The 144,179-nt window shown below is 44.0% G+C and overlaps 1 protein-coding gene across 2 annotated transcripts; it reads right to left on the reverse strand.

Annotated features, from left to right (window-relative positions):
- Positions 1-8,489: 8,489 nt before the first annotated feature.
- Positions 8,490-81,749, reverse strand: LOC138259630 (protein FAM98A-like). 2 transcript variants are annotated; one of them, XM_069207479.1, is made up of 9 exons: positions 81,656-81,749; positions 71,348-71,496; positions 55,271-55,405; positions 44,718-44,902; positions 33,174-33,254; positions 13,836-13,952; positions 12,557-12,727; positions 12,196-12,325; positions 8,490-8,931 (listed from the first exon to the last, which is right to left on the reverse strand). In XM_069207479.1, the coding sequence occupies exons 1-9, from the start codon at positions 81,718-81,720 to the stop codon at positions 8,717-8,719; spliced, it is 1,248 nt and encodes a 415-aa protein (XP_069063580.1). In that variant the 5' UTR covers positions 81,721-81,749; the 3' UTR covers positions 8,490-8,716. The 2 variants fall into 2 exon arrangements, with proteins under 2 accessions (XP_069063580.1, XP_069063581.1); XM_069207480.1 differs by lacking the exon at positions 33,174-33,254.
- Positions 81,750-144,179: the final 62,430 nt, after the last annotated feature.

The raw sequence follows: 144,179 nt of genomic DNA on the forward strand, positions 1-144,179 counted from the left end.
GTATACTATTATTATGCAATGTCACAACCTCCTGCCTTCTTAAATGTCCAGGATGAGTCGTTGATTTCCTGGAAGAGATGGATTAAATTATTTGACTCTTCCCTTATTGCCATTGGAGGAGAAAGGTTCTCCTCAGTGCATAAACAGCATACACTTTTACATAACTTAGGAATGCACGCTAGAGAGATTTCTGATGATTAGCCTGAATTAAACCCGGATGGCCAAAAGGGTGAATGAGATGCACACGGAGAAGAACAGTTAGACGCTTAACAAAACACCCTCAAGTAATTGGCAGAACAGTTTGGGGAAAAGATTAATGTTGTATTAGATAGTCATAAATATTTTTCTAGATGACAAGGAAAGAATGAAAAAGTGGTTAATTACATTGCAACCCTGACATGGTTATCAGCTACCAGTGATTTCTAGTCACTTACAGATTTTTTATTATAAGAGATAAACTAGTAAGTAGCACAAGAGATATAAATTCCAAGTAAAATTGTTAGCAGAAACCCCAGATTTAAATCAGGCTACATTCATAGCTAAAAGCATAGAACATACGGCATTCTGTATGAAAGAAATGAAGGAATCTGTTGATACTAATGTAGTAACTGATAACAATCTACACAAAATTTCTAAAAAAGTTGACAAAGGTAAGATGAATGGTATGGATGTATATAAACAAAAGTCTGAAAATGATAGTTTGAAATTTTACAGATGTGGGAATACTAGCCACTTAGCAAATAACCCTAAAGGTCTTGCATGAGAAATGGCATGCAGGAAGTGCAAAAAAAGTACATTTTGCAAAGGTATGCAAGGTTATGGGAAATAGAATTACCCACATGATCAATGATGAAGATCTGCAGAAGAAAGCCAGTGAGTTGGGAAATTCTGAAATGAAATCCTACATGTAAAATATCTCTGGATGGAGTTAAATCCACTGTTTTCACGGATTCCGCTCTCATTATATGTTGATAAATGAAACTACCTTTACAGAACATTTTCAAGGTAAGGATTATACTATGTTACCTCCTGATATGAACCCAGCTGGCTACAATTAGGACAGTATTCCCCTAGCAGGAATGCTGGTCATGCACATAACCTTCAAGGATAGGACTACTTTGGAAAAGATATACATCTCTAAACAAGGAACCAACCTTTTAGGGCGGAAACGCCTAAGGGAATTAGGGACCAAATTGGATCATAATACAGTTCAGCAAATGTACTTAGTTGATAGATCTGTCATAGGCATAGAGGTATGCAAGAAATTCCCTTTGGTTCTCATGGAGAAATTAGGTTTGCTCAAAGGTTTCCTCTACAAAATCAAAGACAATGCTAAGCCAGCAATATACAAGCACGTTCCATACCATTACTCATGAGAGAGCCACTTAAGCCAGAACTAGACAAGCTAGAAGACACAGGGGTCATTGAGAAGATCGAAAGTGCAGAATGGCTTTCCCCATTGTTATAGCATCTAAAGAAGGAGGGAAGAGTATCCATTTATGCATTGATCTCAATGCCAATATATGGATCAACAGGCACCCTCTCCCGAACATCAACAAAATGTTAAGTGTAATTTAAGGTGCAAAGTATTTCAATGTAAGAGACCTCTCAACAGAGTACTACCAGGTTGCTCTTCATCCAGACTCTAATGCCTTTACCTCCTTCATAACTCCTTTGGAGCATACCAATTCAGTAGGATGACAATTGGTCTAGCCTCCGCAGCAGTGGTTTTCCAAAAAGGTATGCAGCACATTATGCAGAGAACCAACAAGGTCTTCTGTTTTCAAGATGACATCATGATTTACAGAAACTTTGAAGAGGAACATAATAATGTATTAGAAGAAGTTTTGAGTAAATTAAGCAGGGCAGGATTTACCACGCAAAAGGGAAAGTGTAAGATAGGGGTCAAGTCAGTGGAATATCTTAGGCACACCATTTCCAAAAAAAAGTAATTAAACCCAAAGACAGTTTAGTGGATGCTGTCAAGCTAGTATCAATGCCTACCAGCAATGGCTGCCTAAAATTAATCTTGGGATTAGTGAAGTATATGTCCAAATATATGCAAACATTTGCTGAACAAGTACACTCCATTAGAGTCTTACTTAAAAAAGGAGTTCTGTTTGATTGGAGTGTTCAGTGTCAATTCGACTTCATTCAAGTCAAGGAGGCCATTTCTAATGCCCCCCCCCCCACTTAGGCATCTTTGATGCAGGATCTAAAACCATATTTACAACTGATGCTGGTATGAAAGGTCTTAGGTGCATCTCTTTACCAAGTAATTGACGGGAAGGAAAAAGTAATAGCTTTTGCATCCAGAACCTTAAAGGATGCTGAACTACTCCACAATAGAAAAGGAATATTATGGCCCATAACTAATTTTAAATTTATTTGTGGGACATACCATTCATCTTGAGAAGAGACCACAAACCTCTCATTCCCATTTTTTTTTCTAAGTGTATTGAAAAAGCCACACCCACTAAACCCTGGGATTAACAAGGTCTAGATAGGTCTAGATATGATAGGACCTATGAATATGTGCAATTATCACAATAAACTAATTGACTGAATTCTTATCAGATACATTCTCCAAGGATGGAATTCCCAGTACTAGAGTAACAGACAACGGCGTGCAATTTACTTCTGAAGAAATACCACACAATTTTTGATCAACTTATCCATTAGTCATGTAAGAATATCCCTGTATTGTCATAAAGCCAATGGTCTGGTGGAAAGGGCAAATAGGATAATCAAAGAAACAATAAGATTAGCCCTAACGTCAGTGGAACAAGTTGAGAGAGCCATAAGGAAAATGTTGTGGTCATATTGTACCATTCATAATGTTGGGTCAGGTGTATCACCTTTTGTTTCCCTCAAAGGTAGAAATCCTGGATCGAAACTTACACTCAATTGACTTAATAGTGAAAGTCCTGCCTAGATGGATAGGGACTGAGTCATAGAAAAGATAAAAAGACACCAAACCAATTACAAGACTAGGTATGACACCAAATTGGGGGCTATGAAACGTGAATGGTGCACAAAGGGCAATGGGTTATTATTAAAAGACTTTACACACCTCACTCCAAACTATCATCCTGCTCCAAACCAGAAAGGATGAAATGTGTTAAACTAATTCTGTGGTGATAAAGGATGGTCATACATGGAGTATGGTCTATGTAGCCCGGTGCCCTGAGGCACTCATTCCCATATCTGAGGACGACGGGTGAGGAGGGAAAGCTTCCACATAAAATACTAGACCCAAGGAAGCCAGGAACCGTCGCCCTCCTTGATGGCAGTCAAATTACAAAATGGGTTAACTTCTCTCCTATGGATGATGTATTTTCAGAACTGGACTTTTCATGGATTAGTTTTTCCTCTTACATCATGAGTTACCCTCTATCCAATTCAATATGTATGGTATTTGTCTTAATTGTACTTTGTTTGTAAATGTTTTTTTCTGATATAGGGAGATGTGTTGTAATCTACATGGTACTTTCCTCTTTTTTTCTGTCCTCCCAACTGTTTATTACCCTTGCAATGTTCTGTGCTCCAATTTAGAATGGGACTTTGGCAGGGTAGCCACCCCCAGGGAGGTCTTCCCGCCCCCCGAATTATTGGGGAATTGGAGCAGTACAGGACTGCTTGGGATATTTTGGGCTCCCTGGGCTATTTGTTTGGGCTACCTCACATATAAGCAGACATTTTGTGCCGCCAGCCACCATTTTATTGAGGCTACTCAGTGGCTGGTCAGCAGGCAGGGAAGCAATAGTTTGTTTGTCATGTTTATTGGCCTGTTTAAGTGCAGTTTACAGGTTTATCAACGTTTATGTAGGCATTCAAGCATACTGGTCTTACCAATGGCTGCTGAGGACAAGGTGCAGCAGGCCATGGGGTTGCTGGAGGAGGTGGGCAGGATGGATCTCATCATGGCGGGAGCGCTATGTGAGGCGCAGCCCTCAAGGCGTGCTACAGCTGGGGTCGCGGCAGCAGTGTTCACCGCCTGCACTCTAATGGAAGGCAGGTGAGTTGCGATACCGCTCCTTCATTCGGAGTGACCTCAATTTCCGAGGGGCAGTCCATAGGGCACTCACGCTGCATTACCAAGACACAGCAAGACACTCAGCCCTCAAAAACATCACTGCACAGTTGGGGACTCAGGCCTAGGCCATCAGCATGTGCAGCCAATAGGGGGTTTGAGAATCAGGGAGGGAGATGGGCGGGGCCTCGCACAGCATGCGGCTGCTGCCACGAGAGGAGGGAAAGGCGGGAGAGGGTGGGCCTGGGAACTGTCAGACGGAGGGCGGGAGAGGTGGATATGAAGCAGGAAAGCTCTCGTCTGACCAAATGTCAGCAATTTTTGAACTCACGAATAATAAAAGGATGAAGGAACAATATCTGGATATAAAAATGAGTGAAGAGGGCGATGATAAAACTGATACAGGTGCTGAGCAGGCATTCAGGCTTTCAATGTCAGGCACACGTATTAAAAAGGACACAGCACTTATGTCATCAGGCCAGGACCAAGTGTTCTTAAGCGTTCTGATTCCACAGGAACAGAGGGACAGTGTGGTGGGAGGGAAGATGGGCCCACCGCTTCCTTAGTTGTTGCAATGCTAGAGTGGAGCAATGAGGAGGACTATTGGGCCCCAGTGGTTGAGGTGGGGGTCTTTCTGAGCGAGAAATTGGAGGACCCTATCAAGAGTATATGGCAGGCAGTGATGCATGGGTCAGGGGTAGGGGTGGTTCCTTGGGTAGGGCAGAGGATTGGAAGTGGCAGTCGACTTGGGGACATTTTGCAGGTGGCAGGAGAATCGGGACAAGCAGGGTGGGTGTTGCTGTACAGGACGAGAGGACAAGTCACGATAGGGAGAGTAGGGAACAGGTGAGTAGGGCCTTGACGAGCAAGCTGGGCCTCTGGTCTGTTTTATAGGTACCAAAAATAGCAGCAAGAAGGATGCACGGGAGCTCAGTGCAGCTAGCTACCCCCAAGATGAAGGGAAGGCAGGGCCCCGGGTCGTCTGGTAGAACACAGCGGCAGACGTATGTTCTGCGGTGGCACAGTGCAGCAACAGCTCGGATTCGCAGAGGAAAGGAAGGTTTCGGACAACCTCCAGCATCCTAGGTCATAAGCAGGATGGGAGAGGGGGCATTTACGGCCCCTCAGCTCACACCAACAGCCACTGGACAGCAACACACAGAACTACACGGGTATACTGAAGAACAAGCAGGGCCGTCATGGGCAGCGGGTTACAAAATGAATGGTCACACAGTGCTGGATTATGATGAGAGCCGGGGCGGGGAAAGAAACGTGATGCTGTTCCTCATGTTTTGCATTGAGTATTGAGTGCTGCAGTGAGGTCTGGTAGTCACCACGGCACACCCAAGAAAGCACAACTGGCGAGGCAGCAGAGTCAGGAGTGGCCATCGTCCTTGACGTCAGGTAAGCTCCTACAAGGGAGCCACAAAGATATGGTATGGGTGGAGGCCATGGAGCCTTGTGGTAGGGAGTGGAGACTGAGGAAGTGAGTCAGCAAGGGTCAGTCAAGGTGATGGTAAAGGTAGACAGTGCTCATCAGACAGATGACAAAACAGCAACTGGGTCGGAGGCTGATGGGGTACTGGTGATCAATGACAAGTCAGACAAACAAGGGGTTTAGAGAGTAAGGACGTTAAAATAAAAAAGCTCCCCTACATGGGGACCGCTAAACCTCTCAGGGCTCACCTTATGTTGACAACAAAACAAAAAAATATGGAAAGGGGAGTACGTCAAAATGTTGACGCTTCTTCGCAGAGAGCTTTGGGCAAAGGAGGGTTCCAAAGAAGAAGAGGTTGGGCTGTCAAAACGACCTCGGGTTGCAGACCACGATCACAAATTGGATGGCAGCATTTCTGATATTTGCCAGCGTATATTGTGAAAAATATCCAGAGAGGTTGGTGGCCCTCTTAAAATACATTGACGTGATAAGGAAGGCCCAGCTAAATTACAGGGGGGTATGCCTGGGTTCAGTACGAGGAGTTTTGGGCCTGTATGGCCGTAGATCTAGAGGTTCAGTGGGGTGAAACTGATGCAGATTTATGGCAGCATAATATGGGACCAGCGACGTTTGGTAAGATGGTCTTTAAGGCGAGTAGCCTCCCCATAGTTTACAACCCCTTTTGGGAACATCCCACCGGGAGGGGTGGGGGCCACAAAAAAAGAGCAGAGTAGCAGACAAAGTAGTGGGGGTGGACAGGTGGGAGGCTGATGGGATTTCAACAGGGGCCAAAGCACAAGAGAATATTGGTGTTTCCGGTACAAATGTCCTCAATATTCAGGCCAAAATGCACTTATCAAATGCTAAGGAGAGGGAAAATACCTTTGGGGTATAGGGGGGGCAGTGGCCATCACAACAAAGCAGTGAAGGGGCCCATCAGTTCAACACTTCCAATACAACGCGGGCTGGAGGGGATTCCAGGGTACTGGGGTTAGTCCAGCTAATCTGGAACAGTTGCACTTTTGGTTGACACAATATGACAAACCAGGCAATGTGGTTCTTCTACGGGATGCCTTTACTTCGAGGTTCCAACTGGGGTACACAAGGCGTAGGGTGCGTAGCTGGCCGGACACCCTGAAATCGGTGGGGTCTCACAGACTAGTCGCATGGGACAAGCTACAGAAAAAGATTAAAGAAGGTCACATGGCAGGCCCTTTTTCAGATTGGCCAATGCAAAATCTGATCGTATCTCCTATTGCCATGGTGCCAAAGAAGGAGCAAGGACAGTTGCACTTGATTCAGCATTTTTCGTGGCTGGAAGGAAATTCAGTGAATGATTTTATTCCTGATGAACAGGTATCGGTCTCGTACACATCTGTGGATGAGGCATGCTCCTTGGTGGAGCAGGTCGGACAGGGGGCCCTTATGACAAAGGGCGACATGAAGTCTGATTTTTTTTTTGTTGCTGACTACTTTGAACTTCTAGGTATCCAGTTTGAAGGCTGCTGGTACATAGTTAAGGAGCTACCGGTGGGCTGCTCCATCTCATGCACGCTTTTTTAATGTTTCACTACGTTCTTGCAATGGGTGTTTTCAAAACTGATAGGACACACACTATTCACAGACTAGCTGGATGACTTCTTTGTGGTAGGCGAGCCTGATTCACCACATTGTTTAAGGTTGTTGGAGGCCTTTCAGAACATAATGGGTGAGTTAGGTGTTCACCTGGCAGCTAAAAAGACAGTGGGCTCTAATACTTATCTGTTGTTTTGGGGTATTGAAATCAATACAGTGGCAATGGAAGCCTGCTTGACAGCAGAGAAAAAAACAACCATGTTGGACGACATGCTGGGAAGAGAGAAGGTGAAAGTGGGAGACATTCAGGTGTTAGTAGGCCATTTGAATTTTGAATGCAGGGTCGTGTGGGCAGGGAGGACTTTTTGCCGGCTGCTAGGGTTATTCTTGGCGGATAGACAGTTACCTCACCACCATGTGCGTTTGACGGCAGGTGTAAAGGACTTAATGGATGTGGCGCCTCTTCTTGGAGGCCTTTAATGGGGTGCCCTTGATGACATGGCAAGAGATGGAATGGGATGCACAGATCTTTTCTGACGCAGCCTGGGGTGGGAGAGGAGGGGTGCAGGCTTTGGCATATACTGGCGGGGCAGGTGGTGTGCAGAGGAGAGGCCATGGCAGTGGTAATGCGGTGGGCGAGCACTGTCTTCCTTGACCTCAAGTTGTTTCCCTTGGTTGTAGCGTTGCCCCTCTGGGGGAGGAACAGACTTATAAGAAGGTACCTTTTAGGAGTAACAAGATGGCAGTTGTACATATGGTCAACTAGCAAGCCGCCAATGATGTGCAGATGGCCAAGCTTTTGCAAGAAGGGGTACAGGGGTAGGGTAGGATAGGGGTGGGGAGGTGTTACAGGTAAATCATATGTAACGTGAGGTTGTTAGTTTTGTGAGGCAAAGGCCTTGATTTTCATATTATTAGAAACACCTGTTTTCAATAAAGTGGTCTTGGTTATGCTCCCCTTTTCCTCAATCCTCATGTAGAGTTGACTATAGAATATTGGTGAGGAGAAGGCAAAAGGAGCAAGCAGGTGTTAGAGGACTCCTGTCAAGTAATAAAGGTTTAACTTACTTCATTCAGGGTGAATCTTTTCTAACATTGGGCAAACAATCAAGTGAAGGTAAAAACGAGTAACATGGTTGCTTTATTCAATGGCTCGTCGTCAGACACATATGTCTCAGACAGCTCTGTTTTTTCTGATTGTTCCCCAATGTTTGACTGTTATAAATAACTTAGAAATTTATTATACACAAATCTGTATGTGGCAACATGGCGTTTCAGGTCACCCCAACAAATGAAACCCATAGCTAGAATCACACGCTTTTCATGCGTGCACAGAACATGAAAAGAAAGTCGACATCAATCGTACAGACGTATGATTATTCTTTACAGTATTTTAATGCAATTTTCCTCTTCAGAGGCTTAATTAAAGACGCCGTTCATCGCTCCGCAATAATGAGAACATTTATTTTAGCGAATAAAGTGTACAAATGAACACTGCTGCATTTTTTCAAATTATGGTCAAAGAAAAGAATGCAAAAATTACAAGTTCCCCACTTTGTCCCCGCTCTCCTCATTATGTTTCATACTATTGCATGCATAGTAAGCAGATATTACATTACAGTCATTGGCCAAAATTTTGAAAAATAAATTAACAGAATCTTTTTTTTTTTTTAATATACAAAAAAGGTAAACAATAGCGCCACCTCCTGGTGGAAGGCAGTAAGTGCATTATTCACGTAAACTATCGATGTACCATTGTTAAGGTGGAAACTCGGAGATGGTGCGGTAAAAGGTGCTTCAAGAATGACATTTTTTTCTATACTTAATGAAAAAACGCCTGCTGCCACTCCTGTGAATGGATGACGACACACAGCACTTGCTCGTTCTGGGGAAACAAAAACACAGGGGCTGGCTCAAAGCTGTTCTTAAGGGCAAAGTACGAGAAAAAAGGGATTCTTCTTGTTTTACTGAACCTCAGAATTCGTTGATTGCACAAAGTCCCGTTCCATTTAATCTTTAAATCTAATCCACGGCGGTTTAAGGTGCAGACTTGTTAGATATAACAGCAAAATTTAACAGCTAACTAAACATCTTTGTCTCTGGACAGCACTACCATTCTTGTCCAGAAGATGTCAGTGTTGTTCATCTACACCATATCAGTGTCATTTTCATTGAAGATTTTAAAACATTTGTACCTTGTTAGAGGAGTTAAACTGTGGCGAGAATGTCAAAACAGGCTGCTAATTCTTTCAAACATTTGGGCTAATTTTCAAATACTATATTGGCAAGTGCGTTGCACTGGAAAGCAGGTTCACTAGGTGTTGTGGTTTCAAAGTAAAAAAAAGGCACGAGGACAAATTTCAAGTTCTTGATAGGGCCCTCAAGTATTTTCCATCCTCTGGCGTTCAAAACCGAAATGTCAGTCTATGATGCTCTCCTGCCTCTCATGTTCAAAGAGAGACCTCAGAACGTACAATAGCTTCACTATATAATACCAAGCTGTTGTAAATTGGATGTGGCCAGGTCTACACTCTTAAAAAGGTACTCACCATAAAAATATACCACAGCTAATGCACCAGTTAGGCAGTCACAGCGAACAGCAGCACTCTACTGCTGTCAGACATGCAAAGTAGCAAAGAAGATCTCCCTGTTACTAATTGGGGACTTGGTTAATCAAAGTTCAGCACCTTTAATGCCCAGTAGTATGCACATGAAATATTAGGTGGAATATTTAGGGCCTGAATTTCAAATCAGTGAATGGGTTACTCCGTCACAACGGTGACAGATATCCCGTCCGCTGAAATCTAAATCCCAAAGGGATTTAGATTTCGGCAGACAGGATATCAGTCACCAATGTGACGTAGTAACCCGTCTGCCGAGTTCTAAATCAGACTCTGAGGGCGTCATTACGAGTGTGGCAGTCCGAAGACCGCCACACTTGCACTGACGGTCAGACCGCAGCACTCCAGGCAATCCGATCCCCCACTTACCACTTTGGTGGGCGGACCGGCCTAAAGACCGCCGTACCCGTCAGGATCATAGATCCAGAGGGGGTGACGGCGGTCATTCAAGTAACCAGCCATTACGGAGCTGAACTCAGCGCCACCTGACTGATTATAACCACATTTTCCGCCAGTGTTTTCATGGCAAGGACCCCGCCATGAAACGGCTGGTGGAATGCCAGAGCACGGGGCTACAGCAGGAGCCTCTGACCTGCCCATGGCATGGGCAGTGCAGGGGCCCTCCCTGTCCAGCACTGTCGGAATGGGCATTGTCTGCAGTGCACAGTGCGCCTTCCAAGGGCGCTGGAGTGCTAGGATATTGGCCTGGGCTCCCTTAAAGGAGCCCAGGTCAATTTCCTAGCACTGTTCCCGCCGGTCACCCCGGCAGGAATGCATATTGCAATGTTCCTGTGGGACAGCCCGGCGGGAACATTGCAATACGCCCTGGTGGGGAAGGGGGGCTCGGCGTTGGTGTTATCACTGTGAGTTTGGCAGTCTTGTGGTGGGACCACCAAATTAATAATGAGCTCCTGAGTCTTTTGATTGACATAGTACTAACATACAAGATCACACGAATAGCTGCTTGCCCATGTGTGATGTGCCGCTCCAGTCCAGGTTGTTTCTATAAATTCTGGGACTTGTTTTCTTATTTATTCCTTTATAAAACAAGACTACAAGTCCCATAATTGAAAGGCAAAATCTGGACTGAAGCAGCAGATCATGCATGGACCTGGGAAACGTGGCAGCTATGACTTTACTATGTTGAAGGGGACCCAAGGATGTGAAATGAGGCAAAAAACCTTTTAACAACCATTTTCGTTCTGAACGCCCGCTGGAATGAGAAAATTATCTACATTAAATACTGTATGGAGTAGGATTTTATGGGCTTTAATGGGTGTTATAATTGTTGTGTAGTGTGTGAAAACATAAAAGTTCTTACATTTGTTGTGCTAAACAACTTAATATTAATTTGTAAAGGCAGAAGCCATACATTATACTGTAAACTCGCTGGAATGAGAAAATTATCTACATTAAATACTGTATAGAGTAAGATTTTATGTGCTTTAATTGGTGTTATAATTGTTGTGTAGTGTGTGAAAACATAGCAGTTCTTACGTTTGTTGTGCTAAACAACTTTATATTAATTTGTAAAGGCAGAAGCCATACATTATACTGTAAACTTCTGGTGTTTTTGATGATAAGTGACCAGGCTCTGATAATCTTGCAAGAGTTTTTCACAATGAAGTTTATCTTAAGGTTGTTTTTCCTTCTACGCTAGAGCTTTCTTAGCGTAAGTGAAGACCATGTAAAAAAGCTCGGAAATTAAGGTACAAAAAGTGATTACATTTTAACTGAATTCAGAAAGAGGCGAGTGGAACTATAGTCTGAAATGGGTGGACAGCCATAATGGTTGTGGCGTGCCACTGTCTACACTGTGCTGCGATTTCATAAGTTGTGCTGAGTAAAGTTATTTGTCTCACACTTATGATTAATTCAACACTGATTAATCTCCAGATGTGCCCCATCTCTATAAATTACATCATTCTAATGTGAGACCTAAACAAAACAAAGACATATTAACCTCTGGAAATCACATAGTTGGAAAATCGTTTAGGATGAAAAAAAAATCTAAACACATTACACCTCAGAAGCAAAACTTGATTTGAAGGGGGATATAAACAGGAAACCAATCAAAGGCGATATTAAGGATGAATGCAGCTTATAAAACTGCATTTTCGTGTTTTCAGCACTGAGACAAGAGTGTCTCCACTTTATTTTAAGGATGCTTAGTCGCACTGTGTTGGGGGGGTCATTTAAACAGACATGCACATTTATAGGAGCTGTAGACCCGACGCATTTGTGCACTGAAATCCATAGATTTTTCAACTGATGCTGTATGATCATAAATTCCATGTATCCAACACAACACCCAGTGAAATCTGTTACTGACTGAATCCAGATTTCAATGGATGAGCATGACAAAATAGCACTGTGCTAACAAAACCGTCACCAATCCTTTACTTCACACCGCAGAAAGTCTAACCAGCTGCACACCACCCCATTACAAAAGGTTTTCAGTTATTGGCGTGTGGAGCCAACATGAAAAAAGTTCTCTCCAGCCATCAGGCATTAGTGCTTCTTCTTACTGTGCTTGCCCCAGTGCTTCTGGCGGCCTCCACCATGGCCTCCACCTTCTCGCCTTTTCTCCCACAATGGCATTGGGGGTTCGATTTCACCAGGCCTGCCCCCTCGGTCGGGCACACCACCCATAATCACCTACCAAGCGAATGCAGATGGAGAAAATATTATGGTAATTCACATCATTTTCAGAACAGTGCCTAGTTATATGGACTATAGCAATCATTTACACTTGGAGTCTCGATGGGAAGCTCGCGAGCTACCAGTCTCTCGTGTCTACCAACTATAGTTTCCCCCAAGTACCTTAAATCAGTGTATTTCCATGTAGTGATTTGTTGTAGCATTGACTTGCCTTACCCAGATACTCACCTTGTTGACAGAGCTGCTGGTGTTAACACGAGATGAGCCGCTGCTGGTTTTGACAATACGTGACATATCCTCGCGGGCAGCTAGTAGGTGGGACAGACTGACTTGTGACTTGGTGTGCATCAGTTGTCGGAAGGGACTGAACAGCTTCTCCATGGTTGCTTCCTTTCCTTGCTGGGCTTCCAAAAGAAAGAATTAACCTATACAGTGTGCTACCTTGACATGCTCTGTGATCATCAGGTTGCTTTGCTTCTAGTGTGATGAAACCAAATATTGGTGGCAACACTGAGCAATGCCATGTAGAAAATCAGCATTTAAGGTTCCTATCCCGTGAGGATGACTGACTTAAAATATAATGCAGTTGATCTCACAAGATTTTAGCAGTGAATTGTGCCTCAAGTTTTGAGTCCTACAGTCACTGAGTGATGCAGATTGGTATACCCAATCGAAGAGGAGCCAGACACTTTAAAGCAATTATACAGGACTACATAGTTACATGAGGAGACAACTACATTAGCAATCAGCCACAAAGTGACCCCAATCCCATTTTTTCCTTACGAAGGACCCCACATCGTCTGAAAATACAAAATGACAGACCTTGGCTACATATAAGCTCTGCAATGCCTATATAAAACAGCCACTCATTTTGTAGCCTAAATTAAGACATCCAAACTGCTGAGACCTAACCACGCTTAACCTGGCAGAAAGAAGTCAAGTAATTTACCTGGATGAATTCGGTTTCTATTTTAATTCTCTATAGGATGCAGCCACATCAACTGGTGTATTACAAATGTACACTGTCGAGCGAGCACCATTACAGACTTTAACAGCAGGACTTGCATCTCAGAGCTACAGGTGCCCATGGTCCGTCTACCATAGGTCATTTATGACCGGTGGAGAACGTGCAATTAAAAAATGAACAGTGAGAAAAGAAGAGCATCACTAACGTACCGAATATTCACACAAATCATAACCAATAATGATTGCTAAACATTATGCAATAGAAAGATCGAAAGGTTTGCAATACCCATGATGGAATATATAAGGGCAACTAAAAACCTCATAGAGGTGACCTAATTATGGGTTTTGGCACAATAAAAGACGAAGCAGCTGGACAATAGGAGCTATGGGACAATACGCTCGTATTCCTCAAGACAGATTAATACACATTTTCAATAAGAAACAGGGGGTTTCTTCTTACTAGAAATGTCATCAAAACAATTCCAATGACTGTCAAACTCTGGCTCCAAACACAAAATGCATCTCTTTGTTGATCACTCACCTTGGCCCTTTCTGACCAATGGAAGGACGTCACAGTGACATCTATGCGTGTGACCAGCATCCGCATTCGGCATTCATATTCATTTCGCAGGGTCCAACTGATCCGCTCAAGCTCCTCCTGCACATGACAGAGCAAAGAAGAGAAACTGGGAAGGGATACTAAAGTCTAGAGCGGCACAAGAACCGTAACAGATGGAGCTACAATGAAGACAGCTTCCCCTTTGAGACTTTTTTTTTTTACCACCTCCTTTGAGAAGTCAATAACCTTTCCATGGTTTGGGACCGAAAGGGTGGTTGCAAACCATTGAAACATACCATTCCAAATCGCAATAAAGATGGAATCTCCCTTTCATGCATCTTAACTGTGTTTCACAAGAGGTTTGTAAACCCATTTTGTCAGTCGGAAAACTTTACCAATTGATGGGTTCCTATAATTTAAAATGTTGTGCTCCTCATTGCTGCAGTTTGATTGATCATGGGAATCTAGTCAGAATGATCATTTGGCGTCCAGCCAGTGTGGTCAAGTATAAGAAACAAATAGAGCATGTCCTTACATTTTGCCCTGTACTGCTAACAGAACAGAAAGTGTTCTTAAAACCAATGTTCAAAGAGGCAGGATGACGTACGATAGAACGGGTAGTAAAACTATGTAGGCAAAATCCCACAGATAGAGACATCTGCGGACTGGTTAAATTCATGTCTGTTGTGAAAAAGAAAAAAATGGGCCATTCTGTAAATTCAACTAAACCATTTTATAGGCTAGTTCCTTGGGATGCTTTTAAGCGCATTCTGGAAGCATACTGGATCGTGACAAATCAAATTTTAGTTTTGTATTAAAGCCCCAATCCCGAACCCCAATTTTGGTTATTCAGTAATACTATTGTAACACACTGAGTGATAAAACTTATCAATAAATGTGCTGCATACATTTTCATCTAAACAATTTTAACTTATTTTATTTACTTACACATTTGCATATAATTAGTATCTTGAGTTTACAGCATAAATGAAGTATTACATATGCTTTAACCAATATTGACAAAAGTTGGGATCTTGGAGGTACCTGAATTTAGATAAGAATGAACTAGGTACCCTTAGTTGAACTGTTGTTCAGTGCTTAGTTATGAAAGACTGGCAAAATGCAGACCTGGTCATTATTCCTCTGTCATTGTGAAAGTCAGTAGGGCCACATACTTGAACACTTCATCAAACAACAATGGTATGGCCCCTTTGCTAGAGTTCCCTAATATGTCATCACAAATGACAGAAAAGTGCCTCTTACATTCTGTCATTTTCTAGAAACAGACGGAAGTATTCTAATAATATTCATGGATCATGCAGCTCTGCAGCAGAGAAACTACCACCTTCACCAAGCCTTTGGAAGAATTGAGTAAACCAATAGAGGTCTGCAAGTGGTAGAATCAAGAGGAGAGCAAGGATTACTCCTAAACCAGGCAAACTAATGTAATTGAGAGTGCCAATAGAATGTGTCCTGGTGATCACAGTGACCATCAGAGAGAATATCATATCTCAGGACAGTGCTTAAATAGTCAGAGAGTAGCTTAGCTCTGGGATCTTCTTCAATTTGTATTAGTTTCTAATTAACAGAGCAGATTCCATGGAAATTATAGTATGACTGGAGAGCAGTATAGTGGTAAGCAGAATCCTCAGTTTTCTCCTCTAAGTAGTAATTTTTACAGTCCCATATGTCTGTGCTTTATTCTCAGTGCTAATTTGCATTCGTTACTTGTGATCTATATTCTAAATCTGGTGTTTCTTTCTTTCAGGCTTATGCGTTTAGGTTTTCAACTCTAATGTGAAGCATGGAACGTTGTGCATTAGTATTTTGTATGTTATTGGGGATACTATAGAATCTAAGATCTCCAACAATTCTCTAGCAATTCTGTTCTATTTATCGATGCATGCAGTGCGAAAGAATGCCAACTACATGTTCTGTGACCAAGGGCCATTTCTAGTACAATGCCCATTATAAATTAGTTAATTTTTATGATCTTGTTAAATACAGATGTTTGATCTGGAGTCTAGACTTTTATCTGGGTATTTTTGAAAGCACAGATCTGCGAAAATATTGTTCTGATGCGAGATGAATAGTTTGTAGCTTAACAAGTCCACAGAGGACAATAACCGGAGGACATAGAGGGACTGCTCATGATTCTTTTCCTTCTTTATGTAAAATAAAATTGCTGTCTAATCGTAATTAGGTATCATTTGCCAAGCATTTGCCAGAGTCTAGAAATAAAGCCTAGATTGTGGTAGAAATGTTTTAATAAACTGCACGTTCGGTTAATTTTAGTTTGCATTTAATAAAGCAATAGACTTGTACACCCATCTCTGGTAATCTCCATTGTTCATTCCTTCTATGACCTTTGGGCCATCTCATGCCGGTATATTATCAAGTCAAGTTAGCTTCCCTATTCTGTCAACCCAACTTCTGAGGAGATCTTGATTCCCAGGGACAGAGAGAAGCATCCTCCAAAGTCTTTTCCTACTTTTTCCTTTCCTTATTATCTTATTTTGTGCCTCACTGTTTGACCACATCTTTTTTTCCGCTTTTCCTGACCTTGGCAACTCATTTTTTCTGCTAGACAGTTCATTCAATTCTTGCATCTCATGTTCTGAGGTAGATGTCCTCAAGATGCAGGTTTTATCCACTATTCACTGCTTTCAGCCCATCCATGTTTAATAGCGTTTACTTCTGTTTTTTAATTTCCATACTTCCTCAGAAATACTATGGACTCCGCTGATGCATCTGGGGCTTATTTAGACTACACAAAGAAGAGTTTGTCAGAACAGGTGTCACATTCGCAAGAATCATCTTTTTGCTCTCCTGTAGTTCCTTAATTTCCGTCACTGGAAAACTATCTGTTGCCCTTGTACATTTTAATCTTTCACAACATCATTGTTTATAGCTATCTGGACCAAAAATGCCCATCTACATAATTAAACCAACTGCTTCATGCTGAAATGTTTTTTTTTTCATACAGTGTTTATTATCCTTTCATTTTGGCCCATTGTCACTTCGTGTTTTCTCTTACTTACAACAAATCTTAATGATCCATTTACACTGCTTTTTTTCGGGAAGGCCATATTTGTGAGAAGAGCTGTAACTCATCACAAAATCCACCTCAGCACTGACATAATAGATTATCCCCTTTGCTCTTGAATAGCTACAAAGCATAAACCGTCAGGGCCATCATCACACATTTATCTATTTGCAGATACTCCAATCTTAAGATGGACAAAGGACCAGCAGCAGGAAATTTCAGAAAAAGAACACAGATGTTCAGTCCCAAACCTCGAGTCAATTTTGAGATTCAGAGGATTTGTCTCTTTAATCGAACCAGACCAAAGAGCCACAAAGTCATTCTTAGATTAGGAAATAAAGACTTTTTCAAAAAGGACGAGTGATAACTTGCTCAAGCCGTTCTATATCATCCTAAAGTGAGGCTCACTGAATCATGCATTCATTGCTAACAGCTGCTGTGAACTGATGGTCGTGAGTTTGAATTCCGGCAAGCCCGTGACATTATTTCATACTTCCGAGGTTGAGAAACCGAGTACAATTAAATTAATTAAAAGTAACACCTGTTACCTGACGCACTTAGAAACAGCTAAAACAGTGGTATTAAGAACAATAAAAAACGAATTATAATTTCACAAACACAAGACATATACAAGGCAATGTTGCTTGTGTTCTGCTTAGATTATTTTGAGTATTGTATTCCCTTTGCCTTTTCACTGCATAATACTTTCCTCTCTGAGTCACTCATCAAAAAATCTGTATTGCTTTTCATGTAGTTATTAATCCTATTATTATAAATATAATTAATAGTGGGCCTTGTTAAAGTTCACCTCTCATGCCACCCCCCTCCTTGCACACCTTTTGTCTCAGTGCTAATACATCACCACTGGCTCTGTATGTCATATAAAATAAGAACCTGCAAGCTCTTCTGCACACATTACGTTTTCCCAATTAATTAATACATTTGCACCTTTAAAATTAAAATGGTCAACTGCCCACGTATAAGGCGCTCAGTCACCCTAAGGGTCTTGTCCACACTATGTAAAATGCTAATAATTTAAATGGATATATATTTATTTTGTACCACAGATCAATGGTAGTCAACTAAATCTAAAACTGTGCTCTGATACAGATGCAATCAAAACTCTCTGGTAAAAAACCCTAACGATGATCATGGGATTCTGGAAGATCTACAAAAAAGGTAGTTTTGTGAGCCAAAAATATTGCTTTTCTAACCAGATTGGCACATCATTTAATGCAATCAAGTTTTTTTTCAACCCCTAACACTAATATTTATTTGTAAATCATAAATTACAAATCCAGTGCTGTGTGTTATTTGATTTATGACGTATTAAGCTTGCCTTCGGAGGGGTAAAGTGCATGTTTAATTGACAAATGCAAACTGGTTCAGGTGCTTGATCAATGAATATGTATCATAAATAAATTCAAAATTTGTACCCGTGTTTTGTTTAACACACTGTTGAGTGTAATTGTTATTGCCCTTGGTCACCTGGATGGATGGTTATGTATATGTAAATTACATCATGGTGAATTAAAATGGCCTTTCTGTGGGCTCATCTCATGAGGAGACGTAATAGCAGCATTGTTGGAGTTCTACAGGAGCAACATACATCTAATTTTAGTTGCTCAGTGAGGACCTTTGGATACTCACAGAAAAATGAGTCAGCCTGTTGCGCACCCAGTACTTGGACTATGGGCAATGATTTGCCTGAAGGTACACTGCCTGAACTAAAGCAGAGGTGCGTACAAGGCTGATGAATATGTTTAAATAATTTAAAAACAGCATAAGATGTAGGTTTATGGTAAAAAATATTTGTAGTATTATTTGTATTCATATTACTAAATACTGCCTGTTCTAACGTTTGGTTGGGATTCACTATAATTATACTTTGTGTGAGCAGATTCGTTTTAAATAAAACATTTAAAAGATAACAATTATGACTGTGCTTTCTCCGAACAAGATGGAGTTCTTAATGAATACAATTTACCCTGCAGGAAGTCTCTGGTAGGATCTGATGTTATGTCTATACCGATGTGTGAAGTAAGTCCGTAAGGTGGTTAGCAAGCATCTGCCGGATTTCTCCATGCTGTAGACTAAGCTAGATGCACATGTCTGAGGACACAGAGAAATCTACTCAGGGGAATGAAGTCGGCTTTACACCAGCTCGCTTCAACAGACCCCACACATTCAACTGATGCTACACCGTTCAGGAATAGTTTTGGGCCTAAAGAGAAGAAATCAGAGTTGTACTTGCCCCTGATGTTGACCAGGGTGTATGTGTAAACACATCTTTCACCAAGCAGCGTTATACCATTTTCTCTTTTTTGAGAGATTGCCCTTGACAATGGCTTTGCTTTTATGAAATCGTCAAACCCTAATGTTTGTAAACGAGATACAATCTAAGAACATTGATCAAAGAAGTTTATCGAGAGTTAGCTCCATGCATTAAGAAATTGTCAATAGTTCTTTAAGGGTCGTGAGTTAATTCACATAACTTGACAGAATCCTTCTTGCAAAAAAATGTCCCTCAGCGCTAAAGACTTTAAAAGATATTGCTCAATTTCAAATGCCCCATGGTTAGCAAACATATTGGAGAAGGGAGCTACATGATTGTGTGGAACTTAAACCTGTCCTTGGTGACCAACAGTCAGGCTTCCATCCCATCAGGTGAACAGAGACAACTTTGTCTGATATTGTTCATTATCCTGAAGCATGTGAGTTCAGGGAACTCAGTTCTTTTTATGCTGCTGGCCTTTGCAAAAGACTTTCTTGCGCAAACAAATCTGTTGGACAGGCTAGCAAAGGTGGCAAGGTTAGCTTGGCTGTTTCACGTCAGACCAAAAAGCCAGATTAAAAGTTGGTCATTAAGACAGATATCACCATTATCTCTCCTCTCTCTTTTAACCCCTTCACTGCTAGGCCTTTCCCACCCATGTGCTAAGCCTTTTTTGTCTATTTGGGTAGTTTGCTCTTAAGACCCCATTACTTTTTGTCCATATAAGCTATCCATGCCAAATTAGCGCCCTTTTTTCCAACATCCTGGGGATTCTGAAGGTTTGTGGACTTTTCTGGAGAGGACTGAGAAATTAGCCAAAATACACCAATGTTTTGTTTTTTGGGTAAAAATGGGAAATAAGTTCTGCAGAAGAAAGCGTCTGTTTTTTCACTGCAAACTGCATCGACGAAGGGTTTGTGTGCTAAAATCATCGCTTTCCCATCTTTCAGAAACAGGCAGACTTGAATCGGAAAACCAAAATTTTCAACACAGTTATGGCATTTGACTAGGGCATACCCCATTTTTCCCATTGTTTGTGTTTTCACCCTCCTTCCAGTTAGTGTTATAAATGGGTGCAAAATCAATGGTGAATGCCGAACAACTACACATTTCTAAAAAGTAGACAACATTCTGAATTCAGCAAGGGGTCATTTTTGTAGATTCTTCAAGGTTTTCCTATAGAAAGTACCAGTTGAAATTACAAAACACACTGAAACTGAGTTGAAAAAAAACAGCCATTTGCATCTATGTTTTCATCTGTAACTTTTTCTAACTATGGCAGATTTTTGAAAGCAATATACTTTTATGTCCACTGGACCCTTCTGGTTGCAAATTTATATAGGGCTTGCAGGTTCACCAAGAACATGAGGTACCCAGAGCCAATAACGGAGCTGCACCTCGTAATGGTTTTTCATTGCGTACAGGGTACACAACAATACATTAAGTAAAATATAACAAGTGAAAAACAGGTATGAAGGAAACCTATGTATTTCTGGAACTGCACACAGGATATGGAGTGTAGAAGCAGTGGTTATTTGTACATCTCTGAATTTGTGGGTATCCATACTGCATGTGAATCAAAGGGCATTTCTCAAAATTACTTCTCTCTTACACACTGTCTTACATTTAGAAGGCGCAAATGCAGAGAGAAACAATTGTTTATAACACTTGTTCTGCTATCCTGGGCTCCCCCAAGTCTCCTGATAAAAATGATACTTCTTTGTTTGTGTGGTTACACCTAATGCCCATGACTGGAAAAGGTCCAAAATTCAACATGGATACATCAAATCTTTTTAGGCAAAACTGACCCGCTTTTTGCAAAGCGGTTAGCTGTAGTTTTTGTGCCCTTCCTCAGCCGGCACCTAGGGAAACCTAGCAAACCTGTACATTTTTTAAAACTAGACACCTAGGGAAATCCAAGATGGGTTGATTTGTGTGGCTCTCACCAAGTAGTTTTACCCAGATTCCCCTGCATACCTCAAAATTGATGGAAAGTTCTGGAACTTCCACCCAGCAATACCCCAAGTCTCCCAATTAAAATGGTACCTCACTTGTTTGGGTGGGCCTACTACCCGCAACAGGAAACAGCCTATTACGCAACATGGAATACATCAAATTTTTCCAAGAAAAACGGACTCGTTTTTTGCAAAGTGGGTAGCTGTAGTTTTTGGGCCCTTCCTCAGCCGGCACCTAGGGAAACCTAGCAAACCTGTACATCTTTTAAAACTAGACACCTAGGGAAATCCAAGATGGGTTGATTTGTGTGGCTCTCACCAAGTAGTTTTACCCAGATTCCCCTGCATACCTCAAAATTGATGGAAAGTTCTGGAACTTCCACCCAGCAATACCCCAAGTCTCCCAATTAAAATGGTACCTCACTTGTTTGGGTGGGCCTACTACCCGCAACAGGAAACAGCCTATTACGCAACATGGAATACATCAAATTTTTCCAAGAAAAACGGACTCGTTTTTTGCAAAGTGGGTAGCTGTGGTTTTTGGGCCCTACCTCAGCAGGCACCTAGGGAAACCTAGCAAACCTGTATATTTTTGAAAAATAGACACCTACCAGAATCCACGATGGAGTGACTTGCATGGCTCTCACCACGTTGTTTTATCCACAATCCTATGCAAACCTCAAACTCTGAGTGAAAAAAACACATTTACCTCACATTTCTGTAATGGAAAGTTCTGGAATCTGCACAGAGGTACACACTTCCTTCCACCCAGCATTCTCCTATGTCTCCTGATGAAAATGGGATCTCACTTGTGTGGGCAGGCCTACTGCCCACAACAGGAAATGGCCCAAAATGCAATATTGGCATTTCAAATTTTTCTAAGGAATACTGACCCTTTTATTTTGCAAAGTGGGTGGCTGGAGCCTATGGAATGCTAGCAAAACTGTACACATGGAAAACTGTACACATGGATCTCATCAGAATTTTTTACCTACAATGCCCTGCAAACCTTGCCTGAAATCCCACATTTTTCCTTACATTTCTGTGATGGAAACATCTGGAATCTGCGAGAATCCACAAAATTCCTACCACCCAGCATTGCTCCACTTGTGGCAATAAAAATGCTGTGTCTATTGTGTGACTGGGTCTACTGCCAGTGCCAGAAACTTTTCAAACCAAGGACAATGGGAGCCCTTGAATGGGGCTCCTATTCACATTGGTTGGATCCATTCCTGTAGTTGGCACTAGGCCCAACCACACAAGTGGCACAGTATTTTGATTGTCAGAAGTGGGGCAATGCTGGGTGGTAGGAATTTTGTGAATTCCAAAGTTTTCATCGCAGAAACGTGAGAAAAAATGTGTTTTATGTCAACATTTGAGGTTTGCAGGGCAATGTGGTGTGGGATGGATGTGACACACACTACCCTGGACTTCCCCAGATATCTAGTTTTCAGAACTGTCTGGGTCTGGTAGGTTTTTCCAGGTGGCAGCCTACCCAACCCCAAAACATACAGCTGTTCACAATTTCAAGTGGGATGATATTTGGGATTTAGCAAACTCTCCCGGCCTAATTTGTAAAAACACAAAAACTTAAATATCCTCTTGCTTGCCATGGGGATGAAATGCTTTAGTCCGCAGGGAACAGAAAGACTGTTCCCCTTTTTTAGGAGGGTGGTGGGCGCACAGCCATGCCCATGCTGTGGATCCTCCACTGATACAAATTAAATAGAAAGAAGTGTTTTTCTGCCCCCCTCGTCACCACCCTCCAACCCCGAGTGCAGATTGACCTAAAAATAAGGCCAATCTACCCCCCCCAGGGCTCATCTTAAAAGGAGCAGCCACTGTGAAAGGGACTGGTCCCTTGCAGAAAAATAAATCCCTGGTGATCTAGTGGAGTGGATCCCAGCTTGGGAATCGCCCTCCTTGGACGATCCCCAAACAGGGATCCACTTGAGAAAGATAGCATTGGAAAGGAGAGATTCTCCCCTTTATAATGGTACCTCTCCTGTGTGCTCAGATAGTCCTTCGGGCACAGAAGCAATGGAAGTTCAATGAGCTGATCAGCTAACTTTATTGTCACTGTAATGATGTCAGCGTGCAATGCGCGCCGGTCATCACTGCAGTAAAGGAAAGAAAATGCCTCTGGTGACTGGGGAAGGTCTTCACTCAGCTCCCAAGGTGAAAAATAGGAAAAAAATGAAATCCCTCTGAAGCCTACAGCAGTGGGATTTTGTGGTCATGGGATGAGGACAGAATGGTTCCGTCCTCAGCACACGACCACTGGTGCTCATGACGGAACTATTCTGTCAAGAGCACCAAAGGGGTTAATGGTTACGATGCCACTTCACCAGTTGCTAACTAATTTGGAGATCAGTTTTGAAAACTGCACAGATGACATTCAAATTGTGCCCCACTTGCCTCACAATCCCAAAGTTCATCAGAAGAGAGTTGCCAAAGTGTTTTCTATTATTCACTGATTGGGATGGACCTCTGACTAAAGACACTTAGCTCGAACTATTGCTCACCTTGGGGCCCTCGTGATCTATTCGATGCGCTCTTTTTCTTTGGTCCACCGTAGTGCACCTTTAAAATCAGTGTGCTAGTCAAAGACTGGGAGACTGTGCCCCATTACAGTTAATACACTGCACCAGTGGAGTCACAAACTAGTGTCTTCCTTGGAGGCAGTAAATTAACGAAAGTCAGACCAGCTGTTTGAAGCAGCCGGTTGCCTTTTACTATGAAGGTGGCATCCTGGCCTGCTTTGGAAAAGAGTCAGCGATCACGGGGGGAGCAAAAAGTGAGCGAGCACATATCCCCAATTGCACCCCCTGGTCTCTTAGCGCAATACAAACCCAGCTGTCAGGTTGCAATACTTCGGTCAAAGATGAAGAGAAACATTTTGGGGTGTACTTTAAGGAGCTACTTTCTATGGACTGTCAGGTAAACAATTTTATCATGACATCAAGAAAAATGCAGAGGTAAATCATTTCCAGTCACTGCCAGCTTGACGTGGAATGCTCTTCCCGGGGAACATAGGCAGAAAAAACAGCCTTGACTATTCAGAAAAGTTTTACTAACCCATTGGTATTATTCTTACCACCAAGCACTGCCTAGTCACTCCTAAATGGCTTTTTGCATTATATAAATAAGCTGATTGACTACTGTAACATGAACTGAAGCGCTGACTTTATAGCCTGGAAGTTCTGTAATGTAAGATTTACTGTGGGGTGTGTATTCTGTTTCATATTATTTTTCAGCCTATAAGGCAGTGGTTCCTAATCTTTTTCAAACTGCGGCTCCTTTGAGCTATGGGCCGCTGCTCCCTATTATGTCATTTTTTTTGGATGGGTCGGGGGATGCAAGCCAGGTCTTGGGAGCACTTTCATTTTTCTCCCTGAAAATAACTGGGATAAAGCGGATAAAGGCTTCTGCGACAAGGACTTGTCTTGAGTGTCTTGGGAGTATGCTGTGTCAGTAATCTGCTGCTGCATGCCAGTGCACAACATTTTTGTCATACTCTTTGTGCCTGCCATAGCACTCTCTCCTTGCTGCTGGCAGCAGGTTAAAAAAAATAAAAATAAAGTACATTAGCGTTTTTGATATCGGATCCTGCAGCACCACACTTGGAAGTCCCACACATGACAATAGACTCGATTCAGGCCTCAAGGGGAGAAATACGTTCTCCGGATTCTTTTTTTTAAATCTCCCACTTACCTCTTAAATGTTGGAAGTATGTAATTTCATGACTACCCGCTTTTCCTGAATAGCAGCATGGCAATCTCACATGGGTTACCAGGGGCCACAAATGCACATTACAAAACCTTAACAAGTTTGATTTAATTGCACTATGATTCTTTCTTTTTCATACTAGCGTACAGCTCCGTTCTAAAAATAACATCTTCAGAATGGAGCCGTATGGTAGTATGAAAGAGAAATAATCGCAGTGCAAACAGTGCTTAATTTGAGCCGGTGGTTTCTGCAGTGATTACTTGAACCAGTGGTTTCCAGTGTGGGGCACCAGCACTTATTTTTGAGGGCTGGCACTTAGTTTTCTGCATCAGACATTTAGAGTGAGCAAAAGATATATAGGATACGTGGAGGGAGTGGCTGTAAATGGATTAAAGCGGCCCAAGATGGCTCAGAAATTTAAATGGAGCATCCACTTGTTTCAAAAGAGAACTTTGAGCACCGGCACATATTTATTTACAAATTAAGCACTGGGTTTCCATGAGGCACACTGGCACTTATTTTTAAGGGCAGGCACTTAGTTTTCTACATCAAGCATTTACTGCGAGCAAAAGACACATATGGGAAAGACGAAGGAAGAGAAGGATGGAAAAGCTCCACATTGGGAGGAAGAAGAAAGCTGCAAGAGTAAACTGAAGGGGCAGGGAGAGGCTGTAAATGGATTGAGGAGGCCCAAGATGGCTTTAGAATTATCATTGCCTACTTTTGTTTTTGTTTTTACAAGTTTAGCACCAAGTGGAAACAAATCAAATTTAATGGGTTTTACAATTTACTATGTAACATTGCAGAACACTAACAAGTTTGATTTATTTGCACTGTGATTCTTTCTTTTTCATACTACTGTATGGCTCAGTTCTAAATGTAACTCGTCTTCAGAACAGAGCCGTACAGTAGTATGAAAGAGAAAGAATTGCAGTGCAAATAAATCAAACTTGTTAGGTTTTTGCAATGCTACAAAGTCTATGATAAAACCCATCAACTTTGATTTGTTTCCACTGTAAGTCTTTCTCTTTCATACTATCGTGCAGCTTTGTTAGCTGTACGGCAGTTTGAAAGAGAGACTCACAGTGGAAACCAATTTAACTTGATGGGTTTTACAACGTAGCATTGCAGAAACCTAACACGTTTGATATATTTGCACTGTAAATCGTTCTTTTTCATACTACTGTAAGGCTCCATTCTAAACGTAACCTGTTTTTAGAATGGAGCTGTACGGTAGTATGAAAGAGAAAGCATTTCAATGTTTCCAAGAAGTGTGTGGCACCCCTGGTGAGTTCTGATGGCGCACCGGGGAGCCGCGGCACACACTTTGGGAAACAGTACTATAAGGTGTCTTATTTCATTGAACAAATTAAGTTGTATTCCCTGGATGACTGTGAAAGTAGAATGGCCTCTTGGTGTAATAATGAAAGACAGCTTACATGTGTAACAAACTGGAAGGTTTAGAATTCTTCCAATTTGGTGGCCGTAAGTGTTTACATCTGTATTGGTCTAATGTTGTATTTAAAAAATGGTAGATCTCATGAAGCTGCTGCAGCAGAGATATTCTTTCGATGCATTCTAGATGTTCCTTAATATAATTATACTACTGAAGCATTCCACTACATATAAGATAATAAAATTCTGTACCCCTAAAAGTTAATGTTGGAGGGGATGTCTTCTTGGAACGGGAAGCTAAGTGTTCACACTGTGCAGCTTGAAAACTCAAACGTTTCAAGTATGACAGCGGACAGTGCCATGAGGCAAAAACCATTGGCGATCTACTCTTCATTTTAAATGGCTGCAGATATGATACAACAACAGCCGTGTCACATGTACTTGTGTCTGAATTATTTTATTTTCTTGACTACGATGCCCACTATGTAAGTCATGCAATCTCACTGTTAAGACAGGCTGGTGCAGTGGTGAAACTGCCAGTCAGGGGACTGAAAACAGCAAATTAGTGCAGGTGCTCCGATTTAATGCAGATGGACACTGAACTACTATCCTGAGAAGAATACACTATTGAATGTGCGATTGTGAGGTCCTAGCTGACTGAGGAGGAATCAGCCTTACTTACCAGTGCCCCGAGTACCTGCAGGGTTGTTTCTCAGATTTCATACTGGCAGGATCCCAGTGAGACTGCTGACTATTGTGTAGAAGTGTTGGCTGCAGGGGCTGGTCTACACCGAGGCCATTCTTCCTTTTTTCATTAAATTGTTTAATGGACCAGTGGCTCCAAAATTTGATCTATGGAACCAAACTTCTCAGCCTGGAACTACAAGCCTAGAGCAAGCTTCACACCCCCATGATGTGTTCATAGTTCAAGAACCAGAATACATAAATGGGCATACAGAGGCCTGCAAAGCTGGCCTTGGATTTGCAGTACAAGGTCCTGAATTTGTGGTTCCCTGTCAGTGACCACCAAACCTGGGGCTTCACTAGAAGCAACGACTCCAGGCTCTGGATCCACAAATTGGTGGCAAAATTATTATTTTCAAAATTTTAAAACAGGAGGTCCCATTTTGGCCCGGCCCCCAAGCCCCCACATGTGCCTGGGATCAGGCTGTGAGCAAGTCCCTGCATCCTGTTTAATGGTGGCTACACAGTTTCTCCATACATTATGGACAGTAAATCAGATCATTTTTGTTCAGCGGATCTATCCTTGGATCAGTAGAGTAACGCAAAATGATGGGCCCCCCTGCAGAATGTGAAGACGGGCCTCTTAGTCTCCCATTTCTCACAGATATTCATCAGTCTCAGACTAAGTGAGGCACCCCTGAAGGCTGAGTAGCGCCCCTAAGGGATGTGGGCCCCACTGCTCCACAGGGGATGCAGAGGGCCTGTGTTACGCCTTGGATCCATGATTAAAAAAAGGTGAACAGGAGAAACATCTCCTTTAGTCAATTAGCATTTTTTAAACATATTTGGTCGTGGAGGACTGAAAACAGACCAGATATCTCTAAAATGTAATCCTTCACGTCAATTAGGACATCTTTATAAATGCAAATTTCCCAAAAAGTACTCTACAGTTTTAGACCAAATTATGATGATGATGAGGCAACTTATAATGTCCACAGCTACTCATAAGAGTGACCCGGCTCATACCAACAGATCAGCTCAGTACGCAAAACCAGCCCTAACTCTGCACAAATAGCCCAGGTCTTAAGCTTCTTTTTAAATATTGCAGTATTACTACAACCTCAAAGCTCCAAAGGGAGCTTATTCCATGCCAGAGCACCTTGGTAAGCCAGAGAACTGCCACCGGTCCTGGCACTTCGAATTTGGGGAATGGCAGCTAATAGTTTGTTTGCTGATTCCAGTATTTTCCAAAGGGGTATAAAAATGGAACCAGGCTCTGCGGTAGCCAGCTCCAGACTGGTACAAAGCACCATGTACCAGAACCAGAGCTTTAAACAAAATTATTTTTTTTGATAGGGAGTCAGTGCAGAACACGTAGCTGGAGGCACATTCGTGTTCTGAATGGCAGTTTCAGCCTTAGGCGGGCTGCAGTGTTTTGGATTACTTGGAGTCTATGTAGTTGTTGCTCTGGTAGTCCAAGATACAAGACATTACCATAGTCCAATCTAGCAGTAATCAAGGCCTGGATCACCAACTTTTTTGCTGGAAAAGATAGGAAGTGTAGAAATATTCGCAGGGAGCGCAGTACGCTAATGCACCTTCCCAACTACAGCATCAATTTTATATCTGAAGGATAGCCTGTCATCAAATTTGAATATTAAGTTCTTTACCACAAATTCTTGGCAGCCCGGGAGGGGCTCATCATCCGGCCAAAAGGTTTTCCAGAGTTCTGGCACAGTATTACCAAAAAAACAAAATTTTAGTTTTATCCGCATTGCTCTTAAGCTGGTGGCAAGGGAGCCACTGGAAAATGGTGGACAGACAGCATTTAATTCGCTCCTCAGATAGTTCTTCTCCCTTATCCCAAGAGAACAGCAGCTGTGTGTCATCGGCGTAAGAAAGAGTTTTAGCACCAAGAGCTTCAGCAGTCCAAGCCAAAGACGTACGATACAGGTTAAACAGGGTGTGGCTCAAGGCCAAGCCCTGGTGAAGCCCTGGGAAACTCCAGCCCTTAGTTTACATGGTTTCCACGAATAAGGTGGGATCCATATTTGTTGATTCCGACTGGCGAAGAAGGAGGCAGACCAGCCCATGGCTTATCCTGTCACCCTAACAGCATGGAGACGCTCTAGGAGTCTTGAATGGGTGACAGTGTCAAAGGCGGCCAACAAATCTAACATTATCAGCACTACCCTGCCCCCACCACAATCGAGGGTGCACTTGATGTATTTTGCCACCTTCACTAGTGCAGTCTTTGAGCTAAAACCAGACCTAAAGCCCGATTGGCTTGGATGCAATAGGCTGTAAGCATCCAGGTACTCTGAGGGCTGATGTTTCACATGCTTTTCCAGGATCTTAGCGATGGCTGTGAGAAGGGAGCTAGGCCTATAATTAGAGGGGCTGCAAGGATCAGCATAAGGATTTAATCAAATAATTATCAGTCCAGACCATAGGTATATGGCCTTCAACTAGTAATGGTCAATTGGAGAATACTTCATCTATTATGTGTCTCGCCTGGTGTGTAGGTTTGAATATAGATTGGCTGAGATCCAAAGGAACCATAATACCTCTAAGCTCTCTTGTCATACTGCCTTCCATTTTGTCCATGTGTATATTTAGGTCTCCTAGGAGTAAGAAATACGCGTATCTCACTACTAAATGAGTTACTGCTGTCTCTAGAGATTTAATGTAAGGCCTCTCTGGTCCCGGTGGTCTATAGATTAGCAAACCTGCGACCAATTGTTGATGGGAGAGAGTGATGCAGAAACCCATTGCCTCTGCTTCAACCAGGCCCTCAATATCAAACGTTTGGCATTCCCTGGCTTCCTTTAAGACCAGAGCTAATCCTCCTCCTTTTCCAGTGGGACTGCCTTTTTTTATATATATTAAAACCCTTAGGATGGCCGTGTGAAAGGCCATGTACAAAGTATCAGAAAGCCATGTTTCAGTCAACAAAAGTGAGTCTAAAGACTCTCCTTCTAATAGATCAAAAATGTGGCCAGTGGTTTTTGGCAGTGAGCATGCACTAATTAGCATTGCTGAAAACCGCATCCAACCCTCCTTGTGTATTCTGATAGGCTCATCTTCTTTCAGAATTGGAGAAGTAGACAGATGAAAGTTACACACAGGACAAGTATAATAGAGCAGAGATTAGAAATGGAAGAGCCAGACATTTAGCAGCTGGAGCAAGACTACATATGGAAAGAATGAAATATACATTACATGAGAACAGTTTTACATTCATTTCAATTTTCTTGTAAATCTGTGTAGCCAATTTGTCCGTACCAAAGAGCAACGTATGATATGGCAATTAAAAGAAGGAATGGCACTTGTCGACCTACCCTTTTCCTTGGGCCCGCTTGACGGATATGCACGGATATGCACAATGCTTGGCATAAAGAACCCAAAGTAGATATACTTTTCTTGGTAACTGTTGAGCAGATTTACGACATAGCACCAAAGTCAATAAGAAGACAATAAATGTGTTTCCTATAAAAACTCTGACTTAACAATAAACTTCCAACCTTGGTCCTGGATTCTGCTCAACATCCTATGATCCTGGGCAAATCACTTCTTTTTACAGTGCCTATAAAATGTGTAATGTAATCTGCTGCTTATGTAAAACTCTCTAATGCCTTTGGGTCATAAAACTGCAATATAAAACTGGAAAATAGACTCACTTTCACTGTTTGTAAACAAAAAGAAAACACTGAAATTCACCAGTTATTTTACTAAGCTAACTATAATTTGCACCCCCCCATACACAGCTTATGATTTAACATACTACATCAATCATGACTTGTTAAATTACATAATTGATGGCATAACTGCTAACACCATAGTCATTTACAGCCTAAAGTTACTGAGGATACATGTGGGTCCTTAGCACAGAAATAGCGTAAACCCTAGAGACAGTCATGATTGTGCATTTTGAAAGTTAAGTTGCGCACCATTTACAAATTATTAAAGTATGTTGGTGCAATTATTACTCCCTGTTAAATAAGATAAAGATGTTTATAAGGCGTGGATGTTTATTTCCATAATTGTCATAAAGGTTTTGAGGTTTTGGAGATTGTTGAATAGTGTTAAGTGTAGGGGGTGTCTTACTTAGAGGTGGTTAATCCCGGACTGGTGTTGAAAGCCTGGGTAAAAGGATTTACGCTTCTATGTCCATCTCAGAAACATGTGTAGTGTATTTTACTAAACTAAGGAGTGCAGTCCTGGAAGAAAGTGTCTTAACAGTAGCAAATATATACACCCGTCAACTCCTTGACTTAAAATTGGGGGTCATGAGAAGTATTTAAGATGATAATCACATTAAGGTAAACAGAAAATGTCCACACCTTTTGTGTGTTGAACCATCTCAAGGCCACAAACCCTTTAAAATGGTGTCTCAAATACTGTATGAAGTCATGAGAAGTATTCTACTGGGTAATCCCATTAATGTGAATAGAATATTGTCCACACCAGTAGTGTACTGAATTACCTCAAGGCCACAAAACTTACAGGACAATGTGATATCATCAATGTCATTTAACGTCATAAGCACTGCATGGCGGTGATGCAAGTTACTGAAATTCACCAGTTATTGTTTCATGCCATACCCTATGTTTTTTTGTTTTAGACAATAGTTTTTAAATTGTTACAACGCTTTTTGATTGAAAGTTTTTCAGTGATTTTCTAGGGTTTTTTATTGTGAGTGAAAACCATAGTACTGCACCTCATTATAACCTCACTTTAACGTTTGTTTTTTTCCCAATGAGTAAGAGTGTTTTTTAATGTAAAAAACATCTTATTGTCAGAACTAATTATAACATCACTTTAACCTTTGGCTAGTGGATTTTTTTTATATATCATATTTACCCATAAGTGCGCCCGTCCCCCACCTCGCACTGTCGCCGGCTAGAGATCCTGGCTTGTGGTCAGGCCCTTTACTAACCAAATGTGGGTAGCCAAACCCTTTTTGCTGGCCAACCTTCTTGCCAAGCAACCCTCCAACCCCAAGACAACCCACCCCACATTTTAAATTTATTTTTACATTTTTTGCACACTACCACCTTACTCCTATGGCACGATGCACGTGACACACTCCAAGGTACAAAGGGACAATGCAAGCTTCATTTTTTGATGTGGTTAAACATGAGCGCCAGTTTGAGTCCTAAGGCAGCTCCTGACAGGAGGCCAAGCTTGGTCCTGTGGCACAATTGTTTTTGAATGTTGGCACAATGGTGGGTCTTACAGGGACTCCCACCCCTCCACACAAGGGCTAGGAGATCCAGGGTACTCATACTCTGCCCAATTCTGCCTTATCTTCTTCTTAAACTGAGGACACAGGGACACAGTTTTTGAGAACCTGAAATCCTGGCTGCAACATTTCTGTTGATGTTGCTGCCACCCAATTAGATCACTTGTTAGCGCAGGACTAGCACTGACCCTGCAGTACCTAAGGGGCCTACGGGGAAAAAAACATCTTGACTAATCAGATTGCTTTATTTTTTTAATTTGCGATACAGTGGGAGTACCACGGTACTCTTGCAGGATCAACTGTCCCAATATAACTATATTTTGAAGCATAATTTCTCAAAAAAGGTTGAAAAGTTTTACAACAAATCACAAAAGCGCACTTTCTGAATAAAGATCTATCTTTCCGGCAACTTTAGTGCAATTTTGTTGAGCTATTTCTTTCTGTATCGGTTGCTTAAATTCCCATGGGAATTAGCATGAGGAAAATGTGTCCTCCCCCTCCCCCCCCTCTGGTTTTCTCAGCCCCTACTTACTGGATCACCCCCAAAACTTTCCAGATAGGGGCCGAGGTGGAAGAACTTTGTTTGGAAGGTTTCCTGAAGATTCATCAAGTGGTGCCAAAGTTATTAGCAAAACTATACAACTAAGCATGACTACACACTGGTTACCATCACTGTGTAATACACACATGTAAATATATATGTGTGCCTATATATCTATATATATATATATAGATTTTTAGGCACATACACATTTACACACACATGGTTTTTCATTGCTTAACATTCTTGGATGGACAATAAATTTAGACTGTCAAAAGGAAAACAAATTTAGACAGTTCCTATTGAAGTAGGTAACATTATTAGTTGACTTAATTTCTAAATGTGCTGTCAAACCTAAACTGTGAAAAAACAGAGCATTTAGTGTGACACAAGACAGTACAGCAGGCAAACAAAAAACATAAGTGAAAGCATGCCCTGTCTCCCTTGTACCCATTGCCGAGGCTCCAACTGTGTTTTCAGCAGCGGTTTAAGCACTGGGCTTTGTGGCTCAACGGGCAGCACCTCGGATATCTAAGGGGAAGATGCACATTTTAGCTGTTGCTGTGAGGGAAAGAAAACACAAACAGAAAAAAGGATACTTTTAACAGGGCCAAAGAACAAAAAAAGCAAATAACATTTCTAAAAATCTCAGCAGGAGGGATGGAAGAAGTGATTTATTTTCAGAAACGCAAACAAATCCACTATTTCTGAGATTTACTTACGTTCCCAGACAGAAAAACAGGCATTTGCAATGCAATAGGTTTTGCATTTGTGAGAGTCTGAGCTATTTTCGTTGCAAATCATAATGTTTTTACCTATGTGTTTTGTTTTGTAGTGTTGTGGATGAATGTGGTGTGTAGTGGAATTATGTGTGTTGCATTGGAATTGTCAGTTGTTAATTTGTGTGTTGTTGAATTGTGTGTTGTACAGTGTATTTGTGCTGAATAGATAGTGGTGAGAGCTGCAGAGACTAGATAGAAAAAAGAATGAGAGGGATAAGTAGTTTGTGCAGGTAGTGGTTATTGACAGAGACAGAAGCGCAAAAATAGTGTGTGAGAAAGAGAGAAAGAAGCGGAGAGCAGGCCACATATGCCTAAAGAGGGACCTTTATGTATGCAGAAGACACCCTAAAAGGAGAATAGTGTGTGTTTGAGGGATGGAAACTTTGAAAAGCACAGGAAAGAAACTGTGCGAAGATCTGTAGTTAACTATATTGGTGAGGCAGGGATAGTGTGTAAAGAGAGCGAGATATATGGGTATGGCATTGGTAATTGCAATAGGTTTCACCTATGTAATTATTAATAAGATTGTTTTTAATGTAAGTTGTAGCATTGTGAGCAGTTGTGCAATTTAATCAAAATGCTTTAAAAAAGCTTTCGCAAGGCCAACAGGTCTTGCCTATGTGAGAGTTATTGACTTAGCTAATGTATTTAGCAATGTTGCAAATGGCCGAAAGTAATGTAAGAAAGCTGTATGACACAGCCAGCACAGTTCGTGTTATAGCGTGTTTTTTAAATTTTCTGCTATGCTGCATTGAAGCTAGCGCTTCTGTATTAAATGGCTAACAAAACATTTACAAACCTGATTGATCTTGCATAGGTGAGATCTATTGGCTTTGCCAATGCCTGGTATGAAATGCCATATGGTAATTTATAAGTATTCATATAGTGTTTACAACGGCTGAAATGCTAAGGTTGTAGAATGGAGAATGCCCTTGCCAAGGTGTTAGTGTGTCCACATTCAGAAAGATTTTAGGGCCATACAAAAACTGTGAAAATATGCTATATAAATGTGCTGAATATAACATAAGATGTAGGTAGACAGAAAAGTCCAACAGGTTACAGCTTTTATTACAGTGATATGTTAGGCTATATGTTACTTTGGCTGCAATAGTTACAAAAGAACCAAAAAAAAAGCAATGCTTGCTAGTAGTAAAATATAGCAACAATCTGTGTTCAGTTGGTTTCCTAGAGCATTTGGCCCCTGTGCTACTGCACTGCTTGTTTAGTAGCAACATACAGCAATAATCTGGGTTCAGTGACTTTGTGGAGCTTTTGGCCCATGTGCCACTGTACCTGCTGCACCATTCAAATCATGGCCCTGGTGCCTGCAAGGTAACTGCATTTTTAAATGCTTCTTTAGTAGTAAAATACAGTAATAAACAGTGTTCAGCGGGTTTCCTGGAGATTTTGGCCCCTGTGCCACTGCACCATGCAACAGGGTCGTCCAGGGGGCTGCCTTGGTGACCGTTCATGAAGATGAAACCGAAGCTGAACCTCTTGAAATGCCCGATGCCCTGCAGCATGGCTCCCGGGTCCTGCTCCTTTGGCTGGCTGTACCTCAGATGAGGAGAACGAGGAACCTCCAGCAACTGTAGACTGAGAGAGGGGGCCACTTTAAGGGGGGCAGTGACAAAGTGACCTAGCCGTGATTGCTGAAGGAAGGGTGGCCGCACTGTGAGAGGATTCTGTAGTACAGCTGGCTGTACCTCCTCCGAGGAGAATGAGACATGATGAGCTTTAAAATAGCAAAGTGACCCTGCCACGATTGCTAAATAAGAGTACCGAAAATAGAAGAGAAGGAGCAGGACAGAGGATGTTGCGTAATGGCCTGAACTGGCCACCTTGGAGCTGGAGTGCCGAGTTTGAGTCTTGGTATGGTAATGGTATGACCTTTTGGAACAAAATGCAGTGCATGGCTGTTCGGCAATGAAGTTCATAACATTACCACTAAAATGCATGGCCATTTCGGGATGCCTAATAAGACAACAAAACAAAAGCAGTGCAGGGCTGTTCATCAGACGGAGTTCCAAACACAACCAGTAAAGAAGCAGACAAGTAACCAACGGACAAATTAGTGCATGGAAACAACAGATAACAACGATAGTGGAACAATACAAGTAGTTAGTCCCTGCTCCAGGGGAGGGAGCAAATGAGCACAAGCCGGGACTAAAAAGATAAATTATCGAATGGCAAAGAAGCCTTTTTCAAGGACACACCAAATAACAATTAAAACACTACTGGGCCTGATAAAAGCCCATGAACCGATTATAGCATGTCTTGAAGAGGCAGCGCATGCGCTGCATAGGCTTGACCTAAAAACTGTGCGATTGCTAGCCTTCTGTTCAGGAATTTTCATTGACTGCCCCCACCAATCAGAAAGAGCATCTGTGGTTAGACCATTCTGATTGCCTGTTCTGAAGTCATTCAGAATAACAAGTGAGATATACTCCTCTCCAGGCATTTTGCATTCAAGGTAGGTATGGGAAACCCAAAGTTTCAGCATTTCCTGAACTCAAACATGGTATCTGCCCTTTTCTCTATTGCGAACATAGAGTTGATACTGACAATTTTTGTAACCAAACGTTGCATGCAAACAAAACAAGCATTGGCAAAAGCCAATGGGTCTCTACTATGCAAGATATATTGGCTTTGTCATTATTGTTTTAGGCAAACTGTACAGCAGCACAGCTAATGCGTGGCATGGCTGAAAGAAAAAAAAAAGTGATATGATGCAATCAATGTTGGCTACGTCATAATGTTTTTCTTTTTTTACTTTCAACCATGATGTGTATATTATAGATGAAAAACACATTGACAAAGTATGTGAGAGCTATTTAGCTTTATCAATGTTTTCTTTGAGGTGGGACAGGATTGCCAAAGGGGGGCATGCAGCAATGATGGACAGGTTGGGAGAGGCAAGCACAAGCTGTCAGGGTGTCAGAGCTTAAATGTAAACAAAATGATAATGTTTTGAAAAAAAAAGTACTACCAGAGGATTCTCAGTGGGCTTTGAGAAAGAAAACGCACATCCTTGCAAACAAGGGTGAGTTCCTGAAAAGAGAGTTCACTGAACTAGAGGACAGAAATAGATGAGAAACCTTAGAATGTTCGGCTTACCGGAAAATTCCAAATCAACCGCTAAGGGATCAAATACTGAGTCTGAGTTATATCTTGGCAGAGAGGGAACTGTCATAATAGCGACGGATTTCCCTCCTGACAAGCTTTAAATGCAGGTGGACCGTAGTTTGACAAAGGTGGAGACTACTCAGAGGCAAAAACGACTCCATCTCTGCTGTGGTCAAACTTCTCCGATGGAGTAAGGGCCGTTTTTTATATGTCCGCCCACCTAATTCAGCTGGACAAACATATAGCTATTTTCCAATGCCCGTCACCACCAGGAAAAAACAGGCGGTAATCGGCATTGAAAAGTTCTCAATGCCCCCTCACCACAGAAGGAAACTCCCATGGTGGGCGGGCATTGTTTTTTTAATTTCAAAACGAAAATCCAACTTTGGGAATATCTTTTGAAAATTAAAAACTCGGTATGCTTGCCATAAGGCTCCATCATGTTGACGGGCCTGTACAGCAAAATTACAATTCATTGACAGGAACTGTTGTAATGGCAGCTCCTGTCACTGCTAGAAATGTCCACTGGCCCAGAGGATATTTCTAAATCTGGCAGGTGGTAGTTCCATCAGTGCAATGGAGTATTTTAAGCAATATTCCAGTGGGAGGATCTGATCTATTCCCATCGATCCTTGGGTGGTATAATCCTTACCTGCCTATCCTTAACAAAATCAAAACTTTCCTTATTTGTTTGCTAGGAAATGTTATATTCTATATCAGGACCATGGGAACCACTAGAAATGCTTCTTCCGAAGTAAGTTTAAAATAGAAAGTCTTGAAAGTTGATTATGATGACCAGTTTGTAGTTTTCATAATATCATCAAGGCACTATCCAAGGGTAAATGTGTTAGAAGCCATGAACTTCTAGCCCAGTGTGCTGCAAAACTTGACATATGTACCCCTGCTCCCTGCGTGATCCACTGTACCCACCTTGGGACTTCGGAGAAAAACTGCCTCGAAACGCTCCCTCAAACCAATAATCAGTTGCCTTTCTTCTGCAGGTCTCAAATCTGCTGTCATTTCTTCGCAAGCTTTAATACAGCTGACTATACACAGTTTAGGTTTTCCCCAAAAGCTGGGTAGGAAAAGGATTGTATATTCGTTTTGGTTGTTCTGCTGATAGTAAAGGTGAGCCCCATCCGAAGCAGGCATATGCCCAACATGTTCAATACCCTGGCATCAGCTATGCGCCTGCAAGACATCATGTATCACATCATCGCCAGTTTAACTGAGAACTCCTTCCGAGATACGAACTCATTGTCCTGCCATGAAAGTAAAAGGTTGAAAACTTTATTAACAATAAAGAGACAGAAGTGTCTAGGCTTAGGGCATTAAGAGAGCCGGATATCCCTTATAAGCCTACAGACCCAGGGGTGTGTACTCCCACAATCGGGTTGTTCACGGGAAGGTGTCTCACATACACAGATGATTTGAAAATGTTATATGTATATATATATATATATATATATATATATATATATATATATATATATATATATATATGTATTATATTTATTCCAAGCAATTCTTTATCAGTGCTGACAAAAAATTCAGGACATGAACAATTCCTGACCCCACTGTATCCAACTGTCTCTCCTCACAGCAATATACCTATCCCCTCCATTCAGACCCATATCTTTTTGCAGTGTTGTCTGCCAAGGCCTGCTGAACGAGTCCTTCAGCACTAGCTGAAAGGCCCTAGACCATTCAGTGTTCCCTGTAATACCCCACACCACTAGTCTCAGAAAGCTTCCCAGGACCAAAGGGTGCAATTGCCCATGCCAATCTATCAGAATGTTCAGAAGAAGGGGGAAGAACTGCTGGAAAATCCCACAATATCTCCAGCAACAGCGGAAACAACGACTGCCATCTCCAAATGGGAGTCACCATAATCAGACTGAATACCTGACGTCTTATTTGGACCAGCACCTTAGCAATGAGGGTGAATGGGGAGGAAGGCATACCTCTGAGCCCCACTCCATTCCTGTGAGAAAGCATCCACTGTTCTTGCCCCTGGACCTAGTCTCCAACTGAAATACTCTGGTGTTGGACTGTTCAATCTGAACATAAAAAGATCCAATTTCAGGGATCCTTCCTCTGCATCACTGCCTTCATGGTTTAGTATCCAGTCACTTACATTTTGGATTAATATGGAATTTGAATCTGCATTCTGACCTTGCAGGTACTCTAATGAAACTGAAAGTTGCTTCTCTAGGTAGAAGTAAAAAATCTTTTGCCAATTCCGCCAGAAGGAACTTGGGCCTCCCAATCGACTGATGTACTTCACTACGAACATGTTGTACATCTTTAGGACTACACAACATGACGCTTTCTCATTCATTAAAGACCTGGTTACAAATGATCCTGTCAGTAACTCCAAACAGTTGATGTGAAGTTCACATCTCGATTTCCCCCCCAAACTGCTCCCTCGCCTACCAACTGCCATCTGATTTCATCAGCATGTCTGTATAAGAGAGAAAGATTGCCCTTCCCTATCGGAATACATATGATCCAGCCTCCACTGGATCTCTGTATTAACCTAATCTACAAACCAAGGTGCACTGTTCCGAAATTTGAGGCTCCACTCAACCAATCTGGGTGGGAGACTCCAGTCCTCACAAGCACAAGCTTATTAGGAACAAAAGCCCTCATTCCCCATTAGGTGACATGCTTCATCATCGGGCCATGCTCCTCGCAGGCCAGCACTGCAATGCCTGACGGGCCCCGTCAAGAGGTCTCTTTGCCAGAGATCTTTTTTTAAGAGAACGCCAGTGGTGAATGGATGTTTGAGGAACTGCAACAAGTGTGCTAAAATTGACTATGGGTGTCAAAAAGACAATCTTTACTATGACCGGACACCAATGTCAAGATTAAAAACAGAAAAGGAAAGGCAACAGATTGTAAGGGTCCGGTTCCCTATAAAAGTGAAGACGTGTGTACCTAACACCTCAACTGTTGATGTATGTACGGGAAGACTGTGTGGGTATTCCCTGCACTACAGAACCCTCTGTCAACTTGTTTCTGGCTAATATCGTCACAGGGATCTAGTGCGAGTCATCATGGCCTAACATATAATCCCCAACCCTTACTATGAGAGTAAGAATAGTTTTTATCAACTAGATAAATGAAACCTAAAACTCCTAATAGGATATGGCTCACTGGAATGTAGGGACCTGAATAAAAAGACAAATAATAGAATAGTATTTAGTGGACACACTTTTTTCTTTTAAAACAAGTGCATCGTGTACAAGTAAACACTGCAAGCCAAACTCGTGCTGTATACAAACATGCAAAAAACATTGATATACACACCGACAGTCATTCTTACCCACTTAGATTCAAGTACAAGCTGCTTGTGGATATCATGGACAGTCATTCTTACCCTCTTAGATTCAAGTACAAGCTGCTTGGGGATCTCACGGACGCCAGCTGCTCCTCCAATAAAGTAATCTACCCAAAATAAGAGTAACCAAAGCAGAGCAGAGCATTAACGGTCTCAGGTTAATCCTAGGATCAGAGAACCCTAATATCAAACTAAAAGTATATTCAGTGAAATACTGGTTAGGTTAGTAGCATAAGCTGACAGCAACGTGTCTTAAACAGATGTTTTCAAGGTGACATCCGTTTAAGATGCATCAGTTTGGCATTAGGATTTGCTGTTGAGAGGTACCCACACCAACAGGCTCGCTTTACTTCATTGAGGGGGTCATTACAAGCTTGGCGGGCGGCTACCGCCGCCCGCCAAGCAGTAACCGCCGTGCGGCTGCCAATGCGGCCGCACTCCCGCGGACCCCATTACGACATCCCCGCTGGGCCGGCGGGCGCAAACCAAGTTTACGGCCGCCGGCCCAGCGGGGATGAGGCCGCAACATAGGAGCCGGCTCCTAATGGAGCCGGCGGTGTTGCGGCCGTGCGACGGGTGCAGTAGCACCCGTCGCGCTTTTCACTGTCTGCTATGCAGACAGTGAAAAGCTGCCCGGGGCCATGTTAGGGGGCCCCTGCACTGCCCATGCCAGTGGCTTGGGCAGTGCAGGGGCCCCCAGGGGCCCAAGGACACCCCTTACCGCCAGCCTCTTCCTGGCGGTGCAAACCGCCAGAAACAGGCTGGCGGTAGGGGGGGGGTCATAATCCCCAGGGCAGCACTGCTTGCAGCGCTGCCCTGGCGGATTATCACCGCCGGGGCTAAAACGGCGGGAAACCGCCGGCCCCGGCAGTGTGACCGCGGCGCTACCGCTGCGGTCGTAATACGGGTCTCCGTACCGCAAGCCTGTTGGCGGTACGGACGCCACATTACCCCTGGCGGTCTCTGACCGCCAGGGTCGTAATGACCCCCTAAGTCTCCTTGTATGTTACTAGTTTTAGTGATAGATTTACAGCTAGCGAATGAGTTAGGATGAACCTGAGAGATTAATGCTTTGCTCTGCTTTGGTTCAGTGGCGACATTTAAAAGTGGTGGGGCATAAAAGTTAGGTATGACTTTTATGTAGCAAGAAAAGCAAGCAAGCTTAATGGACAAACATGGGGTACAAGGTGAGTCCTCCCCCCAAGAGAAAATTGAAAAAAGATTGACAAATGCTGCATTTGAAAGCAAAAGAATTTAGTGAGAAAGCAAGGTTTGTAAAGCAGTGGGGACGTATAGTCTTGAAATACTAAACACATTAAAAACAGCCTCAGTAATACGTTCAACAGTTACTTTAATGTGAAAATTGTACAGCGCAACAACTTCAGGCCCTTTAAAGAGAGTGCTTGCCAAGTGTCTTGTACTGCATGCAGCATCAACTTTTGAAGAAAATGCTCCAACCGGCCATCAGGCAGCACCCACAGCTGCTGACTGCAATCAATCATACAGAAATATGTGCAGACAGATCTTTAAGTGGGATGAAAAAAGCGGGGGCTCTCTAAAAGGGAACATGTAAAATACATTTCTGTAATTCCCATATGTGCTACCAGGCCTGTATTTTGGTTTCTCTCTGAGATGTTACTGCATCCAGAAACATAACACAACACGTGACATACACATAAAACCTGTCATTACTATTGGCTTTGTCAATGGCTGTTAGCTGTTTAAGATAAATGATTAACAACAATGATTAGTTGTAAATAGTTAGCATTGGAAATGTTTCAATTCTGAAACTGCGAGACTGTGAATTAAATATTATTGAGGCCTATGGAAGGAGTATCGCCTTCAGTTATGTGTGCTTTACGTTCGATATATTTGCCCTTTTTCCTCTTTCCATCTCATCCATCTGCATATTTTCAACCTCCTCTCTTTCCTCTTCAGCACCCTCTTTTCCCTCTCCCTCAAATGCACTCCCTCACATATCCCTCATTTTGCCACCACAAACATACACTGCACTCATTCACATTTAAGTACTTTATTTAATTTTGCTTTTGCATTCTAAATATTTTGACCTCTACGCAACCCTTCACGCAACTGGAATACATGACCATTGTACTGTGTGCTCTGCAGAGAGATCAACCCACTGTTAGGCACTTTGCTTTGCCTTCCGCCTCAGCACTCTCAATCAAAACCCCTCATAAACACCTGGCACGAGTCAAAGTATGCACTATGCAAGAGTAATACAATACACAGAAATACAGCATGATGAAACAGCTAACTATCTTGGGGAATGACAAAACATGTGAAATAAGGGGAACTAAATGGCTGACACACATTTTAACATTCATTGTTCGCATATCAATCCATGTTTGTGACATTAATGTTAAGAGTATGAAGATAGGGCCAGTTTTAACACCATACAGCAGATAACTGCATTTACTGTAAGCATGTATTTCTTCCTTTGCGCTTGACTTGGATATTTGGATCCATTTTGCAAGATAGCAAGAACCCTGCTCGTCTTTTGGAACAGTTTCACTAGAAACAAATACAGTAGCTTCACTTCTAAAGGAGCGAGCGATCTGCAGTTAGGGCTCGGAGTGTCGCAAGGGGATGTTAGCTTGACAAGGGGTCCCAATACAATAAAAATAACATAAGATTAGCATTATAAACTTACCATTGCCGAAGACAATGCACTAAATCACAATACTTGTAACCGATCCTACTGAATGACGAATTTTTCAAGGGTGGGATCTATGCCTGTTAATGACAGATGGCTGCCTTCACGCAGGGATGAAGACTCCACCGCCCAAAATCAGGACGCTAAAAGTGTCTGTGGCCTATAGTGGATACTGCCATAGACCACAATGGAAATGAAGGGCTTTAGAGCACTCAGCCCAGCGTTGTGCGTCACAGTGTAAAAAGTTGATTTACTGCCTGGCTTTAATCTCATGCTTCAAAGCGAGGCGGGCAGACAGCCCAGACTTAAGTGCAGCGATATGTTTGGCGATACGATTGTATCTCTAAACAAATCGATCTATTTAATATTTTTTATATAAATGTGTAGGAATTTCAGAGGGGAGTCCCCGCAGCCCTAAAAGAGGAACTGCGCCTGCTTTGGTTACATAACCAATTTTAGCACACTTCTTTCAGTTCCTCACACAGCAATTCACCACCAGCATTCTCTTTAAAAAAATCTCTGGTAAAGGGCCCTCTCGAAGGGCCCATCAGGTATTGCTGTGCTGTCTGACGAGGAGCATGGCTCGATGATGAAGCATGTCACCTAATGGAGATAGAGGGCTATTGCTCCTAATAAGCTAGCCCTTGTGGGGACCGTAGAGTCCAACCCAAATTGGTTGAGTGCAGCCTCAAATTTCTCAACAGTGTACCTTGGTTTGTAGATTAGGTTTACCTTGGGAGTTAGTGCACTGGACCGTATTATTCTCCCTAATTTTTTGCCCTCCTTTCTCTCTCTGTGTTAACCTTCTGAAACAGTTGTATCCTCTCCAAATACTTCATGCCCCTTTTAAGATGAGATACCTTCAACCTCCGATGGGCACTGCAGTGAACAGGGCATGGAAAATGAATGGAATTAAACACTCCACTATCCCAAATACCCTGGCCAGTCACCTAAGGCACACTATCTCTCTTCTGAAAACCTTCCTCAAATCCTTTATGATTTCAGCCATCTTCTTCACAGAATGGCTGATGCTGGCAACCACGGAGTCTTGTGAAGCCCAGAAAAGTCAAGGATCACTTCACAATTAGGCCTGACGTCAGATTTATTACGGACCCCAGGTCCTCAAGTAATGCAATAGCCGAGTTCAAATTGTACTTAATTGTGTGGGCGCTGATCCATGAGCAAGATGCCATCCAGGTAAACAATTAACCTGATGCCTTTCATCCTCAAGTATTCCACCGCCAGTTGGAGGAAGTTGTTGAAGCACCACTGAGCAGATTACAGTCCAAATGGAACAAACAGAAACTCCTATAGCCGTTCGCTCAACATGAGTTGAAAAAAAACATGTGGAGCAAAGATGGGAACAGCCAGGTAGGCATCCTTCAGGTTCAGCCTGGCTATCCAGTTCCTGGGAAGAGTACATTCCACAACAGATGAATGCCCTTTATCTTAAAATGGCAGGTTATCAGCCATTTGTTGAACTTCCTCAAATTTATAGCAGGTCTATACACTTCATCTTTTATCTCTACTAAATAGATATGGCTCAAACAATTTCAGGGGCAATACTCATCTGCCAATAGCTCCTTTGTTCTCCATTTCTGGTTTCTCCCTATCTATAAGGCACATTTCCTTGTTTAGGTGTATGGTTTCACCGCCTGTACTAAAGGGACCTGTGAAATTCTATGTGAAACACCTGCACTGTTTCTAGAAGCCCTGGGTCCTAGGTAATCTCTCTCCATTTTTCCTTGAACACATTTAGTTCCCTTTCCAGTCATGAATCGGAAAATGGATAACCTTCACCTATATATCCTCCTCCCATCCTCTACTGCTTCTGCCACTGGCGTAACCTCCTGATGGGAAGATAGTTCTGGACTGGCGACCATCTTCCCATTCATTATTTTGTCCAGATTGTCCTCTTTGCAGGCCTTGATGAAAGTGACACAGTGCTTCTCACAAGTAGTTCCTATTGGCACTACTTCTGATGCATTGCAAATATAATTATTTCGAGTTTAAGGTTATTACAAACTATTCATTCACTTTCTTTGTTTTATAGATGGTACTGTTCTTACCTTGGCTTCCACCTCACTGAGCTGTTGTAATTCAGGAGTGTTGGGGGCTGGTGGCATGCCCAGAGCCTGTCGAATTAGCTGCAGTTCTTTGTGGACAACATCATTTTTCTCCTCTGATTGTTTGGGTCGAGTGTTCTGTCTACTGTTCAGGAGCCTGGCAGCTTGCAGTTCTGAACACAGAAAGGCTCAAGAGAGAATGCACTGTGAAACCCTTTATGCAAACAGTTGGAGAGCTTGCATTACTGCATTAAGTTAGTTTATACAGTGCTAAAGTGCAGGAAGGAATATTTATTGGCTTAATTCACTGTCAGTGTACTCACAAACAACATTGGGTCTATGCCCACTGCAGATAAAGGTTCATGTGCCCAGTCATTCGAGTGATGCTCATTCAGAGACCCAGAATATATTTGGTTATTAATGTTAAAGGAATATTTTTAAGGATCTCCCAAGGCATCAAGCCAAAGAGCTGGGATAAAGGAAACAATACCGAGCTCAAGAGTCAAACATTACATAACTCGGGGTATGGACCTGCTACAGCACACATCCTCACAAGACCATAAAATGAAATCTTTACACGTGTGAACAGCCAACACAACATAAAACCCACCTGGCTGTGGGGGTTGACATAGACTGTGTATTTAAACAATCAGCAAACAGCAAACAGCAACCGGGGCCATATGGGTAGAGACCCAGCGCTACGTTCCACCTAATTACTAGTACATCATACTAACTGAATCCTCCAAATACAAGAATGTCTTTAAATAACACATTTTTGGTGTTTATCCTGGGCAAGTTCTTTTCCACAAGCTGATATAGATGCATTGGAGCCCCAAGGTTACAATAAAGAAAGGGCAGTGGTTTTCTAAGGGGGAGAACTACAACTCTTTGAGACATTCAAAGTTAAACCCACAGTGGTCAAGTTGTAAACATAGACACATTAGTAAGAAAGCTACAGTATGAAGTAACAAGTCTCACCAAGATTATCATATGCAGTATGCTCCACGTTAGTGTATGTGTTAATGCAAACCAGCCTGTAAAATAATCTGAAAGACTTTAAAAGTAGGAACTTGTATCTGACTACCTTTTAAGGGCTTCAACATCTATGTTGAAGTTACTTGCACATAGTAAGGAATAACAATAACAAATAGCACTGCAGCATCAGTAAGGCTTAAAATGATTTCAAACACACCGTTCTTTATGTATTTCGTGTACATTTAACAGAAATATGTCACTACCATTCTGAATCTGGTCAGCATAGGGGCTGAGCACCAAGATTCTTTTACTGATCCCTACAGTTTATGGATTATTCGAGGTTTATATGTATTTATTAACTCTAAGAAGTTTTAAAGTTTTAGGGTCCCCTAGCTAACCTTCAAAAACGTGCATTCTGGGCAGCTTTACATTGCTATTTATGCCTTATCAAGACGCACTTTGAATAAAATTTGAAGGATCTTTAATAAAGTGCTAGGTTCAAGGATAATGTAAGTTAATAGGATGTTCACGTAACTACTACTCACTGCCGGTTTTCAAGTGTCAATGCCTTTGTACACGATTGCCGAATTAGTGTCAAATGCATCTCTGCAGGAGAATGAAAGTATCTCTCCTACAGTAATAACATGACTTTGTTAATCTGGATTAACTATCATAATAATGAAAACTTCAAATGTTGGTTAAGAGCATGTTTATAATAGAATGCAACATAATTTTGAAGCGTGGAGTCCACGACTAAAATCCCGCACAAAGGTACTGACGAACATTTTTTTCTGGCCTGGGGCACTTATCAAATCTAAGCCTCATCCAGCCCCTTGGGGAACAAAGAGTAATACAGCGACAGCACTGTCCAAGTGCAGATCCCAGAAGGCAACTATTCATCCACAATTAGCGCTGACATGTAGGATTCCGGTCCCAGAAGGAATGCCAGTACTCTGTTCTAGGTCGAGATGGCTTCCATACTTCAGAAATACCTCCCCAGAGCTTTACTGGGGCTTTGTTCAGACATGCCCTATGTCTGTCATTCTACAATTACCCCTTTCTTATTTAGCCCCCAACAACAGTTCAGAACTCAATTTAGTGCCAGGATCCCTAGGCAGCACACCACTGGGAGAAGCACAGAGGTCTAAGTCAAGTCTCTGAAGACAGAGCGATCATCAGTCGTGGAATAGCACCTAACTCTGTCCTGTTTAGAGAGGAATACACTCAGTGCTTAATTTGAAAATAAAAGGGTTGCTGAATGCCAGGGTCACCAAATACTAAGGCTAGGTTGGTTTTATTCCACGTCATGACTCTTTTTTACAGCACCTAAGATCCATCTCTCTTTATCTCATGCTTGTAGACTATTCTTCATTCCAGCTTTCTCCCTTTGTTACATGTCTCTTTTTCACTTTTGTGCTTGTTCTCTCTTGGTGGAAAATACGTCCCAGTCCCAAAAATGACTGCTGGTGCGCATCACCTCCACAATTTAAGCACTGCGTGCACCAACAATCACTGAGAGTTGTCAGCAGAGGACTGTGATTTACATCAGTCTATAAGGGCAATTACACAGCTTATTCCAGACTTTAAGGGTAGGGAACATTCCGACATAGCAGTATGGTTGTTCAAGGGCCTTTTGTAATGTGTTACGTTAAATTTTGAAATGTTTCTCAACAAAATAGAGTCTACAGCCTTGCACGGGCATTGACTTGCATTACCCATCACATCCACTACAGTTTGAAAACCAGTTCAACTGTGCAATTAAGAACTAAATACGCCAGAACTGCCACATATGGAGTGGACAGGTGGAAAGTATCAGCTATGCTGTATGATCAAACTACCCAAATTAATTAAATAATCAGATGTTAGTTGGCATTTCCAATTTTCTGAACATCATCAGTTCACATTACAATAAACTAGGATAAAATTAATTACAGGTTACAATCCATCATATGAGAACAGTCTCAGTTGAATCCTTCTTCTGAAGAGAAGAAATCAAAGTACTGGTTAACTCCAGTGGTACAAATTACATATCTGTAATTCATGTAACACAATAAAAAAGAAAAACATCAAGCAGTGTCAATACAATATAGGATAGTGAAAAAACAGGATAACTTCTTCCTGTCAACACTGTCACAACTGAGGAATAGTCATCAATCAAGGATATGGAATAAAATACAGTACCACAACAAATAAATCAAATACATTAATACACTGAAAATTATATATCTCTAGATGATTTACCAGGGGCCATCTTATAAAATGTCATAAGGTGTAACTGCACTTGTCACGGCCAAATTCTCCATTTCCCTGGGTTCTGGTGGCGTGATGTAGCACGCCCTAAAGTAGGCACATTCAGTTTCTATAATTAAGCAAGGATTGGTATCATATGAAAATATGCGAGATTGAGGAAATCAGCTGTTGGTTTGTTGTGTTGTTCATGACATGTATACTGGAATGGCCATGTTACTATAGGACAGCGTTTTTTGCATTGCATTGTTTTGTTAAAGGAGTTTATTTTTGTATATCTAGGTATCCATCTGTTTGGTATTTATGGATGTATTTTGTGAGACTTCACAAAATGCAATAAGGCACGGAACATTGTTCCTTAATATCACCATTTTGCCCGTACGGGGTGGAATTCTGAGGTTTCTAAAAGAACTATTAATGTTAATAATCTTGATATCCTTGTCACTGGGGACATTGGTGATCAGTGTGCCAAGGCTATTTACTGACTGATCATTCCCCACTCAAGTTAGCGTACACCTGTGGTACCAGGAGAGCATGTATCCCGACCTGTTGTTTAAAGGATTGGCACTATACAAGTTCAAGAATACTGTACAGATGTTCTAAAGGAATGTGAGCATCACTTGCCAACCAATGAGGACTGCTATGTATGGTGCCTGTACTTGTAAGAAGTGCAGGATCAGAGTGAAGATGGAGAAAGATATAAGGCATACTGAAGATAAGATAGCAGGAAAGAAGATGGAGGCTCTCACACACCAGAAAATATTGGAGATGTTGATAAAAAAAGCTGTCTACGGTTTACCATTCCCTAGTTTGATTTACTTGTATTTCCTACAGGCAATGGTTGTGTGAAGAGGGAAACAAAATCATCAGAACGCGTGTTTTACCATAAAATTCAGAGAACCCATCTGAATATACTATGTTTCACTAATAAACAAGGCAGATATGTACATACTCATATGTGTATATAGTATAAACGAACTGTTCAATGAATACTTAAAGTGATTGTATTCCCAGCTGCCCCATGCTGACGTTTATCCAATGCAAATTTATCTTGAGATTGTTAGATTACCCTAAATTACACAGAAGAGAGAGAACTGCTTGAAATGCTGCTGAGTATGAAGGAGCTCCGGGCATCACTCTATAATACCCAGACAAAGAAGATAACTTGCTCCGACAGCCTTCCTGTGGAGTTTCTATCAGTGTACATCAGACATCATTGTAGATAAGCTGCTAGAGGAACACTCAGAAGCCCACAGGGGAGGGATACTGCTAGACACAACGAGGGAAGTCCTTACAAAGGTGGTGGCAAAACCAGGCCATGCACCCTTCCAAAAGCCATTCATGATTAATGTCGACTTACAAATGCTGAGGAAAGCATTGTTATCACGTTTGCGGAGGGTACTGATGACTCTGACTTGCCTGATCAATCCAGGTTTGTCACCCACATAAATACAATGCAACTCTTAGGTGACTGGCACACACTTAAACTCTATTTACTTTTAGACAAGAGGGACCAAACCGCTCTGTTTTTGAGAAAGGCTTTTATTCTCTCACAAGAAGGTTCCCGTTGCACGTCCTGCATCAATTTAATTTGGGCCTTAACTCATAAACTGGATGACCATTCTCCGCATTGCCATTATCAAGGTTGTAAACAAGTGGTGAGATCTCAGAGCCAGACTATGAAGCGGGGCAGGCAACGGGGTTTTCCGCTGTCGCCACATCTTTTCACCCTTAATAATAGAACTGTCGGCACATATGCTCTGATAAAGTACGAGGGGGACCAGCTGTACTGGGGAAGCCAAAAACGACGGGTCTCTCTATGCCAACAATACAGTGATCTGCCTGATTGGCCAGGGGGACCCGGTAGCATCCATGCCTCCTTTGATGTTTGTTTCATCCGCACACAGAAAGTGGCCTAAGTCTTGACTTATACCTATGTGTTTGATGGTGGGAAATGCCGAGGAGCAACTTCTGGACGTGGATCTCACATGGCAGCCAAAGGAATTCTAGTATCTTGGCAATTAGCTAGATGTTAACACTGGAAAAGTACTACAGGGTCTGGGCAACCCAGGCTCCTTCTGTGTCACACAGTCATTGCCTGCGATGGGCACACTGCATGTGTCAAGATGGTGATGCTCACTATGTGTTTGTATTACAGTGCTCTATACTCCTTTTTCAAAGACATACTTAAATAACTGGACAATCTAATGTCATTGGTGATGGCTTGATTCTACTCAAGGGTGAAACTCAAATTTATTTGTTTAAAGTATTTGTACAGTGTAGACATAGCTACTGGGACAGCAGAGAGCTTTACAGATAATACAGTTGGCAAAGACTATTAAAAACATGTTTGTAACAGGGAACTTATCTGGAAGGGAAGTATCAAGCAGAGAGGTAAAAACATAAGAACTTCACTCCAATACCTGTGACCTCTGACCAATTACATAAAACATGAACTGGAGCAGGGAAGGAGGCAGATGTGGAATATTAATCGGGGTAAATTCTGTGGAAATGAGTTTTGAGACCCTCGTGAAATGCAAGGAGGTTAGGACTTTGCCTGGTACACCGGGACAAAGTTTTACGGTCTTGGAGCTAGGCAAGAAAAGGCATGTTTAAACGTTTTGGAATTTTTCAGGTTTAAGTATTTCAAGAAATAAATGTTTTTGTCTGCGGTTTTTGCTGCCTTGATCATACCGTGTGCATAGATGTGGCTGTGAAACACTAGACATGATATGTCCCTAATTGAGGTAATAACATACTATGACTGACAGTGTCCTTCCTAGGCACGTGCCTTCTGAAATGTATTTACCGTTGTAAAATAATTTCCTCTAGGTATGCTGCCACTACCTGCTCAGTCCTCCCAGAGACATGCCACTGAAAGCCATAGGTTACCACTGAAAACCTGTTTTTTTTATGTGTTAAATTAATAAAAACGTCTTGAAGAAATAAACCAACCACTGCCTTGCCCAAGGGCATGGGTAGTTTGATCCCAGCTCCGACTTGTCAAAAAAGCAGGGGGAGCATGTGTCCACGTCATCCCCTTCACCTTTTCCAAGTGTGAGGCAGGGGGTTTGGGGGACAGTTAACAGCTACTCACTCATCCATTGACAATATTATATTGCAGGCCAACGGAGGACATAGAAGTGGCCCGCTCTGCTGTGGCCCACAAAATGATGCCATCCACTGGTGAGTGGGACAGCTGGAGGCTGGCTGGCCTTGCATCATGTTCACCACAGCAATAGCATTACAATGGCGATGAAGGTGCCCACTACTCAGTGGCTTGTGGTAATGGATAGACGTCCAGCAAGAGAGGCGCCTGTGAGCTGTTCTTGTGCCAAGTTCACAATAGCAACCGTAAGCTGAACTATGCTATCTTTTTCAACTCCCCAACCTTGGACAAGGCATATAGTGTGTTGTACACATTTTTCCTGGTCACTGTACAACATCCCAAAGCCTCACAGGCCGTGGTGTATTTAGATCCCTCTGGTCCTGACCATGCAATGTGACTGCTTGTAAAGACATTTTCGAATGTATATCTCTGTCCCGTCTGCGTGACAGACTGAGGAGAGAAATATGTAAGTGAATGGGCCTTTGATCCACCCACCTATGCATACTGAAGCATCAGATTCCAAGCTGTGCTGCTCCCCCCACCCCCAAGATTTAGGCAGGGAGTGGAAGCACGCATCTGCTGTGAATGCATCTAAATAACACATGTCTATTTAAAAAATGAATTTTGTTTGCAATGGATGCCCTTTTTTAAACTGGAGATTGTGAAGAAAAATACTAATGTATTGCACTGGCACACACGTATAGAAAACCCACATTTTGGGCCTGATTCAGGTGTCAGTGGATGGGCTACTCTGTCATAACAGTGACGGACATCCTGTCCGCCAAAATATAAATCCAATAGTGAATAATGGGATTTATATTTCGGCGAACGGGATATCCATCACAGTTGTGATGAGTAACCCCTCCGGCAAAAACTAAATCGGGTCCTCTGTCTTTTATTTCAGGAACAGCTGGATGTAAGTTTGCCAGACCAAAAAGGCAATGAATGCGAAAGGCAACCATGATATTTAATTATGATGAACTTCTCATCCAGCAGTTCCTGCTTTTTGTGTGCTTTGGGATCACCACTTGTAATTTTTGAAGCACTTGACCACTCTTCACCAAATACATGCTTTAAACTTTGATGCAGAACCCCATATTCTTGGGTTGGGAACAAATTAGTCAAGGGTTGCACATGTTAGTCAGGGATGCAAAAAGAGATTCCATATGCAATGAGTTATCAATGTTAAGTACAGAGATGCAGCTGAGCCTTAGCGGTGTCATAAAGATGTACTTTATTACTATTATCACAAAAAATATTTTGCAGAATTTCCAATTCAAGCATAAGACACAAAGAACTAAAGAGTGGTTTGTTTTTCAGATACTTTATTTTATCAGTGTGTGTACTACCTATTGAAAAAACTATTATGTAGAAATCACAAGTGTGAAGCACAAACCTTTACTGCAACTGTACACAATGATGTGATCATTTTTAAGAGTCTATAATTTCAATTGGTTAGTCATGACATATGCAGTAAACTTTACAAACTATATAATATTACTTGGACAATTTTGACAGAGTTTGATCAATGAATAAAGGGCGAGTGAGAGGTCCTGCTAAGGATGGATGAAGTGGAGTCCCAAAAATGTGCTTTCAGATTTAGATACAATTTATAAAACTTTGGTGTTGTTATATTTGAGGGACTCCAAATCTACACCAAAGCTATTGCCTAAAATAGGCAAAATGCCCTTATGCCTGAATGGAAAAAGTTGTATGGGACTCCATATATCTGCTGGAAATACCCAACTAATAGTTCTACTCTGTAACAGTACTAATGATGTTGTCATAAAATTCAATGAATTACATCACTAAGCCTAAGCAAGACCAGCTGTCTTGTCTTTAACGCTCAATGGATTCAGCTATAATGTTTCCTGTTATATCACTGTCAAATCACTACGTGACTGGGATATACAGGGAGTGCAGAATTATTAGGCAAGTTGTATTTTTGAGGATTAATTTTATTATTGAACAACAACCATGTTCTCAATGAACCCAAAAAACTCATTAATATCAAAGCTGAATATTTTTGGAAGTAGTTTTTAGTTTGTTTTTAGTTTTAGCTATGTTAGGGGGATATCTGTGTGTGCAGGTGACTATTACTGTGCATAATTATTAGGCAACTCAACAAAAAAATATATATACCCATTTCAATTATTTATTATTACCAGTGAAACCAATATAACATCTCAACATTCACAAATATACATTTCTGACATTCAAAAAAAAAAAAAAAAAAAATCAGTGACCAATATAGCCACCTTTCTTTGCAAGGACACTCAAAAGCCTGCCATCCATGGATTCTGTCAGTGTTTTGATCTGTTCACCATCAACATTGCGTGCAGCAGCAACCACAGCCTCCCAGACACTGTTCAGAGAGGTGTACTGTTTTCCCTCCTTGTAAATCTCACATTTGATGATGGACCACAGGTTCTCAATGGGGTTCAGATCAGGTGAACAAGGAGGCCATGTCATTAGATTTCCTTCTTTTATACCCTTTCTTGCCAGCCTCGCTGTGGAGTACTTGGACGCGTGTGATGGAGCATTGTCCTGCATGAAAATCATGTTTTTCTTGAAGGATGCAGACTTCTTCCTGTACCACTGCTTGAAGAAGGTGTCTTCCAGGAACTAGCAGTAGGACTGGGAGTTGAGCTTGACTCCATCCTCAACCCGAAAAGGCCCCACAAGCTCATCTTTGATGATACCAGCCCAAACCAGTACTCCACCTCCACCTTGCTGGCGTCTGAGTCGGACTGGAGCTCTCTGCCCTTTACCAATCCAGCCACGGGCCCATCCATCTGGCCCATCAAGACTCACTCTCATTTCATCAGTCCATAAAACCTTAGAAAAATCAGTCTTGAGATATTTCTTGGCCCAGTCTTGACGTTTCAGCTTGTGTGTCTTGTTCAGTGGTGGTCGTCTTTCAGCCTTTCTTACCTTGGCCATGTCTCTGAGTATTGCACACCTTGTGCTTTTGGGCACTCCAGTGATGTTGCAGCTCTGAAATATGGCCAAACTGGTGGCAAGTGGCATCGTGGCAGCTGCACGCTTGACTTTTCTCAGTTCATGGGCAGTTATTTTGCGCCTTGGTTTTTCCACACGCTTCTTGCGACCCTGTTGACTATTTTGAATGAAACGCTTGATTGTTCGATGATCACGCTTCAGAAGCTTTGCAATTTTAAGAGTGCTGCATCCCTCTGCAAGATATCTCACTATTTTTGACTTTTCTGAGCCTGTCAAGTCCTTCTTTTGACCCATTTTGCCAAAGGAAAGGAAGTTGCCTAATAATTATGCACACCTGATATAGGGTGTTGATGTCATTAGACCACACCCCTTCTCATTACAGAGATGCACATCACCTAATATGCTTAATTGGTAGTAGGCTTTCGAGCCTATACAGCTTGGAGTAAGACAACATGCATAAAGAGGATGATGTGGTCAAAATACTCATTTGCCTAATAATTCTGCACTCCCTGTATATTAATGCAAGAACCCCGAATTAGAGGACTTTACCCCCAGCTCTGCACGTATGTAAATCGGCTAAGCAAGAACGGTTACTTTTACATAAGGACACTGGTGAAGTTAGATACTTTTCTGGAAGTGAGACAGATGGCAACTATTACCACAGTTATTTTGGGTTGGGACTTATAATGCTGCAACTCTTTCTTCAATGCAGCCATTAAAATGAGAGCTGCGGGCCTTTAAGAATCCAATATCATGTAACTAGGGTGTTAGCATGGGTAATGCATTACACCTATATTGGTTGTATACAATGAAGACTCCACTGACTGCCTACTGGCGCCCATGTAGACTTTAAAGATTTGTCAACTTAAAGATTTGTAAACTGGTCACAACTGCAGGAAACATTGCAGGTAGGTATTTAATTGGTATTATCCTCAGAGTGTGTTGAGGTCTAATATGAGGAGGCTCTACCTGGAGGTGAAAAAAAAAAAGACTGAAAGCCTTACTATTTGGTCCCATATATCGAGAGAAATATTTAACTAAGGAAGTTGTTAATGTCTGCCAACCAATTTAGTTTAGGTGCATTTGGATCTTTGCGTGACTGAAAGCTCACATGGGGATTAAAAAAAACATCAGTATATGATAAAACTCAATGATTTTCTGGGCAAGTGCTGTGTCCCCTTGCAGTTGTTTATGTTGTTTAATATTTTCCCACCCCAAATGCTGCACTGATTTTGTTACAGCAAAGATGATAAATTTTACCTACTCAGCAATAAGCAGCAGTTCTCCATAGTGGTCAGCCTTGAAGTAACACTCCCTGTAGTCAGTGTGGGGTACGGGCAGCACAACTCACTGAGTACACCACTCATCTCCAACTGGAAGGTATCAGCATCCTCTGGACCTGTTGGGAGAACACACAGATTGCTTTCAGGGCAGTACAATATACTTTCTACACTTGAAGGAACTCTCACTCCCTCCAATATAGTAATTAATGGAACACTTCTATTGAATGACATAGTGTGAGAAATGGATTCAGTCTGTAAAAGGTGTAAGTGAACGAGATTGGTCGGGGATAACAGACCTCCGCAGGTTAAGCTATAAATTCCAAAAGTCACTTTTATTAGTAGTTGGGCACAGCTTATGTTTTTTCAGAAGATAACAAGGATTGGCTAAGCACAATTCAATAAAGTTAAATCCAGAATGATGCAAACTCAGAAGAGTATTTACTGAATACCAAATACATATTTAAAAAGTGGAAGTACTTGTGGAAATGGATCGGGGATAACAGGCTTAACAAGGCAAGAAAGTATGGGATCATATGAAAAAATATTATCAGGAAGCGGGTAATCAGCAAATAGGAGCAGCTGTAAAGAGCCACTGAAGAACTATAAATAATACAATAATGCAAAATCCAGTTTTGGTGGGCGATGACAAACCCAAACGGAGGAATCCTGCAAAAAACACCCTAGGCTTTAAAGTGTTTTAAACGTCTGCTATCTGATAAATGTCTCACATGGAAAATCGACGTCTATAAGTCACATAGGCAAAATATACCTACAATAGTCACACAGGGACATGAAAGACTGAAAACTGGTTCACTTTTTAAAAAGCCCCTCCCCCCCATTTTTTTTTTTTACTTGCCATGTACTGAAGATAACAGCCTGACTCATGAGAGCCAAACTATACAAAGAGCTCCTTGTGGCAACTTACTTTTCTCACAAATGGAAGAAAGGAACATTTTAAGATGGAAGCAGAAAGTAATGTTGCCGGTGAAAACTAGCAGAAGCTGTCAAGCTCTCTGAACTAGCGGGGCTGATTCAATCATACTGTCAGGCTAATATTCTCATCCTCGCATTCTGACTGTCCATCTGTGCACTACTGGGAAGCTAATCTCAAGTCAGAAATTCACGAAGATCCGCAAGCAGATGATCTGATGCGCCAGACCATGACAAATCTGCAGCGTTTGAAGTTACGATGCAGATCTAACCTGGTCTTACTAGTTCACTGGTACTCCAAGTCTTCTTCATCCTATCTCGCCCTTGGAGTCATACTCATCTTTTCTGAGGCATTGAATGTACTCTACCCTCAGATCTTGTAGGTGGAGAAGACAACATGATCAGTTTGCCCAAGTCCAGTATATTTAAAGGGGTTCAGGATGAACAGGACTAGTCCGCAGGTACTAGTCAACTATGCATTGATACATTTGTTATTTATACAGAACAAACCTGGCTGTGAAGTAATGCAGATCAAATGGGGATTTTACATTTAAATTACACATTTACATTTCACATATTTACAATCCATTTCACATACTTTAGGCACTGGGAAATTACGTGTTCTCCTCAGAATTACATGATTGTAATCAAAAGACAACTCTAAGATCAGAACTCAGGTCCCCAGCAGTTTAGCTTCTAGATCACATTAATACTAATCCTGGGCTGCAGTCTTTCTTTTCTGGTAAGCAAAGAGGCCCGTAGGTGAAATTGGGATCTGAAAGCAAATTGACCTGATGCAGAAAGAAAGCGTGTTATAGTTTCCCATGAGGAAATCATGCATTTCCCAAACCCCAAAACTAGAGGAATTCACAAATATTTCCCTGCCACTCACACTACCCTGTGAACATTAGCAGTAGGAAAATTCCAACAGAACACCATAAATTAATGAATTGTTGGACACCCTCTAGGTAGGGTGATGAATTTCTCTAAAGTAGCAAAAATCAAATGTATATAAAAGGCAAGAGGTTCCACAATAAAATAATAATTCCACGACAAACACTCATAAGGGAACAATGATGATCAAGCATTCTACTTTGTAGAAGAAAGACAATTAATTCACCGTTCAGAGGGCATCAGCTGGACAGCATTATCCTTCATCAACCTTAAACTACAAAATATATTTACCTTGTCTAGCCTATTTTCGCCAAACACTTTCGAGGACAGAGAAAGAAATCTAAGAAACACTGCTGATAGGTAGTATAGGCCCAAGAAATACAGGCCGCCAGAGCTATAGTACAGCCAGGAGGCTCTCTCAAGTGGGGAGCTAAAAGAAAAAAACTTTATATCATGCTATATAAATCATCCTTCTATGCCTGGCCCTACTGCCATCAGCTGACCACCGCTGTCTCAATTGAAGTTCTGCTTTTCCACTTCACAATGTATCCAACAGTGATCATTCAAACTATCACCGTAACCACTGCTAAATCATCACGGTCTCAAACTGCCTTGCTTCCACTCCACATCACCAACCACTGTGTCCTTTTCAGACCGAACCATCAGACTATCTCTAATCATGATGTGGTCTTTTGCTTTTCGGTCACCATTACAGAGAAGGCCCTATTATGGATCTGAATATTTTGCGTTTGGTCCGGAGCCAAATGTCACCTAAGAGCCTACTTCAGTCATACAGCTGAAAGAGTGTAAAATAAGAAATGTGCAGTGCAGGTCGCAAATAATTCAGTCTCCATGCTTCTTGTCGCTTGCAATATGTCTCACAAGCATTACAAGTACACCAAATATCACTTCCTTCTCCATCAATTGCTCTCCACTAGTCATTCTTTACTGCTTTCCTCACACATCCCCTAATGTTTAATCAGTTAGACCTTAGTATGCATGCCAAGAAGGAAAAGTTACTTGCAGGGGTGTGGAATTAAATAAAATATCTACTTGTCCAGGGGACAAGTTGCTTCTTAAATCTACTTGTCCTGTAAAAAAATCTACTTGCCCCTCTTGTGCCATGTAGTGCGGCGACAAATTATGGCAGCAATCTCATTCTGTAAGAGCTCTGATAATAGCCTCTCTGATCATGCCAGGGCAAATACTATAGTAGTGCTTGAATACTTGCAATTTCAATCCCTATTAAAGCAATTTCTTTATTTTGCTACCTTTCCGCAGATCTGCGTATCGGGGCTGGAGGAAGCCGTAAGCAATAGTTCCAGGGCTGGAATGCCTTTCAGTCTACAAACCTACTAACTTGCATGTTTTAAGGATGTTCATTAGCTGTTCTCTAATCATTCCCCAAACTGAGAAAGGTTGGAAATGTACTCCTGGAAATGGCAGAAGTAGAAGTTCTTCCAGGATTCGGAAAAAAGTGGTTGGAGTCAATGTGAACTTGTAAACGCTCAATAGATTTTCACATGAGCAAATCTACACATGCATAAGTGCTTGTGCTAAAATACAGTTTACAGATATTTTCTACGAGTTCGATTTCCTTGTCTACTTCTGTAAGTTCTTGTGAATTCATGAAAGCCACTAATTCAAAGACATACAGCATGGGTGCACATTTGTGACTTTCTTTAAGGATTGGGTCCCTAATTAGGTCTGGCATTGACCAAGTGTAGGAAAGTACCATCTTGCCTGGCATGTTACCCCCATTTTTCACTGTATACATGTTGTTTTAGTTGTATGTGTCACTGGGACCCTGCCAGCCAGGGCCCCAGTGCTCATAAGTGTGCCTGAATGTGTTACCTGTGTTATGACTAACTGTCTCACTGAGGCTCTGCTAATCAGAACCTCAGTGGTTATGCTCTCTCATTTCTTTCAAATTGTCACTAACAAGCTAGTGACCAATTTTACCAATTTATATTGGCTTACTGGAACACCCTTATAATTCCCTAGTATATGGTACTGAGGTACCCAGGGTATTGGGGTTCCAGGAGATCCCTATGGGCTGCAGCATTTCTTTTGCCACCCATAGGGAGCTCTGACAATTCTTACACAGGCCTGCCACTGCAGCCTGAGTGAAATAACGTCCACGTTATTTCACAGCCATTTTACACTGCACTTAAGTAACTTATAAGTCACCTATATGTCTAACCTTTACCTGGTAAAGGTTGGATGCTAAGTTACTTAGTGTGTGGGCACCCTGGCACTAGCCAAGGTGCCCCCACATTGTTCAGGGCCAATTCCCCGGACTTTGTGAGTGCGGGGACACCATTACACGCGTGCACTACATATAGGTCATTACCTATATGTAGCTTCACAATGGTAACTCCGAATATGGCCATGTAACATGTCTATGACCATGGAATTGCCCCCTCTATACCATCCTGGCATAGTTGGCACAATCCCATGATCCCAGTGGTCTGTAGCACAGACCCTGGTACTGCCAAACTGCCTTTCCCGGGGTTTCACTGCAGCTGCTGCTGCTGCCAACCCCTCAGACAGGCTTCTGCCCTCCTGGGGTCCAGCCAGGCCTGGCCCAGGATGGCAGAACAAAGGACTTACTCTGAGAGAGGGTGTTACACCCTCTCCCTTTGGAAAATGGTGTGAAGGCAGGGGAGGAGTAGCCTCCCCCAGCCTCTGGAAATGCTTTCATGGGCACATTAGGTGCCCATTTCTGCATAAGCCAGTCTACACTGGTTCAGGGACCCCTTAGCCCTGCTCTGGCGCGAAACTGGACAAAGGAAAGGGGAGTGACCACTCCCCTGACCTGTACCTCCCCTGGGAGGTGCCTGGAGCTCCTCCAGTGTGCTCCAGACCTCTGCCATCTTGGAAACAGAGGTGCTGCTGGCACACTGGAATGCTCTGAGTGGCCAGTGCCATCAGGTGACGTCAGAGGCTCCTCCTGATAGGCTCCTTCAGGTGTTGCTAGCCTATTCCTCTCTCCTAGGTAGCCAAACCCTCTTTTCTGGCTATTTAGGGTCTCTGTCTCTTGGGATTCCTTAGATAACGAATGCAAGAGCTCATCCGAGTTCCTCTGCATCTCTCTCTTCACCTTCTGCCAAGGAATCGACTGCTGACCGCGCTGGAAGCCTGCAAAACTGCAACATAGTAGCAAAGACGACTACTGCAACTCTAACGCTGATCCAGCCGCCTTCTCGACTGCTTTCCTGGTGGTGCATACTGTGGGGGTAGTCTGCCTCCTCTCTGCACTAGAAGCTCCGAAGAAATCTCCCGTGGGTCGACGGAATCGTCCCCCTGCAACCGCAGGCACCAAAGAACTGCATCACCGGTACCTTGGGTCTCCTCTCAGCACGACGAGCGAGGTCCCTTGAATCCAGCAACTCTGTCCAAGTGACTCCCACAGTCCAGTGACTCTTCAGTCCAAGTTTGGTGGAGGTAAGTCCTTGCCTCCCCATGCCAGACTGCATTGCTGGGAACCGCGACTTTTGCAGCTAATCCGGCCTCCGTGCACTTCCGGCGGAAATCCTTTGTGCACAGTCCAGCCTGGGTCCACGGCACTCTAACCTGCATTGCACGACCTCCTAAGTTGTTCTCCGGCGACGTGGGACTCCTTTGTGCGACTTCGGGTGAGCACCATTTCACGCATCCTCGTAGTGCCTGTTTCTGGCACTTCTGCGGGTGCTGCCTGCTGCTGAGAGGGCTCCTTGTCTTGCTCGACGCCCCCTCTGTCCCCTGACGCAATTGGCGACATCCTGGTCCCTCCTGGGCCACAGCAGCATCCAAAAACACTAAACCGCACGATTTGCAGCTAGCAAGGCTTGTTGGCGGTCTTTCGGAGGGAAACACTTCTGCACGACTCTCCACGGCGTGAGGGATCCGTCCTCCAAAGGGGAAGTCTCTAGCCCTTGTCGTTCTTGCAGAAACCTACGCTTCTACTGACCAGTAGCAGCATCTTTGCACCCACAGCTGGCATTTCCTGGTCATCTGCCCACCTCCGACTTGCTTGTGACTTTTGGACTTGGTCCCCTTGTTCCACAGGTGCCCTCGACTGGAAATCCATCGTTGTTGCATTGCTGGTTTGTGTCTTTCCTACAGAATTCCCCTATCACGACTTCTATGTCCTTTGGGGAACTTTAGTGCACTGTGCACTCACTTTTCAGGGTCTTGGGGTGGGCTATTTTTCTAACCCTTACTATTTTCTAATAGTCCCAGCGACCCTCTACAAGGTCACATAGGTTTGGGGTCCATTCGTGGTTCGCATTCCACTTTTGGAGTATATGGTTTGTGTTGCCCCTACCCCTATGTGTCCCCATTACATCCTATTGTAACTATACATTGTTTGCACTGTTTTCTAATACTATTACTGCATATTTTGGTATTGTGTACATATATCTTGAGTATATTTGCTATCCTCATACTGAGGGTACACTCTGAGATACTTTGGCATATTGTCATAAAAATAAAGTACCTTTATTTTTAGTATATCTGTGTATTGTGTTTTCTTATGATATTGTGCATATGACACTAGTGGTACTGTAGGAGCTTCACTCGTCTCCTAGTTCAGCCTAAGCTGCTCTGCTAAGCTACCATTATCTATCAGCCTATGCTGCTAGACACCCTATACACTAATAAGGGATAACTGGGCCTGGTGCAAGGTGCAAGTACCCCTTGGTACTCACTACAAGCCAGTCCAGCCTCCTACATTGGTTGTGCAGCGGTGGGATAAGTGCTTTGAGACTACTTACCACTCTTGTCATTGTACTTTTCAGAAGAGAAAAATATACAAAACAAGTTCAGTGTATGTACACATAACCAAAATGTTTTGCATTTCCTCTTTTCACTCTTTTCTAAAGTGCTGAAAAGTGCTGAAAAGTACTTCTAAACTTTCTAAAAGTTCTTAAAAGTTTTAAAAGTTTTTTTTCTGTCTTTCTAAAAGCTCTAAAAACTTTTTCTCACTTTTTCTGTCACTTAAACTCTTTCTAAAATGTCTGGCACAGGCCAAAATGTTGATCTGTCCAAACTTGCATATGACCACCTTAGCTGGAAAGGAGCAAGGAGTCTCTGTATAGAAAGAGGTTTGAGTGTAGGGAAGAATCCTTCCTTGGAATTATTGCTTAACATGCTTAGAGAACAAGATAAGGCCAGAAGGGCCCCATCTGTTGAAAAAGCAGCTAATGGTTCCCAATCTGATCCAGGGACCCCCCTAGGAAAAGGTTCAGGAAAGAAAATTCAGAGCCTGCCCATTACTAGACAGTCTAGCATAGTTGGTACTGATGTAGAGTCACACCATACAGATAGTTTTGTCTCACATCATAGCAAGAGCATTCATTCTCACCACAGTAGAAGTGATGTTTCTGTTAACCAAGCTGTTAGGGTGCCTTCTGCAAGGGACAGGTCTCCTTCTGTCCATTCTCACCATACTTCTGTTTCAAGGCATGTCCCTCCCACCCACCCTGATGACAGATTGTTAGAAAGGGAGCTCAATAGATTGAGAGTGGAACAAACCAGACTGAAGCTCAAGAAGCAACAGCTGGATTTGGATAGACAGACCTTAGAAGTAGAGAAGGAGAGACAGAAGTTGGGTTTAGAAACCCATGGTGGCAGCAGCAGTATTCCCCATAGTCATCCTGCAAAAGAGCATGATTCCAGGAATCTGCACAAGATAGTTCCCCCTTATAAGGAGGGGGATGACATTAACAAGTGGTTTGCTGCACTTGAGAGGGCCTGTGCTGTACAGGATGTCCCTCAAAGGCAGTGGGCTGCTATCCTATGACTATCATTTAGTGGAAAAGGTAGGGATAGGCTCCTTACTGTGAAAGAAAGTGAAGCCAATGATTAAAAAGTTCTTAAGAATGCACTCCTGGATGGTTATGGCTTAACCACTGAACAATACAGGATAAAGTTAAGAGAGACCAAAAAGGAGTCTTCACAAGACTGGGTTGATTTCATTGACCATTCAGTGAAGGCCTTGGAGGGGTGGTTACATGGCAGTAAAGTTACTGATTATGACAGCCTGTATAACTTGATCCTGAGAGAGCATATTCTTAATAATTGTGTGTCTGATTTGTTGCACCAGTACTTGGTGGACTCTGATCTGACCTCTCCCCAAGAATTGGGAAAGAAGGCAGACAAATGGGTCAGAACAAGGGTGAACAGAAATGTTCATACAGGGGGTGACAAAGATGGCAACAAGAAGAAGGATGGTAAGTCTTCTGACAAGGGTGGGGACAAATCTAAAAATGAGTCTTCATCAGGCCCACAAAAACACTCTGGTGGGGGTGGTGGGCCCAAATCCTCTTCTAATCAAAACAAAGAAAAGAAACCATGGTGCTATTTATGTAAAATAAAAGGCCATTGGACAACAGATCCCAGTTGTCCAAAGAAAAGCACCAAGCCTCCTACCACTACAACCCCTACTGCTACACCTAGCGTCCCTACTAATAGCAGTGGTGGTGGGAGCAAACCTACTAATAGCCAATCCAAGGGAGTAGCTGGGCTCACTTTTGGTAACTTAGTTGGGGTTGGTCTTGTTAGGGAGACCACAGAGGCTGTGTTAGTCTCTGAGGGGGCTATTGATTTAGCCACCTTAGTTGCTTGTCCCCTTAATATGGATAAGTACAAGCAACTACCCCTAATAAATGGTGTTGAGGTTCAGGCCTACAGGGACACTGGTGCCAGTGTGACTATGGTCATAGAGAAACTGGTCCACCCTGAACAACACCTACTTGGTCACCAGTACCAAGTAACCGATGCTCACAACAACACACTTAGCCACCCCATGGCTGTTGTAAATCTCAACTGGGGGGGGGGGGGTTACTGGTCCAAAGAAAGTTGTGGTAGCCACAGATTTACCTGTAGACTGTCTACTAGGAAATGATTTGGAGACATCAGCTTGGTCAGATGTGGAGTTGGAGGCCCATGCAGCAATGCTGGGCATCCCAGGGCATATTTTTGCTATAACCAGGTCTCCGGCCAAAAAGCAAAAAGGACAGGGTGACTTGGATCCTGGAACAATGGACCAAGTGCTCCCTAAAGCTAGGGCTAGTAGAAGTAAAGCACTTCCTACTATCCCTCCCTCTACAGTGGATTCTACTTCTGAGGAAGAAGAATTTCCACCCTGTGCAGAACCTACACCAGATGAGCTGGAAGCAGACACTGCTGAGCTTTTGGGTGAAGGGGGGCCTGCCAGGGAGGAGCTGAGTGTGGCACAGCAAACCTGTCCCACACTAGAGGGTCTAAGACAGCAAGCTGTCAAACAAGCTAATGGGGATGTCAGTGACTCTCACAGAGTTTACTGGGAGGACAACCTCTTGTACACTGAAGCAAGGGATCCTAAACCTGGAACTGCCAGGAGGTTAGTGATTCCTCAGGAGTACAGAAAGTTCCTCCTAACTCTAGCCCACGACATTCCCCTAGCTGGATATCTGGGACAAATGAAAACTTGGGACAGACTTGTTCCCTTGTTTCATTGGCCTAGAATGTCTGAGGACACAAAATAATTTTGTAAGTCCTGTGAAACCTGTCAAGCCAGTGGCAAGACAGGTGGCACTCCAAAGGCACCCCTTATTCCACTGCCTGTGGTTGGGGTTCCCTTTGAAAGGGTAGGGGTTGACATAGTTGGCCCCCTTGACCCTCCTACTGCTTCAGGCAATAGGTTTATGTTAGTGGTAGTGGGCCATGCCACAAGATATCCTGAAGCAATTCCTTTAAGGACCACTACAGCACCTGCAGTGGCAAAGGCCCTCCTGGGAATATTTCCTAGGGTGGGCTTCCCAAAGGAAGTAGTATCAGACAGAGGAAGCAATTTCATGTCTGCTTACTTAAAGGCCATGTGGAAGGAGTGTGGTGTGACTTACAAGTTCACTACACCCTATCATCCACAAACAAATGGACTGGTGGAGAGATTTAACAAAACTCTCAAAGGCATGATTATGGGTCTCCCTGAAAAACTCCGCAGGAGATGGGATATCCTGTTACCATGCCTCCTTTTTGCCTACAGGGAGGTACCCCAGAAAGGAGTGGGCTTCAGCCCCTTTGAACTCCTCTTAGGACACCCTGTTAGGGGTCCACTAACACTTGTCAAGGAGGGTTGGGAACAACCTTTAAAAGCTCCAAAACAAGATATTGTGGATTATGTACTTGGCCTCAGATCAAGGATGGCTGAGTACATGAAAAAGGCCAGTAAAAACCTTCAGGCCAGCCAAGAGCTCCAAAAGCAATGGCATGACCAGAAGGCTGTTTTGGTTCAGTACAAACCAGGGCAGAAAGTGTGGGTCTTGGAGCCTGTGGCCCCAAGAGCACTCCAAGATAAATGGAGTGGACCCCACACAATTGTTGAGAAAAAGGGTGAAGTCACCTACTTAGTTGACTTAGGCACTGCCAGGAGTCCCCTTAGGGTGCTCCATGTCAATCGCCTTAAACCCTACTATGACAGGGCTGATCTCACCCTGCTCATGGCAACTGATGAGGGACAGGAAGAAGACAGTGATCCTCTACCTGGTCTCTTCTCTTCCACAGAACAAGATGCTCTTGTGGAAGGTGTAGTTTTGGCCGATTGTCTTACTGCTGAGCAGAAAGACCATTGCATAAATCTCCTGGCTCAGTTTTCTGAACTCTTCTCTACTGTGCCAGGTACCACTTCTTGGTGTGAGCACACTATAGATACTGGAGACAGCTTGCCTGTCAAAAGTAAAATCTATAGGCAGCCTGACCATGTCAGAGACTGCATAAAGCAAGAGGTGCAGAAAATGTTAGAACTGGGAGTGGTTGAGCACTCTGAAAGTCCATGGGCTTCTCCTGTGGTACTTGTACCAAAACCTAATTCCAAGGATGGAAAGAAAGAAATGCGGTTTTGTGTTGATTACAGAGGTCTCAACCAGGTAACCAAAACTGATGCTCACCCTATACCCAGGGCAGATGAGCTCATAGATACACTGGCATCTGCCAAGTATCTAAGCACTTTTGATTTGACTGCAGGGTATTGGCAGATCAAATTATCAGAAGATGCTAAACCTAAAACTGCATTTTCAACCATTGGAGGCCATTACCAATTCACAGTAATGCCTTTTGGATTGAAAAATGCACCTGCCACTTTTCAGAGGTTGGTGAACACAGTCCTGCAAGGGCTGGAAGCTTTTAGTGCAGCATATCTGGATGATATAGCTGTCTTTAGCTCCAGTTGGGATGATTACCTGGTCCACCTATGGAAAGTTTTAGAGGCCCTGCATAAGGCAGGCCTCACTATCAAGGCTTCAAAGTGCCAGATAGGGCAGGGGAAGGTGGTTTATCTGGGACACCTTGTTGGTGGGGAACAGATTGCACCACTTCAGGGGAAAATCCAAACTATTATAGATTGGGTTCCCCCTACTACTCAAACTCAAGTGAGAGCCTTCCTAGGCCTCACTGGGTATTACAGGAGGTTCATTAAGAACTATGGCTCCATTGCAGCCCCTCTTAATGACCTCACATCCAAAAAGATGCCTAAAAAGTTATTGTGGACAGCTAGCTGTCAGAAAGTTTTTGAGGAGCTGAAGCAGGCCATGTGCTCTGCACCTGTCCTGAAAAGCCCTTGTTACTCTAAAAAATTCTATGTCGAACCTGATGCATCTGAATTAGGTGTAGGGGCAGTCCTATCACAACTTAATTCTGAGGGCCAGGATCAACCTGTTGCTTTTATTAGTAGGAGGTTGACCCCTAGAGAAAAGCGTTGGTCTGCCATTGAGAGGGAGGCCTTTGCTGTGGTCTGGGCACTGAAGAAGTTGAGGCCATACCTGTTTGGCACTCACTTCATTGTTCAGACAGACCACAAACCTCTACTTTGGCTAAAACAAATGAAAGGTGAAAATCCTAAATTGTTGAGGTGGTCCATATCCCTACAGGGAATGGACTATACAGTGGAACATAGACCTGGGAGTAGCCACTCCAATGCAGATGGACTCTCCAGATATTTCCACTTAGACAATGAAGACTCATCAGGTCATGGCTAGTCTTATTGTCCTTCGTTTGGGGGGGGGGGGGGGGTTGTGTAGGAAAGTACCATCTTGCCTGGCATGTTACCCCCATTTTTCACTGTATACATGTTGTTTTAGTTGTATGTGTCACTGGGACCCTGCCAGCCAGGGACCCAGTGCTCATAAGTGTGCCTGAATGTGTTACCTGTGTTATGACTAACTGTCTCACTGAGGCTCTGCTAATCAGAACCTCAGTGGTTATGCTCTCTCATTTCTTTCAAATTGTCACTAACAAGCTAGTGACCAATTTTACCAATTTATATTGGCTTACTGGAACACCCTTATAATTCCCTAGTATATGGTACTGAGGTACCCAGGGTATTGGGGTTCCAGGAGATCACTATGGGCTGCAGCATTTCTTTTGCCACCCATAGGGAGCTCTGACAATTCTTACACAGGCCTGCCACTGCAGCCTGAGTGAAATAACGGCCACGTTATTTCACAGCCATTTTACACTGCACTTAAGTAACTTATAAGTCACCTATATGTCTAACCTTTACCTGGTAAAGGTTGGATGCTAAGTTACTTAGTGTGTGGGCACCCTGGCACTAGCCAAGGTGCCCCCACATTGTTCAGGGCCAATTCCCCGGACTTTGTGAGTGCGGGGACACCATTACACGCGTGCACTACATATAGGTCATTACCTATATGTAGCTTCACAATGGTAACTCCGAATATGGCCAAGTAACATGTCTATGATCATGGAATTGCCCCCTCTATACCATCCTGGCATAGTTGGCACAATCCCATGATCCCAGTGGTCTGTAGCACAGACCCTGGTACTGCCAAACTGCCTTTCCCGGGGTTTCACTGCAGCTGCTGCCAACCCCTCAGACAGGCTTCTGCCCTCCTGGGGTCCAGCCAGGCCTGGCCCAGGATGGCAGAACAAAGGACTTCCTCTGAGAGAGGGTGTTACACCCTCTCCCTTTGGAAAATGGTGTGAAGGCAGGGGAGGAGTAGCCTCCCCCAGCCTCTGGAAATGCTTTCATGGGCACATTTGGTGCCCATTTCTGCATAAGCCAGTCTACACAGGTTCAGGGACCCCTTAGCCCTGCTCTGGTGCGAAACTGGACAAAGGAAAGGGGACCACTCCCCTGACCTGTACCTCCCCTGGGAGGTGCCTAGAGCTCCTCCAGTGTGCTCCAGACCTCTGCCATCTTGGAAACAGAGGTGCTGCTGGCACACTGGACTGCTCTGAGTGGCCAGTTCCATCAGGTGACGTCAGAGACTCCTCCTGATAGGCTCCTTCAGGTGTTGCTAGCCTATCCTCTCTCCTAGGTAGCCAAACCCTCTTTTCTGGCTATTTAGGGTCTCTGTCTCTTGGGATTCCTTAGATAACGAATGCAAGAGCTCATCCGAGTTCCTCTGCATCACTCTCTTCACCTTCTGCCAAGGAATCGACTGCTGACTGCGCTGGAAGCAACATAGTAGCAAAGACGACTACTGCAACTCTGTAACGCTGATCCAGCCGCCTTCTCGACTGCTTTCCTGGTGGTGCATGCTGTGGGGGTAGTCTGCCTCCTCTCTGCACTAGAAGCTCCGAAGAAATCTCCCGTGGGTCGACGGAATCGTCCCCCTGCAACCGCAGGCACCAAAGAACTGCATCACCGGTACCTTGGGTCTCCTGTCAACACGACGAGCGAGGTCCCTTGAATCCAGCAACTCTGTCCAAGTGACTCCCACAGTCCAGTGACTCTTCAGTCCAAGTTTGGTGGAGGTAAGTCCTTGCCTCCCCACGCCAGACTGCATTGCTGGGAACCGCGACTTTTGCAGCTACTCCGGCCTCCGTGCACTACCAGCGGAAATCCTTTGTGCACAGTCCAGCCTGGGTCCACGGCACTCTAACCTGCATTGCATGACCTCCTAAGTTGTTCTCAGGCGACGTGGGACTCCTTTGTGCGACTTCGGGTGAGCACCGTTTCACGCATCCTCGTAGTGCCTGTTTTTGGCACTTCTGCGGGTGCTGCCTGCTGCTGAGAGGGCTCCTTGTCTTCCTCGACGCTCCCTCTGTCCCCTGACGCAATTGGCGACATCCTGGTCCCTCCTGGGCCACAGCAGCATCCAAAAACACTAAACCACACGATTTGCAGCTAGCAAGGCTTGTTGGCGGTCTTTCGGCGGGAAAACACTTCTGCACGACTCTCCACGGCGTGAGGGATCCGTCCTCCAAAGGGGAAGTCTCTAGCCCTTGTCGTTCTTGCAGAAACCTACGCTTCTACTGACCAGTAGCAGCATCTTTGCACCCACAGCTGGCATTTCCTGGGCATCTGCCCACCTCCGACTTGCTTGTGACTTTTTGACTTGGTCCCCTTGTTCCACAGGTAACCTCGACTGGAAATCCATCGTTGTTGCATTGCTGGTTTGTGTCTTTCCTGCAGAATTCCCCTATCACGACTTCTATGTCCTTTGGGGAACTTTAGTGCACTTTGCACTCACTTTTCAGGGTCTTGGGGTGGGCTATTTTTCTAACCCTTACTATTTTCTAATAGTCCCAGCGACCCTCTACAAGGTCACATAGGTTTGGGGTCCATTCGTGGTTCGCATTCCACTTTTGGAGTATATGGTTTGTGTTGTCCCTATCCCTATGTGTCCCCATTGCATCCTATTGTAACTATACATTGTTTGCACTGTTTTCTAATACTATTACTGCATATTTTGGTATTGTGTACATATATCTTGTGTATATTTGCTACCCTCATACTGAGGGTACACTCTGAGATACTTTGGCATATTGTCATAAAAATAAAGTACCTTTATTTTTAGTATATCTGTGTATTGTGTTTTCTTATGATATTGTGCATATGACACTAGTGGTACTGTAGGAGCTTCACTCGTCTCCTAGTTCAGCCTAAGCTGCTCTGCTAAGCTACCATTATCTATCAGCCTATGCTGCTAGACACCCTATACACTAATAAGGGATAACTGGGCCTGGTGCAAGGTGCAAGTACCCCTTGGTACTCACTACAAGCCAGTCCATCCTCCTACACCAAGACATTTTGTTTTCATCAATATTTTATTTCTCTATCTATCTGTCTGTCTGTCTATCGGCTGGCTTTACTGTGAGTGATCGCATTCTGCTGTTCCACAAGGAGAATATTGGCACACAAAGTAGTTTTGTTCAGTGGCAGAAATTACTGTGGCAATCAGTGGTGTAATGAAACTGGACGGGGCCCCTCTGCAAAGAACATTGAGCCCCCCCTTCAGACCCACACAGGGCAGGTGCTGTGCCGAGGAGGTCCCCTGGAGGGGTCTCCCGGCACCGTGGGAACTTTGTTACACCACTAGTGGCAATGTGTGCTTTTTGAGACCAAAAAAGTTTCTTTTTTGTTTTTTGCCAGTGTTTGTTACAATGGTGAGGGCCTGGCAGCTCCCTCAACCATAAAGTGTTACAAAAGCCACATCAAAACAAGACATGCATTGACGAAACCAAAAGACTCACAACAAATGTTGGATCCGTTGGCTTTGCAGGTGCTTGTTTTTTTTCCATACTTCAAATAATCTTGTTGAAAATGTTACACTGATTTTCCATTAGAAATATTTTTGGGAAATACTGGTATGCATCAACACATTTTTACTAAATGACGCTTCAAAGAAATAGCACCTAAAATGTCATAGTAGTGATAGGGTTTCGTTTACTGCCTGTCTTGCTTTCTGAACATTTTATTTTGAAAGCAAAGAATCATCACTCTTGCTTACAAGCTTCTGAAAACATTTGCATATAATCAGAGAGCATTCTGGGAGCATTAAACTTAGCCTCATATTGTCAAACTTTTCAAATGTGTGTACACTTTTTTTTCCTTTTTATTTTTTACTATAACCACTGTCAGTAGTGCAGTTTAACCTTAAAATGTTTTTTACAGCACTCACATAATAATAAAGGCTTTTCAAGAATGAACCATAAATACAAGTCCGAACACCATTAACTTATGGACACACATATTACCTCAACTGGAGACAGTCCCTTCTGCAGGGGGTTGGGCCTACTTGTCCCAAGGACAAAATAAACATGAAAACTTGTAGTCCTTGACCCCAAACAATATGTCCCATATCCCAGGTGTCAGGCGATGGGGTCCCCATCCACGTACTTGTACCAAAATGTGGAGTCACTTGTGTTGTTTTTGAGGTAGTATTATATTGTGTTTAGAGGGGAGTAGATGGCAGACTTTTTTCATAAAAAATTAATAAAAGGAATGTATTTTGTTCTATTCTCACCATTAGTTGGACTGACATCTTCCTCCAGCAGACAAACAGCCTTCATCTCGGATACAAGCCATACACACAAACAGGCAAAGTCATGGCATGCAGCTCCAATCGTCACTGCTGCTTGAAGCTCCTTCACATCCAAAAGTGGTCCGTTGTATCTTTAAGGAAACATGGAAGTGAGAAAAACAGGTGGTAACACTGGATAACAAGGTGTGAGGCTCATGACAGCTGAGTGTGGCTGTCCCACTGTAGGAATGTGTATCCAGAATGGGGATTACAATTTAGAATTGTAGCAGGGCCAGCTAAACCTTTATTTCTTCTGATGGTGATAAAACAAAGAGATGGGTAATTAGCAACACTTACCAAACACAACAAATGTGTTTATGGTGCGTTCTATATAAAACAAAATCTCAATATTAGGATTATCAACCTTTTCACATCAGCCCATGTGTTGCACTTGTAATCCAGTCCTTCTTCCTTCAGACTCCTGTGACGCCCATACAGAAAAAAGAGGCAGAAAAGCACATTTTGAGCAAACTAACCGATTTTAACAATTGGAAGCCTCTGAATATTTGCAGCCTTGTCAAATCCCCACCCTGGTCCCGTTGTGGGCTTCCATGGTAATATATTTTATCCCTGTTCAACAAGACATGAGAGGACTCCATGCTCATATTGTTTTTAATGGGTGCTCATGTGGAATATATTGCCACTCACCTTCTTCCTTGTACAGAACCCTGCAGCACGTCACAGGTTTCAAGGTAAGCTGGCGGTTTTCTTCAGCCAACTCGCAAGATTTCCTTTCAGCGAAGATCCTTCAAAACAGACTTAGGTTGGTGGATAGGCAGCTCTTGTAGCCGCCCTCTGGAACTTGCATATGTGCAGCATTTACGAACAAAAGAAGGTGAGACAAAGTAGTCCTCTTTTTTCACAAGCTCTGTACTGGAGTAACTGGTTCTCTTCAGACAAGCCATTTCGTGAGAAGATGAAACATGAACCTCCTACAATATCCTGGATCTTTCCGTGGTGTGCACAGAGCCCAACATCAGGTCTTGCTTTAAGGTGCCTACACGGCCTACCACTGGTGCATGACCCACGGGGTCTATGAGCCCATGTGAGACTGAGATGCTCAAAAACTTAATAGAGATGCACACAAGGAAGTACTAACGTGAGCTAACATCAGAGTGAGGTTCATGGTGGACACCCTGGATGCTGAAAGAGTTGTATTCTACCAGGCTATCAGGTATTGGTACACTGCATCGTCACCAAAAAGGCACAACCCACTCCAGGTACATTGATCACCCATTCCAACAAGTCCGAGACCAGGCTTAAGTCTGTGATCCCAGACAAAACATATTCTATAATTTGAGTAAATGGGTCAGCAAGAACTCTAGTATGTTAATGCCTTCCAGAGCCGATAAGGGACAGAAAGGCAAAGCATGACATGGTTTGGTATCCACATTCATTGTGGGCTATGCAGCATCTGTCCCTGCATTTTTAGAGCATCAGGCCAGCTCTATATCACAGTGTTGTCCTTTCCTTTTCAGACAACATGGCAGAGAAGGCTGGTTCAACCCTCTCAGGGACCTATTTTGTCTCCGGTTCTGAGCATAATGTTGCCTAACATAATTCGGGAGACGTCCAGAAGAAAGAGTTTATAAGACGGGATATGCAGTGCAGGCCACAAATGATTCAGTCTTTATGCTTCATATCACTTCATCAGGAGGAGACAGCCTCCACTCAATTTCTGCCATCATATTAGCAGCTTCTCTCTTGGTAGAAACCAAAACAGATTCCCTAGTCTCTCACTCCACCTACTGGTATAAGTGCAGTGTTTTCATAAACATCATGGAATCAATAGGGTCCGATGGCGTCCTTTTCATCTGCATCTGCAGCTCCACCTCAGGTTTTTTTCTTTACGTAAGACACCACTTAACAAGCCTAACATTCAACATTTTCAGATCCCCCTTGTGCCAGTGAAACCCCAGATTCCTTTCAGTGGGAATAGACTAGACGACATTTACCATTTCACATAATCCAATATTTTAAGGGTATCTAGGGCGACAAGCAGGTCAAGTTTAGCAAACACCCCTTACTATAATCCTGAGACTAGACAATCAGACACATTCTGACCATTCCTATCCCCTTTGTTCCAGGTAAATATTGTAAATTGTTATATGTGACAAGAGGAACTGGAAGGAGAATATCCCTTTCTGATATTTTTACACATCTCTTGATAGCACTGTACTGTGTACAATTCTTCAGCCACATCCAGCTCCGCTATGCCCTGACACAGCACAGACTCTCCTGGAAAACTTACCCGAGTTCAACCCAAGGTGACGAAGGGGCAACTGGGTGACAAGGGGATTTCCCGTATATATAAGCCACTGTAGTAACAACCTCAGATCCCCTTATGTATCTGCTTGAAACCTGGCAACAAGAAGTTTGGTTTATTGGAGGACGATGAATGGCATGAGGCTAAGACGGAGGCTAGGTGCTTGAATATATTAGCTAAGCTCAGACTGATTCAACAGAAATTCTTTCCCTGGGTGTACTACAACCCAAATAAGCTATGGTGTAAGGGCAGGAAAAAACATAATTGTTGTCTGAGATGCCGAACAGAGTGTGCAGCTTCTTTCATGTGATATGGAACTGGCCTCTCATTTTCCGATACTGACCCAAAATATACCACACCCCTAGCCAGACTGTATGTTGCAACTTGATGCCAATCCCTAAACATGTCATCTTGGGTAACAAAGAGATAAGAGACTTATTCAGAGTGCACCTGCCAATTGGTGGCAAAACAAGTTATTGTCCAACATTGGATTGCACCCGCTCCCTCACCCCAAAGACTGATGAATGGATCTACAGCATGGACATGTGGGCAGTAATTGAGAAGTCAATTTATATGCCACGTGGTGGGTCACGAAAATATCAACCAATATGGAATGCATTGTGGGTTCATCTTGACTAAATGTATCTGCTTAGGGAAGCATGAGGCTAGCTTGTTGAATTTCTATGCTTGCTACAATGTGCTTGTTTAAGGTGTGAGAGAGAGCTGTATGTTATTAAATGTGATGTTATATAAGCAAATTAAAAGAATTCTATTTAAAAAAATCATTAGACTGTGTATGGGGCTGTCATCTGGATAGCGTGCCACAGCTTCAAGTACTGATGGGCACAGGCGTTTCTAGACTAGATAAGTTGGTGTGGCCTTCGGCCATGATCAGTGTGCTCATACACATGTAAGCACATGAGCAGAGCACTGGAGAAGAGGTAGTGACCAGTGGCTGTATTGCTCGGCAAAACTGGCAAATTTTGCGTTTTTTATGTTGGCCTGACAGAAAGATTGTTGCATTACCTTATGGGATCATCACAAAAAAAGCTTTACACATTTGATCACCTCCTGCACAAGCTTTGAATTAGACAGAAGGTGTTGCGTCCACTGAAAGAGTGCATGTATTTGTGCTGTGGTAAACTTGTGCTCAATATAGTAGCCTCTGGTTGGTATTGCAACAGGCCATTGATAAAGGTTCTAGTCCTGACTACTTGATTATAAAACAATATGCCTGGTACCAAAGGCTGGATACGTTTATTACGAAAAGTTACAACAAAAGAATGAGCCTAGACTTATTTATTGTGGAAAGCATCTTTTCACACCACTAGGCATTTTATGGTGGGCTTTTATTGCATGTTCTTAAAGTCTATTTTATTACATAGCACTGGAGTTTACATTTATTAGCACATTAGAACCTTATCAGTTTGGCTTTACCAATGTTTGCTTGTGTTTCTCATGATCTTTATCTTTAAATCACAAGAAGCCTCCACCCTGGGGATAACTACAGTTTGGATGGAAAAAGTTCCATGCATAGCTTGGAGATTATGCACCCATGGCTTATTTTTGGTCTCAGCACACACAAGACGTGTTTGTGCGGAAGGCCACAGTGACACTGAATCAAAGAGGAAAGGCACATTGGGGGAACCTTACTTTACTAAGCATGATTACCATCAGCTCATTGGGCTGTGGAGGACTGACAGTAGTGGCAACTGAAGTACAGCGGCAGGAAAGGCCTTTTTTACCTGTCATCTGTCCAACAAAGTTGCCCACTCGTTTCTTCTGTTTTTAACTGGTTACTCGGTCCCATGCATCAGGGACCTTTGTTCTATTCATACTGGACATGGAGATCATGTATGATAACTTTCAGTATGCGCAGAAGCATGCGTGTGTAGACTGTGTGCTGTGCATGGCTTTGGAAACCACTGGATATATTTTGAATTCCTATACATGAATGGTACATAAGTGGTTAGATAGAGTCTGCCATACAGCAATGTGAATGGCAGAGCTTCTCCAAACTATTCCTCAGGTCCTTTGTAATGGGCCAAATTCTAGGGTAGGAAGGAATGGAGACAGATTGCCCTTTTGAATTGCAGGGACAGTCCTCCTCCACCCCCTCACCCCCCCCACCTTTCCTGACCCATTCTTCCCTAAGACTGTGATGCATCAAATTAAAGTGATAGATAAGGATGATGTCTCTCTGGTGTGTCTGTGGTTTTGGGTCTCCATGACAGAGGCTCCCAGACTCACCCCATTTTCATGCTGGTGTTAGAGGACAAAGAATTTGGATTGGCTAGTCTGGGAGAAATACAGAAACGCCAGGAACTGAGTGAAACCAGTCCAGAGTTAGAGAAACTCTGTCTGCAAACTTGGTATATGAATATGGCAGAAACCACCAGTTATTCGTGCCATGACTTCTCTTAAACCTCTACACAGAATCCCTAACAGTGGAGGCTGAAAAAACCCTTTGAGCCCCAAGACTGAGGTCACTGATTGACAACTCCCATTGCCAGCTTCAGTACCAGAAATGTGGAAAGTTTACATCCTGCTAGAGCTGAGCTGTCTCAGAAACAACTTGAAGGGTGAAGCCTACTGACAGCTGGAGACGGGTACTGGAGATATGCCTGGGTGAAGGGATCACTGCCTTAAAAAAAGAGGGCTCAAGGAGCTAGGCTAGTGGAACAGAGTGGTGGGCCACTGTAGAATAGGTAAGGATCTGCATCGTCAGGCAGCATTGTTAGGCCCTGTGCCCTGGTCTCTCTGTGGCCTGCACCAGAAGCAAAGTGATTCACTCCACAAACCAATGGCATCTTGGTGCCACCAGAAAAATTGCTAGTGCACTCAGAGGTTTTATCAGTACAGCCAGAGGCACTTTGACTTGGTGCTAGAAAAGATGTGGCTGCATTTGGTAGTTACCTCACACGAAAATATCGTGCCTCTAATGGCTTGATGCTAGAGGCCAGTGGTTTTTCACAGCAGACCATTCAACAACTCACTCCAGAAACTACTATTATTTCGTCAAGCACGAGTGAGTGTGCCTTCTGCAAGCCTTGGTTTGTGCGGCCCCACCTCTTCAGTCGCAGGACAGCTGTAACAGAGACTGCTGATAGAGCCATCGGAGCCGGGGGAGACTCAATACCTCTGCTCTCTGAGCCATTGCACAAAATGCAGATCAGCAGGAGCAGTGCAAAAACTAAGCCACCCAAACACAGCAGATAACCAGTAGCCCACGACTAGTTAAGGTACTGCACAAAATAATAGCTGCCAGGGAGACAATAACTTTCTTAAGTCAGCAAGGCTGCTACACTTATAGCTTAATGACTATGCCACTTCTAACAATTTCAATATTAATCTAATAGTAGTCCCAAGGCCAGAGGGAGAATACTGTGCTCTATATCACAGAGGAGGACCGAAATATAATACACACTGATGCTATGCCAAACACTGATCAAAACTTGTTGATTGCTTCCAGTTTAGTAGTAGCTAATCCTCTTGAAATTGCCCTGTAAAATATGTATACTTTTTCTTTTGCCCCTCTAAAATTTTCCAAGTAATAAAGGCTGTATGTTAAAGTACTTTCTTTTCTTAAGTCAAGAACTGCCTGGACAATGGTTTATTGGTTGTTATTTAAAAAAAAACCTTGAGTTCTGGGTTTCTACCCCCACACTACCTCTGTGAATAAACCTTAGACAGTTCAAATTCACAGCCCTGCAGATCAAAAGCTAAACAGGCACACTTAGTGCTCAATTTTGGGGTTAAACAGTAGCATAAAGCTCCAGGACACCACTGGAAAAAGAGTTTCACTGTTACAATTTGAACATAGTAAACTGATTGCCCTGGGAATCCTCAATCAGTTCCAATAAGTATTATTTCAATGTTCGAGATAAAATATGCCACCCCAAATTCATGCAGCATTGGTCAAGCCGCTCCTGAAGAAACCTTCCACCAACAACAGCAAACTCAAAAATTACAGCCCCATCTCTCTGCTCCCTTTCCCAGCCAAGGTCCTGGAAAAAGCCATCAACAAACAGCTTTCCAGACACCTGGAAAAACACAACCTACTTGACTTCTCCCAATGCGGTTTCTGCTCCAACCACAGCACCGAGACCACCCTTATCACCACAACAGACAACATTAGGTCCTTCCTCGACCATGAAGAGAAAGCAACCCTGATCCTCCTAGACCTCTCCTCTGTGTTCAACACAATCTCCCACTTCCCCTCACCGGCAGACACCATCACATCAGGAGCCACACCAACGCCCTCAAATGGATCCACACCTTCATCACAGGTCGCACTCAGAGAGTCCGCCTCCTACCTTTCACCTCTGAACCTACGGGCAACATATGCGCCATCCCCCAGGGATCCTCTCTCAGCCCCACCCTCTTCTATGTCTACGTAACACGCTGGACAAGATTGTTAGTTCCAAGGGACTCAAAATCATCTCTTATTCTCCCTTGCCGAAGGCCATGCCACCCCCAGAGACAATTTCAGCAATGCCACGAGACACATCGCCTACTGATTGAAATCCAACTGCTTGAAATTAAATACATACAAGACGGAAGTGATGATCTTAGGAAACAATACCTCCCCTTGCGATAACTCATGGTGTCCCCCCACGCTTGGACAACCCCCGTCACCAACTGACCACACCCACAACCTCAGTACCATCATCGACAGCAAACCCACCTTCAAGCAACAGATAAACACAGTGAACTCCTTCAGCTTCCACAACCTCCACATGCTACGAAGAGCTTCAAATGTATCCCCAACAAAACCAGAAAAAGGGTCACCAAGTCATAATCACCAACAGACAGGACTACAGAAACGCCCTCTTCGTCGGACTCCCTGCCCAGCTCCTCCACCTCCTCCAGACCATCCAGAAGACAGAAGCGAGACTTGTCCTACACCTTCCTAGAAGAACCCACATCAACCCTCCCACCTCAGAGGTCTATACTGGCTGCTCGTGCACAAGAGGTGCAAATTCAAACTTCTCACTATCGCCTACAAAGCCCTCCACAACATCTGACCCAAGCTAAACAACCTCAGAGTCTCCTTCCACCAGCCAACCAGGGAGCTTTGCTCCACAACCCTCGCCCATTCCCTAAGAATCCAACGCAACCATTGTAGAGAGTGCTCCTTCTCCTACCTAGCAGCCAAGAACTGGAACGACCCCCCACCACCTAAGCACCTCAACACCCTCCTTGCCTTCAGAAAAAAATTAAAGACTTGGGTCTTTGAGGAGTAGCTCGGCCACACTGCGACTATCCAGAGCACCTGTATAGCCCCTGGGGTGATAAGCCGTACTTTTCAAATACTATGATTGATTGATTTGTACAATTATGGTATAATTTTGTTTTACATATGCACCTTGTATGCCACAAGTTTGTTGTAGTTCTCATTTTGTTATCAGCTATCTATAGACGGTGCTACACTAATTTTAAGGAACAAGAGACCATATGCTCATGATACTTCAGTAGCGCTTTTATGATAAGTAACTCTGAGGGGACTTTAGATGCCAAGATGCTGGTTTGCCTTCCAAGACTGTATTTGAAGTTGGTACAAACAACATTACCCTGATGTTCACCATACATTCAATCTCTTTACCACAAGTTCCTTTACCCCTACCACCTGTGTGTAGTCTGCGGGTCAAACAATCTAATCCCCGACAGACAACTTGGTGGGTGAATATGAATACACCTTCTGCAAAGATCTGTGTGTATCCTGCAAACCATAGAATCTGATCCTAATAAGGAAGTTCAATGGAATGTGTGTGTGACATATTGGTCATAGGTAACAATCATAGTGAGAAAAAGCAGTGAGTTAATGAACTTATTGGGGAGTTCTGCATTTAATCTGTTTGTCACAGGTTCCTACTGTAGTGAGATGGCTAACAGCAATGCCTTGACAATAGGACCTATGATTGGGGGTATAATGCCTCACATTTGGCATTTAAAAGTCAATTAGGGTGACCATTCATCTATATTCATCACGGACAGACCAATATTTGGCCTCTTTGTGTGTCGAACATAAAATAGTTTATTATCGATGTCATGTGTCAGTGATTGTAACCAAATTCACTTTAACTTGCAAAGTGATCACTGACATCTGTGATTCCCCCCAATCTTGTCACAGACTAGGCAGTTTGCTACTGGATGCCAGATGCACATGTGGGTTGATTGAGAGAGCATGGCAACTTCGGCACACCAAAAAGAATGCCTTTCAACCATAATAAGTCCTATGGTCATGAAATTCAGGGCATTGCATGTAGGTAAGTGCAGGCATGCACCCACGCTTCATGTGACCCATGTAAGCACCAGCAGCCATGACAACAAATTGAACGTGAGCGGGGAAACTGAGCATGGCAGCAATGGTGAGGAAGCAACTGTGTGACAAGACAGAATAGCAGCTGTTTCCTGCCTTAGTACGTTCAGGTTAGAGCAAAACACCCCAGGTCCTAGGCAAGCCCACTATGGAGGGGAGAGAGTGAACCATCACACCTCTCCGTCTGTATTGTTACACTGTGAGATGAAGTCCTAGTCCTGGAAATATGAGTCCTTCTGGACATGGCCTAGTATTCTTCCAATTTACAACTCTGCATGCCCTCGCTTGCCTCCCTTATAGTGTAACCTCTTTCCCCACACTCACTAATCCTGTCACATCTGCTTCCTATCGCTTCTCCTCAGAGGCCAGCATCCTTTCCAAGTCACAATTCAGCCTGTCCTTGCTGCTCTTCTCCTTGAGCGTGGAAACCAACGGCATGCTGGATACCCACCAGAATCCATGCTTACCACTTTCCAAATTGCACACTTTTCTCTCAACATCGAAGTGAAATGTGGTCTCCCGGTGCACTTCTGGAAGAAGACCGTGAAGTACACTCTCTGTGGTGGGGGCTTTGCAGCCTGCAGAGGCAAACACGAGACCGCCAGCGTGAATTGTTTCTGCAGCCGATCAAGCTCTGAGACCCTACCAATGCTGCATTGGAAAGACGAAGAGATGGCACAATGGCATAGGTATGCTGGTATGTTAAGAAAATACTGCTGCAAAATGGATCATTTATCTCCACTATTAAAGAGCAAATCAATGTATGGGCGGTCAAGCTTGTCCGTTAATCTCGCCCATTAGCTGCAAAAAGGGCCTGCTTGTTAAACCACACTGCTTTCAGACTGTGGACTCTCTCCGATACAGTCTCGTCTCTGAAGGGTCGTTACGTTACGTTACGTTATCTGCTATATTGCAAGAAATGTATATTTATGAAACTCATATCAAACGTAAATTATTGTGGCAGTTGTCTATTATCACTGTTTTTTAATCAGTTAAATCAGTTAGCTATATGGAATGCTTCTACCTATAAAACATCGTACTTTGACCAGAATTTTTTAATGTAATATTGACCATTTGTTCAGAATTTTTAAGCAGTGTCCATTCTTTTAAATGGTGAGAGATGATCACCCTATTGTCAATATTCTATGCTTAATAATTCAACTAAAAAATGCGTTTAAATGTCAAGTGTGTAGTTAAGCAAAATATTGTATGTTCAATTACCTATAGGTGAAAAAAAACATTAAAATAGAGAAAATGTTGCTTTTTAGCCACGCCTCTGACCCCGCTGGCAGTGCTTTTTCAGTTCCCCAGTTTGTTTACTGTCTTTCGACCAATGGTGGATGCGAGCAGGTAGTTGAAGTACCAATTTGTGCATTATTTTATGCTTCCCGAAGACGGTGCACTCTTGTTATCGTGGGAAAACGTCCATTAACACTTTAAAAACAAGTGGCCTGCTCTCCTATGTGTAGCTTTCGAGAAAAGCTGGATGAGGCCCGTAGCGAAAGAAGGCACGGGAAAACATTTCAGGGACCGTGATTTCTACGGTCTGTAGTAGTGGTTGTTTACTTTTCGGATGAAATAGAAAGGCTTCCAGTGAGGGCTGTTGGCTGAAAATGGTTTGCATGGTTAAGTAGGAAAATCTCTTGTACGAAGGGATACTTACCCAAGGGCTTTCAACGTGCCCTGCAGCAGAGTATCACACTCCATCGCTGAGCAGGTAAGGGACATAAGCTAGTACGTCTTCTCTTCCTTATTCGCAAACGCCGTTCCCTTGACACGGTAGTCTTTCTTTTCATCCTATGATTGAGAGTCTTTCCTCAATTTCTACGACGTATACAGACGAGCCGTACTAGTCCGCGGTTGTTTCAGGTTCCATAACTTCCGCACTGATTCTGCGATCTCCTAAGCAACAGCAGCATGACGCCACGGCGTGTGAAGGTTGAAGCCAATATCTCCAGGTTGCTGTCGAGAACAGTTCCGCTTAAAAAAAAAAATCGCAAAGTACACTGGCTTCTTCACCACGACTGCTTTGGCAAGTCCTCCGTTGAGGTTGAACCCAATGCAAGCAGAAAACAAGCATTTGCATTGCAACAGGTCTCGGATTTGTGAGATTTAGAGCGTTAGCGTTGTAAATGACAATGCCTTTTACTCATGTGTTTTGGTTTGGAGTGGAGTGGATGTATGTGGAGTGGAATGACGCGTGTTGGATTGGAATTATTCGTTGGGGAATTGTGTGGTGTGTAGTGGAATTGTGTGGCATTGTGAATAGATGTGGTTGGAGCTGCACAGAACTGTTAGAAAGGAAGATAGAGAGGAATAGGTGGTTTTTGCATGAAATGATGAATAAACTCCAGATAGAGGAGCAGAAAAGAGAGTGTGTGTGAGAAAGAAGAGGAGAGCAGCCATAGACGCATAAAAGGGAGCCCATGTGTACGTAACGGACACCCCAAGAACAGAAGAAGGTGCGTTTGAGGGAGGGAATCCTTGAAAAAGGCACAAGAAAGAAACTGTGCTCAAAGACCTGAAGTGAACCACATGAGAGAGGTGGGAAGAGTTTGTGTGAGAGCGGGGTAAGAGATATTATGAGAAAGAGGGATAAGTGGAAACGGCACCGAGTTGGGGGGGAGGGGGCGGCTGTGTTGGGCTGTGGACCAGTGTAAGCTTTCCTCATGTTTAGAAAAGCGATAGGGACACTATTGCCTGGGCAGCAGTAATGCACACTTCTCTCATGCACAGAAGAGGTGCACCAAAGGCAGCAGCAGTGCATGTTTCCCTCATATTCATCCAAGTAGAGCAGAGGCAGCAGAATGGTAAGCATCATTCACTTAACTGAATAACTCTCACAGTCTTGGAAAGGTACAGGGCTCTCACCTACTCCGACCCAGCACTCAAGAGTATATTTTTTCATATTTACACAGAGGAATATCTAGCAGTGGCAGTGGACTGACATGAAAGGCATGCCACTGCAATGCCTGCTTTCTGCTCACACTGTGGTTGCTGTACTAGACACAGATAAACGTTCAGGATGCACCTCCAGCCAGTTGGGCGGTGCCCTCTACAATTCCACTATAGTATGGAGTGAATTGTAAAGTGCCAGTACTTATCAACCTTATACATTTACACTACTCAAATATCTCACAGGACCATCACTGAGAATAAGGGCAGAACCCATCAGACAGCAGCGAATGAAAGTCCTAGAGGAGGTCTAGAGCCTCTGTTCCCTGGGTAACACCAAATGATCTACCATTAGAGAGCAGGACAGACTTTGCAGAGGGCAAGCCTGCACTACTATGCCACACAGTCTCTATACTTAGTTTAAAGTTGAGTGATTTCAGAATCTTTCAAGCCTTTTTGATCCTATTTATATGAGAGAGATCTTTACACATAGAACTGAAAAGTAACAAATACAAGTACTCAAGAGGGCAGGTAGTGGAGGTGAACACTGTCAAGTCGGCAAATTGGTTAACTTTGAATGTTGTGCTTAGGCATTTGCTATTTCAGGAATATTTATTTAAAAAAGACCACAGCCATTCTCAGCAACTCTGCTATACTTTTAATGAGATGTTCAAGCACATATGAGCAAGGTGCCATGAAATGCTCAACTTGAGCCTTCTTACATGCATTTCAAAGATAGTATGCATTGTATTTGCATAGAATGCACTAGAAAAAAAAGTTAACACTTATAACAATAAATAATGTTTGGAAATAATGCAGAGTAACTTTTTCCAAATCTTTACAAAAATATTCGAATTAAATGGTCAACTGACTATTTGATCCTGGATCTACACGCCTTAGAACCCTACATTTTGTAGGTTGAGCCTAGGCTGCACGCAAATGCTGTCTCTCAAAATGTTGTAATCTACATCTGTGGGCTTGCACCATGCCCATCTCACCCCCAAAACTTTCATTCGGTCCTTGTCCTACCTTTAGAAATTCCCTTGATTTCGTAGGTAAATGCTTTATATTTGTCCCTCCTTGAGGCTGCTTTGTTACCGCCTTGGAGACTGAACTTGTTACATGGATTATTGCACAATCGGTTATATACCTTAGTGTGATGCACTACTTTTTTCTTTTGCCTTGCCACTTCGTGCTGCATGGCCATATGTTGTTTATTCCACTTCCTTGTTTTGGGCATGCCATTGTTTCTTTGTGGTGCCTGCTCTCAAAGGCCCCAAGCTGGAGAGGGGTTTCATTTTTATTTATTTAATACTTAAAAAAAAAAAAGTTCATATCGCAAACTCCATTGGAGCAGTGCTTTACATGAGGACATGAAGTTTCATATAGCGCAAACTCAGTCGGAGGAGCAATTTACGTGACTACGTTAAGTTTCATATAGTGTAACCTCGGTAAGAGGATCGCTTTACACGAGTACCACTTCTGTATAGTTAGCAATTGAAAAATATACAAACTGGAGCATATAAAAACAGAAAAAAAACAACAGAAATACTCAAAGTGGCTCTCCCGGCACAGCAGAGAGCCAATACTACAATATTCACTGCACTCGAGAAACTCGCCCCATGACGTTTTGCAGGGCATTTCTTTTTAATATTTTTTGCCCCTATCTCAGCCTATGGTGGTCCTACAACAATGGGACCACCGCCAAACCATTCAGCACAACACTTTCTTCCTATCTAGGTCATCTCTTGGTCCGCACCCATCAGGTTGGGGGGGACCACAAAATAGTAACCTCTCCCACCATTCAATGTCTTCTTAGTCTCTGTCATGGCTGGAACTTTTGTTTTACAGCTGGGAGTAGTTTGTGTTTTAAGGACCTTGTTTGTAATAGTATTGCAGTAGGCCTGCCAGGCCTGAAAATGTGTAAGGCACTACGACCTCTAGTGTTATATACATTGTTACACTGCATAACTTTCTGTCATTCTGTTTTCATGTCGTTATGCCCTGTAGTGGCTGACTATATGGTTACATGACCATGTTTCTTACAAATGATATTTTTATTATAGTGTCCTCTAAGGGCTGTTCTGAGTATTACAGTCAAGATACTACAACATTTTCTGCACTCTGAATCTTGCCCCAAAATGCTTTGTAGGGCATTTAATTTTTTAAAACATTTTTGCCCATAACAGCCTGTGGTGGTCCTACGACAATGGGACCGCCACTAACCGCTCAGCATGACACGCTCTTTCTGTCTGGGTCATCTCTGGGTCCCTACACTATGTTGGGGGAACCCCAAAATAGTAACCTCTTCCATCATTCAATGTCTTTTTATGCTCTCTCATGGCTGGATCTTTTGTTTTACTGCTGGGAGTAGTTTGTGTTTTAAGGGCTTTGTTCGTAATAGTATTGAAAATGTGTAAGGTACTACGCCCTCTAGGGGCCACACATGTGCTTACACTGCATTACTTTCTACCATTCTGTTTTCATGCTGTGATTTCCTCTAGGAGCTGACTATATGGTTACATGACCATGTTTCTTACACATGCTATTTTTATTATGGTGTCTTCTAGGGGCTGTTCTAAGCATTACAATTAAGATACTACAATATTCGCTGCACTTGGAAAATCACCCCATTATGCTTTGCGGGGCATTCCTTTTACAAAACATGTTTGCCTGTAACTCACAGTGTGGTGGTCCTAGCACAAGGGGACCACCATCAAATTGTTCATGACGACTCTTTCTGTCTAGGTCACCTCTTGTTCCCCACACTAGGTTAGGGGTGGAGGGGGCAAAATAGTAACCTCTCCCACCATTCAAAGGCTTTTTAAGCTCTCTCATGGCTGGAACTTTTGTTTTACAGCTGGGAGTAGTTTAGATTTTAAGGGCCCTGTTTGTAATACTATTGCAGTAGGCCTGCTAGGTCTGAAAACGTGTAAAGCACAACGCCCTCCAGGGGCTACATATATGGTTACACTGCACTACATTCTGCCATTCTGTTTTCATGTTGTTATGCCCTCTAGCTGGCTACATGACCATGTTTCTTACAAATGTTATTTTATAGTGGTGTCCTCTAGGGGATGTTTTGAGCATTACAGTCAATATTCTACAATATTCGTTGCACCCGGAAACAGCCTGTAATGCTTTGTGGGGCATTCCTATTACAAATTTATTTTGTCCATATCTCATCCCACAATGTGCTCTTCTGTGTAGGTCATCTCTGGGTCCCCATTCTAAGTTGGGGGGACCCCAAAAATAATAATGTAAAAAAAATCATAAATAACAGCAATATTTTAATTTTTTGCTGCAGATAGAGGAAGAAGGTAAATGGAAGTGCTTTAGCTATATGCAGGGCCACTGAAATTATGTGGGAGAGAGGACCATATGAGGCGACAGGACTGACCAATTCATGTGGCAAGAAAAGTCCAGTAATGCATTTACAACACCAATAGCTCTAACTAAATGCGAGACCTATTACATTGCAAATGCTTGTTCTGTTTCCACACAATTACTTACTCTGTGTTTCAATGAAAACTGGTCGCACGAACACAAACATTACTTGATGAGCTATTATTTCAAATCACTGGCCCACAGTACAGCTATAAGGCTCGAAGTCGGGACCTACAAGTGTTGGAGAGCAGCCTTTTACCGTCCTGCTGTTTGGCAACAATGGTGTTTTCACATGTGATGGAGATACTTAGAAACTCCCTATAAGAGCTCTAATGGAAAGAACTCTTACGATCTGCAAAATGCACTCAGAACTCATTCAATAATATGCAAATACAGTTTCCTTCATCTTAAAAATAAATGCCTATTTTTCACACTGTTCAGCCTCCACCAAAGTCAGACACTATGGCCCTCATTATGACATTGGTGGTAAAAACCGCCTACCGCCGCAGTGACGGCCGCCAAAAGGCCGTGGCCGCAGCTACCAGTCGTCCGCCGTATTATGACCACAGCCGGATTTCCACCAGAAGGATAGCGGAAATCCGTCTGTGGCCATGCCGGTGGATGGCGGTAAGGTGACGTTGCTGCTGGCAGCAGCGCCACACCAGTAGATCGCCGCCAGCCGTATTATGACCCATAATGCGGACTGGCGGTGTTCTGCTGGTGGACGATGCAGCTGGCAGCAGCACCCCGTCCCATTTCCTGCCAGAGGACCCCCTGAACACAGGTAAGTGGGTGCACCGACATAGGAGGTGGGTGGGTGGGGTGTTGTGTGCGTGTGGGAGGATGTGTGTGAATGTGCGTGCGTGTATGCAGGTGTGTGTTGCGTGTTGGATGTGTGTGCATGTATGGGGGCGTGAGTGCGTGTATGTTGTGTGAATGCGTGTCTGCATGTATGTATGAAAGTGTGTGCGGATGTGTGTGTGAATGGATGTACGCATGCATGTGGGAATGGGTGTGTGTAAGGGTTGTGAATGGAGGGTGGGGTTTGGAGAGGAAGAGGTGGTGGGAGAGGATCTGGAGAGAGGGGTGGGGGTGGGGAAGACCCCTATCAGTGACAGGGAAGGATTCTCTGTCACTGATAGTGCCTACCGCCATGGTTTTCGTGGTGGTAAGGAAGCCACGAAAACTATGGCAGTAGGTGGGGGTCATAATCCCGCCGGCGGTACAGTGATGGCCGCCGGACTGGAGATTGATATCTCCAGCCCGGCGGCTGTTACTGCCATGGCAGTCGGTGTGGTACATTGGCGGTGTGGCTTCAGCCAAACTGCCAATGTCATAATATGGTGGAAAGTACCGCCAGCCTGCTGGCAGTACTTTCCACCATATTACTGCCGACCACCGGATTCGTAATGAGGGCCTGTGTTCCATTTCTCCTTCCAAGGTGGCCACCTCTTTTACCAGCTTTCAGACATGCCATTTGCCTGTGTGTAAGCCATGGGAAAGTCAAATAATCTCTCTGAAAATATCCTCCTTTAAAAAGATAATTTTTTTTCCTACAAAGCGCTTCCATTAACAAATTCTCTTCATAGACGCTAGAAGTAAGTCTACTAGGGATGCTCTGCTCCAGTAACCCAAAATAAACCATCTGGGGTTCAATCTTGCTTGGGTACAAGGAGTATTGAAGGAAAAGCTGTAGGATGTAATTTTTTTCTAACACACAATAAAACTTAGAAACCTGTAAACAAACTGCACATATTTTTCAAAATATATATACTAGTTAGGAAAGCACAAATCATGTGCTGTTTTGTAATTATGAAAGGTGATGGAGACAAAGACTTTAATAGGATCAAAACAAATGGAGTCACCTTACTTAATGATACACAAATAATAAATATTTACGGAGACCCGATTTCCACCAATTATACTTTGTGCGTTTTATGGTTTTATCAGTAAAACTGCTTTGCTGTGCAAACTGAGTGGCCTTTTAAGTGGAAAATGTGTTGTCTGGTAATGAAAATGTGCTACCATACCTTGCTTTAGTAATTTGACAGTGTACTCTAAAACACACAACCTACTAAGTACCGCATCCTTACCTCTACTGAATGGAATGGCTCCTTTGCCATGCTTGTTCTTTGTGTAATGGTTGCATTTTTCAAAATCATTATGTAACATTAATAGCAGCACCCCCTCTCAAAACAATTGTTCCACCACCACTGTTTGCCTGAGTCTCTAATGTCATTCCCAGTAAAGGGACCTTGAACGATTATAATGACATCTGTTAAACTGCTCTTTCGGGAACTGGATATTTAAGCATTACAAAGCATACAATGCTCTTTACAGCGGCCCAGATGCTTTCACAGGGACAAGATTCTGTCAGATGGATTTCCACCACATAGATGAGTTTTATCTGATATAAAGCAGCAAGACTGATCACTTTGTCAAAGACAGTAAGGGAAGCAAACCCCATCTGTCCAACCCAGCAGTGCAAATACAACGGCTGCGAGGCAGCCTCCAGGGTGGGGGAGGCCACACTTCGGAAAGGGAAACAACAGGGGAAGTTCCCCTAAGGCAATAGTGTCTAAGGAGGGCTGCATCCAGAAGGACTCGTTGTGTGGGGTCAAGTGACAACCATAGAGAGCAAGGGCCTGTGTGCAGGGAAGCAGTCTTGCAGCCTTTACACACACACCCCTCATTTTTTACATTGTTTTTTATAGAGCAGAGCAGGCCTCCAGGGCATCGGGGAGCTGTATAGAAGAGACATTACCAAAGACAAAAGCAAGACCATAGCAGTGCATGATGGTGTTAAAAGAAATTTACAGGCAGGCTGGAATCCAATAAACTGTAGTCCACAAGTAGTTTTTTTTTTACAACACAACTAGATAAGTTTAAATTGAGAGGCACGGGACAGCTTTAACTACAAACAAGTATGAACAAGAAGCCTCCACTCAAATTGCAATGGGTTAAATTCGTCCATTGCTGCAACACCACCACTTCCAACGCAACGCAAATGATGTCAGCATTGCCACATTCCAAGACAGACCGGAAGGGGATGAGGGGGCGTGGCTACAGATACGATGAATAATGAGCCCTTACGAATCGAACATAGAGCGTGAACCTGGACACATAAAAGAAGGGCGATATTGCGCTTGTGTTTCATGTTGTGAGAAAAGCACTTATCGTTGCCTTTTTTTAGCTGTACAAAAACACACGTGCCCTTCAGAATGCCTTAGAGCATTAAAAGTATTTGTTTGTAATCACTAATATAAATATAGAGAGGATGGGCCAGATGTATCAAAGCTTTTTGCATTCGCAAACGGTGCAAATGCCCGTTTGCGAATGCAAAAAGTCCTTTCAGAATGTATCAAAGGCATTCTGAATGCAATTTTAAGGAATCGATAAAATAGCGATTCCTTAAAATTGCGACCCTGTTTAGAGAGTCGCAAATTGCAACTCTCTAAATAAGAAATCGCAAATAAGGAATCCTTATTTGTGATTTCTAAAGCACATGTATGAAGCAATTCCTTAATGCGAATTGGGCATTAAGGAATCGCTATTACCACCAAGTTAAACTTGGTGGTAACCATGAGCAAATTTAAAAAATGCATTTAAAATGCATTAAAAAAAATTAAATGTAAAGCACACATGCCCTTTTGGCATGTGTGCACCTTACATGTTGTTCAAAAATGTTTTGGGGTGCAGCAGAGGGGGCCTTAGGCCCCCAGCACCCTGGACTTTGCATTTCCCAAAATTGCAAATTCCAGTTAGGAATTCGCAATTTGGGACATGCAAAATATTTGCAAATATGGGCCGACAGCCCCATAGATGCGAAATATGGGCCGACAGCCCCTGATGCGAATGGGGGCCGGTATCGCAATTTGCGATTCAGTAATAGCATTTGCGATTTTTAAGAAACCGATTCGCAAATATGATACATTGCATTTTGCGAATCAGAAATATCGATTTCTTAAAAATCGCTATTTCCGAATCGCAAAAGGCCTTTTTCATACATCTGGCCCGATGTGATTTAACTGCTAGAGCTGCTGACTTTGGAACTGGGGGAGCCGAGTTGGAGTCTTGGTGTCGGTTCTCCAGTGCCTAAAAACAAAAAAATTAAATACATTGCAATTATTTACAAACTGACGAATCAGAAGCAAAATGACAGCTGCAGAATGCCTGCAGATGAACTCCCGTTGGGTAAACGTGTAGAGGAAGTAAAACGACATTTCAAAAACAAGGGCAGAAACAGATACATCAGAACATGAGCTGAGGCAAGAAACAATTTAAAAAAAGTGTTTCCCCAAAGAATCAAAGTGTAAAGAAATTGCACATGGCTAGTGCTCCTCAGCCAAGAACGGTAGTGACATTTCGGCTGTGTGAACCAGATAGGATGCAGCAAAAGAGCAAGATTGCAGTCAACCTATAGTAAGCAGCAGGCGGGGTCAAAGTCCTTTTACTGAATACAGCGGTACTTGCAGACAGCACATGCACGCAGCCTAGACTCAGCCTAAAAATGCAATGTCCAAGAGGCATCCAGGCGTGTCTTCGGTGATGAAACTGGATGATGCTTCACGACATGAAGGAGACACCGTAATGGCAGGATTAAAGGGATTTCTTCTCTGTACTGCATGTAGCCGTATTACACAGGCAGTTAATTCTCCTCACACTGAAACGTAAGAAATGCATCAAGTTGTTCATAGCAGTAAAACATGACCTTTACAAATCACCCATTTTTAGAGTTAAAGAAAATTAAGGAAGATATGGAGGCTGTATTTTTTTACCTTGACGATTCTTTGCTCAACTATTGTAATAAAGAAGGCACATATGTTTCAGAATCAGAGAGCACATATGGACAAAGCTACATAGTGCTTTAAGTGGGATGAAAAAGGTCAGCATTCCACATGCACAGGATCCCTTAGAGAGATTGGGGGGTGGGCCTGTGGAACTACTTCACAGTAGAGGGGAGGGACACCAGGTTGGCACTAGTGGCAGCTAGTGAGCTCACCTCAGCAGGATGAAGGATGCCCTCATCACTAGGTATGTCCTCATACCGGAAATGTACAGGAGAAAGTTCAGGGAGAGTAGGTGTTAGACTTTTCATCCTTGGCGTGGTCTACCTTAACCTTTTGCCTCTGTTTCCCAGGTTGTTGATGTGTGCTGGACTCCGATTTTGCTGTTTTTGTTATTTTTTGTTACTCTGGGCACTTTACCACAGCTAACCAGTGCTAAAGTGCAAGTGTTTCTTTACAAAATGTGTATGTAATTGGCTTATCCATGATTGGCATATTTGATTTATTAGTAGGTCCCTAGAACAGTGCACTCGAGGTGCCCAGGGCCTGTAAATCAAATGCTACTAGTGGGCCTGCAGCACTGGTTGTGCCACCCAAATATGTCTCAGACCTGCCACTGCAGTGTCTGTGTGTGCAGTTTTAACTGTAAATTCGACTTGGCAAGTGTACCCACTTGCCAGGCCTAAACCTTCCTTTTTCTTACATGCCAGACACCCCTAAGGTAAGCCCTAGGTAGCCCCAAGGGCAGGGTGCAGTGTATGGTTAAGGTAGGACATATAGTAATGTGTTTTATATGTCCTGACAGTGAAATATTGCTAAATTCGTTTTTCACTGTTGTAAGGCCTGTCCCTCTCATAGGTTAACATGGGGGCTACCTTTAAATCTGATTAAAGTGTAGATTCCCTTTGGGAGCGGATTGACATGTGGAGTTTGGTGTCTCTGAGCTCACAATTTAAAAATACATCTTTTAGTAAAGTTGATTTTAAGATTGTGTGTTTGAAAATGCCACTTTTAGAAAGTGAGCATTTTCTTGCCTATACCATTGCTGTGACTCTGCCTGTTTGTGGATTCCCTGTCTGGGTCAGTTTGACAGTTGAGCTGGTTGCACCTCACACTAGACAGTTACACAAAGGGAGCTGGGGTGTAGCCTGCATATCCTGATGAGCCATCTGTGCTAGGAGGGCGGGGAGGAGTGGTAACTCACACCTGAAAGGGCTGTGCCTGCCCTCACACAATGCAGTCTCCAACCCCCTTGTGAGTGTCTGGGGCCTGGCCTAGGCAAGGCAGGATTTCACATTCAAAAGAGACTTTGCTTTGAAGTAGGCCTACATCAAAGGAGAAATTGGGTATAAGAAGGGCACCCAAAACCACAGACTTTAGATCACTTCTGGACATCAAGAGGAACCTCTGCCTGGAGAAGAGCTGAGGAGAAGTGCTGCCCTGCCTGTGACTGTGCTTTGTGGAGCTATCCTACAGTTGCTGCTTCTGCCTGTGCAAGGGGACAAAGACTGGACTTTGTGGTATATTCCTGCTTGAGAAGGGCTCTCCAAAGGCTTGGACTGAGCTTGCCCCCTGTCTGAAGTTTTAGGGCCATCAAAGACTTCCCTTACCAGAACCTGGACTCTGCTGAGACTCCTGCCCTGACAAGTGGTGCCCTATCCAGTACTTGGGCCCTTGAAGGAAAAGCTAGTGAAAATTCAAGGAAATCGACTTCGGACGACTCTGGACCGACGCCGCTGCTGAATCCGTGACGCCGCTTGCACCAACTCCGTGGTCTTCGCTGGAACGTGATGACCTTCGCAGGCCCAACACTGCTGCAGCCCCGCCGAAGTCCGCGACTCTGTGGAAGTCGCCGCACCACGTCGTGACTGACGCCGCTCGAAGTGCGCTGATTCAAAGTTTTGCATAGACGCCGCGATCCCCATCTTCGCGCGTCGGCTTGTTTTAATTTTTCACCAAGGCACTGTACCTGGGGGTCTGCATGACTCCGTGGCCGGCGCCGTTGGTGTCGGATTGTTGGGAACGACTCCGTCACGACGCCATGTTAACATCTCATCGAAGCTTTTTGTGTTTCTAAGCGCTATTTTTTCATTTAATCTTTAGAAATTCATAACTTGACTTGTGTATGTCGGATTTTTGTCGTTTTGGTCTTGTTTTGTTTCGATAAATATTCTCTATTTTTCTAAATTTGTGTCGTGTCATTTTGTAATGTTTTCATTAAGTTACTGTGTGTGTTGGTACAAATACTTTACACCTAGCACTCTGAAGTTAAGCCTACTGCTCTGCCAAGCTACTAAGGGGGCAAGCAGAGGTTAGCTGAGGGTGATTCTTTTTTACTCTGACTAGAGTGAGGATCCTTGCTTCAACAGGGGGTAACCTGACTGTCAACCAAAGACCCCATTTCTAACAGTAGGAAACTTAATTCTCAGACCTGGCTTGAGTGTGTGGATTCCTTCTGCAGAGCATTGGATGGTTGGGTGAAGAGCAGTGAGGTAACAGATTATCAGGGGCTGTACAATTTGTTTGTATGAGAGCAGTTGTCTAGTCTGTGTTTTCTGGAGCTGTGCCAGCAGAGGGTTGACAGCAAGCTTACTGAACCCCCGAATCTTCCTCAGGAGGCGGAACAATGGGTGAGAACCAAGGTCCACAAGAAGTTGTATGTGGGAGACTCAGCCAAGGGTGGGCAGGGTCTCCAACAGAAGAAGAATGGGGAGGTCAAGGGAGAGACAGACAGGATAAGGTGGGGGGGGAGAAAAAGGTTCCAATGTCCCTTCTGACAGGAAGGAGGGAAGTTTTGTTAAGCAGTGGCCCTGGGCACCCCAGTTTCAAACCTGATGCTTTGAGTGTCCCCAGTTAGGATGCAAGAAAAGGGACTCTGTCTGTCCTAAGAACACCCCCACAGGTGGCCCTGCTACAGTGGTGGCCAATGTGGCCTTAGTGGAAGGTAGTTCCCAGGGGCAGGTCATAGACCATGCCGTGATATCCCTTACTTGTTAGGTGGACTCAGAGGGTCAATTGGCAATCCCTGAGGGTAGGAGTAATCATTTCCACTAGGTGACAGTGAATGGGGTTCCATTCACTGCTGTGAGGGACAGTGGGGCTAGCCATATCTGATGGTAGAAAGGCTTGTCTCCAAAGAGCAGTACACCGGCCAGGTCTGTAGGATGACACCAGCCCATGGGCAGGACTTTTTCCGCCCTATGGCCTTGGTGTCCCTAGAGTGGGTAGGGGAGATGACCCAGAGGAGGGTCATAGTTAGTCCCCAGATGCCCATAAACTGCCTTCTGGGGAATGAGTTTCATCAAGTGCCAGGGGTACTGGGAGGGGCAGCCGCTAGAGGCACTCTCCCAGTTCAGTTTTCTGGGGGTATCCCTCCAAAGTGAAGGGTACAGTACGCCAGCACGAGGGACAGGAGGAGGGAGGGAGAGCCCATTGCTGTCCACTGTGCAGCCTTAGTATACAGACCCTAGGTTGAGTGATCAGTCTCAGGACACATACCTGAACTGCTTGGAGGTGAAGTGGAACAAGGGTGCAAGGCTCAAAACCAGAGAGGCTAGAGACCCTGGGATGGTCTGGGGCCTGGCTCTTGACACTGACGACTGTCAGTGGCCTCTGTTTGTTGTTGACTTTGAAGTCAGTTTTCCGTGGGTGGGGAACTAAAGTCAGACCTAAGGAGTGGAATGGGCCACATCACACTGTTGGCCATGGCGGTTCTGTCTGCCTACTGGGATGCATTTCTGAGCAAGGTAAGGTTAGGTGCTGTACAGATGGGAGTCCTCAGATGAGAAGGGTTCCCCTTGGTTTAGTTCAGGAGGCCTTGAGAGTGTAGACAGAGGGATTCACATGGGTTCAGAGAGGCATGGAACTGGCAAGAACCCCTGCAGTAGTGGGCCACTGCCCAGGTTCTATCACCCCAAGCAGGGAAGTCCATCAAGGTATCGATTGGTCTCCCCTGGCTGTTGGCTGGTGGGGGGTTGTGCTGGACCGGGCCCTTTTTGCATAGTCAACCCCAAAATGTTTGCCTCCTTCCTCCTATTTTTTCTGACCTGTTTTTGTTGGCTTTAGGGCAAAGGGCACTTTACCACTGATTTACTAATAAGTTCCTAGTAAATGGCACTATGTGTGCCCAGGACCTGTAAATCAAATTCTACGAGTGGACCTGCAGCACTGATTGTGTCACCCACATGAGTAGTCCTGCAAACATGTTTCAGACCTGCCACTGCAGTGTCAGTGTCCATGTGGGTAGTTTTTAAACTGCCAGCTTGACCTGGCAAGTGCACCCAGTTGCCAGGCCCAAATGTTCCCTTTTACTACATGTAAGTCACCCCTAAGTTAGGCCCAAGGCAGCCCCAAGGACAGGGTGCAGTGTATTTAAAAGGCAGGGCATGTACTGGTGTGTTTTACATGTCCTGATAGTGAAATACTGCTATATTATATTTTCACTATTGTAAGGCCTATCTCTCCCATAGGGTAACATGGGGATTACCTTGAAATATCGTTTAAGTTCAGTTCCCATTGGGAGCAGATGGAGTTTGGGGTCTCTGAACTTACAATTTAAAAATACATCTTTTGGCAAAGTTTGTTTTTAGATTGTAAGTTTGAAAATGACACTTTTAGAAAGTGGACATTGTCTTGCTTAACCTTTATGTGCCTCTGCCTGGATGCTGAATACACGTCTGGGTCAGACAGACAGTTGGGCTGTTTCACTCTAGAATTCACTCTAGACAGTCACACAAAGGGAGCTGAGGTGTGTCCTGCATTTACTGATGGGGTTTCCTGGGCTAGAGTGGAGGGAGAAGTTGACACTTGCACCTGAATAAGGCTGTGCCCGCCCTGACACAAAACAGTCTCCAATCCCCTAGAGTGTGTCTGGGGCCAGGACAGGAAGAGGCATGGTCAAAGACTTTCCTTAGAAGTTTGCCTACTTCAAAGGCAGAAATGAGTATAGGTATTGGACTGCTGACCCCACAACTTCAGAATACTTCTGGAGTGAGGACCTTCTGCCTGGGAGAACAGCTGGATGCTAGCGGAGGACCTGCCATTGTGCATTTTGCTTTGCTGTGCTGGCCTGCTGCTGCTAATTTTGCCCTCGGAGTGAAGAGACTGGACTTTACTTCCTACATCCTGCTTTCCAAGGTTCTCCAATGGCTTGAACTGAGCTTGCCTCCTGTTGTGAAGTCCCAGGAACATTGAAGACTTCATCTGCCAGTGCCTGGACTCTTCTGCTGAGACTCCTGACTTGACAAGTGGTGCCAAATCCAGTGCCTGGGCCTTTGGAAGTGGAAGCGGGTGACCTAAGGTAAAATCCATGCACCGAGGCCGTTGCGGCAGAAAAACCGACGCAGCACCGGCATCGCGGCTGAAAAGTCGACGCAGCGCCTGTCTCGCAGCTGCGAAATTGATGCATCGCCTCCTTTAGCACGGATCCATTGTTGCCGTGCATCTGGATTTCCACCATTATCCCTGAACAATTGTTTTTTCATCGACACTGCACCACAGTAAGGAAGCCATGCATAGCCAGCCCGGCGGGAAAAGAATCCACGCATTGACCGTCCGGCGGGAAAAGAATCAATGCATCGCAAACTCGGTGAGAAAAGAATCCACGCATCGCCTGTCCAGCGGGGAAATAATCAGCACATCACTTGCTTTTCCGACCCATCACCTCCTTTGCGGCCCATATCATCTTTGTTTTTGACACATCCAAGGTACTGTGTGTTATAAGGATACAACCACTGATTTTTCAGGATTAAAACTCCATTAAACTGTTAAAAAGTGATAACTTTATTTGTTTACGTTAGATTTTTGTCATTTCAGTCTTGTTTCACTCAGATAAATATTGACTATTTTTCTAAACGGATGTTGAGTACTTTTGTGTTACTGTGTGTGTGTGTGTGTACAAATACTTTACACGTTGCCTCTGAGATAAGCCTGACTGCTTGTGCCAAGCTACCAAGGGAGTGAGCAGGTGTTATCTTAGGTATGTGACTCCCTTACCTTGACTAGATTGAGTGTAAACTGACTGCCAACTAGAGACTCCATTTTTAACAACTCATATAATGTACTACTTGATTGGAACTCAGGAACAGCAATGTAACACCATGGACAAACAACTGATTTCAGCAATAACAGCATATTCATCAATGGCAATACCAGTACCGTTGCAACAAAAAAAATTAATAAACCTACTCTTAATGATAACTCAGGTGAGGGAAGAATCTTCGTCTGGACATAGGCACCCTCCAAGACATTGTGGTTTGGTTTCCATTTGCTGGAGACCCAGCTGAATCTGAAGTACCTATCAATAAGCAACTTAATTTTGTTTGCCTTGTAGATACTCTGCTGTCACCAAAATGAGCCTTTCCGGGCTGAAGTGGCAAAAAATCCTTTGCTAATTCTGCAAAGTTCTTGGATCTTTTGCCTCAGGGTTGATTACTATATTTGTCCACTGACAATTTTGTCCATTTTCAGGTTTCTTCTACGAAAACACTTCGTCCATTGTGAAGGAGTTATTAGCAAGCAATCCCGCCATGGCCAAACATCTGATTTCAGCAAAAACAGCATCACTTACTCTTCATGATAATTCAGGTGAGGGAAGAATCTTCGTCTGGACATAGGCGCCCTCAAAGACATTGTGGTTCGGTTTCCATTTGCTGGAGACCCAACTGAATCTGAAGTACCTATCAATAAGCAACTTCATTTTGTTTGCCCTGTAGATACTCTGCTGTCATCGAAATAAGCCTTTCCGGGCCGAAGTGTCAAAAAATCCTTTGGTAATTCTGCCAGGTTATTGGCTCTTGTGTCTCAGAGTTGATTGCTATATCTGTCCACTGACAAGTTTGTCCATTTTCAGGTTTCTTCTACGAAACACTTTCCTCCATTGTGAGGGAGTTATTAGCAAGCAATCCCGCCAGCAGTTCCAGGCAATTTATGTGGAACTTCAGTTCGTCACCCGTCCATTTTTCCCCTTCTCCTTGAAGAGATATGCCTAACCCCTTCCTGCTGCCATTAGATTCTATGATTGAATAAATGAATGAGATGATTTGTAAAGTGCAACAGCTGCCCAAGGGGCATGCCAACACTGAAAGGAAGTCAGTGAGAACAGCAGCCAGCATCAGATTAAGACAAATTGTAAAACCTGGTGTACAGGGGAAATCGTTCTAGGCTTTGGGAGCCAGATAGAAGAAAGCACGCCTGCCAACTCTGTTTTTTTGGATATTGATTGGTCGTTAAGAGTTAGTTGTCCTTTATTATTTTGAGGTGCCTGACTTGGTTAGCTAGATTGCTGTTGGCTGTAGTTAAACATGTCACCAGGTGTAGGTTCACAGCAAGGTGTCTTTCCAAAGAGTAATAGCTATGTCTTGTCTTACTTGAACTTAGGCAGTTGGTCTTCAGTTGGCAACTTCAGAAATACATCTGGTAAACTTCATCCGGATGTTGGGGGGTGTCGTTATCAGAGAGGGAGTGGATGAGCTGGGTGTTGTCAACTTATACAATGATGTTGATGCCTTGTGTGCAGACAGTGTTGGCGAGTGGTGCTATTTAGATTTTGAACAGTGTAGGGCTGAGGGATGATCCTTGGGGTACTCTACTTATCAAGTAGGCAGCAGTAGAGGTGTATGGGGCCAGGCTGACAGGCTGGGTTGCACCCGTGAGGAAGTAGCTGATCGTCAGAAGGCAGTTCTGTATGCTAGCTAGCTTGAGGTCTTGTCCTGGGGGAGGTAACAGAATGGAACAAGGCATTGAGAATCTGCACAAGAGATGATACAGCTATTGAAATTGATGACGGATTGGGAGAGGCCCTTTGTCTTGGTAAGGGGAGTGGTTGGTGTGGAGCTCTGAAATCCATGTTTCATCTGGGATCATGTTCCAGTTGCAGTCAAAGGCTTTGGAAAGTAGAGTTCTGCGCTGATGGAGGAGGTGCTGCCGAAGAGGACGAGGCAGTGGTCGGTCCTGGTAAGGGGTGGTAGATTTGTCTACAGTGGTGGTGGAGAAGTTGGCAAAGATAGGATCAAGGGGATGTCCGGTGGAGTGGGTGGGGTCCTTCATTTGTTGGGTGAGCCCAAGTGTGTTCAGATATTCCAGGAAGTTGTTGGTGTTTTGGTCGGTGTGTTCTTCCAGGTAGAAATTAAGGTAACTGAGGATTATGAAGGAACTGATGTCAAGCACCAGTGGGACTATGAAGTCCACAACGGTGTTCCCAAAATTAAATCTTAGACCCGGAGTGCACTAGGGCAGCGCCAAACTGGGTGATGTTGCTGGAGATTTCGAGGTTTATGGGCACGTGTTCCATGAGGTTGCTGGATTTTTCTGCGGTGATGGTGCAGTACTTTATAGATGATGGATAATCCTCCTCTCCGTTTACAGTTTCTGTTCTGTCTTGTGCTCTCGAGGCTGGTGGGAATAACTGCTGCAATGTCAGGTTCCAAAGGGGTGGTCTGCCAGGTTTCGGTCAGGAAGAGAAGGTCTGAGGAGAACTTGTGCAGTAGGTCCCATACTTCAGTGCATGTCTGACGATCAAGCAAGTATTAAAGAGGAGGAAAGTCAGGGTGGTCGTTTGAGGTTTGTTGCATGGAGTTCGGGTGTGAGTGAGTGGTGGGTGGGCAGGAGTTGCTGGGGGGGGTGCACAAGAGAAGCAGCAGGTGGCAGAGGAGAACACAGCTTCAGTGGAGGCAAACAGAAGCAACCTGAAGGACATCAGATGTTCAGGGTATTGAGGTCAATGACTTAGTAGTGTCCGGGGTTGTGGTGGGTGGGAGGAGAGCCAGGGGTCTTGGCAGTGAGTGTGAACAGTGGTCCTGCCTTTGCTGCTCAGGCGTTTAAGGTGCTATGTGTACTCTGGGAGTGCAACTGTTATATTTTCAAACATTCTGCTGTGAATCAAATATATTCCATTCCAGACTGTTAAAAACATGAAGAGATCTTAGTCTGCCATTGACAAAGAGAAAGTTACTAACACCTACTGACAAATGGATCCCCAAGGTGGGAGAGTTGGTTCAGGAAAAGATCTCTGATGTGCAAGTCTTTGAACTATCGTACAGACCACTTGTTCCAGGTCTTGTGCTATAAGGCATTTGAACAGTAATCTGGCCGCTGCCTCCTAGTGCAAAGAAGAACACAAAACTGTTGATCAATCACGTTAAAAGCACTGTGTGGCCAATTTTGTTCAGCAGACCTTCATCAACACAAAGGTGCCCCCAGAGTAGAACAATGTACGCTCTCCCTACTCCGAAACACCTACCCCAAGAAGGGTACAGCCATGTTGAAATATTTAACCTCATTCTGGGGATTAATGAGTCTGATGTGTCTCAAGCATCACACCAAGTGTCAACTACATCAAATGATGAATCAAATGATGCAATACAAGTGCCATTTTCAACAAGTAAATTTGATGCCGCAATATCAATGGCTGCAACCTCTGCCACTCTGGTTTATTATGGACCACCAAACCACTTCAATTGAAATGATACCACTGCAAAAAACCATGCTAAATGAAAACGAATCTGATTAAGGTTTAGAAGCAATTGAAGCAATCATCCCTCCAGTTAGTCTTCACTATAACACCTTCTTGTTTGTTGTTGGTCTGTGACAGATACCCTTTTCAACCATGGTCATGTAGGTGGATTTCTTCTGGAGTTATCTCTATTCTAATGTGGATTATAATGTTGACTTTTAATCTTGCTGTTGGTATTTGGAAACTTTATTCCTGGTGAAATAGTGCAATTTCCAGTGCTTCAGGAATTGTAATCATTGATTTTCTGACACAGCAAAAAGTGTTATTATGCTGGGAACATCACTACCTTTCAATTTTAAGAATGTCAAAAACCCACAATCTTGTGGTGGTATGAAAAATACACAATGCTTTTCTTCAACTCATCTGGAAATTTCTCTTCAGGTTCAGCGGCTGGGCAAAGGACAATCCCCTAATTATGAGCACATCTGATTGCAAAAACACAGTAGAACATTCTCTCCTTGTGATTTTATCACCTTGCTTGGTGCAGATAATCCTGTGAAGCCCAGCCTTGCGTGTACACTCTTTGCTGGGCCTGCCTTATTGATTCCTTCTCATCACACATTATCAGAAAATGGTTCACTTTTGATTAGAGCAAATGAATATTAGTGTGGATTAACCCTGGGTTTCATGTATGTATTAACTGTTCAGAAGATGGGGGAAGTGTTAAATTTTATCTACCCCGGAATAAACTGTTTCCTAGTATTTCTTGAGCAAAAGCAGATATGATAAACACTTTGATAAATTAAACAATCTTATTGCATTTATGACCCAGAAAGAGGCCCTTCAATGCATCAAACACAAAGGCATAGTTCATGTCTGTACAACCATTGGACCTAGCCTAGCTTTAATACTATTTTTTAAATGTATTTCTTCCTTCTACAGTTAATTATTTTCAAATCTGTGTGGTGGATCCTAGCTATGCTTCTGATAGTTGGTTAAACAATTCCTATTTTTTCCTAGTAAAGAAATAAAGCATGCATGTTTGCCAATACTGATGAGAATGAACTCTATCTGACTGAACAACTATGTTGTGAAGCAGTGGCATTCTACTTTGGTGGAGATCTGTGGGACAGGTTAATTGATAACTCAACTTTGTATTCACAAGTTTTAAGCTTCCCAAGTGAAACTTGATTTTTGCTGCATATCTGTTTTGATGCAGTTTATCTGGATATCCTGTTACAACAACCACCAATAATGCTCCTTGACATTTTAGAAATAGTTTGAACATTCAGATTGCCTCTGGAATATTGCACTGCAGTGCAGTTGCACATTGTTAAATAAGCTGTATATGACAATCCTCCACTGCCATCTCCTGGGGCATCACATGTGCCAACCTTAGTAAGCACTGGAACACTGATAGTATCTGTGTTTTCATATTCAGTTGGCGCTGTTCTGCTGCAAAATGCTTCAGCTTTGTCTGTAAGATGGTCAATGACTCCATTTTTACCCGTGGCTTCAAAACTGTCATTTTTGAGAGATGTATGGCTTCCTCTTCATCATCCACAGCTGGAGAAAATTAATCTATTTTCATTGGCGTTTAACATTCTGGTCTCTTCCATCCCATTATAGAAGAATAATCATTGTTCTCATCTGAGTATTGTTTTTTTTCTGGTGCTGCAAGTTGGAAAATGTCCAAGCAGCATAATCAGAAACTGCTACATTTTCTTTATATAAATCATTTTTATTCAGTGTTGTACTTTTCAAACCTTTTTAGTTTTATTTTTGTACCCACCCGCAACAATTGAGAAAGAAATAAAATATTATAGTTTCTTTTTCATTTACTTTGCCATAAATACTTGCATATACACTCATAACATAAACTTCATTATCATTCTGAGGATGTTATAATCTTCATATATTTTCTATTCTAAGTATTTCCATTTTGGATTATCCATGGTCATTTATTTAGGTGTATTTTTAAATATAAATACATAATTATTCATGCTGTTATTCTTTGCAATGTGATACTTCAGCCTGTTTGAATACATTCATGTTTATTTATGCATGGTTCAAATTATTTTTCTAGTAGTTTTTTTAAAATAAAGAACAGGGCTTTATGGAACACTACATCATCAGTTCTCAGGTATTGTTTTTATTGTTTTAACAGTAAGCAATGTTTCACAGAGTTTAATTAAGTGAACGTTTAGGGGACTTATTATTAACAAGCTTTTTTTTAAATGTTCAATGTTAAGACAGAATATATAAACTGGAACAAATCATTATTATGGGTCAAATCACTTTACTAATTTTCAGACACAAGAATATTGCAACACAGTGAGCTCAAATCGCTCTCAAATTATAATGCAAGAGGCAGTAAACAGAACTGTCCCCAAACTTCCCCTTCCATCCCTGGAACCACAGCTTCATGTTGTATGATGAGTAGCATGGCTGCCTGAAGTGTGTCTAATAGCCCCAGTGGGTGCTCCACTAACTGTGATCGGTGGAGGTCTCCGTTAAGACAGGAAGACAGAGGTATCTGGGGTATGTGAATTCTCAGAATTCCAAGGACTGAAGGTTGAGAAAGGGTGTCAGAGTTCAGCATAAGTAGTGCCCTGCGAGAAGAGGTTAAGAGACAGCTGTTCCATACCTAAAATGTGCCAAAGACGATGGATCCAGCCATAATAGGTAGGGACCTGACCCGTTCCCCAGAGGGACAGAATGTTTTGTAATGCCGCCCCCAATGCCAGCCATATCTGATGCCCCCTATGGGACTTGAGCGGAAAGGTGAGGGCGTTGGGTAAACCCACGACTGTGTAGGCTGGAAATCGGGGAGCTGAGTATCAAAATATGTTTCAAAGTCGTTTAACAGATGGGTCTAGTAAATGACAAGTCTTGGACAGTCTCGAAGGAGGTGCAGCAGGGTACCTGGGGAGCCACAGCCCTGCCAGCATCTGGGGTCACATATAGTGTTGCCTCAGTGAAGACGGACTGGGATAAGGTACCAATATGTGGCGATCTCGTGGCTGTTTCAATACTGGCCATGTTGCAGGCTGTGTGCCTTGCACCTTAGTATATGTCCCCCCACTCCTCCCGAGACAATGAGCAACCAAGCACCAACTCCCATCGTCTGATCAATTTAGCCTGTGTGGGTGGCGGGCTGAGGAGCCTGTAGAGTTCAGTAATGAGGCGTTTGATGTCTTCGTGAGCAACCATCTCTCAAATGGATGAATTCAGTAGATATTTAATATGAGATACATAGAGAAGAACAACAGCCGACAGGAGTCATATTTATACACACATGAAATTGGTTTGCTTTATATTTATTTGAGTTTGATATTCCTAAGTATTCTTTTTTTCTTCCAAAAAGAAGAGTACCTTTTTTCTAATTCCTTTTTGTACTTTTACAGCCTTGAGAGAGCCCCAGATTTACATACCACCAGGGGGCGAAACATGTGTCGGCTGTTGTTCTTCTCTATGTATCTCATAATAAATATCTACTGGATTCATTGACTTGGCTGGACATGCTTCTTAAAATCTGATTATGATGTGAAGATGTGGACTATTAACTTGAAAAGTGGGTTTACCAATACCTTGTTGCAGCTATATTTTCTTATACTTCAGGGGTCCACACCTTGTTGGTAACCCATACCCCTAAAAAATAGGTCATTAAGAAGAAGAAAGTGTTGGACCTTTTGGAGTTCATCTTTCTATCTCTCAAATGGAGTAAGAACATTTTGGAGTCCGGGGTGGGCATTTGGGTGAATGATCCAGTGTCTGACCTGGAGATACTGCAGCCTTTCCGACTCGGGCATTGTGCATTCAGAACAGAGTTGATCGAAAGGGGGGTGGCCCTCCTCATCAAACAGATTGCCTATGTATCTGCAACCAGCTTGTTGCCAGTGTTTAAAGGTTATTGGGTGTAAAGTTCAAATTACCGACTATTGGTGTCAGTGGGGAAGGATATGAAGTCAAGCTTGCCTCTTCACTCACCTGATCCCAGACGTCCAGGGTGGCCTTGGTGATGGGGGAGGTATATAGACTATGCAGAGGGGCAGTCCTCTGTAAGAAGGGGATCTTCCACAGGTGCTGTCCTGCCACCTCTCTATCCTTGAAGAGCCAGAGCATTTTGGACTCTTCCGGGTACCATTCATGTAGGAACCGGAGCTGGACCGCCTGGTAGTATTGGCAATGCCTCGAATAAGAACAAAATTCTGGGCAGGATTGTTATTTTAACAAGGGCCTCCACCTGGCCAAGTCAGCTTTGATCCATTGGTGCAGGGTTTTGTAGTTGTGGGAGGTTGTCGCTGCAGCAGTGAGGGCAAGTTGTATCACCCAAAGCATTATTATATGGAGAGCAACTCTGTTCCAGGAATTTGAGTCTGAGGGTCATCCAGTAGCTGTAAATACCTTTCTTAGTTGAAGGCGGCAGAGAAGGCAATTTGAGTGTTCCTCTTAGCTTATCTGCTGATCTATGCACATAGCTACTGGGAACCAGAGACAAGAACTGCAGCTTTTGTTTCTTTACTGAACATTGCTTCCATTGTTCAAAAAGGTATGTGGGTGTTGTTGAGACGAGGCCACTCACCTGAAAAGCAGGATGTCTGCAGGGGCGATGGTATGCCCCGACCTCCTGGAACACCTCTTGGCACTTCCTGGTGGACACAGAAACCCCGGCAGGTGTACCAAAAGGAAAGGGGGAGTGGAAGAGAAAGAATATAACACTGCCACGTCTTGCCGGTCCAGCCAGGCACCCTGTATCTTCGGGGGGCAGGTCGTTGTTGACAGAGTGATAGTAGAGTTTTGCATTCAACTTCCTTGAAACTGAATCTCTCTTTCTGATATGGGCACGGGAGTGGCAGAAGAACACTGGGATGCTCCAGCACTTTTCTTGGATTAAAAATAACTGTTGGAACAATTACTAACACTGAATTACCAAAAACCCAAACTGAGTACCATAACAATAAGTACTGAGACACTAGTGCTCGCTTCACAGAGATTCACTGTTGCACACTGCAATTAGAACTGTGGTTGCAATGATCATGCACAAGAAAAACAAACAAGTGCATTCATTATGTCACATATAACTTTCCTGCATGCATAGGGTTAAACTAAAACGGAACAAAAACAATCCAAGAAATACAAATGTCTACTCTGGGTTTAAACAGTTAGGGGGACACAGTTTGGTTTGGTTTTACTGTGTGTGTGTAAAACCCTTCAAAAGCAAATTCCTCAAACCTGATACACAGGCATGAATGACACAATTTAAATCCAAGAGTTATGCTATTAGAGAAAGAAAAGTCACGTAAATGCTCTTTTAAAATTGCACTGTCACTTTTTGGAGTACTTGAGCTCAAGCAGATTTCCTGAAGCACATTTAGGCAAGTAACTACAATAATAATGTAAAATGTTCAGAAAAGCATTTGTTTCTTCAAGATAAGCACTCTGCCAAAAATACGAGGTCTGAAATACACCAGCTGTTCTAGAAAAGCGCGGCGCTCAAAGAACAAACTCCCTGGAGAATACTAGTCACTTAGTTGCAGTCTTTTCTGGAATTGCTGGAGGAATGCCTGGTGTCAGCTGGTACAGGAACAAAGAAAAGAATTGCCTCAAAAGTCCTGTATACGAGGATGACAGCAGGGGCTGGACTGCCAAGTCAGATGCTGAGATCAGGAAGCAAAACAAAGCCAAGCAGGGAGACATGCTTCACTCTGCTATTTATAGATAATCAGGAAAGCAGTTGAGATGAGTCACCACACCGAATTAAAATCACATGTCTACACCTGCTCACATTAGCTAACAAGCTTTGGTAAAACAAGCATTGATAAAACCAATTATGTAACACAACACATTATGTTTACTTGGAAACATGAAGGTTTAATCATGAACAGAGATATGATTTAACCCTAATCCCTGGGGATGCTGACAGATAACGCAGGAGGCACCTTGGGGATTCCTGACAAGTGTGAACAATTTATGAAACTCAAGTAGGTCCCTTTTTGGTGCTTAGTGTAGGTTATTTAGGGTATTTTCTATTGTTCACCCTTCTTTCTGACATTTATTGTGTGCACTAATAGCAATTAATATTAATAAATCTTTAAAATATATTCCTTATTTCCTAGTGTACTTAAATGTGCCTATTCATGAAGAAAGAGGCTTTGGGTTCCACTAATTATTCCTGTGAACTCTTACAGCACTGAATGCACCTCACTTAAGTAATGCTTCAGGAGTTGCAGTCCACCGGGTGCTTTTTCTCATGTTGGTACATTGACTGACTCCTTAGAGCCAGATGGTCTAGAAAAATAATTTCTGGCCTGTGTTTTGAGAAGGAATCCAGAAAACATATCAGTCTCCTGATTGTTGTATCTAATAACAGGGATCCGGAGACTGCATGAATGCTTCCCTGCCTCTGCTTGTCATGGCCCAGTGATGTTTGCCTCTTACTGTTATGTATGCCTCAGCCAACACAAGCTAGTCTTCCAAAATTCTCTAGTTTGATTGTAAACCTAATAATTCCTGTGGCTGTCTTTACTCTACTGTACACATTTCTCTTCTCCATAGCCAACCTAAGTGAACTCCTGAGAGTTGTTTACGATATTGCTGTTAATTAGGTAAATCTCGATGCATGATAATTTGAGAAAAACACTATTAAGTCTTTTTGTTCAAAAATGTATGTGAGGTTTTAAGGGCATTTTCAACACTAAGGCCCTCATTATGACCCTGGCGGTGAGTGATAAAGTGGCAGTAATACCGCCAACAGGCTGGCGGTAACTACCGCCAAATTATGACAATGGCGGTGATAGCTCCCGTAAACAGCCAATGTACCACACCAACCACCAGGGTGGAAACAGCACTCACTACGGCGGTAGCCACCAACAGCCAGGCGGAAGACAAAGTACCGCCCACCATATAATGATACAGGAAACTGCCACCTTTTCCGGGGCGATACCAATGCCATCAAAAACCTGGCGGAAACACATCACTGAAGAGAACTGATTTACATCAGAGACACAGGGAAGAATAACACCGCCATGTAACCCGAACTGCAAGTGTTCCTGATGCTCTTCTTTGTTATGCTCCACCTGGAACACCAACGCCGACGAAGACGACGACGGTGAGTGAAGCCGCCTAGCACACAAGGGAGAGTGGGAAGGAGGAAAACGAGAGTGACACACACAACACACACCCGACACACACACACACCATACACACGTCCAGCTGCACACGAAAAACAATTTGCACCCGATACACAGCAGAATAATTCAAGGACAACAGGAATGCAAGAAAGTGAATGTATTAATATCAACAGCTAATAAATTATCGAATTGTCCATGAAACAGATATGTGCACATGTATACAAAGGGACACTGCCCAGTCCAATGTTTAAATGGCCCACACGGCCACAGGGCACAGTCTAAGGCCCAACTCATATCCTGACTCCATCCGGATAGAACTCTGCAGGGCCATCAGTTTGCAAGTGGGCAGGCACCTCAGGGGGAGGGGGGGCACCTCAGCCGTATTCGGGAACAAGCCCACTGGTTCTGGAGGGGGCTCCATGCCCATTGCTCTGTCCTGGGGAGTGCAAGGCCACAGTCTCTAGAGTGGGTGACTTTCCCACTGGTACTGGAGGGGGCAACCTGCCCATTGATCTGACCTGGGGAGTGAGTGCAAGGCCACAGTCTCTCAGGTGGGTGACTTTCCCAGTGGTTCTGGAGGGGGCAACCTGCCTATTGCTATGTCCTGGGGAGTGCAAGGCCACAGTCTCTGGAGTGGTTGACTTTCCCACTGGTTCTGGAGAGGCCTCACGTACAGCAGCCCCTGGAGGGTGGCCTACATGGCGTCCGCTGGTGGTCATGGCTGCAGTGTGGTGGCAGATGGAGGAGCCTCTTGGGCAGCCTCTGCAGGTGGTGATGGCTGTACTTCCTCAACTGGCGGTGGGGTCCCCATGACCGCTGGTGATGGTGGAGGTGTCACCCTGACAGCCTCCGCTGGAGTAGAGGGCTTCATCCCCTCCATGACATGGGGCGTGGATTCCTTACCCTTCCTGGCAGGGGTTGATGGCTTCTTCACCTTCTTGCCTGGAGGTGCAGGCTCCTTCCCCATCTTGCCTGGAGGTGCAGACTCCTTCCCCTTCTTGCCTGGAGGTGCAGGGTCTTTCCCCTTCTTGGATAGAGGTGCAGGCTCCTTCCCCTTCTTGCCTGGAGGTGCAGGCTCCTTCCCCTTCTTGGATGGAGGTGTAGGCTCCTTCCCCTTCTTGTCTGGAGGTGTTGTATCCTTCCCACCACGAGTAGGTGGTGCCACCACTGTCCCCGTCGACTGTTTAGTTGAGGTGCTGGGCTAGGTCTTTGGGACTCTGCTCTGACAGGCAGGAGGGAGGGGAGAGGTCAAGTTGGGCAAGGAAAAGCTTCTTAGGGATGGTGGGGCGGGAAGAGGGAGGAGTGATGGGAGTGGAGGTTGAGGGAGTGGTTGTAGAAGGTGTATGTCTGCTGGATTTGGGTGCAGGTGCATAGGCAGTATGTTGATGTGAGGTGGATGGCTGTTGGGTGTGTGAGTGCTTGCATTGGTGTCCTTTAGGAAGGGGGGACAGACAGGGTGGAAGAGGACAGAGGGGACGTTGATGGATGTTGTGGAGGTGTCTGCTAGTGAAGTGTGTGTGCTGCTTGGTGTAGTGATGCTGGTGGTGGATGTTGAGGTAGTGCATGCAGGTGTGAGTGTGGACGTGACTGGGAGAAAGGTGGTGGAGGAGGAGGAGGGAGAGACAGTGGAGGCGGTGGATGTTGTTGTGTCTGCAACTGTATGGTGATTGCATGAGTGCTTGTGGGATGAAGTGTGGTGCTTGTGTTTGCCTGTGCCACTCTTGGGTGTTGTCTTGTGTGCATGCTCATCTGTATGTGTGCCTGGGATGGCTTGGGGTTGGGGAGAATGGGCCTGGGAAGTGGTAGTTGGAGGTGGGACGGTAGAAACAGGGACAATGGCTGCCATCAGAGCGGAGGCCAGAGCCTGAATCGATCTCTGTTGGGCCGCCAATCCTCCGTGAATGCCTTCCAGGAATAAATTGCATTGCTGCATCTGGGATGCCAGCCCCTGGTTGGCATTCAAAATGGTTCCCTGCACTGCAGAAATGGATCTCAGGAGGTCAATAGCCTCCTCACTCAGGGCAGCAGGGCTCACTGGGGCAGGGCCTGAGGTGCCTAGGGCGAAGGAGATGCCCACCCTCCTGGGTGAGTGGGCACGGGCCACTTGCTGAGGGGCTACTGGGAGGGCGGCGCTGGTACGGGGGTGATGGCTGTATCTGCAGCTGTGGTGGTCACAGAGGTGTCCGCCATCACCAGGGAGCTTCCTTCGGAAAAGGTATCTGAGTCAGTGTTGTCACCTTCTGTCTCCGCTATGGTGCTCCCCTCGCCCTCCGTCCCACTGGTTCCCTCGGTGTCGGTGGACTCCTCCGCCAGATGATGCTAATGCACACAAGGACAGGATGACAGAACAAAAAAGGGGGGAGAGAGAAAAAGGAAACACTGGGTCAGTGACTGCACCAACACCACAGTTGGCATACACAGCACCGTCACACACAGGGAACAAGCTTAAGCACTATGCATTGCACTGCCAGTGATATGGCTAGATGCTAAGGCAAGATGAGGGCCACACACTGCCAACTGCACCCCTCCTGGGACCCACGTTGCCCTGCCTGAAAGGGACTGCTAACCAGCTAGGTTACCTGTATTTACTATACACCCATTACCCTAGAGATGACCCACACTGCAATGTCTGGCCTGGCCTTAGGGGCACCCACTAACTCACATCCACCACCCGGATCTCACCCCACCTGCTAAAATTTGTAAATATACCCACTGTACTCACCCCCTTGTGGCTGCTGTGATTCCCTCAAGCACCCATCCAGCTCAGGGTAGGCCACCACCAGTATGCGGGCCATCAGGGAGGTCAGGTTCCGACAGGCACCCCTTCTTCATTGGGAGGCCATCCCTAACTGGGCTTCCGCGGTTTTCCGTGCCCAGCGTCTCAGGCCCTCCCACCATTCCGACAGTGGGTGCTCCTCCTACCATAGACCCCCAGGGTCCCCTCACCCTTGGCAATGGCATGCCATATTCCCTTCTATTGATGGGCGCTGACCTGCAGAGGCAATACAGACAGGAGAACACCATTAAACAAACAGTCTAGCCTGTCACACAAACAGCCCACAATACCTGTTTTCATCACCATTGGCACACACATCGCCCAGTGCACACCATGTACACCACCACAAGACATTCCCTCACCCCCTCTTACATGATGCTTACACACACATCTCCATGTAGCCTTCCCACATGCATCGTGCCCAAAGTGTACTCACCTGTTGGTCTGGAGGCCCATACAGCAGTCCGTACTGGGGTAGGATCCCATCCACCAGTCGCTCCAACTCCTCCGAAGTGAAGGCAGGGGCCCTTTCCCCTGTCACATGGGCCATGGTGGGTTACAGACACAGGTCACAGCAGCACACGCAGTGTAGGTGTTCTCCTGTTGAAGGTCAGGAAACAAGTGAGGAATCAGATAGAAAATTGCGGTCACATCCACGGTGATGTAAACCGTCACCGCAGGTGCAGATCCCCATTGGCCACTGTACTCCGTGGAGCCCCATATTATCCAACGAAGACTTGCATGACGGTGCAAGACCGCCTTTCGCCACGAGACCCAACGTCGGCGGAATTACCTCACTTCCGCCTGTGCCTACATACAGGACATTAGGTCGCATTTTCAGGGGGGAGGGAGAACAAGCATATCGACATTAACTGCGTCACAGATTAGATTGGCACATACCTCGCCATTAACACTGTTCCATTACATTAGTGCACCAAGTAGAGTGCAGTTGTGGTTCCATCCTTCAAATTGTGACAGACTACTCACTCTTGTGTCCCTTAGATACCTACTGCAGCGGAACACTGGACAGGGCCACAATCACAGAGCTGTGTGCCCATTTGGAGAGAGACCTGATCTCATCTATACGTCATCAAACTGGGATCCCCCCTTCTGTGCTATCTGTGCTCTATTTCTTGGCAACTGGTTCCATCCAAGTGACAGTGGGCTTGTCAGCAGGAATGTCACAGCCAATGTTCTCAATCGTGCTGGCAAGAGTGTTGTCTGCCCTGGTAAAACACATGTGCAGCTACATTTCTTTCCCCCAGGTGGAAGATATGCCCACTGTGAAGGCCGGATTCTATGCTATGGGACATATACCCAATACTATTGGGGCGATTGACAGGACACATATTGCGTTTGTCCCCCACCCCCCCCGAATCGTAAGAGTTTCCACTCACTGAATATGCAGATGGTGTGCCTGGCGGACCAGTACATCTCCCATGTCAATGCTAAGTATCCTGGGTCGGTGCATGATTTGTTCTGAGGAATAGCAGCATCCCAAATGTGATGGCTCAACTACAGAGGCACAGGGTGCCTTGGTCCCCACCCACTGTATTTTAATGTATGCCTTCTGGTGTTAACCCCCCTAGGATTGTGTGAGGCTAAATGTGTTCCCTTAATACCTGCAGGTGACTCTGGATACCCAAACCTATTGTGGCTGCTAACCCCTGTGAGGAATGCCAGGACAGGGGCAGAGGAACGTTATAATGAGGCACATGGGTGAACCAGACAGGTCATTGAGAGGACCTTCGGGCTCCTGAAGGCCAGGTTCAGGTGCCTCCTTCTGACAGGTGGATCCCTGTGCTACTCACCCGAGAAGGTCTGCCAGATAGTAGTGGCATGCTGCATGTTGCACAACCTGGCCCTCAGACGCCATGTATCTTTTCTGCAGGAGGAGGAGACTGGAGATGCCCCTGTGGCAGCAGTAGACCCTGATGACAGTGAGTATGAAGAGGCAGAGGATGAGGATGAGGACCACAGAACCACAGTTATCCGTCAGTAGTTTCAATGAAACACAGGTGGGACAGTGCAACTGCACATTTCTATGACTATTGGTGCATTCTGTGTGGCTGTAGCATGATGGCATTTACTTCCTTTTTATCTCAACTTACTGTCACCTATGGTTTGCCATTTTACAGATGTTGGTGATACAACAACTGTGTACTGATGTGCTGACTACAGCCAGCTACAAGTCATTATTTCTATGCTCTCTCAGTATACAGTTCATTTGCACTAGATGTGACTGTTTCCATAAATACACATTTTCAATCCATAAAATACTAGTAGTCAAGTTGTGTTCAAGGGTGTTTATTGTAGTGCTAATAAATTGATGGTAAAGTGCAATGGAATGGGGTAATGGTAGGGGAAAGCGCAGGGTATTGTTCCAGTCTGTTTGTAGCACAGGTCCAGTGTCTAAGGGGCCATAGGAAGGGGAGCAAAGGCAGTTCAAAGTGGACAAGGTGACAGTGTGAGACACAAGGGGGACAATCAGGAGAGTCTCATTTCCTGGCGGTGGTCTTTGCAAATGTCTCTGGCTTCTGTCTGGGTCACAGGGAACATTTGCTTGGTGGGTCACCTTCTGTAGGATGAGGGGTGTTGGTGGCCTCTGGGCCCTGTGGCGGGGCCTCCTGCCCACTAGCTGCAGCGGAAGTGGAGGGCTGGTCTATGGACTGGCTAGTGGTACGGCCCTGCTGGTGTGCTGTTGCCTCCCTCATAATGTTGATGCCTGCCAGCACCCCTGCCAGGGAGATTAGGGTAGTGTTAATGGACTGCAAGTCCTCCATGTTCCCCTGATACTGTCCCTCCTGCAGCCGCCTGTTCTCCTGCATGTTGTCAAGGATCTGGCCCATCGTGTCCTGGGAACGTTGGTAGGCTCCCAGGATCTCGGAGAGTGCCTCCTGGAGAGTCGGTTCCCTGGTCCTGTCCTCCCCCTGGTGCACCGCGGTCCTCCCAGTGTCCCTGTTGGCCTGTGCCTCTGTCCCCTGAACGGTGTGCCCACTGCCACTGACCCCAGATCCCTGAATGTCTTGGGGGCGAGGTGTGGCCTGGGCTCCCTGTACAGGTGGGCACACGCTGTTTGACGTGTCCTGGGGACAGAGGTGTGGGTAGGCTGTGTGGGTGCTGTGGTGTTGGATACTGAAGGGGGAGGCTCTATGGTGGACTATGGTGGACTGTGAGTGGGCTTAGTTGACCATCTGTCCAGTGGTCCCTGATGGGCCAGGTAGGTCATCTAGATCGGAAAGTCCAGAGTTACTGTCATCACTGGGGGCATCTTCTGTTGGTGGACTGGATAGTCGTGGCACCTCCTCTCTGCTGACATTGGCTGGGGCACCTGTGGGGATGTAAGAGATGTATTATGCTTCATGTGTGTGACATATTGTACATCCCTGGCTTCTCCTCTATTGTTGGTGTTGTCCTGCCACCTTTTGCTTGTGTATGGTGATGTATTGTGGGATTGTTAGTTTCCCTATGCTGTGCATGCTTTTGTGATGGGTGTCCATGCGGGGCTGGGAGGGCTGTCCATGCATTGGTGTAGTATGCAGGGCTTGGCATTGGGGTTAGTCATCTGCGTTGGTGCAGTATGTGGGATGGAGTGGAGGGATGGGAGTGGGGGTGAGGGTGTGAGATGGCACAGGAGGTGATAAGTGGTAATTGTTGACTTACCAGTATCCGGTCCTCTGGCTACTCCAGCGAGTCCCTCAGGATGCAGTATTGCCAAAACCTGCTCCTACCATGCTGTGAGCTGTTGGGGAGGAGTGTGGGTCCACCGTCAGTCCTCTGTATGGTGAGCTGGTGCCTTGCCGCTATGGAACGTACCTTCCCCTGTAGGTCGTTCCACCTCTTCCTGATGTCGTCCCTTGTTCTTGGGTGCTGTCCCACAGCGTTCACTCTGTCCACGATTCTCCACCATAGCTCCATCTTCCTGGCAATGGATAGCTGCTGTACCTGTGCTCCAAACATCTGTGGCTCTACCCTGACAATTTCCTCCACCATGACCCTTAACTCCTCCGCAGTGAAACGGAGGAGCCTTTGTGGGGACATGGGTGTTGTGTGGTGTGTGTTGGTGAGAGTGTGTTGAGTAATGTAGTGGAGTATGATGTGGGGTGTGTGAGGGATGTATGGGTGTAAGTGATGTGTGTGTCTAGTTGTCTCAGTTCTGTTTGTGTCAATCTCCTGGCAGAGCTGTTGTTCGTAAAGCGTTGTGGGTACTGTGGGTGTGTGTTTTATAGTGCTGCGGGTGGGTGTGGTGTGTGTATGAGTGTCAGGTGTGTGTTTTTAGTATTGGCCAATGTAGTGTTGTTTTGTATGTGGGTGTCCATTCGGAGCGCAGCGGAATGTACTGCCAATGATTTACCGCCGTTGAATGTCCGCCGTGGTGATTCGTGGGTCATAATGTGATGAGCGTTGTTTTGTTGGCGTAACAGTATGGGTGTTGGGACCGCCACTTTTGCACTAACCTTTGGGCTGGCGGATTTGTTTATGTGGCTGTATGCTGTCGGTTTGGTGTGTGTTTGTGTCATAATACGACGAATAGATATGCGCCACCATGGCGGTATGTTAGCGGCAGTCACCGTAGCGGTAAGCGGCATTTACCGCCAATGTCATAATGAGGGCCTAAGTATTAATCAGTAGCTGTGTTCAATAAATATATTTTATTGAGTAAAAGATTTTTTGGGAAGTTAACGTTTTTCCTGGTTTTCCTAACTATCTGAACGGATGGTTCATTACTTTCTGTGCATATATGGCACACTAATTTAATTTACCTGACAGTTTCTCCCATTAGTCATCTCATGCAATAGCTGATACTTAATACCTGTAATCCAAGATGCTCATATTCCTCAGTCATAGATATTAAGCAATTTAAATTATTTTGACTGTTACACAAGACCTACTTACTTGAGGTGTGCATCATATCATTTACCTGGAGGCTTGTAATTTACATTTTACATTTTAAATATGAATCCTTGTATTTGAATAATGGTTTTATTGTATTTTTTTTGTAAAATCCAAATGAAAATTCCAAAATATAAAACAACACATTTTCAAGTGATTCAAGAGGCCAGAGCATTCGAAGAGCCTGAAGAGGAGTGGGATGACTTACATAACCAGGCTTAAAAAATCATTGCTTCTGTATGGGCCTTGTACATCAGGTGGTGGGGGTAAAAGGTCAGAGCAAGTCACCAGAGATAGTTTTGTTTCGTGTACCATAACTTGATGTCATAGTGAGGAAAAGTTATTCAGCAGTTTTGAGAAACATGTTGCTGTGAAAAGAGTACAGAAGTGAGGAAAACAGCAGACGGTAGAAGAGTAAGGGTAGGAGTAGGGGTAAGAGTAGATTTAAAAATAATAGAAGAAGATATGAGACACTGGGTTACAAGTAGGAGTCATGAGGGGGTTGCTGGTGGGCTAAAAAAGAAGGTAAAAATAGTGATAGAAATAAGTCTTGACATCAGCATACTTATAAAGAGCAGGAAGTTTAATTTGGAATAGGTATAGAAGCAGAGTGGCAAAATGCGACTAGAAAACCAAGAACTGCACCTTGAAATGTGAACAAGCTATTGAATAATTATCCAAAATGCAGAGCACAATCTGGTGTTCTCCAGAACTCTAACATTAAGCAACACAAGTAATACATATTACGGTATGTAAGGTCAGTTCGTAAAAAATCCCACTGATGCACAGTGGTAGCATCTTTAACTAAGCAGAGAACCAAATGGGAACTGTGGTTGTGATTCTGAAATCTATCAAGTTTGAAGTAGTAGTAAAAAATCTGTAGGTCTTACGTAGGTCAGTTCCCGTTTTTCTAAAGCTTAGGGAACATTAATTTATCATAGCTTCTATCGGTGCTCTCATTTGACAATGATGATTTTATGACCATTTTTTAATTCAAAATGGATTTAGGTGTGGTCTTCCATTAATAAAGAATACTGGAATATAACCTGAACCCAGTGAGATAAATCATCTAACTGTGGAGATAATCCCAACGAAACTCTACTAATGGCAGTGGCCCAAAACTTGGGGGATTTGTGACAGCTAGAGTAAAAAAAGGTGCAAAGGCCCTGATTTTATTCATCTAGTTTTAAGTCATATTTTAGAATTTACCTTTTAATGGTGGCTAAGGAGTGGTGTTTAGTTCTAGTTAGCAATACTAGTACCCCATACTACGACCTTGCACTCATTTATTTATAGCTCCTCTGGAAAAGGTTGCCTATAGAACTATCCACTGGACAGTAGACCATTCTCTGTCTATCAACTAGGGATGTGTCAGCCGCATTCAGGCTAAGACCCAAGAATCTTTTGAACTGGACATGGGCAAAACCTCCCCATTGGTGAAAAGGGATGCCTTCAAAGCGTAACTCAGGGGAGTTACCACTGAGTTTACTGCTCACTTTAGGCATGAGTGTATTGCAGGACGAATGTCTTTACTTGATGGTTTTTCAGGCAAATCATATACCTGAAAACAATAAAGCCTGAAGTTATACCATAGTATAGGTGTAAAATTTGTTATACATCGGAATAGTTAGTTTTTGATCAGATGAGTTTTACGAATTTGGGCAAAAAAATGGGAAGCTATTATCCTAATACAAAAAGCAAAGAGAATCAAAAAAATTGGTTAAATAGTAAATTCTATATAAAGGATAAGTGTCCTTTGTGAAATACAACATCATTTTCAGTACATCTAACTATTTGCATGTTGATCATTGATAACATAAAGGTGTATTTAAAAAAGTATGACAGATTGGAGAAATTTTTATCCTGGCTGTGGCCATAATGTGGCACTCGACCGTCAAGGGACCACCAGATTCGTAATGACCACCTAATTGTATGAGATATGCATACATTTGTAGTAATTGTGACTACTATTTGTGAGTGGCAAAATACACTTTGTAACTCGTGAATCATATGGTGGAGCGGGTGTGAAAGGTCTGTCCCTCCTCTGCTTCCAATTTTCAGTGCAGTATATCAAGGCTTTGTAACAGAAGTTGCAAATGCAAATTATTGGCGTGTTTTAGACCTGTCAAAGAAGATGGTAATGGTTCACGGAGTGAAAACTGGGGGCTGGAATAAAAAAGAAAAGTAGGCATTCTACAAACCAATGGTGGAGGTGTCCTGTCATTCACAAACCTTGATCCCTGAATTGGCAGCGATGCACAATGAGTTCAAAGTAATCCTTCTTCATGCACCTTATTGAAGAAGAACTTTTTGTGACTCAATGCAGATGGAAGGTTGGTGCTGGGACTGTTTTGTTCATCAGTTACATTGCAAATCTGAGGTCTGGTCGGAAAGCAGTCACTGTGCAAAAAACAGCAACTGCTATGCACCCCGGTCTTTGTACATCTAGCCCATTCTGTTTTACTTCCTGTACCTCAAAATCAGTTGTTTTATTCTTATACTATATTGCTTTTCTTTTTCTGTGGTGCATATTCTTTTACTTAATTAAAAGGCACAAAAAATCTAATTTGCTATTTACACTATAGATCTCTTTCGGAATTATTTCAAAAATATTATTTAAAGCTAAACATTACTTTCTCTCTAGTTTTTCTAGAAAAATGTCTTTATTGTGGTTCTACAGGGTAATATCAGTAAGTGTTCACTTATTCATTGTTTTGCTGTCATTTCATCCTTTTTAATTGAACATAAATCACACTAGTAGGAAGTAGAATCCTCCCACTTAAGCGGGTATCAGCCTTGCAGCAACAGCTGTTACCTTGACAGCCAGCGCACTTCACCAAATATCACAATGTCTGCAAGTGCACTACCCCTTCCCCAAATATCATAGTCACAGCAAGTGTACCATCTTAATGAAGTAAGATGTAAACCATCTTAAAGAAGTAAGATATGCACCAGCCCTCTTCTCTAAAAATCTCATTCAGCAGGAGCACTACCACTCTTTTTATCAATGTTCTTACAGACATTGTCAGTGCACTCTTATTCAAATATCACACTCACTGCAAATTCACCACCCTCTTCTCCCAATACCCCACTAAATTCAAGGGCACCATCACTTTTCGTGAAAATACACAGTGATTGGAAGAGTACTACCATTGGTCATCACATTTAACCCTGACTGCAGCTGCACAACCCCTTTGCCCCAGATATCACACTGACTGGAAGTGCATTGTTCCTCTGTTCCGAATACTATATTCATTGTGGCATATCCATCTTTCTTTGCGGACATATTGAACTGTTTATTTGCCTTAAATCTAGTTTCCACTTTCTTTTTTTTTCTTTCAAGAAACAATTTTTATATTTTAATCAATGCACCTTAAAGTGCAGCAAACATCCTATCACCCTATACTTGGCATCGTCCATAACAACAGATTTTATGAAATATACTGCTTAGAATGTTTACCCCATCAACAATCATCGCAGATAGTTCATTATTTTTGTCATCAGTTGTCAGACCTTCATACACTTCCCTCCAATGTCTTGGATTATCTACCACTTTCTCATTGGCTTTGTACTTTCTGCATATGCACTTTCTCTCACTTTATGTGGCTAATGTATAGCAATGCACCTTTTCACAAGAAGCAGAGTGAGAGAGACAACTTCTTTTATTTCATTTTTAATTGTTGTCCTCAGGTGTAGCTCAAGCACAAATGTTATAGTGTTGTAGTAACTGCACTATTACTATTTTCTGAAATCATTGTTCCACGCTATTCCAATAGTCCTTCACTATAATGCATTGCCAGATCAAATGTATAAAATCTACTCTGGGACAATTACCCATTTGTTAGTTAAATTCTGTTTTTGTTAATAGGGTGAAAAATGCTGTATATAGGAATATATAGCGTATGTGTCAAAAGTACACATAGCTTGTCACTACTGTGATGTTTGTAAGAATCCTTCGCCCTTTTAAATCAAGTATTTATTCCCCCATGTTCCCATTTGTTTCCTCTGAGCCCTAAATCTCAACTACATGCTAATCGGTCACAACTACAAGGCCGATTCACAAAAGGATTTACAAATTCGGAGTATTAGTACAAAAGTACTCTTACATGCCATTGTGAATCGGCCATGAAATGTTCAGCTCTGTATTAGTAAGAAATCCAAAGAGGGCACAGTCATTTCTATTTGTACTGACGGTATATGAATATTCCCTGAATATTACCATTTCATCTTCTTTTAGGTGTTCTGAGACAAATGTTAAAAGACATGCAAGAGCACGTAAAAGAGTACTACACAGCCTCGGCCCATCCATGGAGGCTGAGGGTCCACACACCCTCACTTTTTGCCCATCAAGAAGAGTGTCTGTGAGGATGAGCAAAGGTCAACCTGACAGACACTCTTCATTTTCAGGTCAGGGAGCAAGGAGCTAGCAATGTGCCAAATGTGCAGTCTTCTGGCTGCCTGAGCTGAATTTTGATGGTCTGAGGATGTCACAGCTCCTGTGGGTGGAACCTCCTCAGCTCAAAAAAGGCACTCAAGGCCCTCCCACTTGTGGTGAGGAGGAAGGTCACTGATTGCCTTGCACCTGGACGCATCAGTTTTCAGCCAAATCAGTGACACCTCGTCACAAGTAAGGTGGGGTCAGCAACTCTCACTGGTCCCCTCCCACTCCAAGATGAGTAGGGACTGCTGCCTTCCCTCGTCAGCCAATGAGGGAAGGCAGCAGCCTGAACCATCCTGGGACCTCAGAGGCAGAGCTGCAGGTAAGTGTGATTTATGTTTTTTTAATTAATGTTTGGGTGTGCATATATGTATGAATTATTGATAGTGTTTTGAATGGATGTGTGTGTGCGCGTACGTGTGAGAATGCGTGGGTGTGAGTGTGTATGTGTCACTTCCGCCACCCTCCGTGCTAAAAATACCGGCCGCCACTGGTACTACAGGTGTACTCATTTTATGTACTCCAAAAGGTTTTTGTTAATAGGCTCCTAAGTGTGTGGTACGGCATTGAGACAGGTCTACCATGATCTTGTAGTGCATAAAATACCACCTGGTTTACCTACTGGGAAATCCACTTTGGAGGCTATATTATAAACAGTGCCCCTTGGGAGGGGGCAGTAAGTGTGTGCACCTGTTTTCCGCAAACCTGAGGCACTGTAGCATTAGACAAAAAGATAGCACACAGTCAGTGCACGCCCCTGAGTGCGACCCCTGCAAGGGTGGAAAAAGGGTCCCATGAACCCACCTCGGACACTCCACTGCAGTAAGCTACAGTCACACACTGCACCCACCTGCAGTGGGATATCTGTCTCATCTTTAAAGTGCAGGTGGATGCCACCTGCACAGGGGAAGGCAGAGCGGCTGATTCAAACAGCTGCTCTGTATTTCACAAATGTGCTGTTCTTGAGACTTTTAGAGGTGCACTGTGGCGTAAGCAGGGACAGGGTATAATACAGGCGCAAGTAAATCTTGCAATCCCAGCAAGACTAGTATGTAACAAAAAATAGTCCAGGCAAACACCCAAATCTCCCTTTCGTTGCATGAAATGTTAAGAACCTGCCTTAACTGTACAGATCTGCCATCATTCACCAGACACCTCTAATCCCTTCTCTCACATTGCATTCTTTTATCAAAGGTGTGAAATGGGGCAACCCTCAGACACCAGCTTCTGCCAAAAAATGAGTACTTAAAAGATTACTTTTCTTATTACAGTATTCCAGATCTATAATTTGGTCTTTGACATGCATTCTGTAATGTTGTTTATCTCTAATGGTTGCCATTATTCTAATATCCCAGTCTTAACTAATGGTACTGGAACAATTTTCAGAGAGTGGGTGCTGCCATCAATGTTGCATCACTGAAATCATAGGAATTGTAAAAAATCCAAGCATTACACAAAACATTTGTGTTGCAGATGAACTACGTTTATGCAGCATGAGAGTGGTAAGGTTATGGTATGTGACTGATGGCGTGTTTTAGAGCACACTGTCACAAATAAATTACTATGCCATGGTATGATAGTGCTCTATTTTTTACAGACAGACCATTTTCAATTAAGTTGACCAGTAAATTTGCACAGACATGCAGTTTTGCTGATAAAATTACATTGTACAAAGGATAATATATAGAAATTGAGTTTCAGGTAATATTAATTATTTGCACATCAGTAGGTAAAGGATCTTGCTTTGTTTCGATCCCATTAAAATCTTTGTTTCCATCAAACTCCAGAATTAAAAAAGAAAGTGCTTCATTTGTGCTATCTTAACTGCTAATTTTTTAAATAATTTTTCCAGATAATTTATTGGCATTTATGTTTTGTGGTGTGTTAGAAAAGTTGACATCCTACAACCTTTCCTTAGAAATTTCCTATATCCTAGTACAGCTGTAACATATTTAACTTTTCAAAATTCTCTCACTCTGCGGTCAGAAAAAGAAAAAGAAACCTTTGTGACAAGATAAAAAAACAGAAAAGGAAGGGCATCTTTATAGTACTTTCACCTTCTGAACTCCAGCATGGTTATTTTTGGGGCACTGCAGCACTACCCCCCACACACACACTTCCCCCACAACCCTACTTCCAGCTCCTATTATCTTAACAGAATTTGCAAAGTGAGAGTTTCCAGTGGTATGGGGACTTTGAGCATAGCTGTGATAAGGAAGAACTGGGCACAGGTGAACACGGTTGGACGTCACCAGCTTAAGTGATTATAAATTAGCTCACTGTGAAGTACCAACATCAGTTATCGATGAAGTTGCATCACTCTTACTGTACCCTGGAGAAATTAAAGAAACTTTATCCACCACAAAACGTTTTATTGCCTTAGATCTGGAGATGAAGAGACAGGCCATGCACCCATGGTACACCTATGTGCAAATCTGGGACTGTTTTGGTTTTGTATGATACTTTTTGTGCAAAGGATTGCTGTTTTACATTTTAAGTTGCGTTCTTCAAAGGTATAGTATTTTGGGGTTAACCAGTTGGGAAATGGTGTCACGAGTGCATCATTATCCAAACTGCCTTGTTGTAGGACTAGCATGGCTTGTGAGAGCTAGAGGTTGGAAATGCTTGAACCCCTGTTATTGCTGATCGGTTAACAGAATGCAGAGTCATTCTTGTTGAACATATTCAAGTTAAAGTGATAGGATGGGCATTAATTATGGCTATTCTGGAGGGCAGAGGCGAAAGTATCAGATGCATTGTCTCTTATTCATAGTAACCGAGCCTCACTCATTATTATATCACCCTATTTTCAACTTCTCTGAGATCCTGTTAAGGTCTGTCTTGATAGCGCAGATGCTGGTTGAGTTTATGTGATCAACCAAAAAAGAGCATTCAGAAATGCTACTGAGAATAGGGCTTAATTTCCACCCGTATATTGGTTTCCTTGAGTGTAGCCAGGGCCACTGGAATTATGTGATTGGGCATTTGCTGCATTTTTCACATAATTATAGATTTGCCACATTCACCACATGATCCATCCTCTGGTGCATATTCTGCAGATTATAACACAAGAAGACTTTTGCTTCTTGCTCAGATGGCTCAAAGTTTACTAAAAACGCAGCAACACGTGTGGAAGGTACTCTGCAAAGGTTGACTGTTCACCTTTCTGTTATTTATTGCTGTATTTGGGTGTCAAACTAGTACTAATGGGGGTGCAACCAATGCCCAGACAGGACTTACAAGTGTAAACATGACAAAATAATGAAGCAATACTATCATATAATGTGCTGCATTAAGCCACATAATTTGCCTTTTCTTGCCACATACTTTACTCAATCCTGCCACATAATTTGGGACTCCCCCTGCCACCTAATTCCAATTCCCTGGGTACAGCATTAATTGTGCAGAAGTAGCGTGCTTCCACTGAAAATGTGTGCTTGTTTACACGTTTTTGCCTTGTGGGTAGATAATACAAGTTTGTTCTGCTGGCAAGCTAATGTGAAAGGCTATATGTGTCAGATTGGTTCAGTGGGTAAAAGTTATTTCAGGTATTTCCTGTGCCATAGTTCCACTTTGTTTGTTATGAAGGTTTAATACCAGTAGATCTCTAAAGGTGGGTTGTTTTTGCCCCATATGAAAGCCTGCCGACCTGTATTTTGTTACATAAAATCTCACATATTACCTTTGTAAGCAAGGATTTTGGTGTTGACTAGACTCTTTGACAAACACTAAGGATAGACGATTTGCCTTTTAATTATTATATCTAGATTCCTTCAGAAGACCACACAGGCTTAGTTATCTGCCAGGATCCTGTGATGTGAAAAATAACTGAACAATACATACATACATAAACAAAAAATATATACACATACACATACATAGAGGGGCTTTTTGTCAGCCCTCTTCTGCTCTGTATGAGCATCATTTATACTCTGCTTCTATCCTTGACAGTATACCGCATGGAGCAACGGGTCAGCCCACTTTAGCCATTGATGTTTTGCTCAAGATTGCATTTATGTGATCACATAGGCACATCTGCTTGAAAATTAGAGTGCTTCAGATCTAGGGCTGTTAGACTATTCCTCTAGTTTCGATTTTATTCTTTTAGAGTTCTTGTTTTCTTTTTATTTCTTGTCTTGTCTTTTCTCTTTTTTATTTTCAGTTTAGAGCTTTCTATAGCTCCCCAGACAGTGCTAGTGAGCTGTACGCTTGGCGTTTATTTCATCTGCTGTACACCGGTTCTCGTGCGACCATGGGGTCTATGCCAGATAAGGATCATGGAATGGTAAATTCCCTAGTGTATCATTGTTTTATCATTGGGAATGGATGATGAGTGCAAGGATGTGTAACAGAGAGCATGTGTGATGGCCCATTGGCTATCTAAACCCATTTGACTGAAAATCATTGTCGGTTATAAGCCAAACCTTTTTGCATTGCCAATGATTGTCCCTGAGTCTGTATTTTTTTTTTGTGCATCTGAGTTAAATGGGAGAGAGAGCTTCGTTGTCATCCTGTCATCGTGTGTCCTGTCATTGTTTGAAGAATTGACGACAGGACACACATCAGGGATTGCCCAGGCCCGGCCCAGAGGAAAGCCTCTGAAGTCGACCAACTTGCTGTGACATTGCTGCAAGTGGTCAGTTGGTCAGGAGTGCTTGTGCCCTCGCCTGTGGCTTGACTTGCGAGGACCCCACTTGAAGCCTTGCTTTGCAGTGCTACGTCCATCTGCCCACCTTCCTGCCTGTGGTTGCAGCTGCTACCGATTGTGGTCGCGGTCATTCCCTCGCCACACCATGCTTGTGGCAGCAGCTTCTCCAGGGAGCTGGTCAAATGCTAACTGCCACGTTTATACTGCAGAAGGTGTGGTTCTGGGTCAGACGGGGACATGTGGTCTGAACCTTGGTCTGAGGCAAGGTGAGGGCAGAAGGATCTCCGTGGGAGGTTCTCTTGTGGTGAGAAGACCACTCCTTGCCTCCCCTCATGTAGTGGACCTTTTGGTTTAGGGTAACTGAGCCCGAACTTTAACGTATTCTGTACTTATTTACCTTTCACATGGTTTCAACAGTAGATGATAGCACTAGGAGCCTATAAATTAGGTATTAGGGCCTGCCTCAAGAAGCTTTAGATCTTTGTTAACCCAGCTGTATCCCCCTACTAATGGCGTGGGACATCTTACAGGTGGAGTGCTTCCATGGATTGCTGTGGACTAGTTTGGATTCCTGCATTTTATTGGCATTTGGCAAAGGCACTAATCTTTATTTCTCAGTTATTGACTCTGTTAATGTGTGGATCTTGAATTTTGGAGGTGTCCTGGCATCTTTCTCTATGTAGCCCAGTTTTCAATATATGCCTTAACAATTCCTGCTTTTTGTCTCTGTGAAAAGCTCGGATTTGGTGATAGATCATTGCTGATAAATCAATGTAACAACGACCCATCTGACAAAATCAGTCTCAAACAAAAAGGATAGTGAAACTTGGGCCTATTGTTCTAATTCCATAGAATCAGTCTACTTGGTCTTTTGGTTTGATAGCCCGCTGAATGGTAATACTTTCTTAGAGGGCTGCAAAAGAAGCGACCCTAGCCAACCTATGCTATTTTTACTATACACTCAGCTTGTTTTACATCTACGTTTGCTGGGTCTTATTTGTGCCTGCCTGCACTGAGACTGCAACCTAGAGAAATTCTTAGGAAGTGCTAATAGTGCCATAAACTTATAAATATTCAGGTGCCGCAGTTGAGTGTAAGAAGACAGACTGGGTGTGTCCATAAGGCCTCTGGAGTTATGAGGTGTTGTATGAAAAGGAGCTTAAGACGCATTATTGTAATTAAGTATACATACAAACTATTCAATCTGGTCAATTGAGTGACCTAAATCTAATCTCAAATAGCCCTCTTAAGGCAGCGATGCCTTAGACTGTAGTGACTGCAAGTAGAAAAAAGAAGCCCAGAGACAGCACACAGCCCAAGGCGTTCATTGAATGTATATAATTGCTACACTCCCAAAGGTGAAAAAATTGACACTGAGATCAGCGCTAGCACTGTCTTTCCAGCTGACACAGGTTGATGAGCTTCCTGTGCCTTTAAAACCTGTCCCACATCTAGTCACATTTTTTTCCAGAAGCAGATAACAGGCAGACTACATCTGACGGCTTGACTCAAGTAAATTCTGAGGCTAAGTGTGGTGTGCCCACCAACAAAAATAAAGCTAACAAAAAATATGTAGACATATGTGACGGAGTTGAAGCAGCCAGAGGTAATAGGCATAAACGCGCAGCTAAAGAGTAAGTAAAAAAATCCTGCTGGCCGAGCAAGAAAGACTAGAAGATCTTCAGGGTCAGCTGGAGCCGAGTACTGTGGCTAACCTTATGGATGCTGTTGAAACTGATAAAAATAAGGACACTATGCGCGAGTTACCAAACAAATTGCCCCTGTTGACTAGCTCCCCTTTTTAGCTACCTGGCTACAATCAGCCCATATCGACTTCTCCTAGGAATGAAACTCTGCAAGAAGTTATCACTTCATAGGCATTGAGTGCCTTACATAGAGTACTGTCCACTGTGCTCCTTTTAATGGAGAAATCCCTAAGTGGAACTGACCACACAGCATATTTCCTGACAGTGATACTTCTTTTGGATTTGCATAGTCGAGTCTGCTGGTAACCAGAGCATGGGTTACAGTTCTGCAGCAGTCCTTTGGGATCCATTTGTAGGTCTTCCGGAGAAGTCGAAGTGTGTGAAAACAGGAAGATGCAACTGCGTTGACTTGGCGGGTCATGGTAAGCGATGAGTCCAGGATGAAGCAGAGGTTGCGTGATTGGTTTCTTGAGGTGGGTGCCGAGGGTGGATGGCCACCAGGAGTCCTCTCAGGCTGATGTGGAAGGTCCCAGGATGAGGGTCTCGGTCTTGTCAGAGTTGAGCTTGAGGCAGCTGTCTCTCATCCAGGCGGCGACAGCTTCCATCAAGTTGTGGAAATTATTCTTGGCAATTGTGGGGTTTTCAGAAACTGAGATGATCAGCTGAGTATCGTTGGCGTAGGAGATGTTGTTCAGCCCGTAGTTCCTGACGTTGGATGCGATCGGGGCCATGTAGATTTTGAAGTGTGTGGGGCTCAGGGAGGAGCCCTGTGGAACTCTGCAGCTGATTCCTGTAGGTTCTGACAGGTAATGCGGGAGTCTGACTCTCTGTGTTCTTCCAGACAGGAAGGAGCGTATCCATCATAGGGCCTTTCCGCAGATGCCGGCTGCGTGGAGTCTGGAGCAGAGGGTGAGGTGCTAGACCGTGTTGAAGTTGGCCAAAAGGTCCAGTAGGATGAGGACTGCTGTATGACCGTGGTCGAGGAGTGAGTGGATGCCATCTGTGGCGGCGAGGAGGGCAGTTTTCGTGCTGTATTTGCTCCTGAAACCTGATTTAGAGATGTCCAGGATGTTGTTGTCCTCAATGTGCTTACAGAGCTAAGCTTTGATGGCCTTTTCAATGACCTTGGCTGGGAAAGGCAGCAGAGAGATGGGACAGTAATTCTTGAGGCCCAGGGGGTCGGCTGTGGGTTTCTTCAAGAGTGGGCAGATCTTGGTGTGCTTCCAGTCCTCTGGGAAGGAGGCTGTCTCTATGGAACAGTTGAGAATGTGGCGGAGCTTGGGTGCAATGGAGGTGTTGGCTTTGTTGAAAATGTGGTGAGGACAGGAGTCCGTAGGGGCTCTGGAGTGGATTCTGCTCATGATGATGCGTGTCTCGGCTGTGGTGAGGGTGGTCCAGCGGTGCAGGATCTGTGACAGTTTGGTGGGTCGGAGCTGTGGGGGTTGTTGGAGGGCTCGGAGGGTCTTGGGATCCGAAGCTGTTGTATGTGTATGATTTTCTGGTGGAAGAAGTTGGCTAGTCTGTCGCAGAGGTCTTAAGATAGATCAATGCTTGCTGTTTCCGATTGGGGTGTGGCAAACTCCTTGACAACGACAAAGAGCTCTTTGGTGTTGTGAGTGGTGGCTCTGATACGGTCCTGCAGGGCAGCTTTCCTGGTGACTCTGATGAGGTGGTGGTGGTGGGATTTGGAGTGGCTTTGAAGGACTCAAAGTCTTCCGGTGACTTGCTGTTTCTCTATCTTTTTCTCTAGCTGCTTGCAAGTGTGCCTGGAGTCCTGGAGTGCAGGGGAGAACCAGCTGGCCTCTTTGAGGCGGTGTTTAGTTGAGGTCTTACGGAGACGTGCTAGGGTGTTGGTGCATTCAGAGATCCATTGGTGGAATTTCTGTGCTAAGATGTTCCATTTTCTGCTTGGGCCTCAGTGTGTACGGAGGTGATTGGTCGATGAGGTGATGGTGAAATGGATGCAGTGGTGGTCAGTCTAGTGAAGTATGGAGGTGTTGTCGATGGTGATGTTGTTTTTGAGTGTCTTTCCAGCGATGTGTGTTGGCAAAGTGACCAGTTGCTTTAGTCCTATTGTGGCAAGGTTATCGATCAGGGAAGTGGTGTTGGTGTAGTTGCTGTTGTCAATGTGGTAGTTGAGGTCACCAAGGAGGAAGTAGTTCAAAGAGGCGAGAGCATAAGGAGAAATGATGTCGACAGTGGAGTCACTGAAGGCTGGTCGGGGGCCGGGTGGACTGTAGATGAGGGTGCAGCGGAAGGTTGACTTGGGGATGGCGTGTATCTGGGAATGGAGGTGCTCCATGAGAAATTAGTGTTTTTCCACAATGGTTGTCAGACGGAGGGTGGGTTTGTGCACGATGGCCGGCCGCCGCCTGTGCGAGAAGGCCGGTCTTTGCGAAGCAGTTTGTAGTCTCTGGGGATGGCGATGGCGATGTTGGGTTCAGACGCTGGGTTTGTCCATGTTTCGGTGAGAAAGGCGATGTCCGGGCGGATGAGTGGAGTCTGGTAGGTTGCAGAGTTGTACGGCGTGTTTGTGGAGGGAGCAGATGTTGAAGAGGATGCATCTGAGGTGCTCTGGGTTGGTGTTTGTTGGCTCAGTGGCGGGAGGGTTTGGTGCTTGGTGTAGGGTGAGGGTTCTGTTGCAGTAGAGGCAGGAGAATGGTCCAAGGGCGTCTCTGAGTGATGCGAGATGGCAGGCAGCGGAGTGTCCTGTGTTCAGCGCGTGGAGGATCTCCGCGTTGTAGCGCTGGAAGGTTATAGGACCCGGGTTTGTGTCGCTGGGCGTGGGCCAGGCATGGACGGGCACAGATGGGCTTGCCTTTGGTGTGCCGGTGCCGAGGCCGCCATTATGAAGGGGAGGGAGGCAAGGGGGTCTGGTCAGCTGGGAGGCAGAAAGGTGGGAAAATGCTTTGCAGGGAGGGGGGAACAGGGGCAGCAGCGGCGGGTAATGGAACAGGGGAAACACGGGGAGAGTGAAAGACTGAATGAAAGAGACTAGAAAGAGAGAAAAGAAAAAATTAAGACAACAGAAAAATAAGAAAAAGTAAAAAGTGACAGCAAGATACTTACATACAGAAGGCCACTAGGCCACCAGGGATGAGGCACAGGTGGAAGCCTGCGGGTGGAGGTGGGCCTCAAACTGAGAGGCAGGCAGGCTCTCAGTTCGAACGTCGCAGAGGCAGCAGCAAGAGGTGGAGCTGCACAGAGGAGTGGGAGCAGATACTGACCAGTAGGTCAGAGGAGTTGCCCTCTCAGTGTGCAGCGGCTGCCATTAAGAAGGGGAGGGAGGAGGGGGGTCTGGTCAACTGGGAGGTGGGAGGACAGGAAAGCGCTTCACAGGGTGGAAGGAGGATAGGGCCACAGGGGCAGCAGCGGCAGGGAATGGAACTGGGTAAACACAGGGAGAGTGAAAGGCTGAAGGAGAGAGAAAGAAACCAGAAAGAGAGAAAAGAAAAAATGAGGATGTCAGAAAAATAAGAAAAAGTAAAATGTGACAGCAAGATACTTACATACAGATGACCTCTAGGCCACCAGAAATGAGGCACAGGCGGGAGCCTTCGGTTGGAGGTGGGCCTCGAACTGGATGTCATGCAGGTTCTGATTATGAACATGGAGGTTGCAGCAGCAACAGGTGGAGCTGCGCAGAGGAGAGTGAGCCGACGCTGATCAGGAGGTCAGAGGAGCTCGAAGTAGATAGTGGCCAAATATGTGGCAAAAGTGGAAATGGGTAAGAATAAGTTACTAAACTACCCCAAGGCAAACAGTGCCCAAGAAAAGATAGATACCATCAAGGCTAAGCATTCTGTTGCGGATTCCGAGCCCACCGTAACTGAAGAGCCCACCATATCTGAAGAGGTGGGAAAGACATGAAAGTAAAAGGGCAAGCAGGAGAATCCCCATGTATAATCTGTGAGGTGACTGTTTACGCACCAGGGTAAAGAAGCACCAGGAGAGACCGCAGAAGCAAAGCCTGCGAACTAGGGATTAGCACAACAATAACCACAGAGAGTAAAACAAACAAAAGTAAAAACAGAAATAAAATGTGTACATCTAACGGTGAACCAGGAGTTGTCCCTATTTATCCCAGTTTTGAAGCAAAACCAGTTAGGATGGCTGAAGATTAGCCATCCGGGAACAAGAGGAAACAACAAGTATGTTACTCAAGAAAGAGCAGACTTAGAGGCCGAAGCGACCAATGCAGAAAAGAAAATGTCTCTTTAAAGGGAGGAAAAACATGATGATATCAATGAAAGACAAGTCTGACATCACCCTGAAGATGATATAACTTCCCAGAGTAAATGTTCCCCAGCTCCATTGAATTTGGCAGCTCCGACACAAACCTTAAACCCACGAGCTACACCTTTTCCCATGGAGATAGTAAAGGAGCTTAATGAAAACAAGAATATCGGGAGTAGTGCACATGAAACATGTTAAAAAGTGTTTTTACTGTTGCTGTCTTCAATTTATTCTCTAATGTTGGAACTCCAACTCCCTGAATAGATCCTGTTTCCTTTCTTTTTCATTGAGACTAATACTGTCATAGGTCATAATAAGAGTGAGCTTTGAAAAGTACCCAGCCAAAAGTGGATGGTACTAAATAACAACAGCATAGCTCGCATCACTTAGTTTAAGCAGGCAGCTCCTAAGCCATCTGGATAACTTGTGTATATGGGTATATATGTACAGCTGTGTCATCGGTTATCATCAGAGCATAACACCTCATCAATGGGCGACCAGTGAGCAAAGGTGTGGAAAAGCCATGGACAGTAGAACTGTACCTACACAAGGGATCGGAAATTAACAAAGTGGTGGTATCCTGTAATGTTGCTTCCAATAATTTACGTATTACAACAGGATATCACCCAAGGAGAGTTAAGCTGTTTGTCCCTGGAGGGAACTCCAAAGAAGGAAGAAATGGAAAGGATTGTGGCCAAGACTTTAATGGCTAGCTAAGGCCCTGGCAAGCAAAAACAGCTGTAGGGTCTTAGATGGGTCTGACTGAACAGTTGCCAATTAGAAAGCACTAAGTGGATGCATGACGTTTCAAGAAAGGTAGATTGGGGGCCGGCCATTCAGTATGAGTGTCACATAAGTTAAACTGTGAGTTACAACAACTAGTTAAAGCACACCTTTCTCCTACCTAATGCATTACATATGAGACTCAAAAAGGTTAGTAAGGAAATTGATGCCATTGACAATATCACATATTATGTTAAGCACATTAGAGAGGAACATATTAACTCCACCAAAGGCATGAATCTGCAAGTGGATGAGCCCTTGCTGTTGATTTGTGGAGACTTTAATAAAGAAGTTTTAGCAGAGAACTATTGCCACTGTCTTCCAAAAGGAGATATGAGCTGGGCAAAATGGATAAGAAAGGAAACACCCTCTTGACATTTCTTATACAGCAAGGCTCCTCCTTTTGAATGGTTGAACTACCTCTGACTGTTCAGAACAAAATACCTGTGATAATGGAAAAATGCCTCATTGCTTGATTATATCATAATCAATCTGGAAAACTGGAAAAATGTGAGAGACATGGTTATTGCAGGAAGAATAGAGAGTTGTTCTCATCCCTTTATAGTAACCTCATGCTGAACATTAGGGGACAAAAAGACTAGCGGGAGTGAGTGGGTGGATTATCATCTTGCAGTTATTCCTGCTAGCAATATTGGATAGCTATGAGCTGTAATAATGGAAAATATCACTGTGATATTCCCCTTTTAATTATATTTTAGTAAAGTTTGGAGGTGTCATCCTTAATACCCCTAATGACAGTAATGATATTATATTGGACTAGATTAATTCGATGAGATCTGAAATAAGGTTATTGTAGTCATGGCTAATAACAAACTCTAGGTCAGCATCAAGCACCCATAAATGACATGCCTGGTTGTTAGAAATGGGGTTCTGGTTGGCTGGGGTATGCATCTAAGCCAGACAGAACCTACCACTCTAGTCAGGGCGAGAGAGTTACACACCCAAGGTAACCTCTGCTTACCCCCTTGGTAGTTTGGCACGAGCAGTCAGGCCTATCCCAGAGGCAATGTGTAAAGCGATTGCACAACACACAACACACGTGACTCAGTAAATACACCACAAAGGAAACACAACAACAAGTTACATAAAAAGAAACTGTATTGCATAAAACATCAATAGACCAAATACAACATGTATCAGTAATCCCCTGCTTCACAAGCAGTTGTCAGAACATCACATAGGTCACTAGTACTCTGCAATAATAAGCAGTAGTCAGGCAAACATATACGTTGCTGGTTATTTTGCAACACAAGCATTAGTCAGGGTGTCATTATTATCACAAATGCACGTCATAGAAAACATAGTATCATGAATGTTTAGACATCCTTATGAATGCACACAAAGTGAAACTTTCTGCATAGATCATTAGATTACCAACAATGCGCATAGCCTGAGAATATTTCCTTAGGGCATAGGTCACAAAAGAAAACATTACCCTCTGATTGTATCCAAGCACCAGGAAAATGAAGACATAAACCATAGTAGGGAAATGCAGGACATTGGGTAATCAGGGAAACACAGGTACGTGGAGCCTCAGCGTGTCAGTGCTTCTTTTAGATATTATCCAGTAAAGGGAGCACACTCCCTCCATCCAGGAGCTCCTGCGCTCCTCATTTGCGAAATTTTGTGTGAAAGAGATGCAACCCCGCTCCTCTTGGTGGAGCCGCAACAACCAAAATACCCCTCCAGCTGGGGTTCGCCCCAGTGAGGGCATGCTCCTTGGGCTTCCCCATATAACTGTTTAAACAAAAAAAAGGGGGAAACTAGATGGCAGCAGCCCATGTCCGCTCTGCGCGGCTGCTGCCTCCTGCACAGCGCGCCTTACAAGCGTAGCGTGTTTGGAGACCTCTTGGGAGGTGGCCCAGACCATGAGGGGGCCTCCCAGACGCAGGCCAGCTCCTTCCTTTGTCTCGGCCTGGGCCGCAATGGTGGATCCTCTAATGTAGAAGCCTGCCTGTGCTTCTGTGGAACTGGATGGAGCACACTTCATCCGTGCCCAACTGAACCTGTCGGCGGCCGCCGCTGTAGGTTCTTTTCCATCCGGGTTCCTCCTCACCAGCGGAGGGGGAGGCACACGGGGTCACAGCGCTTGCCCTCCAATAAGGCACCAGAGGACAGCCCTCAGGATGCGCTACATGGACTCCTGGCCCCACGCTGATCCCACTAAAATCTAGCAATGCTCTTCAGGCACTCAGGGACCGGGAGGGGAGCGCACCTCCCTCACTGTAACTGAAAGGAAATCAATCACTCCTCACACACTGAGATGAGAGAATGGAGTGATCCCAAATAGTACCTACAGTGCTTCACTCACACTGGGTAGATAAATGGCCAGGCGCCCTTCCTGCACCTTGAGAAAGGGGAAATGCAGGGGAACAGGGGACACACCACCAAGCCCCTGGAGACAGCAATGGGGAACAGGGCTGCAGGGCCCAAGCAAGCAGGCCATCACAAGGATTAGGAAGCAGTGGCAGTCCCTCTCAGTGACCTAGCAGGTCACAGGTCAGCACAACAGCAACAGTCCCAAGGCGGTTCTTGGTGAGTCCTTCCTGCAGCATCCAGTGCCCAGTTTAGTAGTCCATTAGTATCTAAAACTGTGGGGGAAGACCCCCTGTACTTATACTCATTTTGCGCAGTCTCCACAAAAGGGGTGGAAGGGGTTCCAACCAGTACTGACTGGTTACAGGAGTGTCCCCTTTCTCCCACAGCACTGGGTCCAGACATCAGTGGTGGGTAAACAAGCACATTGTGTGAGGCCAGGGCACAGCCTTTACAAATGCAGGTGTGCCCCGCCTCTCCCAGCTCACGAAGACCATTCAATATGCAGATGCACTCTTGTGACACCTCCACCTTCCCCATGTACAGGCTTTCTGAAAGGTATGCACAAAGCCCAGCAGTCACTCTGCCCCAGACGTAAATTGGAGTCAATCTGCACAACACCAGAGTCATAAGCACAGAGAAATGCCCACTTTCTAAAAGTGGCATTCCTATAATGATTATAAAAAATCCACCTTTACCAATAAGCAGCATTTCTCACTACCATTACAACCATACCAAACATACCTACACTACCCCTCATAGATTAGACAATACCACGTAGACATTTGATAGGGCATTTCCAACGCAATCCTATGAGAGAGGCAGTACTCACAGTAGTGAGGAACCAAATAGGCTGTTTGTCACTACCAGGTAAGACCACACAACAATGCACATGTCCTGCCTTTTACCCACACAGCACCCTGCCCATAGAACTAGCTAGGTCCTACCTTAAGGGTGACTTATATGTAGCAAAAGGGGAGTTCCAGGCCTGGCAAGTAAATGTAGATGCCAGGTCCCTGTGGCAGTAAACTGCACAGGCAGGACCTGCGGTAGCTTGTCTGAGATAGGTTTGAAAGGCTTCTTCTGTGGGTTGCGCAAGCTGCGCACAGGCCCACTAGTAGCATTTAATTTACAGGCCCTGAGTATAGGGATACCACTTTACAAGGGACTTACAGGTAAATTAAATGTGCCAATTAGGTGTAAGCTAATCATACCAAATTTAAAAGGGAGAGCTCATGCACTTTAGCACTGATCAGCAGTGATAACGTACTCAGAGTCTTAGAGCCAACAAAAAGAGGAAAGAAAAATAGGAGGAGGAAGGCAAAACGTTTGGGGATGACCCTGTAAAAAGGGCCAGGTCCAACACAATCCCCCACCAGCCTAAAGCCAGGGGAGACCAATCAATACTTTGATGGGCTTCCCTGGTTGGGGCAATAGAACATGAACCCTGGCCCGCAACTGCAGGAGCACGTTCCAGTTCTACGCCAATCTGATCCCAGTTTGATCCCTCTGTCAATGCTTCCCAGACAGCCTAGGCTAAACCATGGAGGCTTCCCTAGCTGCCAGTAGCCAGAGCCATGTCCCAGGCCATCCAGGAGCCTCTGGTCTCTGAATCGTCTCTGAGTTTGAGGCGGTAGCCCCAGATGCATAGCATCCTCTCAGCACTCCACTTCCCACCAGTTCAGGGGTTCTACCCTGCCGCTAGTCCTCCAGCATAGGGTCCGCACCCATAGGCTGCACAGGGGCTAGGGGCGAGACTTTCCTCCCCCTAGCCCTCCTTCTAGGGTCCCTCCACCTTCTCTTAGGAGTGGAACCACCAGAATCAAGAACTGTCAGGGCGCTGGGAACAGCCGCCCTGCACAATCCTCCCGCCATTCCAGGCTCACCACCCTGTAACTGGCCTCACAACCCAGGGTCTGAAGCCTTGGATTGAACCTTGGTCCGGGGTGAGTCTCTCCCTCCCTGGCCACCACTTCCAGAGTTCCGCACCCACCTACCATGGAGGGTACCCCTAGAAGTTACACCAGGGGGGATGATTGGGCCAATCACCCCCATCAGGTCATAGTTTACCCCCTAAACCTGACCATCCAGTCTAGGGTCTGTACCCTTAGACTGGACCACTGCCTGCCAAGCCAGGATTTCCTGGGGAGTATGCCTACTCCCCACAAAGGAAATACCTTCCCTAGAGGATGGACTAGAGTCTGTCTGGCACTGGTCTCCTGACCCCTGCCCATCTGACAGAGCCTCAATCCCCCCAGACCAGAAATGATATCACCAGGGTCACTCCTGGGGGTTCTGACTTCAGAGCTGACCCCTGACACTCCAGGTTCTCAAGTGGGGCCTGCAACACCCTCACAACCCTTTGTCTGGCCTCCCGCCTCTTCCACTCTGGAGTAGTACTAGCAGACACCAGGACTGGCGGAACACTGACAACAACCGCCCGCCCCAGTGCTCCTGACATTATGGGACCACCGGCATTCCCTCATGGAACCTCCAGGCTCTGGGACTGGATTTTGGGCATCCTGGGATTCGGCCCACCCCCATTCCCCCTCCTCTGAGACTGGACATGGGATCCCTTACCCATCCCACTACAATGGGGATCTACCTGGGACATTGCAAGTCTTCCCCACCTCACCTTGTTGGGAAATACCTGGGCCACTCCCTTCAGGGACACCCCCAAATACCTTTCCAGAACCTCTCACCCAGAGGTCTGCCTCCTTCACAAGCTCCCTGGGGTCAGAGAGCTCACACTCCAAAAGGTGTTAGTGTAGCCCTGAAAAACAACAACGAAGCAGGTGCTTTCTGACAATCATATTAAGCAGCCCTTCAAAATTGTCTGCTGTGCTACGCTTCACCTATCCATTCACTGACATGCAGCAATCCTCCACAAACTCCCTCCAAGACTGGTGGGACAGTTTCTTACTGCCCCTGAACCTCAATCTGTATTCCTTAGGGGTGAAACCATGCTTTCTTATCAGTGTCGCCTTCATAGGGAGATACTCCTTCTTGTCACTCCCTTCCAGGGCCAGGAGGGCATCCCTCCCCTCTTCAGGAATATAGCTCCCCAGGCCACTTCCCCAATCCTTCTCAGGGATCCTGCACGCTATCAGAGCCTCCTCATATTCCCTCAACCACTGATGTATGTCTTCCTCCTGTTGAAACCCAGGTATCAAGTCTGTGGGCATGTGGGGATTGTCTCTGCCACTGCACTCAACATTGCTGCCACCACTGCACTCTACCTGCAGCTCTGGTGAGTCCAGACCTTCCAGACTGCACTCAGCAGCGAGTCTCTCTCTGGCAAAGGCCCTCTCTGCCTCTGCCATGCTCTCCTGGACTAAGGTCTTCTCTACCTCAGCCGTTCTCCTCTCCACAGCCAGCCGCGTCAGCTGCAACTTCAGGTCCCTCTCTTCCCGCCTATCTCTGAGCCCATCAGGCAAGAAGGAATGGGAGGTGACACTGCTCCTAACACTGGACCCAGCAAAGGACTCCCTATCAATATGGCCTTCCCTGTCAATTGGCGTCCCAGGCCAGTCATTCCCTCCTTCCTGGTCAGTCTCTTCACTGCTCACTAGGGGTGAGGTCTGGGTGCCCTCCCATTGGGAACACTCACTACAGTCAGGATCCTCTGGGTACCCTTAACAACACTCTCACCCTGGGCATATGTTACAAACCTTTAAAAAAAAATAGAGAGATCTCACAAGGTCCCCACTCTCTGGTAGTCCTCTCTCCCTACAGACAACCTTCAATTCCTCCTGAGTATAATTCAACAGGTCCTCTATGTTAAAGGTTAGTCCCATTTTGACAAGGTACACTAAACACAAGTGCAACAACAAAATACCCAGGCGTAAGAGCTGAAAACAGAAAAAATGACCAATGAGAGAAATCAGGAGAAACAAAACACGTAATGGTATAGGTGCAATTTGTGGTGAAACAATGAGTCACAAAGGTAATGTGCAAGCACAAGTCCTATCCTCACCACTGATCACCAATGTTAGAAATGGGGTTTCTAGTTGGCAACCAGTTTGGACTCTGTCCAAGCAGGGACCCTCGCTCTAGTCAGGGTAAGGGAGTTACACTCCTCAGACAACCCGTGCTCACCCCCTTGGTAGCTTGGCACAAGCAGGCAGGCTTTTCTCAGATGCAATGTGTAAAGTATTTGTACCAACACCCACAGTAACACGGTGAAAACACCACAAAAGGACTCCACACCAGTTTAGAAAAATAACCAATATTTATCTAAATCAAACAAGACCAAAACGACAAAAATCTAACATGTACAAGCAAAGAAATAAATTTTGAAATTAAAAAGAGTCTTCACCATAGAAATCAATGGTTGCGTTGCTTTTACACAAAGTTCCTGGAATATGACAAAAATAAAGCTGCACACGCGGGCGTGCATCGGACAAGTAAGCAGTGCGTCGATTCCTAACTTTCAAGTGAGGCGTGCGTCAATTTCCAGACGAACAACCTTGGGTCCGTGCATGTTCACTGTGGTTCTGCCACCCAGCAATGATGCTTGAGCAATCCTGGCGCACGATGCGGAAGAGCCACGCTGCTTTTGTGATGTGTCAATTTTGGAAGCCGCAATCGGGTGTTGCGTCAATTTTCAAGCAGCGATGCAGGTGGTGCATCAATTTTTCAGCTGAAAGGCAGGTGCTGCGTCGATTTGTCTCCTGCTCGGCTCCTGTGCATAGATTTCAGCCTTGGTTTCACCAGCGTCCCCTTTCAGGGGCTCAGGGACTGGATAGGGCACCACTGGGCAGGGTAGGAGTCTCAGCAAGAGAGTCTAGGGGCTGGCAGTGGAAGTCTTTGATGGCCCTGAGACTTCAAAACAGGGGGCATGCTCAGGCCAAGACCTTGGAGACACTTCATAAACAGGAACACACAGCAAAGTCCAGTCTTTCTGCTTTCTAAGGTGGAAGCAGCAACTGCAGGCCGACCCAGTGTAGTGATATTTATGCTTTGACCACTGACTCCACATTGCACTTAGCCTAGCAGTACACTGTCACATTAGTGACCATCAGCTTCATTTTCCCTATTGACTTTATTTCAGCATTAGCCACCACCACGTTAAAAGCTGCAAGTAGTTTTCCACATTGTACAATCTGCACATGTTTTTATTTTTCGTGTTCTTTCCACCAAGGGCTTAGGCTGATAAAAATGTACTAAGACGGCCGGGAACGGTCTTGTTTTGAATTGGAACCTTGGGATTGTGGCCAAGTCCCGATGTGTTATTTTCAAAGCTGGCCTAAATCGATCAGCATTTTTTGAATACATAAACTTCTGCAGTGAGAGGGAGGTTCTAGAATTTTCCTCTCTTGTTTGTTCAAAGTATAAGGGGCCGAGACCAGATGGACGGGGACTGAGAGTGTTTTTAGATCTCAGGCATACCCAGGATGCTGGTGTTTGTCATCCTTCCTGTGAGGATAATTGATCTCTCTATCTTCGATCGATTCTGGGATTTGGCGATCTGATGCTGAATAGGAGGGGGGAGATGAAGCAGTTGGGCCCTTGCCTCATGGTGATGAATATTTTTTAATTCATTTTTTGCTTTGCATTATAATATAGATACATATGTTTGCTGTGTATATTGCAGTCGAGAATCATTTGTACATGTTTTAATTTTGTCACTGAGACCATTTTTAAACATGCTAATCTCCTTTGATGAACCTTGCGAAGTGAAATTATAAAGTCTTCTTTGGACTAAGAAGCGCATTCCAGAGATTTTTGTCAGTGCATGAGTGTTTCAGCTTGGTCATTAGTGAAGCAAAACACCCAGCAAAGAACACTCACAGGCAAAGGGGCAGTACTCCTCCTCCAGTTCTTCTCCTTGGCAGAAGTTCCTCTTGATCAAGAAGTAATCTAAAAGTCTGGGGTTTTAGCTCCACTATTTATACCCAGTTCTGCATTTGAAGTAGGCAAACTTCAAAGGAAAGTCTCTGTTGTTGACCAGATCCTGCCTTGCCCAGGCCTGGCCCCAGACACACACCAGGGGGTTGGAGACTGTATTGTGTGAGGACAGGGACAACCCTTTCAGGTGTAGGTGTCAGCTCCTCCCTCCTCACTCTAGCCCAGGGGTCTCATCAGGAGATGCAGGACATTTCTTAGCTCCCTTTGTGTCACTGTCTAGTGGGAATTCACAAATGACCCAACTGTCAGTCTGACCCAGACCTGGATTCTACAGGCAGACTGAGGCACAGAATCATCGAGCAAGAAAATGCCCACTTTCTAGAAGTGGCATTTTCAAAATGACAATCCAAAAACCTACTTTACCAAAATATGTATTTTTAAATTGTGAGTTCAGAGACCCCGAACTCCAAATCTCTATCTGCTCCCAATGGGAAACTGCACTTGCAAGATATTTAAAGGCAGTCCCCAAGTTAACCTATGGGAGAGACAGGCCTTGCAGTTAGTGAAAACTGAATTTAGCAGTATTTCACTATTAGGACATGGTAAACACACCTGTGCATGTCCTACCTTTTAAGTACACTGCACCCTGCCCATGGGGCTACCTGGGGCCTACCTTAGGGGTGCCTTACATGTAGTAAACAGGAAGGTTTGGGCCTGGCAAGGTTGAACTTGCTGCACACACAGACACTGCAGTGACAGGTCTGAGCCATGTTTACAGGGCTACTCATGTGGGTGGCATAGTCAGTGCTGCAGGCCCACTAGTAGCATTTAGTTTACAGTCCCTGGGCACCTCTAGTGCACTCTACTAGGGACGTACTAGTAAATCAAATATGCCAATCATGGAAAAGCCAATTAGAGTTACAATTTACACAGAGAGCACTTGCGCTTTAGCACTGGTCAACAGTGGTGAAGAGCATAGAGTACCAAACCAGCAAAAACGAAGTCCAGTACACAGCTAAAACACAGGAAGCAGAGGCCAAAAGGACAGGGGAAACCATGCCAAGGATGCCAAGCCTAACAGTGGTATGATGCAGAGTTTTATTATGTGAAACATAAAGACTCACAAACATTAATATTACCACATCTTAATATACAGATTGAGCTGATCTTTCAGTCATATAGAGTGGAGTATAAACATTTATTGAGTGCCAAAAAGCAAGGGTTGTAATACATTATTTTAGTAATTTATATAGGGGAAGTAGACAGGGTGGCTACAATCTTCCACCCTTGAGTGAGATGGCCATTGAGAAGGATCCTCCGCTGAGGTCGAGAGAGCATTGGATTACATGGAAAAAAACAAAGGTACTGGCTCAGACTTGGTTCCAACTGATTTGTTTCGGGAAAACCTCTTAACTTTGGGGCTGCATACTTACAAAAATATTCAATGCAGCCATTGCTCATGCTAATATCCCACACTTCTGGCTTTCTGCCATTCTAGTGCCACTATAGAAGAAAGGCGGCTTCAACAGCCCTCCCAACTACTGACCAATCTCCCTTTTGGATGGGGCCGGCAAGAAATTCAGTAAAGTCATATTAAACCCGCTCCAGGATTGGATGGATGGTGCAAATATTATATATGAGGTGCAGTCTGGTTTTAGGTCAAATATAGGAGCTATACACCAAGCCCCTATATATATATATATATATATATATATATATATATTCAAATATATGCCACGCATACACAGTAATCAAGAGGGCATATTTATACTTAACCTTCATTGACTGAAATCAGCATTTGATCTTATTAAACACAATCTTATTGCAAACTTTCAAGGACCAGAGAGTTGAGAGACCAATTCTGAGGGCGATAATAGGCCTCCACACTGGAAGCACAGCTAAAGCGAGATATGGGCCTGCAGGTGAATGCAGCGAAACATTCCCAATAGAAAGGGGTGTAAGACAAGGCTGTGTTCTAGCCCCCTGCTTTTCATTCTTTTTAAATAATGTGGTAGCCCACTTAATAAAAACCCCCCTGATATCCCTATAATTGCTGCTTTCAAGGTCTCCATCCTTCTCTTTTCTGGTGATGCAGTTCTATAGACTAGAAATGAAAATGCAATGGATAAACTATTGGAAAGATTTGTGGATTACTGTAATAGGACGTTCTTAACTATTAATTGTAAAAACAACAAAGGTCATGCCGTTGAAGCCATCCCCGAGTATGAAGAGGTACATGGAAACCAAATGAATTACTATTATTTTGGCATACCTTTCTTCAAGCAATTTTATTGGGAGGAACAAATATTGAAGACCAGCACTTTCTTGCTACGAACATTGAGGGCCATGCTTAAGTTTAGACAAAAGGCGGGTTCCCATTGCTTTAGTACCATACTCCAAATTTATAAACAGAAATAAGTAGCTGCTCATTTATGGGGCAAAGAAATTGGACTATGGTAAGTTGCATGTGCTACAAGTAGTTGACAATAATTTCCTAAGAGCCTTTTGAAGGCTGGGACCTGGTACACTTCTATTGGCCTTATATGCGGAACTTGGTCTCACTATGATTTCGGATCTGGCCAAAATTAAACCAGTACTGTATCGGATCAAGCTGGTTAGAAAGCCGAAAACCTCCATATACTTAAAGTTAGTGAGGGAAGTGGAAAGTTATGGCAGGTTCGGGGAGAAACAACTCCTTGGCACATATATGAAAGTTACTAACGTATCTACATTTGGGGTTTTTAATGGCAGCTTATTTTGGTCCTCAGATAGAATTGGGGCTCACACATTATTTGGACCAGGTCCAACCTAAACAGAAACATAACTTCAACATTAAGTTTAGAATGGGGATTTTCCATACGGAGGGTATCCAGTAAGGTGTGCTGGGCTTAGTATGGGATGTGAATTCTGTGACTGTATACTTGGATGGAAAGATAACATTATACACCTCTTTTCATTTTACACCAAGTTTGTAGGACCTCACAAAAATTGACTTTTCCCTTATTTAGACCCTGTGGGATAAGCTGAACTAGGAGTATGCTAACGCAAATGTTTAATTAGAAATTATTACTGAGTGTTTATGGATTTTAAGTAATGATTTCAGTAGAAAATAATTAACGTAGAAAAATAATGTGCACGTTTGAAATTGTGACCTCGGAGAATGACCACCAGTGTTCATGAAATGTACTGAGAGAGCGTAGCTTATATAATCTATATTAACATGAAATGTTTATGAATCAATGTGTGATAATGCTGCATAGAAACTATAATGATAGTAATTTTGCTTAGACGGGCACTTGAATTGTGACCACGGGGAGTGGCCACCAATGTATACGTAGACTAATAATAATGACCAAAATGTTTATATTATGTTTAAATAAGTTCATACTAATTATTGCGTTATTGAATCTGTGCTGAAATCCTCATAGGCCTTAAGTTAGCATGAGCCGAAGCTTAGCTGCCTTGGCTCTCATATTAAATGCATCTTTCTATTTTTCAGTATGCTGACTCACAAAGGGACGTGACCCTGCGTGTTCTTTTTCTTCAAATTAGAAGACGAATGTAACCATGTTAGATCCGTTCTCACAGTTTCTCTTGTTTGCAGAATAAATGTTAAAAGTAAATTGAAACAGTGTAGATTAATGTTATGTACAAGGTCATTCAAACCGGCGAAGACAATGGAACTGCTGACCAAAAGATGTGCAAAGAATTACAGAAAGATGAAATCATACCGGACGTGCCACCTCTGAAGACGTCAATTACGAAGACCAATCAAAGACTTGTAAAATAATATGGGGTGAAGAGTTAGATTACCTAATGTGTTCTATGATAGGTTAAAGATAGTGGGGTATAGCAGATGACCAATAACATTTTGGGGGAATGTACAATGGAAAAGGGATAAAAACCCATGTCACGGGAGTCATTAGAGGTGGGTTAGGGAATGCTATTGATTTTATCCAGAAACTCTGTCACTCTGTTTGGTGACTTGATACTTTACTAAAACCATCCTTGCCCTTAGATTGTCCAATTTTACACTTTACCTCCTTATGAGGGAAGTGCCCTTTTTGCCCCGGAGCTGAATCCTGACTGATGGCGATTTGACTGATGTCCTGAGGACGAAGACTGAACCTGTGCGCTGACCTAAACACTGGAGGGTAATTATGACAATGAAATTGTGATTTGTCTGTTTGCTTTTCCTTTCTAGGTACCAACTGCTTACTTTTGACAGAGACCTTAAATAGATGTGTTCCAAATTGTTTTGCATGAAGCCCAACATGCTAATGCTAATCAGTGGTTAGGACAGGTGTTCACTAAAACTGACGCAAATAGACAAACGACCGAGACTATGCTTTGTTGAGCTGCCGCGATATTGACACTCTGCTAAACTTGATCTATGTTCACGCCGTGTTATGTTCTGATATTTGTAATTCTCGCTTTAATGAAATCTTATCAAAGTTGCCATATCGTGACTATGCTATTATGTTTCTTGGTTTTGAGATTGACGTATCTGATATTAGAATTGTAAGCAATAGGGAATAAAACTCACAAAAATTCTACTAATCAAGGTGCGGTTATTCATGGCTGAAAGGTCATGGTAGTGTCTTTAAATTGATTAATGACTTTGACTAAAGTGAAATGCATTGTTGTGATAAAAATTGATGACATTATTGATGTATTGATTGACATATTGATTAGCTATCTCGTCCTAAGGTGTCTCTCAACTGGGTCAAAAGATTCATTGGCCTAAAACGAATCCTGATGTGTAATAAAATATCATAAAGGGACGCGTTAACAGTACTAAATGAGTGATTAACATATATGAAATATTGAAAATGTATTAGATTAATGTAGTAATATGTCGTATTGA

The sequence above is a fragment of the Pleurodeles waltl genome, chromosome 9 (genome assembly GCF_031143425.1).
Source record: "Pleurodeles waltl isolate 20211129_DDA chromosome 9, aPleWal1.hap1.20221129, whole genome shotgun sequence".
In the NCBI taxonomy this organism is placed as follows: Eukaryota; Metazoa; Chordata; class Amphibia; order Caudata; family Salamandridae; genus Pleurodeles; species Pleurodeles waltl.

Bases quoted from the DNA above. Each gene is read 5' to 3' on its own strand.
- LOC138259630 (XM_069207479.1), bottom strand. From the start codon at position 81,720: ATGTCCCTTACCTGCTCAGCGATGGAGTGTGATACTCTGCTGCAGGGC. The intron at 44,903-55,270 runs GTAGGTAAAATT...TTCTCTCTTGAG, and splicing joins GAACTGCTGCTTATTGCTGA to CCTTTCTGTGTTCAGAACTG. The intron at 12,326-12,556 runs GTGAGTATCTGG...TTCGCTTGGTAG, and splicing joins CCAGCAGCTCTGTCAACAAG to GTGATTATGGGTGGTGTGCC.